The following is a 105,429-nucleotide window of genomic DNA, read 5'->3' on the forward strand; positions in this document are numbered from 1 at the left end:
TATAAATGACCATGTGTATGATAAATGCATTAATTTTTATAATATTATTTTAAAAATCATATCAACAACAACTTTTTTTTATTAGTTAATCATGTAAATTGTGTGAAACTGATAGTTTACGCAAATCAAACTCTTAAAAATATGCCATATGTTTTACAAAATAAATAATACAAATAAATGTAGGAAACTACTAAGATCATGTGCAAGCACAATATTTGAGGATCAAAGTATTAGTTTCGTAATAGAATAGTAAGACGAACAATTAACAATTATTGATAAAAAGAAAATGAATGTGATGATACGGGTTTCCAATTGAGTTTTCTATACTTAGCACCGGTATTCAAATTTGATTTTGTGGGCCATGTTAATTTTTTGCTTAAAAAATTGAAATATTAAGTGAGTTGTTTTATGGGACCCAAATAGAGATATTAGATTGAAGAAAATAGGTGCTTTTGAGGTGTTTGTATTAGGTAGAGTAAAAGTGAGTGACGAATATATGTAAGATCCATTTAAAAACCCAAATAGAAGTATTGGGTTGAAGATGTTCTAATAGAGTGAAAGATTCATGTTTGGGTTCAATTTGTTACATATATAAGTCCATTTTTATATATGAATTTTGTTAGATTAAACTCTATTTCGATTGTTGAAATATGCACATACTTTCAAACATTACGTAACGAATCAAATTTACAGAGTTACTACAAAATCAAATCGTGTATATATATGGTTTTTTAACACTTGCCAACTTTACTTACACCATTTCCTCTGTTGTGCTGTGCCTTTACAGTGGCCCAAAAAATATACTTTCCCATATGTTTACACAAAGGTGAGGCTTTTATTGAAAGGAGTTGGAAAAACGGATAAGGGAGTCTCTCTAGTAGTGGGGCTCTCCCTGATATGTGGTTGAGGTGTTCTTGGTGGCGATGCATGGAGAGAAGAAGTCATAAGTACCTCCCTTCGAACATTTTCTTGCTCCTGTGATATTCTTAGTGCACGTAGAGCCGTTAGGTATAAAGCAGAAGCTAGAAAAACCGTTGCTAAAGCAAACACCCCTGCAGCACAGAACAACCCTTCTCTGATACTAAGACAACTGGGTTTAGGCTTCGACCAATTCTTCAAATGGCCTGATTCTACACTCACTCCTGCCAACAGCAGAATCTCTCCAACTGCAAAGCAAATCCTACAACACATAGCACCAGTTTAAGCGACATGTTTTCACTTTTGGTCAATGCTATATGGCTATATTATGTGTTTGAATAATAAGTTACAAACATATATTTCTTGATCTTAATTCAATTTGGTCCACCGCCCAAATGAATATACATATCTTTGGTGAATCTTCACAACATGTATATAATTGAATTATCACAAGTGAAACATCTCCATTTTAATTTTGAAAAACTTTGATAAACATGAAATAAGAGAAGAGAGAAATTATTTGATGGTCAAAACTATCACGTTTCTATGATTTCAACCAATCTCCACAAAACACATAACCGAGATTTTTACCAATCAGGTGGAGATTGCTCAAGAACATAGATACATGATATTACGGATTCTGAATCATACGATAATTTCTCAAAATAAGAAACTATATTTTATGTAATTGGTGAGAAAAAAACATAAGTCATGCCTTTGTTCTCACCAAGTTGTAACGAAGAAAAACCCGGATTGCCATGTTAATGATTTGGCAGAAGCAGAATCAGGATCCAAGGTAAGTAAAGCAGGTGATGAATTACTAACTGCCATCAACAAAAAAGTGTGCTCCACCAGCATGGCAATTGCTAGTCCAATGAAAGCACAAGAAGCGCATAGCAATGGCATTTTTCCACTACCACTATAGACACATTCAGATTTACTTCCCTTTCCATGTTCAGCTGTGCTCATCCACATCACCTGCCATATCAACCCCACCATTAATTTCTTTTTAATATCTTGGGAGTAGCTGGTAGATATGTAATTTTCAAAGATATTAACTAAACTAGTACCTTAGAACGCGTGGCTTCTGCCATGAGACACAGAATGAAGCATAATAGGCCTAATAGGATTGTGAGAACTACAAAGAATGCACCTGTTTTACTGCTAAAATCTGTTTTTCTTCGCCTTGGTTCAAGGTCAGCATGTGTGACCGCCATTTTCCGTGGTATAGTCTGAGTTCCGGAGATACATAATTCATACGGCAGATTTTTATGTTGTGCAAGGAATATTCGGGAAGGAGAAAGGAAGAGTTACAGAATTGCTTGGAACAAAGGTTACTTAAAGGCCAGAGATTCCCATGTTGTGGGATTTAATACTAGGCATTCACACAAGGGAAATTGTACAATTAATTTGCACTAAAAGGTTAGCTTTGAAGGGTACTGTCTGGTGAGCTCTTGCCAAGTACTAAGTAGGAACCGTGTTAAACCGTTTTCTGTTTATGCTTCTATGATTAATGTGTTTTCCAGCCTTGGCATAAAAATAAGGTGGTTGTCTTGTGATCGAATGATATGATACAATTTAGTCACGGAAATAGCCTTATATGTCTTGGAGATAGGAGTTAAGATCAATGTGTATTTGACTCTCTTCAAACCCCATAATAGTAAGAGGCTGAGAGCCTCGTGCACTTATTTTCCTTCTAGACAAGAAATGAGAACTAAAGAAAAAAACTGTTAAATTAAAAATTGCTTGAAGAACAAATATCTTTCTGGAAAGAAGAGGATCGAGTAAAGATCAAAACTGTATAGTTAGCACTTTCTGGAAAGAAATGATCCTTGATCTGCATATGTTTGTTAAAATTAAAATATTAGAAAGCTAATAAAGGATTCTTTGTTTCAGATTTGGGGTAAAGCAATATAAGTGCACGGTCTATTATTCTTTTCTGGAGCTTAATATTCTTTGTTGAAGGCTTTCAGAAAAAGAGCTTTTACGAGGTGGAAATTCCAGATAATGGACGAAAAGTGCTGCTAAATGCTAACTCAATGGATAAATGAAAGTATGAAGTCGGTTGGAGTGATGCTAAATTGCTAATTCAAAAATAACATGGTGAGTACGTAAAAAAAAAAAATAACATGGTGATTGGTGAGTGTCGGTTTGTTCGGCAAAAGACAATAAAATTAACTTAATTTTTAATAAATTATGAAAATATTTTCTTACAATATTAATTATATAAAAATTATATGATGATATAAAAATATTTACAATTTGATCTTTTTTTATAGAATAAGTAGTATACTTAAAAAATATTAATCAATTCTTTTACTGAGCATGTTAAGATATTTATTCATTCTCTTTTTTAGAATAAATAGTATACTTAATTTCATTTTTGGTCTTGCTATTATTTGTGAAAATTTGATCTTTACTATTTTAATCATAAAATTTTAGTTAATTCGTTAACTTAACATCTAATATTTAAAGCAAAATACGTACTAACATGATAGTCTCTTACACTGTCGCAAGAACATTTTAACTAAATATTAAACGTGAAGTTAGCATACTGAAAAATTATACAATTAAAATAGTAGAAGTTCAATTAAAAAAATTATTTGAATTTATTTTATTACTACAATTCTTGCTTTGGTCGAAAAGTGTTTCAAGTCATTACAGTATGTTCACAAGCTTTAAATTTGACACTGTATATGATATTGCGACCATTTAATGATTCGGTCAATTTATTCTTTTTATTTTTTCAAAATGGTCAATTTATTCTTGCGACCATACACATTACACAGCGTGAATAAAAGATCTATGGATATCTCCCTCTCCATCTAAAGGCTATCTTCATAAATCATATGATTATTCGTGCGAATTCCACGAGCCACTATTGAATTCACTTTCTTAATATGTAAGGCAGCATATAATCTTATTCAAGTGATAATGAACTTTTACAAGTTATTCTCTTTGCACCCCATAAACCTGGTTCTTATCCAATGTAGCCTAGTGTGAGAGGAAAATATCTCAACAAATCACACTTTAAAATCTGAGACTTCACCACTCTTCGATATCCATCTCTGTGAAATCTTCTTGTATATTCAAAACTACCAACCATGGTTTTTGAGAAGGCCAGTGTTAGGGAAACCGATACCTGCAGCAGAAGCAGTAGTGGCCAAGGAATCTCTTTGGAAGAAAATATTACCACAAATTATGGCAAAACCAAATCCATTATGGAGAAGGAAGTGGCAAGAAGAGCTCTCTTGAGATCGCATCTACGCCAAAATGGGAGAAAGAAAATTGCAAATAACAGTGCCAAATCGTTGCCAAGCAGGCTGAGTAAAGTTTCGTTGGCAGAAGATTCTGCAAATTAAATTAATTATAGGTATGAACAGCACAAAGTGTATTAGGTATAATATTTCTGTTGTATCATGAGACAAGGAAACCAAAATGCCATCATTACCATGCATATGCAAGTTTGAAGATATTAAGATAATTTAACTTGTGATACTTTAGCCAGTAGAGTTCCAAAGTTCTAAATCATTCTTCTTTACAAATCTCCCAACATTACCCAGTAGCTAGTCCTCTCATTTCCGTTCTTCTCCAAGTTTTTTAAATACACGAGATTAAATTTAAAAAAAAAATCCCCTCTCCCGCCCTTCATTCTGGATGATCGTGGATTAAAATCGATCACTCTTTGCTAAAGAAGTGATTAGTGAGTGATATATGATAATTTAAGTTGTACTGAATTCGGGGGAAAGTGCACAAAAGAAATGAACATAGCAATAAAGAGAATGCATTCACTCAGTACACCTAATACTGCACATTCACTACATATTGCAGGCATTTATTTCCTGCCTATGGGAGGTGCTGAATGCAATAGGAGGAGTGTAAGATACAATAACCCATATTGCACACACAATGACCCCAAACAACCTTCATACATTAACGATGCAAGTGAACAAAAAGGCCCATTTTTTTGGGCCTTCGTTAAATGTTTGGTATGAGGGTGACTAACCTACTTGGACTTTGATGAGTAGGAAAAAAAATGATATAAGAAAAACAAATTACGAGGCAGAGTGTAAATGGATTTTAGACAAAATGTAAAAATATATTGGATATTATTATTGATGATTCTAAAGCGCGATTTGACCCAAGTATGACCTACGAGACTACCTAAGAGATCAACTTAAACTATTAGACAGAACTCAATATTGAACATTGCCGGTGATTCAACGTATAATTTATACTTCATTTCACTTCTTGACTCTAATCACTTTGTCAATTAACTTCAGTGTTAAACTCTAAGTACTATCATTGCCATAATCATTCTCAAAGTTTGGCCTCCCCATTGTACTTCAAATCCACGACAAACTTCATCTTTACAGTTTTCAAATTCTCAAAGTTTCAGACTTGAGCATTGATGAAATATATGTGATGATTAAGATGATGTTTGGAAATCTATTCGAACTTAGTTGAATGGAGATTTTCCAAATTTTTTATAGACAAATAGAATTAAATTATAAACAGTATAAATGTAGAAGGAACTCCAAAGATGAATTAAAGTTACTTCAACTCAACTTATTTCTAAATACACCGTACCCTAAAAACAGTATGTGAGGTTTGAATGGATACAATCGAGGGGTGTGATTTTCTTTCTCTTTCTATTCCAGTGTATTCTGTCTCTTTCTTATTGTTTTTCTTTTTCCGTGAGATTTCGCGTGGATTTCTACCTATACTTATTTCAATGGTAAATACAGTAAAAGTTTAAAATAGTATAAAGTTAAACGACAAAAATCTGCCAGAACAGTGATTGAGGCACATAAAAAGTTTTAAAACAGATGAAGCACGTATTACTTGCTAGACATGGGCCATTTATATTTCACACTTTAAGCTTTCATTATGGGAATTGCGATAGGCGTCCCCTACCAAATTCTCTATATTTTCTTCCTAGTGTGTTTTGTCGTTTTATGGCAACCAATGATGCCCCGATAGACCATGTTTTTAATTCAAAACTCTTCAACCACAACAATATGCTTTGGAACAATTGGTCCAGGTTCTGTATATATGTGGACCATTATTTGCAATTGCAATTGCTTCCTTTAACACAAGAAGACTTGTGGAGACGAAATTGTGCTGTGACACGTCCTAGTACCTCAAACATTGAGGTGGTAGGAGTTGCATGTATGTGGAGGGACAGCGTTGTTGCTCTTTGTCCTTCTCGACTTCAAAGTCTCCTTTCAATTAATTGCTTTGGACGTAAGTGGATCTTGGAGTATATGAATCTGTATTTAGCTTATTCTTCAAGTCTTAAGTTTGTTCCATCTGCCAAAGCTAAAACCTGTGCCATACAGCTATATCTAATTGTACAGCTTGATCACACATTATATAAAATTTAATTACTGATCAAACCTTGTAAACCGCACTTTTTTTCCATGCTTTTTCCATTTATGTTGAGGATATATTATATAAAATTATAAATGAAAGAAAGATGGAAATGTGAATTGTCTCTCCCCACGTAATTATGATTTTAATAAAATATTTATTTCAACATGAACTAAAAGAATATAAAAAAAGGAGTCAACACGAAAATTCATTTATCATTCCTTTAACCGAACTTTAGCATATAATCCAAAAATATGATTTCTACCTTTTTATGGCTCACTTTCAAATAAATACAAAAATAAAATTTTACCAACTGATAAAATATAATAATATCAGAAAAATAAAATGTGTGAACAATCATTTTATCCAAGTAAAAAAAAATATAATATAAAAGAAAGAAGAGATTTTAAGAGAAAAAAGGCTTAAATGACTATTTTTATTATTATTTTGAACACCATGAATGAAATGATAATGTCATATGTGTTGAACTATATTTATTCATTTAAGGTATTCTTTGCGACATATTGGAAATCTATGTAAACAAAATTGACTTCTATTTGATGAAAATTAACCCTAGACTGAGCTATTTAATCATGTTAGAAACTCTGGTCTCATATATTTCACTCTCACTTTCTCTCCCTTGAGAAGTGTCGCATTGAGAAAACTACTCTCGTGCATCTTCTCCAAACAAGAAAGGGATCCAGAAAATATATTTACATTTTCCTATTTTCTTGCACCTCCATTAGTGCATTTGTGTTGTTCTTGAACCAACTAGAGCTTTGAAGTTCGCTAAGAGAGAGATCATCAATGTCATCAATTAGATTCTAGAACACCACTTGATCAAATCTTGGAGTAAGTAAACATAGATTCTTTCAATAATGGTTGTGTCTCCCATCTCCTCACCATGAAATTGCATATTTTTAGCAATTGCCCTTGCACAACAATTAGTGACAAATTCACCTTCCTTCATTTAAATCTTCTCAAAGTTTGAAGCCAAGCATATCTTACTTTTAAGGAGTCTTGGTATTTTTTCATTGAATCCCCTAGTTATTATTGGGAGAATCTTTGCAGAGATTAGTTTCCAAGTTAGAACGAACAATGCTTTGAAATTAAAAAAATTCAAAATCTTTCATATTTTCAGTACTTCAAGATCTTAGAATTGTATAGTAGTAAGGACCACAGCATTTTTTTTAATGTTGTCACACTATATATCTTTAACAACCTTTGGCTACTAATAGAGGTATTAAAAAGACAAAGCTTGAGTACCAACTATTTATCTATTTTAGGTATTTTTTTTTTAAAGTTGACTAGCCTAATTAACCCATTCAATTAAAGTCTAACAAATAAAGGTGCGATTCAATCACATATTTATATTATCTTGAAATTTAAGCTTAGAACCTAATTTAATTTTATAAAATTGATTTATAAAGTGAAAATTGTCTAAACTTTATGAAAACTACATTGAACATGTCTAATTAATGTGAAATCTCAATGCATTGACATGTTGCTTAGAATGGACTGAACTTTGTTTACTCTTCAGAGTCTTTTAAATACGTATTATTGGATGACAAAGATATTAGAAAAATACAACAATGTCTAATACATCATAAAATAGGCTTAAACGTGCCAATTTGGTCATAAAGTTTAGGCAATTTAGCCTTATCCTACTAAACCATAAAACTAACTCTCCTAATGTGTAGGACATCATTGACTAAGTAAAATAAAGTATCTCAGATAAGTATATCTAGCTGTTAGATCCTCGTAATTGTATACAAATCTAGCTCGTATAATAGAACATTTTAAATTACAATTAGGTATATTGACTTGATGAAATGATAAATTAAATAGTGAAAATTTTATCCTATTTATTAGCTTGTATATATACATGATACATCATTATTCCTATTTATTACTTTTCTTTTTCTTTTTTTCTATTCTCTTCCAAAGTCCAAGGAATGTGAATTTTTTTATTATTATTATGAATGCTTACGTCTGCTATCTCTATTCATTACTTTTCTTTTTTCTATCTCTATTCTTTTCCAAATTTTCAAATTATCAACTAGTAAAAAATTATTGTTGATATAATTATATTTAAAGTAATTATTATAAAAATTAATAAATTTATCATACATATTAATTTGTAAGTATAAAAATGAATGCAATTTTTTGCACTACTATATCAGTAGTCAATACTCCATACATACTTATTACTCAAATACTACGTACTAAATATATAGGATAGATAGAAAGAAAAAAAAATCTAGTGGGATATTCTCTGTCTTACTTTCCCGTTGAAATAATGACAACTTTATGAAAAAAAGTTTCATTCTCTTTTAAATGATAATACATATTAACTTCTTTATTATTATTATTGAAATAAAAGAAAAGGACAAAAATGGTGGGGGCATGAATTCGATTTTACCTAATGTAGTGGGGGCCTAAACTGGAGACCATCTCATAAATAGACACGGAAGCATGTCTCAAACTTCAGTCATGTACATATAAACATGCGTCGTATATGGAAATCTCGATATCATAGGTAGTAATGTATTATGATGATTTATGAATGAAACAAAAGCAAGCCATCAGCTAGGGATATATGAGATACCCCCTTAATTTCATCTCTCTATAAAGATGAAGCTATTTGGTTTTCCCTTGAAGGGTTCCATAAGCACTAGTGAGGACATACCATGTGTCGTCGACGATAGTGGTGGCAAGAAATTCAAGTGCCGCTACTGTCGTCGCCAATTTGCGAATTCTCAAGCACTAGGAGGCCACCAAAATGCGCATAGGAAAGAACGTGCTAAGCTAGCCCAGTTCAAATATCTTCTCCGTCTTCAGCAACATGATCAGTACCATCATAGGTTCAAAGAAGCATCAAATGGTTCACCCAGCGTTAGTGTTGTTGGTAGTGCAATTACTAGTGCTGCTGCTGGTGCAGCTTTGTTTGAATTTCATAGTGCAGCTGCAGGATCATCACATCTTGGGACAGTGCCAGCGAGTGGCAATGATGTAGTGGATCTCAACCTCAGACTAGCTTGCTCCTCAGAGAACTTCAAGAACTGAACCCCCCCCTTTCTGGCAGATCAGACCCATCTTCTTTTAGGTCTTGGGTACATATACATATATATATGGACCTTATACGCTATAAGTTCTCCTGAGGCTTGTGCTGCGCTTTCACTTTAGTATTTAAGGAGTCACATATATCTTCCTTATATTTGATTTACATTAATTAGACCTACACAAAATCTTTAAAGATGTTGAAGTAAGATAAATAAGTGTATTTTAATTTCTTGACTAAAGAAAGGGTCATTTTTATAGCCAATATGATTTATCGTACGTAATAATTAAGCTGCTACTCATGATCAGAGTTTGGACGTGATTGTGAGGGAGGGGGCATATTATGTTTCTATGATGTGTTAGTCGTCAGTAGTCTCTAAAGTTAGATTTCTTTTAGTAGGTTCTTAATTTGTTTCTATGATGTGTCAAAAGGTTCTTAAATTTGTTTGTTTGATGAGGTTTATTATAACTTAATTGTGATGGTTGACTAGTTGTTAATTTTAATACTTGCACTAACATATATAGATCGAGTCATGATAATGTGAGGACACATCGTTTAATCTTATTATTTAATTAAGACAATAAAATTGAGAGATGAAAGATCTAATATCTCGATTGAATCACACCAGAATAAGTTCAGAAATTATGTAGATATGAAATTAATTAGTATTACTTATACCAATAAGATACATATATTTTTTGATAGTTATGAAATGAGTGATCTTTTAAATTTTCTTTTTTTAAAAAACATGTAAATAAAAATAAAATAGGTTTAAAATTGTTATATTGATTTATGAAATTAGTCATTAATCTTGAAAGTAAGTAAAACTAATTTTTAAAGTCTCAATAAAAATTATTTATGAAAAATTCTGACCCCGAAAGGTTCTAACTAATAATGTCTATGATAACAATATTTCATTTGAAACATTTGTTTCATTGTCGATCAGTGAAAATCTCTTTTAACCAGAATTATGCAACTATAGCTGTGAGTACCTTTCACTTTTTCCTATGTCAACCGACGTTCTTTGAAACAAGTTAATTTAATTCATTGAAAAATTACATTAGACTCAGTTTTGAGAAGCCTACTTCTAGCCAGTTGTAAGAGGATAATCATTGGATGAAACGAATCTCTTTAATACTGCTACACTTAAATGAGATATATATAGTGTTTGGTGAGATAATCCTGTGAGGCTTGAGATATTTCTAATTATATTATATGTAACTTTGCAAATATATTGCCAAAGCATATTAATTAATTTCATGTGTGTGTCTGCATGCGTTAATTAATTTACTCCTTTCAATGATCCCCCAGGCCAACAAATTAAAGCAAAACAATGTATCGTTGATTATGCATGGCCCACATGCTTCATCTGCAGGTGTGTTTCAATTCGCTTTAGGCATCGTTATCTAAGACAACAAAATGTTTGATACCAAAATGGAATATGCGTGAATTTTCGAGAGGCAATTGTTTCGTGAAATTCTTGTTCATTAATTCAGTGATGCAAAATTTCCTCTATTATTCGGGATATGCGGGGATTATCTCATTAAAATATTTGAGTTTTGGGATTTTCTTTTTATACGGAATAGGAACAAATTTTTTTTTATCAGAAAACAAATTTAAGAACAAATGCTGAAATCATACTCACCGCTGGCTTGGTGCTTGTTGTATAATAAAATAAAATGAGACAGCGTGTATCTTATAGGTAGATACACACAGAGAGACTATACATGCATGTGTGTACATATTAGTTTTGAAACATAAGTGAGAGTATATAAGCAAGATATAAGTGAGAATATATACATGACTCAGCTTCCATCCATCCCGCACAGACTCACACACGTCATTCCGCCGCATCGTTTCTCCACGAACCTTGCGTCGAAACTCAAAACCCATCCAAGTCTACACAGATTTGAAGTTTTCTGAATCTTAGGTTTTTTAGGTGACCCATTGAAATCAATGACAAAGGTTTAAAAAAAACTGTCCATAATAATGATTCCAGCTGTAAAATACGTTTTTTTTTTTTATTTCTGTGACTGCATTGTCATGGTAATTGAGTTAGAATCGATGTATTTATCTTTAAGATTTTGCAATACCAAAGATTGTAATCAAATCGTGATGCAGGCATAATTTAAAACCTTGTCAATGACAAACATTGAATATTTAATTTGTAGCTGTAATATAAAATTTAGAGTATTATATATATTTTTTTATACGAGGAACCATAAATATGTTTCATGAGTGTCTCAGTGAGATAATCTCTTGTTTAATTAAGTTGGAAAAAAAAAATACCATGAATGATAGTTGCATATCCGTACATCCAGTACACATGAACTAGATACTAGTTATTAAGCTGAAAAATCTTATATTAGTTGATTTATGTGTTTGGTATAGTAATTATTTATGTGCTACCTTTTGTTCTTAATTTTGACAGTAGCAAAATCATTTCATTAATGATGCAATTGTAAATACAATAAAAAAAAAACTCTTAGGCTTGCAGTCCAACTCTAAAAGCACCTTAACTTACTAAAACCTTGATCCGCCACCCACTTCAAAGCCCGAAGAAGTCCAACAGCTTCACCCTCCGAACAGATAGATAAACAAGGCTTCTCCCAAATTTATGTGCTATCTTCAGTTTGTAACTTTTGAACTTTTTTTTATATATATAATTTCAGGCTCTTTTTACTCATAGAACGGGGAATAAGAGAAGGTTTTGAAGAAATAGACTTCATTTGAAAGAACTTCTAATGAATAAATAAATAAAACAAAAATTTATATAAATTAAAATTAACTTATTTATCTTAATTTTTGAAAGTTTGACTTGTTTTTGTAAGCATTTATAACTACAATAGAATTGGCATTTTTACCTCGAAAAAATCTTAATAACACGGTCTTATAATTATAAACTTTTGTAAAGTGGAAGTTAATCCAAATAAATTAAGTGCTACTTTATGATGGCGGGATATAATATTGATGCGAAAATGCGGATCATGGTACTCCCTTCCCGGTTTTGCTCTCTGCTGGCATACTTCTTTCTTTCTGAAGTTATATATTAGGAGTGGTCAGGTTGAAGAGAAAAAATTATTATTCAAAAATTAATTTTCCAAAATTAGGATGGATTTTATCTTCTTTTTTTCTCTACTTTAATTCTATTTTTTTTACTTAATTCTATTCTATTTTTTTTCTCTTTCTCTTCTACATAATCACGCACACACTTGGAGCGGATTAATGTCAGCAACAATAACACTCCTATTAGTGCCTTTGGGTGTGAAATTGGAGAAATTATTAGGAAGGAGGGAGGTTCTATACTATACCACTACTCATTTCATGTTTTCGATCAATTTATACTTGGAGATGTAATTCAATGTTAATAATTATTTTTTTAAAAAAAAAAATAGTATCACATAGATATTAGTAAGGAATAATAGTTTAGAATAACTTAATAATTGATGGTATTCTTGGATGTAAGAGGCCCATGAAATGAGGATGGGTTTGCATTTAACACCTAGCGTGACCTTGTACTACTATACAGATGCTGGGGCCTGAGTCCGTGGCCCCATTTAGCATCAAGAGAGGATGAAATTAAGAGTTGGCTACACGATTGAATAAAGTCACCAGTCAGCACCAATTGGAACAAAACCTAGCTATGTGAATATCCGTAACAACGGCAGAATCAGCTCCGAATCAACCCACTTTATTGTTGTTGTTAGGAATCTACTCAACGCTTGCTTTTCAGTGGTATCATTCCCTACAAGAAAATAACAACAATACCAGAAGGAATATTAACATGTGATGAAAGGAAAATATAATACAACAAGAGGTTTCTCTTTGTAAATTCCCCTTTTTTCATTCCTAGGAAATCAAACAAAGAAAGATAAAGAGTAACATATAACGGTGAAACTTAAAAAGCAAAATAAATTTTTATTTTAAAAATTGAGTTAAGAGTCAGTTTTAAGTTTTATCTTAAAAAATATATTTAAAAATTAATATGAATTTACAATCGCTGCGAATATCCTATAAATAATATGAAAAACTTAAAAATCATGTTCTTTTTACTGCAAAAATTATTTCATTATCTTTGGAAACTCGTATAACATCGCAAACTAAATTTTGATGCGATCGCATAAATCTTCCTTCACTCTGAGTATGACCACAAGGAAAGGAAACAAAATATGCCAGATACACATAATTGGTATCATTTGAACTATTTCTTTGGCATTTTGCAAACTTATTATACCAAGCAAATGACGATATTGTCCATACCTCTCTTTCCCATTCTTTCCCCTTATTTCCATGGAATTTACACAAAATAAAACAAACAAATTAAAACATGGTCTCTAGACCCAGAAGGGAAGCTATTGCTAGCGCAAAACTAGACCTCATCAATTTCATAAAACGAACCATGCATCTAGTCGATCATGTGAAAAACTCAGTCAAACTACTATAAAACATGTGAAGAATGAAGAATCAATAAAACTAATTGAAAAAAAAAAAAAGAGTCAAACAAAGATCCACACTATGTATATACAAAAAAAAGGTTCAAGTATAAATTGTTAATATTTAAATTATTTTATTAATCTTATAATACATGATATAATATTGCCTTTGTGTTCTCACTCCTGATCCTCTCGTTACAGCCTCATGTGATGATTAACTTCACATATTATTTTTTAAAAACAAGAATCGAAAACTTTAACTGAAAATCACTTTAAATGCAACCTAAAAGTTAGTTTCTAAATTTCTACGCTTTAGGCTAGCTTCATGCGTCAAGTCTGATAAGTGTATATACGTATTTTTTTATTTATTTAAAATTAGACTAAAATATCATGTTGATTTATTATGTTTTTGTATTTCTATTTATTATGTTGATTTATTATGTTTTTTTAAATTAGACTAAAATATCATGTTGATTTATTATGTTTTTGTATTTTAAATTTGTTCTTCCAGCCCTTAAATGATAAAGTGGTGTTGATTTTATTATTTTTTTCTGATGATTTATTTTTTGCTGTTCAAAATTGTAAAAAATTACTTGTTTGAAACAATTTAATTGGATCTAGTTTATTATAACTTTTGGTGATTTTTAACCATAAGAAATTGTTTAATAACGTACCTTAGTTTAGATAGTTATTTTAATGATTTTTCTTTAATTTTTAAATTTATACAGTTAATAAATCTTTATCAAATAGAATTATGTATATATTACATTCATCATTCATAATTAATTTAAATTTTTTCAGTTATAAATTTTAATTAAATATTAAATATCCGTATAATGTTTGTGAATTTTACTATTTTTTGGATAATTATTGGATAATGCACATGTGCTTTTTTAATATGTGGAAATAAAAATCAGTATCATGAATTTATAATAACTCATCTAATAACTTTTACACGTTAAAATTGGATAATGCACATGTGTAAAGATATATAACTCATTAAAATTGTATTATTCTTTAAAAAGTAATAACTTTTACACACTCAAATAGACAAATACCGAATAAAGTATGTTAGAAAAAAAATTCCAACTTAATAATTTTTCTTATATTACAAAAATTAAAATCGTTTTTTTAAAATATATTCTTCTTCATCTCACAGTATATCTCATTTTTTAATTTTCTGTTTCACTCTAAGTCTCCAAAATATTATTATTTAAAAATGATCGGTGACCTAATTTGAAGATGATTAGACGAACCATAGTACAAAGATGCTTTGTTTTTGTGTGCAAATAAAAAAAATGTTGTACACGTGGCAGTCAACAATGGGCACATCGAATTTCCCTGTTTGGAATTTGAAATCTCATAGACGTTGTAAACTTTGCCCATTTTCTCACATGCAATTATGCCAAAAAAGCCTCTTTTTTTTCAAACAAACATTTCTTGGGACATAAAAGGCATTTAATTTCAGTTTCCATTTACTGCTAGAACGTTGAACTGCACCTTCTCACTGGAGCTGGCATTACCTTCTTCAGTTCTCCTCAAATTTGATGTATTTTCTATCTACAACTTCAGTGTTTATTCTGTCTCACTCTCAAAACCTGTGTGTTCTGGCGGTGATTGCTGAAGACCCCAATGCTTTGTTGATCCATCTCAGCGTCTTAACGTAAGCTCTTACTCGAATGTCACTGTAAAGTTTGGTTCTTTTCTTCGTTTTCTTTAATGGGTTCTTGTCCTTTTATTTTTTCTTCTGGCTTTTGAGATTCTTTTTTCCTTTTTATTTGGCTACTGCGTGTTGATCATTTCATAGACGGAATATAATTTATATATTCAGATTGGGTCAGAGAAGTATATAAGCATATCTTGTGCATGCCTCTGTTTCCTCTTCTCCATTATGGATCATTGGAAAGATGCGGGTTTTACTTAGATATCTAAGATCAGCAAAAACTTTTGTTTTTCACCATTATTACACTATCTTTCCTTTTAATTAAGGAACATATATTTATACTTGATTTTAGCTCAAATTCAGTAAAGGATCTTTAGATTTTTCTACTTGATCAGTTGAAACAGGTTTGGAAGATATATGGCATGGCTATTGGTTACCTTAAGTTCATAAGTTGGGTAATGTCTGGAAATATGAGATTCTATTGTCTGGGTAATGAAAAATTATGGTCTTGACTCTAGTAACACGAGCAAATAGGTTTGGTCCACTCGTGTGCTGTTGCCTATCTCCAAAACAAACTTAAGAGATTTAGTTGGTTTAGATGGCATCAGTAAATAATTGGTTAGTTCATCTGTTCCCTGGTATGTTGTTATTGAGGATTGGAACATGCTTTCCTTATCAGTCATTCTATGTTTGGATTTATGGAAAGTGATGGAATGAAATAGTAGTAGCTGTCATTGTTTGGATTATTCAATTTATAGGATGGAATGGAATGGAAACTCATGGAATCTATTCTGTTCAATACCTCTTTTTATATTATTTCATTTGCTTGTCAAACAATGGAATAAAAACTTTCCTCCACTCCATCATAAGATATCACAACAATGGTGTGGTAATTTTGTTCATCCCATCCCATTCCATCCATCTCCAAACACAATTTTAAATTTGAATGGATTATAGATGGTATTTCTTGCTCGACTAACAGCATTTCCCGAACTTTTTCTTTCATCAATATATCTTGAAGGTTTACTAAATTCTGCTTTGAAAATGAGAGTTGAGAAAGGAGCAAAAAATGAAGGTGGATATGTTGGTGGTTTCTTCCACTTGTTTGACTGGACCTCAAAATCTCGTAAGAAATTATTTGCAGCCAAGTCAGATTTGCCAGGTACATATTTAGAGGTTCTGCTTATTTATAATGTGATGAAGTGCTTGTGTCTATTGTCAATTGTAGTACTTGAATAAAGTTTTATTGGTCTTTTCATTTGATGTTTTGCTTTTGGTTTCTTTTTTCTTCATCATTTGCAGAGTCCTCAAAACAGAGAAGAAAGGTTGATGGCAACATGGCAATGGTGCTGCCCTATCTGGTATCACTATCACTTATGCTCCCAATTTTTATTTTATATATTTTGTAATGAAACTTCATCAGTTGTTTAATTCTTTCAGGTGGACGAAGATGATGAAATTGGAGTAGGGAAAGGTATTAGAGAATGTAGTGATCATAGTTGTGCTTCATCTGTTATAGATGATGAAGTTTGTGGAACAAGGAGCCCTGGTGTAGTTGCCAGGCTTATGGGATTAGATTCATTGCCCTCTTCCAGTTTTCTGGATCCATATTTTACCCCATACTTTGACAGCCAATCTCTTCAAGATGTGCTGTACTGGAGAACAAAATTTAATCATCTGCATGACCATCAGATCCTGTATTCTGGAAAGTCGATTGAAAAAGCTGAGGGATCTTCTAGGAACTTCATGGAGGAAAAGCCTCAACAGACCCGTAGCAGGCCGATTGAAAAGTTTCAAACAGAAGTAATGCCTCCCAAATCAGCTAAATCTATTCCTTTTGCACACCATAAACTTTTGTCCCCAATTAAGAGCCCTGGCTTTGTTCCAGCAAATAATGCTACTTATATAATGGAGGCTGCTGCAAGAATTATTGAACCTGGCCCCCAAGCTACTACAAAGGCTAAAACCCCTCTGGTAGCATCATCAACAGTATCACTGAGGGTTAGAGATTTTAAAGAAAAAGCGGAGGCTTTACAAAAAGGACCTCTAATTGGGTCATCTTCATTAACTTCTAGAGTTAGAGATCTAAAAGAAAAAAGAGAAACTTCTCATAGAACTATCAGGCTTTCGAAACCTTCTCAAAGGTCGGCTGAGTCTTATGATGCCCAGTATCTAAAGGGACAATCTTTCAACAGAAGTTGGAATGGATCTGTGGATACACAAGTCAGATCATCCTCTCAAGCAGAAGAAGATTCTTCTTTGAAAAATAAAGGGAAGTCTATTTCACTTGCAATCCAAGCAAAAGTGAATGTTCAAAGAAGGGAAGGCTTGAGCTTTAGTAGTGGAAAAAGTTTGGTAGAGCAGAAAGAACAATATGACATTAAAACCCCCCAGCAATCTCTGAAGGCTAATGTTCATAGAAGTTTGCATAAGAAATCCTCTGGTCAAGATGCTTCTGGTGTCCTCAGGCAGAATAATCTGAAACAGAATTGTTCAATGGAAAAAGACAAACTACCATCAAAGCCACTGGTTTCCAATTCAAACGGTAGGAAAGTTGTGACTGGGGATTCCTCTTGTGGATGTCATAGAAGCTCTAGTAGTAAAGCCACTGCAAAATCTAAAGTTGGGCCCAAAAAATCATCCATGAATGTGACAGATAGTGAAAAGGAAGTCTTATTTACTCGTACCAACAATTTCCCAAGGAAGAAGAGGACCACAGACAGGGACTGGAATGATAGGGTTGTTGATAATTTGTTTATTGACAAAACTCAGAAGCCTGTTAAGTCTAATTTAGTTAGTAATAAACACCATGGTGGGGCTGAAGAAGTAAAAAATAAAGACATGGATGTAGTTTCCTTCACATTTACGACGCCATTGACAAGATGCAATTCTGATTTTGAGACATCTGGACAAACTGGCCTGAAGACTGATAGCCTTTCTTTGGATCAGCATATTAGAAGAGTGTTGCTTGACACTGACATTGACACTGATAGTACAAGGACTCTGGTAGGATACAATGCTATTGGTGGCGATGCCTTAGGTATCCTTTTGGATCAGAAGCTGAGGGAATTAACATATGGAGTTGAGAATTCTTGTGATGACTCCTTCAAAGCAAGGTCACCTTCCAGTAATTCTTGTGATGACTCCTTCAAAGCAAGGTCACCTTCCAGTACTGTACCAAAATCAAAAGATCTTGTCTCCACCCTTAATTCAGTCAACCTATTTCTGGAATTGCAACAGAAGACCGACCAAGACATGATCTGGACAGACAAATTATTCAGTAGCCGTGAATGTGACATTTCCTTCACTTGTCTTCCAGAAATATCATCCAAGCATAGACTCTGGGTATGTGAGAATATTTTAGCTTTTGCTGTTAATTGTTATTATCCTCTTTCAGGCATGTATGGACAATGTCATTGAAAGTATCAATTGCGTCATATAGTAGAATCACCCTAATGTTGATTGGAGGCATAATAGTCCTTATGATTGTACCATACTACCATTGAATGTAACTAACTCAACATATTTTACTGGTTGATAAGATGGAGGAGTGTAAGATCAATCCTATGGAAGCAGAGTTATTCAGTCCCGGACAGCCGAGTCCAATGTCTGTTCTTGACCCTTCTTTCTCTACTCAAAGCTGTGAATCTCCATTCAGCACAAATGCTGCTAGTTCAGTAGATCAAAACAGGTAAAAGCGGTTTTATGTTTCTTCTTGAATATAGACAATACATTATTCCTTGTGAGATGAGTTATTTCATGAGTCAAGTCAGGACTGGAATGCTAATCTTTACTATATCTACTTTCAGGAAGCAGGTTGTGGGCTCAGGAAGTGGCTTGAATTCCTCTAGAAAGTACCATCATGCAGAAGCTGATACAGAATTGTTTGATTCAGCATCAAGTTCGACCGTGCTAAAGAAACAAGCAAGTCCATGTTCTCAAATGAAGTTTGGAGGATCAAGAACATGGGAGTTAGATTATGTGAATGATATATTGTGTAATGTGGAGTTGATGTACATGGACTTTTCTCTTGGTAGAGCTCGTGACATTGTGAACCCTCATCTGTTCAACCAGTTGGAAAGTCGAAGAGGAAGAAGGTTTGAGAGTGATGGTGGTGAGTGTAGGATGAGAAGGAAAGTTATATTTGATTGTGTGAGTGAGAGTTTGGACTTAAGATGCAGGCGTTATGTTGGTGGAGGGTACAAAATGTGGGGCAAAGGGGTTGCAATGGTGAAAAGAAATGAATGGTTGGCAAGGGAAGTGTACAAGGAAATTTCAAGCTGGAGGGACATGGGGGATTCAATGGTGGATGAACTCGTAGATAGGGACATGAGCATCGAATATGGGCGATGGCTAGATTTTGAGGTTGATACTTATCAACTTGGTTCACTGGTTGAAGACCAAATATTTAATTCTTTGGTTGATGACTTCGTTGCTGAAATCCTGCAATTATAATACACCTCAATCAGTGATTGTGTGAGATTTGATTTTTAGCATTTTCCCACTGAATTATAATTACTGTGTGTGCTTGCCCCCTCCACATGGCATCTCTATTAATAAACTTGACCAAATATTTAATTCTTTGATTGATGATTGATGACTTCGTTGCTGTAATCCTGCAATTATAGACATTTCTCATATTTATATTTATGAAACATGAGACAAATGTCTTGCTTTTCATGCCCGTTTTACTTATTTATTTATTTTTATTTTTAACCCAAAATTTCCTCTAACTCATACATAGTTAAACATTTTGAAATATTAAGATTTATTTAAAAAATCAACTTCTTTCGACATATATTTTTCATACACAAATGTGAGAATTGAATATCTAAACATACATAAAAGACGTGATTATTTATCAACTGTCAACTACAATATACCATATTAACCTTTTACTCTTAATTTTCTCTTTTTTTTATTAGTCCATTTAAAAGAAAAAGAAAGAAAATTGTTCTTTCTTAAAAATCTAAGGTAACATTAAATACAAATTTAAGGATAACAAAACCGAATGAATGATACCTATTTTACCAATAAAATTTGACACAATTGAAAAGTGATTGAGTTTCTTAAATACCTTGTCAAGAATTTGATTCCATAGAAGTGTATATATAAAAAAACAAATAAAAACAATATTGGAAGATGATCATATACCTACTTTAGTAATTTCTTAGTCTTGAGGAGATTAGGCTTGAACACTCCTAGAGCTAGCATGCACAAAAAATGTATATTTACCTCCTTTTATAGGTTTGAATATTAATGATACACAAAAATATATTAAAAGCAAAAGCAAGTTTTGCTTGAGAATTATTTTAGAAAACAATAAATATAGGAATATTTCATAATTACTTGAGAATTTCAATGAATGGATTCAAATATGAGAAATTTTTAAATTAATGAAACGTAATCTCTTTTTCATGGAAATGTGTATTTAGTTAGTCATGAAAATATGTAAAAAAAATAATCATAAAAGTATATGTCTATTCCTTAAAAGATGAAAAAGATGTATATGAAAGATTGTGTCTTTTATTATGAAAAAATGTGTCTCTTTAAACGGTTGCAACTTATAAACACATAAGATCATCTATAATCATGAGTGATTATGACTTTCTATAAAAAGTTGTTTCTCTTCGTCAAAAGACATACAACAACTTATAATCATGAATGACTATGACTACTTATACAAAGTTGTTCTGTTTACCAAAATTCATAAGATACTTCATATATAAAACCAATATGCATACAGAAAAAGTAATGAAAGTCATTGAGTTTTTGCATTCAAATCACCTCCTTTTTTTTTACCTTGCATGCCAGAGAAAATTAAAAAAAATTATCATTAATCATAAGCTTGATTGTCAGTGTACAAATCAAATTAAGAGATTTCATTGTATCGCAAAGAAAATTCATGGTTACACCTATTGTCATGGTTATCAAACTTTCGAGTTAATTCGTTAACTCTTACGAGTTTACGAGTCCACTTGTACTCTATAGAGTTGACTCTTGAGTAAACTCTTTTTTTAGTAAATTCTGGGAAACTCTATGTAAATTCGGTAAACTCTCGAGTTTACCACCGAGTCAACAAGTTAACAAGTTAAAAAAATTAGACCAAAATATAAGTCATTTTTTTTATTGTTTTCTGTCTATTTAGCCTTCAACATACCTTCATTTAGTGTATTATTCTCAAATACAAAATTATCACCGTTAATAATATCAAACCCTTGTTCTCTAATAACATCAAATCCTCGATGATAATGATTTATCACTATTATAACCTCTACAAGTTATTGTCTAATAGTGATGTATTATTACTACACTTGATTATTTAAATATTCTGAACTTTATGATTTATTCTTTTGCTTTATTATACTATTGAAATGTTTAATTAATATGTTATTTATAGACATTTTATTATTATTTTTCTATGAAGTAGACTCTTACAAGTCTACGAGTTAAGTCTACGAGTTGAGTTTATGAAACTTTCACGAGTTTGCGTAAACTTTCGAGTTTGATAACCTTGCCTATTGCATTTCAATTTTTGTAAAATTTAGTGAGGGAAAATCAAATCTAAAATTTAGTGTTCCACGTGCACACACACCTTGAATCGAGTGTGTTCTTGGAGAAGAGATAAAAAAAAAATCTAACAAGTGATATAATTAGAATTTAAAAAACTAATAAAAGGAATATAAAATATGTAAAAATATAATTCAAATTGATTAGAAAGTAGCTATAAGGTTTTGCAATCATTACTCAATTGCTCGATTTTTTCAACTTACATTCTATTAATTTCTAATGTATAAAAAATAATATTAACAGTAAAATTAAAGACCATGCAGGTAATTTTTGGCAAAATTGACGTGAAAAAAAAAACGAAATTAACTATGATCACTTCAAACTTGGATAAGATCACTTTAAACTTCCTGACAAAAATGACAATCTTTTGTTAAAAAAAAGTTGGATATTGTGTCAAAAACTAATTATTCATAAAATTTGAACTAACTATAAACTCAAATAATACACTCTTCTTTTGTTGGTACATCTAATACAGTACTCTTCTGATCAAACAATTTTCACAACATTTTAAAAACATACCAAGATAATTTTACCATACTCTACGGGCATACAAAATAAGTTCTAGCAATTTTTATGATCTTTTTGCATGGCAGCATGCAGAAACTGATAGGCTTTTATCTTCGGATCATAAACTTTTATTACACTACTATATATATGTAAATCATTTCCCCCAATTCAGCGCATGCAATCGATCGATCACTGGTAAAAGCCATTTCCTTCATTATGGCCAGTAGTACCCCAAAAGCAATTAGCCTCGTTCTGGTTTTCTTCACAAAAATCCCAAGGATTATAGGATTGATCAACACTACCTTCTAATTGCATATCAGGCCACTGATGATGATGATAGTCATAGACAGAATTCACTGACGAACAGCTAGTAGTGTTCCACTCTCCACTTTCTGCATTAGATGAGCTCCAAACACCACTTTTGCTTTCTTCATTATTTGCTCCCATTAGTCCACAGTCATAATTTCTACTAAGCCACTCTTCATTATTGGTTAAAACTCCACCTTGGTTTACGAGCACCCCATTTTCAAACATGTGAGTAAGTTTCATGATTTCATCATCTAACCATTGGTAAGGTCCCAAGGCCTCAACTTCATCCATGCTGCTGAGGCATGAAGCGGTTGTGCCATATGTGTTCTCACAATAACCATCCAAACTATATTCTGTTGGGTTCTCCTCATCATTAATGAAACTTTGTGAAGTTGCACTTCTTTTGAGCGTTGGTTGAACTTGAGGCACTTGGCTTGTGTTATAAGCCACGTTCTTGTCCTCTTGTATGGTTTGTTGAGTTTTTGTGCCTCGGCCACCGGTTCTTCTCTTGGAGTTAGCAGCTACGTTTACAGCAGCCATGTCAATGGGAGGGAGGGACTCATTTAAGGACTTCATGAAGCAGTAAATTTTTCTCCTCAAATGGGAATTCCAATAGTTCTTTATTTCATTGTCCGTGCGACCTGGTAAATGTCCTGCTATTACAGACCACCTATGACCAAACAATTTCAAAATTAGATTAACACAATAGATCTTCCAAAATATAAATTCCTTTGTATTTAATCATGTCTTACTAAACTCAATTCAGAAAAAATAAAAATGTAGGAAAGAATAAATGAAAATGACAAAAGGGCATCTTTGTATTCCCCACCCTTGGAATGTTCAAGAATAAATGCAAATTACTCATTAATGCTTAATTATTCATCTTCGTGATGGTAAACGCTAAACAACATGCGTAGTTTGCATTGTCGATATTTCAAATGATTGGTGAGAATTGAGAAAAAAGGATTGTACGAGCTTGTTAGAGATAAAACCATTTGTCTTTAATAATGAACAAATTAAGTCACTTGGGCACTTCTTGTGCTTGAGTTTTATTTTTTAATGAATCTTTATCTCTTAGCTTTTCAAAAAAAAAAAAAGAAGAAGAAGAAGAACAAATCAAGCTTTTGAAATTGTTTATTCACGACACAGTATTAGGGCAAGTATCTGTTACTAAGTGACTCTAAATTTTTATCTTGATCGTCTCCATCCTTCTAATAAATTGAATTGAATTTGAGAGCAAGGTAAATGGAAGTAGGATGTAGCTAGCTTAAGCTCATAATTATTTATAGTTGGTTGCGAATTAATTAATTAATTATAGCAGATTTTATTGTCGGAGAAAGATAATTTTTTGTTTTATAATTATATGGTCTTGGAGGTGAAACGGCGCGCCCAAGAATCGTTGTTGTTCTTTTGCAACAAATTCCTTCTTTGGGGTGCCATTCCCAGCCTCAAAGGATTCATTATCATTTTATGAATAATTTCAGAATGTTAACTAGGTTTACGAGTTGAATATTTCTTACACGTATCACTGACACTGGGGGATATAATATATATAGAATTTCTGGTCCACTCTACTGTTATGATCAATCACTAAATGACGAAATTCCATGTTTAACTGAGTATCGATTAATTGAATGAGTGGAGTTCAATCAATTTCATATATTTTGAACAGCAACAGTTAATTGGAAAAAATATTCACAAATGTTAATCAAAAGGACACTTTTGTTTTGGGAGGGAAGAGGCGCACCTGTTACCCAGAACAGCATGCAACTTGACAATGATCTCTTCTTCTTGAGGAGTGATGTTACCTCTCTTCACATCTGATCTCAAGTAGTTGATCCACCTCAGTCTACAACTTTTCCCACATCTTAACAAACCTTCATATGCACAAATACATAGTTCAAATCATTAATTAACCGATCAACACAAACAACAACAAAAACAAAGCCTTATAATTAATTCCACAAGGTAAGATCAGTTACATGATACCATTCGGCTCAGTTAAATACTAAAAAATTTCAAAGATGTAACCAATGAACACAAACACAACATGAAAATCATAACATATATAACACCATGCGATGTGTGAGTATATGCCTTTAACATATGTGTGTACATGGAATTATGGATGTGTAAATACACACCTGCATTCTTGGGCAAGGACCTCCATGATCCCTCACCATTTTCTTGGATGTAATCAGTCAAGATCTTATCCTCTTCAGCTGTCCATCTTCCCTTCTTCAACCCCACCTTCTCACAGCAAGGAGCTCTTCCCATTGACACTTTTTTTTCTTTTTCTCTTAAATGAATTTTGGGTCACACAGAAGTAAGTGTTCTTGTGTTACTCACTAGATGGAGTAGCTGGGATTACTATTGATGAATGAAAAGTCTAATTTGCATGGGGCTAGCTGCATCCTCACTGTAGCAAATACGAGTACTGTATATATAAAGGTAGTGGGAGCATCGACGTGGACGCTTGAAACTAGTAACATTACTCGTAACTAACAAAGTAATGGTAGGTCGAAGTACAGAACACAGGTTGAATATTCTGACAAAAAGGTTATTTTTTCTGACAGAAAGGTTGTTTTTGCAGGGTGCAGTCTGTTCCTAACTTACCTTTTTTAATCGGGGTTGCTACTTCATAGGGCCGCCATTGCCACTTTTCCACCACAAAATCAACTTATAAAAACTTATTTGTTACGTTTATTGGATAGGATACATAACCTGGTTTCTTTTGCCAGCATGCTGTCAGAATAATAAATGGGGTTTGATTACGGGGACATACATCAAACCTACTATCATAACTTTCATTTTTACCTATTTTTTTTAATGATATATTGTTGGTAGAACTTGTTTGATTGAGTATATTATATATTTATGATGTCATCATATACCAGTCAAATGTAAGTAAAAACAATAGGGTGTTAGAAAAGTTACAACAGATCAAGTTCATTTTGAAACTATTTGAGTCCACTTTGGAATGGAAATGACATTTGAGATTTGGCTTAATTATACAAAATGAATTTTTTTTAAAAAATATTTAAAGGAATGTATTAAAAATTGGCTTGTTAGTTACTACTATTTCTTTAGTAAAAATTCAATATGCCAATAGGGTGAGGATGTAATAAAAGTTTGATTATGTGAAATTATTAGGACGATCATGAGAGGAAGTTGTGTAACAGTTACACTGCATGGAGAGCTAGCTAGGTGAAGTGTATACTATTGCTCGTTAGCAGTTTCTGGTTCGATCAGTTCAAAGTCCAACATCCCCGTTGACATTGATCAACTTGTTTTCACACCCCAAAAGTAGGGCAAAGGGATTTGTTATGCATATTTGCTTGATAGAGATAAGGCAGAGGTTCCTAGCCAAGAAAAATCAAATGGAAAAGAAATTGAAGAAAAAGAGAGGGATATATCATATATACTAATTTAGACAACTAGTGGACACAAAGGTTTCAATTTATGGCGCCTCTTTCTCTATACTGTATAGTTCACTTCTCAATTTTGTCTTCTCCTGTCTTGCATGAACTTCACGTCTCATTCTCTTATATTTCCTATCAATTCATTTATTATTATTTCATTTTTTTTATTACTGCATAATATATTCATAGATACTTACCACATATTATAATAATATTCAATTTCATTCTTATTGTTTTTCTGCAACTCTTTCCTACCCAACATTCACTGAATCACTGCACAAAAACGTATACCGTGTCAGATTTGTCGGGAAAAAACTACAATGAAACATGGATATCCGATTAACAAAGTTGCAAAAGTGTAAGGGAAGGGACCCTCGCTTCATGGAAAAAATGTTGGGTAGTTTAAAATTATTAAGTGTTTATGATTTAACCGATCTTTATCTTTGTTTAATATAATATAATAAATATTTAAGTTTTTCGATTTATGAAAAAATTATAACACCTTTATATGTTATATGGTAAATTTTTTGGTTGACCATGTCATTAATGGAAAATATTCATAAGTTGTTGATAAATAATCTTTCTTGAAAAATTAACTTACTTCTAGAAAATATTCTGAAACTCAGTTTCATTCAAATTACTTGAGAAATACAAGCTCATTTTCATTCAAATTAACAATATGTTAGTACATGTCATGTGACAATTAATTATGATCCAACGTCAGTTAAGAATTTCTTCGTTGATAGTTTGTATAAATAAAAATTATATATATTTAAATGAAAATTAAATACATTTTTAATCTTTATAATTTATCTTTTTATTTTAATTTAAATATTTTAAAAGTTTAATTTTATTTTTTTTACTAGTATTGGTCTCGATCATCAACAATGTTATTACATATATTCTTTGAGAGGTTATAATTAAGACCAGTATTTAGTTAACTATAGCGACTCAAATTTAATTAAATGAAATAAAATTATAGGAATCAAAACATATTCAAAATGAAGTTATATGGATTTAAACTTTAAAAAATGCTGTGAAATTTTAGAGACTAAAATTAAATTTTTAAGTATCTAAATTAAAGTTGAGATAAACCATATATAAGATAATATATTTAAAAAATAATCTTAACAACAAAATTTGCAAGTCGTTAAAGTGGAAGATTATTGTGAACCATGTTTAAAATATTCTTATACGAGAAAGGAATTTCCGGATTTGGTATGGTACTCTTGTTTTTGGACCTTCCTATACCTAACCCAACCATGCATTAATTAGCCACATGATCTTCTCTTGGAAGAAATTAATAAATAAAGAAATTAAAAATACATAATGTCAAATAAAAATAAATAATTACTCAAATATGACTATTTAATTTCGCTTTTATACGTATTTAAAATTTTATTAAGACAGTTTTCTGAAAAGAAAAAAAAATTCACTTAAATTAAAACAAAGTAAACAATCACTTGAATTGTAATTATCATATTAAAATAATTTCTTATCGTCTACCTTTTTTCTCTACTAGTAATGAAAAGTAATTAACTTTCATATTAGAGTTAATAGTAAAAGTATTTTTACTCCCAACTAATTAGAAATCATTCTTAATCAGTGTTTCTTTTTAAAGGGTTATTATAATTAAATTCAACAGATTATACATGATAATTGTGATTAGATAATATTATAAAACAAATATACTTTTTCAATACATGTTATTTTCTTGATAAAATCTAATAAAAAATACTAATAACACATTCTCTAATATATTGAGTAAATTACACTAATTACTATTGAATTTTAATAAAATAACACAAATATTTTATTTTTTAAACCATTACAATCACTTGTGTTGTAGGGATATTAGTGTAATATATAAGAAATGTAATGTAATACTTCCAAGAAGTAAGGAGTTGTTAGTGTAATGTTTTTAAATATAAAGAGGATTAGTGTAAAAGAAAAATAAAAAAGAATGTTATATGTAATATGAAAAAGCTCAATGGGTTATATGAGAGTGTAATTTACTATACTTTCTTTACCTGAAATTTATCAACATTCGCAAAATTATGTGTGAATTCCTTAAATAACCTACATGATTCTATAAGTCCTCCTGATGAAAAGTTTGTTAAAAAAATGTTATTTTCACTTCTCTAACCTAAACATATTTGTTAAATTAGTGAATTTGTCAACATCAATGACACTTCATTCTTGGCAAATTTTATTTAATTGGATCGCATGCCACCTAGCATAAGGTGAGAGATAAGGCTGTGCGACATGTCCATTTTTTTTGGCAAAAGAATCAGATAGTGAGTATTATATTGTACATATATAGAAAGCATTCATGTAGCGTAGCTAGCTGTTCAATAATAAAAGAAATAAATGAGCAAAAGAAGAGTGCTATCGTGTATGGCCATGCTTCAAGTGGTCATAGAACTTGTCGACTGTCGTAGTAATTGCTGTGCCTAACGTTTACTTACTCCAACCCAAAAATAAACTCAGTACTACTTACGTGATTAAGAAGAGTAGGTTCTCCTGGTGGTTTTGAAGAATGTTAGTAATTGAAGATGTCACTTACTACAAATTTGAGCAATGAAATCTAAAGCTTTGTTTTCTTTGGATGAAGGCATTAATCACAACAACTTTTAGTATTCAACATATATATGGTTTCTCCGAATCCTAGCTCACCGTGTGATCTTTTTAAGAGCCGAAGTAGATGTCATTTATATGGACTTTTATGTGGTTGCAAATTCTTTGTTTTATTTTATTTTTTCGATTTGATTTCCTCTACCATATAGAAATATAATAGTTTGGTACTTACCTATCTCGGGCTGAACGACTCTGACTGTGTTGTTATTAAAATCAATATATAATAAAAAAATCTCAAATACAATGAGATGATGACACAGTGTGTGGATCACATTTCATGGTGATTGGCTATCTAAGTCTCTCCATAGCGTCACACGAATCTCCCATTTCTAATTTTCAAAAACTTCAAGAAAAAATGGAATGTGATGTCAGAATAAGCAACTTGAAACGAGTATTTAATTACTTAAAAAATATTTCATCTTTTAATAAGAAATGGAAATATTAATTTTAATTTTTCAAAAATATTTGTAGCGGCAGTTGTTTTTAATCATTCACATAACCACAACTTTACGATCAAAGTCTCGTAGTAATTGAATCGGTTTTTGTTTAAGTATGGATCACGTACGTAGACAATTTATTTGAACAAAAACTAAAAAACAATCTCTCTTAACAACTAATTATAATAATTTTCAGGAAAAAAAAAAGAAAGAAAACTAATTATAATCATTTATACTCTATTATAACTGTTACACAGTAAAGAATAGTTATTTAAATGAGAGGGAAAAAAAGATACATTTCGTGAAGTCTAAAATTAGCTAAGTTTTGAAAAAAAAAATGGTTCAATTATTTTTCCCTTGGAATATTCCGCTGGAAGGCGTGTAGGAGTCCAATGGGGAAGGGACCAATCTAGCAATTTATTAGAGGGGCCCGTTTGAGTACATTAGTCAAACATAGAAGAAACGGATATTAAATTTTTGGAGTTATGATTTCTCTTAAAATCTTGCTGGCAATCCATGAAACTGCATTAAACCCTAACTGGAGTATGTGTTTTCAATAAATCTTGATGAAGAAAAATCATTATCCAAACCCCATGGCTAGTGAGAGCTACTACCGAAAGTAATTGTGTATTTTCCTAACACTACAAGCTTGCAAACATGCATGTTCCGTACAAGTCCCTCATTTAAACCTACATTTGCACCACACGAGAATTCAAAAAATAACATTTAAATCACTCAAATTTCAATATTTCTATGAAACAATAATTAAATCTGACAAATTTATTTTGATTGATTGTATCATATGGAGTAATAATAAAAGGAGGGGAGAGCTTAAAAAAATAAGATAACAAATAAAATATAAGTGTCGGGGTCAAACTGGATGTATATAATCGAATTATTATAAAACAATTCTTTCTTTTGAGGTTTCAAAAATGATTTTCCAATTCGATTGAATCTAAAACACAAAATAATTGGTTTACAGTATAGGAGAAACTCACGTATGTCATTTGTTAAAAGCCTACGATGGTGGTAGAAGTATGAAATAAAGTTGAATTAAAGGTTGTTTAAGATTATTAATTCTATTTTAAAAAAAAAATAGAAAAAGTGGATAAGATTTGAAAGGTGATGAATAAGTTTCCTTTTTTAAGGAGTTATGTTGGTAGTTACCTCTGTCTGAGTCTTGTGCTTTGTCCAGACCAGAAGCAAAGTGCAATACAGAATTGTCTTGCACTTTGTCCGGTAAATACCATCTTCATATTCATTAGAGAAAAAGAAGGGGTCAAATAAATAATTGAATAATCCCTTAGCTTCAAACTAATTGCCATGTTGAGTATTATCCATTTATCCGATATATATTTGGTTTTTATAACTAAAAAAATAAACTTGGGTGATTACTGATTAACAGAAGCATACATAATTACATATCTATCAAATATTTACTCGTTAGTAAATATGTACTACAGATACTGATATGTAAAGGAAATGCACAATTACACATTCATGTTTAGTCTACAATAAACATTTTTACAAGGGATTTAAAAAAATGAATTTTGAAATCAACTTATACTTAAATTTTGCAAAAAATTCTTTCATTTAACTTTTCCTAAAGTTGAGATTCATTCAATTTATAAAAGAAATTTGATTTTTTTTTTCATTTTCTTCTTTTACAAACACTTATTGAGAATTATTCAAATAGAACTCTAATCCAACCTATTATTAAATTTTTTAAACATTAATGCAGCAGTGCCATTTTTTTCCTACCTACATTTTTCTAGAAAACTTGAACAATATACAATTATCCATTGCACTAATTTTAGTGCATATATGTTTGGTGTTTTGACAAATAAGAATATTTAAATTAACTTCCCAAATTATGTATTTAATTACAAATCTGATGTGAATTTTGATTGAAAAGAAAAGATAAATATAAAATTTATAATTAAATTTAAAATCTAAACCATTAAATTTCATTTAATAATTATGATTGAAGGTTCTCTTTTTATGGTAGTTCACAAGTAAAAAGTTATAGTAGACTTTCTATACAAGACTTAACGAAATATCCACATAATATATCATATAGAAGTAATTTGTTACGTTTCTAATTTCTTCACCTGGTATAAAGTATCATATACACAACTATCTTTTTACTGCTTCACAGATATAGTACAAAATCGAGGAATTGGCAATTAGTAATTCTCTCCATTCATAAATACAAAAGAATCCACCTATACCAATGCAATTTTAAATATCGCGTCTGGTAGAAAAGATGCAAAGTAAATCACTGCTTTCATCAGAGAGCCCACACTCATATGATGATTTATGAATCAATCAATCATCGCTCTCGAAGGTCAACAACATCGAACTTCAAGTTAGCATTCATATAGACATGAGAACAGTGCTCATATATTGGAGTTCCATCCTCAGGCTCCTCATGGGGATGAAATCCACGTTGCTGACAGTTACGAATGACAGACACACCACCCGGATCAGACAGATGAAATATGCCATGTGGACTGCAGTGCCAAAATAAACCCTTAGTTCTAATTAGTAACAAAGTAAAATAAACCAAAATAATAATCATTTCCATATTGAAATAGAGCGTTGGACTTCTCATTTCTGTAAGAAAGGCCGACCCCTGCAGATATACAAACATAAAATAGTTTCTAAGCTATAGCTTATAGTATCAATAGAATCAGTAAGTAGTTTGCCGTTAGCTTCTGTATGCCCAGGACACTTTTCTTTTGCAAAATGAAAACTTTCTAGAAGCCAAGTACTATGATTGCAAGATATTTATCAAGGTTCTACTATCTATTTTTAGATATAAAGACCTCAGTCCTCACACTGACAGTCAACAATTGCTAAGAAAATGTTTCTTGTCTTTAATAAGCTAATAACAGTAAAAATACTAAAATCAAAGGCAAATAGTTCACAGCTACAACAGGGGCTGGGATTGTAGAGACGAGGAGGGCAAACCCTATGAGATGATTTTGGAAGTTACAACTTGTTAACTTACACTTGCATCCGATTCATCTAATAACCGTATCACTCTTCAAGCATAAAGATTAATCAATTATAACATGAGCATTATTCATAATGTATTTAACTAAAAGCCCATGACAAGAAACACAACATGGGGAAATAATTTTGAGTAAATTAGTCAAGAAATAACAGATCATTCATTAAACTCATACATATTCTTTTGATCTTTCCTCCCTCCACCACAAGCAAAGGAGTAAATCATTCCCTAATCCAATCTAAGATAATGTGATTAAGTTTAAAGGGCCTGGAACTTATTTGAGGAAAAAAATGTGTAAAATGAAGCCCAAAGCTTAGATTCTGATTAGGGTTATTGCATATATGTCCAGTTTAATCTGCGATGATCATGACAAAATACACAATTGCTGATAAAACTTACCTTGTAGTATCTGTAGGGGCCATGACAATAGCAATTGCCTCTGGTAACATGATCTGAAATGAAACCACAAATATACACCCTATCACTAGCTAGGTACAATTAAAATGAAATATAAAAATGACATAAACCTGCTGATTCTTATAAATTCTTTTATTAAATTGAGAAAATAAAGCTTGTACTCCAATTTGTTTTTACTAAAATCTTATAATCCAAGTTATTAGGCTTTTTCCTTCATACATTATGCTCTAAACTCTCATGCAAGTTAGGTTAAAACTTAAAATCCATGACACTATCAACTCTCTTTCATCTTCTTAACAATCTGCGGAAATATCACAATCACAAGTAAATCAATTATCTAGCATTATGACTATTTCTTGTCTAGGCCCCATAGTTAAACATAGAGGGCTATATCAACTGCTCTAGCATTTTAATAAGTGAAAAGCCAGGAAAATGAAATTACAGTGCCATCTATTACCTGGTATGAGTAATGAGTGTGTAGATCCACAGAAGACATGAAACAAGTCTGAGATGGGTGTGTCTGAAAAATCAAAAGAAATAAGATGAATACTGACAATTAAAGTTTGTAAACTAAAGAGTGGGTTAAAGAAAAACAAAAGGTAAGAGCCACAGAAAAAGGAAGTTAATAAAGTAAGCTTGAACTAAAGGCTTTCTATCTTCAATCATACCTACTAATAGAGTAAAATCTATTTAGGCATTCAATCATCAAAACATCAAGGGGGTAATGGGTTAAGGGGTCTTTGGTAGTAACTAACTCAAGCAAATCAAGACAGCTAAGGTCATCAATAAGATAAAGATAAAATATTTGAGAGGGTGTGACAACTAAAAGAAACAGAAAGAGAAGAACCTTTGCCAAGACCAAATAGTAACATACAATTCTTTATTATATTTTCTTTTACCCTGTTAAATATCTTACATCAGAGTACACTCCAAAGCCCCCAGGAGGAAAAGGGAATGAAAAGGATGAATTTTCTTCCTTTAATTCTTACCACAACTCATCTGCTGCACTAATATGCTTTTCAAATTCCTCAAAGCAATATTAAATGCAAAATGTGGCAGTCAGAATTATTTTGCCAAAAGCTGACCAAATGTTTTGGCATGCTTGTTGACTCTACATGAGTCAGCGGTCCCTACCACTTTATTTCATCAAACAGAACCTCAAATTCTGGCCTTTTTTTGTTATATGTGTAACATTATTCATGTTGAAATTACTGTTTAAAGTAAATTATTTGATAGTGGATAATTAAGTGTAACCAGTTCAATTCTAAGTCTCTAGCAGGATTACAAAGAAAAACAAGTAATTGGTGAATAATACTTATCCTTACTACTCTAAACATGACAGCAACAGAAGACAAGTTTCATTGGGCACTACTTTTACTACAAACCAGAGCCTTGAATTGAGGAGGTACAAAAGCAGAAAAATAAATGCTTCATATTAAGTTTTTTTATTGTCACCATCCAGTAGAATAACATTTACTCACGAATATAATTAAAAGAATGAATAAGTAACAGCCAAGATTAGTGGAGCACTTACATGTATCCAACCTAAAGGAAAAAGTGATAAGCTGTCTTGAACTTCAAATATTTCTTCTTCGTTCAATGTTTGACACTGGATATTAAAATTCAATTAGATGCACTATTGCAAAATGAAAAAATAACATCAGACAATAGGAGAAAAAAACATCAATGAACCATGGGAACTTACAATCCTTTGAACTCCTAAATCCAATGAGTACTTCATAATGAACTAGTTCTATTAATATATGAGTAAACTTGTAAATTAGTTCTCAATATTGTATAGGTTGGGCATTTTAGTCCTAATTTTTTTATTAAAAAAAAACCCTTCATTTGGTCCTTAAGTTTGCAAAAAAGTCATTCAAATTAGTCTTTTTCAACTTTATTTTCCATTGTCGTTTTGCACCAAAGAAGACTAAAGTGAATGACATTTTGCAAAGTCAGACTAATGAAGGGTTTTTAAAATCTCGGACTGAAATACCAAACACATACGATCTCAATGACTAATTTGGAAGTTTAGTCATTTATATACAGTATGCAATTATGCATTACACCTTTTCCTTTTTTGGTGAATATAAGAAGTATATCATTTTACAATCAGATAGAAACCCAGGTATTTGATTTTAAAAAAGGAAAATTGGACATAAACCCCAATTACAGACAACAGAACCACTGGAAAACATTCACTCAAAACATAAAACATGTGATGGAGACACTGCAGAACTTCGAGGATTTGATTCCTCCCAGCCCTAAGGCCCAATTCGTCACTCAAATTCTGCCTAATTTCAACTCTCCCTTCTCTTTGCATTTACCCCAAACATATACCCTTCTTATCCTTTTCCACTTGCATGTAGGCAGTCTGCTATACTTCAGGTCATTAGCTTTAATATTTCCCATCTCATTCTGTAATTTGTGGGATAATCCACTGGGTTTCTTCCTACCATTCCTCATGTACAACTCAGTAGTCAGTACCAAGAAATCTATCACATCACAATCATTAAAATTTCCAAGGATAACTCCACTAAAATTGACTAAAGAACCAGTTGGCTATAAAAATAAGTGCTCATAATTCTAATTTACAGTAACATTGGAGGTTGAAGTAGCATTTCCACTAAAATGTTAAGAAATTATCTCGGATACCAATAATTACCAATTATGCAAGATTCACCAATTACCACAGCTGTGCACCACGACCTCAAAGCAATATTAATGTTTTATTTTGTCAGTCGAGATATAGTTGGAATAAGATTAATGCAAAAAACGAAGCTTTTTAATCATGGAATAACAAAGGAATAGACACACTGAGACAGAGTATGATAGCTTGTAAAATTAAAAAAGAAAAATATGACATTATCTTACCGAGTCTGAAGTTGATTCTTGCTTTGGGATTATAAGTGTTGTGATATGAAATACCCTTTTTTTCTAGAGCCACCCAAATTGCAAGCACAAATAACTGTTAAAATCACCATCCAAGAGATTTCCTAGAACTTGGAAGCACACAAAATTACAACATCTCTTACCAGGGACCCTGCAAGAACACCACATGTCTCCAAGTTTTTCCTTGTGTTTTCCGAAGCCAATCTTAAAAACTCTTCCATCATTTTGACAGGCTGCAACATAAAGTGAAATTATAATAACTTTTAACCAGTATAAGAAGTTAAGAACTTAAAGAGCCAACACAGATAAGAACAAGTCACAATAAATGACCAAGAAAATCCAAGCTATATGTCACGCACTTCAATTAGAAAACTAGAAAAGGCTTACTATATGTAGGTGTTGATATGTAGTTGCATCAAGTCTAGAATCATGAGACGATTTAGCTGGTCCTGGCCTTGGATCTGCAACTTTTGAAGGAGGAATGGGGACACGTTCTGGATACACCTGAGCAAGAATAGGAGGCGGCAAAGGTTGCTTGATGTTGAGCAATTGTAAGGGGTCCTCCCTTGATTCAGTTACAACAGGAGAACAGGACTCCACAGCAGGACGCAACCATCTTCCATCATCCAAAGAGAGAACTGAGTCCATTGTGGATGTAACTGGTCCTTGATCGCCATCTTTAATTGCCACAAGATCATATAGCCCAGCCTGATTCGGGCTATCAGCGTGAACAACAAAATAGTAAGTGTGTGTGATGTTTATATTTCAGAGTAATAAAACTAAAAGCAACACCTTAGAACTATATTTGATATTAAAATTTCAGCATATTTCATAATTAGATGGCATTACAGACTTACAATGAGAAACAATATATTAATAAGAAAAGGGAAATAACAAAAATAGTTTTAAAAGAATAATACTAATTGTAATGGACAGGGAAATTGACCACAAAAAAAAGAATAATAAAGATTAAGAACATGAGAATTATGCAAGTTGTACAGCAAGAAATCATGAATATATGAAACATAAAAAGCAATTTCAAATTAGAATAAGAAAGTCAAACCTTGAATCCTTGGCCTGTGTGAGCTCACCACTGCTTGGATATTGAACCTGCACAATGTCGAATATCAATATTGTTAGAATATATGAAAAACATCTCATAGTATCTTGATTGTATCTTTAGAGTATTTTTAGAGGATCTTAGATTATCTCCTAACTAAGATTGATTTCCATATTTCCTTATATTTCATCATTTATTTCCTCATTTAACTAGGACTGAGTCTTGTATTAGTATAAATAAGGGTTAATGTTATAAGTTATATGTTTTGTAATACACCATATCAAGGTCATCATCTTTAGAGTATTCAATAATCTATTCTCTCCTTTTCCACCTCATACCTAAAACCCTATAATTTCGACAAATATCAGAAAGATAGATAATCCATGCTTAGACAACATAAGAAAGCCACACTTCAATTTTACCTTTATTTCCGCACTAGGTCCAAGCCATTGGCCCCGAAGGCCATTTGGTCCTAAAAATGAGTGTCTGGACAAAGTCTCCTTATTTGGAGGGGGTAGACTAACAGATCTGCACAGTCCAAAGAATAACTATCATATTTCTTCCTACAAAATAGCAGCATGTTTTTTTCTTTTGAAATATATCTTGTATGTTCGAGAACCTCCTCAAATAACAAGGATAATAAGAAACGTAAATGCTACTGAAAAACATAAGTGTTTTACGTACTAAAGGTGTTCTTAATGAAAATGGCATTAGTAATTGAAATAGTATTTAAGCAACCACAACATATAAATAAATCATTAGAATTAGATCCAGTGAGGTATTTGAAGCAGTTAACATAATGAGTTTTGCCTGCCTATGACAAGAAAAAATTATTAAAACAAAAACACTATTATTTTCTCTCTTATATGTTTATTCTTTACTTTGTTCTTTTGGGAGGAATGGGGGACAGGTAGACAGAAAGGAATGCCAGCTACTAACCTGCAAGATGAAATCCACTTAGACATCTAAATGCACAAAAAAAAAAAAAAATCAATTGTAGACAAAAAGGGAAGCAAAATGAAAAAAGCAAGTGCAATTTCAATTCACAATTTTCCTGGTCACGTACTTATCTCCCAGAATGGCCAAAACCCAAAAGTAGCCACTCATAACAAAGATTTGCTCTAACTAGTAGGCCTCATGTAAATTTTAGAAACTCCAAAGGAATAGAATATGAATAGGTAGAAAAACTTACAGTTTCTGAAACTGCTTGTCAATAGGCCAGGAATCTAAAGATAACATATTATCATAATTCCATGAAGACTGTGAACTGAATCCCGCAGCAGGCTACAGATATGTCCGGAAAAAATAGTTGACACCAGTAAACAGTCAGAACCAGAATTCAAGCACATTAGAGCAGGAAAATTGGAAGTTTTGTGCAATTAACACAATTTCTTCACAAAGACATTTGGATGAACAAAAAGCAATAAGCAAACAAAATGAAAATTTCCAAGCACCTAGTTGAGATACCATGGCACAGATGCAACTAGATTGAGAATTTTCAGTATCCAGAAATTTATGCTAAAACATTATCTTCAAAGTCCTCACCTGTTTATTGACAGCCGGCCATTGCAAAGATGAATTCACTGAACTCTGCAAAGCCTTATTGAAACCATTTTCTTCAGGCAATAGAGCTTTTACATGTGAGTCATTCATTTTTTCCACCCGGAGTTTAAATTCGGGCTTCAAAGATTCAAGCTCATCCAACACAGCTCGCGATCTCTGTAACAGACAAATGATAGAAAAGAAGAAAAGGACCAAATATCAAATAAAAGAATAGAACAAACACACACAAAACTATCATAAAAAGTGGCATGGCAGTTTCTCACCTTCTTATATGCTGCTCTTTCATTGGGCAGTGAAGCTTGATAATCTCGATGATATGGTATAGTTTCAGAAACCAAACTTGAAAAAAAAAAATACCAATAGTTGGCACAGTGAGGAAAAAATGAAAATGTTATACTCAATTTAATTGCAAACTGACGAGTCCACCATAAAGAAAATCCATGGAATTTTCATATTTTACCTTAAAAATCTAAGGAGAATGATGTACAAGTCAACTACATTATGCTCCTCCCGGTAGATAGTTGCCTGTAGACAAGAACGAAATTCATAACTCACGTGAACTCACTTAGAAGAAACACAGTAAACATCCAAAAGCAACAATCACATATGCACTGAACCACAGTTCAAGTTGTTCTACTGCTGCACAAAAGTTATGACTACTTCTACAAAAATGCAACAACCACATATGAACAAGTTGTGGTGGCATAAAACACATCATAATTAAGTCGTGTCCTGCATCGCTAGGGCCAGAAACAAACTTGTTAAACTGATCCTAAATAGCATGAATTTGGCACACAGTCAAACGCACAAGGTGCAGCAAGGATTGAAGTTTCTCCTTCCCATACGAATTCGTTAATCGTAGGTACAAAAAAGGTTGTGGAGAGTTTATACAAATTAATAAACGAAAAGGATCCTATATTGGTCTTCGAGAAGGTTCCTTTTTGCAGAAAATCTGGCAAAGCCCTAGTTTAATTTTTGGATGAATGAATAAGCATTAGAAATGGAAATAGAAGGAGTGGAATACCTGCTTGAGGAGGTTATCGGCAATCCGATAGTAATAGCGGATGGGAATGCGATTATCAACCTCGACTCGGCGAGCGATCGAATCCAAGTCGATGGTCATCTTCTCCGCTCCGGAAAGGAATGCCAGTGCCACACGCTTCCAATCTCTCTCGCACGGTAGCAACTATCAAGGAAGGAAGGAAGGATCAAAGCGCCGTGCGTGTAATTAAACTCGTCGTTTCAAACGAAAGAGACCAAGCTACTCTTATTCTTCTCATTTCATACCCGACATGGTGAGATAACAAACACAACATCACTCTTTTTTCTTTTCTTTCTTTTTTTTATATTGAACATCATCACTCTTTTTAATTATTATAAACAAAATTCGCGAATGGTTTCCGTTTGCTTCGGATAGAAGAAAAATCATTCTACCCGTTTTTTGTGTTGTTTAGATAAATCTTTTAAAAATTAGTTTTAACTTTTTTTTCGACAAAAAGTATGCTTTTACATTATAAATTAAAATTTATATACACAATTTTTTATCTTTATTTATATATTTAACTACTATTTTATGTTTTATAACGCACAAAATTAATGTTTATTTATATAAATAAATAATTTTAAATACATAAATAATATTATAATTAAAATAAGTTATTCAATTTTATAGCATAAAATGCAATAGAAGGATTGTTTAGGATATTAAAAAAATAAAGTATATTAAGTAATTTTCATTTTTCTACATTTTATTGTATTTTCTGTCACATTATTTTTTCCATTAAGGATGAATTGAACTTAAAACTCAAAATAATAAATTGTTGATATATTATTATCTTCATTCTTATTTATAAAATCGAATTAAAGAATTTATTAAGATTAAAAAATATAGTTAGTTTAGTTTATAGCAATACATTAATCATCAATCTATATATCTTTTTCAAAAATGTTATTATGAACAAGATGAATCTAACTATTTGGTTGAGTATAGTGTCTAAGTATTGTGAATTCTTTGGTATCATTTTTTATTCACATGGATCAAACAAAAATATAATTGTTAATGCATAACACAATATGAATTTAGTCTTGTATAAAATAACAAACAGCTTAAAAAAGAAGGTTTTATAAATAGGAATAGAAGTAGTACATAACTTCATGAAAGATGAGAGAGGCCTAATCAAATATTAGAGGTTTAAGACTTGAAGCTTTATTTGTCATTGATGATGAGTTAACCAATTAACAAAAAAAAAGTTCCAAACAATGACACTTATTAGATCACAACTATTAAAGTCATTGAAGATTTGACAAGATTTCAAGACACATTAGTAATGGATATGTTTGTTAATTATATAGTTAGAAGAAACTTTGCTTAAAGACAGATTTTATTTGCAATTAATTTGCTGTTGAAAAGTTGTATGCTTAAATACTTTGATTTTGATACATATGGTAACACATAAAATATTATGGATTACTCAATATGAAACTATACGGGATGGTGTGAAGGTGGCGTTCGGTGGTTGTGGTGGTGGGTGGAGGTGGGGTGTGGTCATGCATGGAGATTTTGGGGAGAGACGACTAGGTTTTACATTTGGAATGGAAGGGTAAGAAGTGAATGTTAGAAATTATGGAGATGCATTAAGTAATTACCTAATTGTAATGGAGCCCAAGCTTTCATGGCACTCGTCGTTGGCGTCACCGCGTGACTGGACTGAGCCTAGCCCAAAGCACTGAAGTAGTTCAATTGTGTTGGAGGCGCATGGAAAATTTACAAACATTTAGATAGAAACAATTTTAGAAAGATTGATTAAAAAATACTATTTCAAATTTAGGTATACTATTTTAAACGAAAAAACTATAATGATCATCCTGCTTTTTTTTCATGGACTTGGCTTCTCGAAATTGAGAGAAGTGCATTTTAGAGAATAAAGTAGAATGATAATCGTTAATTTAAAAATCAATAATTGATATTACAATGGATTTTAGATTTGGTTACATTCATATGTTGTTTAATTTATCTCAAAACTGAACGTTGGTTTTTGAATTAGAAAAATAACTTACTTTCAGGATATTTTCTTTGTGATTGATTAAAAATCGTTAATTTTGATAAGTTTTGTTTCTCAATTAATATTGTTTTGTCCTGATTTATATTAAATTAGAAGCCAAACCTACAAAAATAGGTGACTTTGATACATTCTAAGCAATCGGAGAGAGAATGCCAAAAAAGAGTCAGTATGTCATTAGGATTTCTCAAAGAAATTATACACTAACATTATAAAAAGTTTTACACAACCATCTAATCATAATTCATCATATATAAAGTTTGTTAACTTTTAAAATAATTATCTCAAAATAATTTAGACGATGATTTACAATTAGATGGTAATATAAAACTATTTTAGATTATCAGACATTAAATCATTTGAAGTTACTTATCATTCTTATCCTTTTTTTTTTCACATCTCTATTGTCATCTTATCACTTACCACATTTATCGTCCTCTATTCCTATTTGTTATCTCTATCTTTCTTTTTCTATCTATCTCTCATGCATCTATCCACCTTAGTACATTTTCCTTATAATATTTAATTCCCTTATTTATTTCAAAATTTTGGTTTTCCTATAGTTTAATTCATATTTGATCCCTTATCATTCATTGATTTTGATTTTCCTATAATTTAATTCACGAATTTAGTCATCTAGTTTTTGCAATCCCATTATTTCAATTCCCTATTTCAAAATTGGATGTTGAGCCAACGTTGACCGTCACTTGTTATGCTTTTATGGGACGCCTTGTGTCCGGTGTTTATTGGACGTTAATTTCATACACCTAATTAACATCAACCTCCAATAAAATCGCGATACGTGGTAATCAATTTCTAATAAAAGTGTGGCATGTGGTGGTTAAAGTAAACAATTAACGTTCAATTTTGCGGTTGATAACTAAAATAAGGAACGAATTGCAAAACTAGGGGATTAAATTCGTGAATTAAATTATAGGGTGACCAAATTTACAATTTTACCAAACTATTTTTTAAAAATGAATAAAAAACACTGATAAAGGATTACATTTAAACTTGTTATTGAAAAATATAATTAAAAAACCACAAATCTAGATATTCTTTCTTAAATAGATATGGTTTTATAGAGTGAAATAATAAATTTTTTGTTTGTCTCACTTTTTTTTAAATAACATACAGGGTTTATTCATTTGTTGTGTTTTTAGTTTATAATTTTTTTTGCAAATTTTACTTCCAGTCTTTAAACAGTTTTTTTTTAATTTTTATTCCCTATAAAAAAATTTTATTAATTGTCTTAGCCTCTCTTATCAAATAATAATATTGATAAATAACAACATAACAATTACATTGATAGTCTACACGTTATCAAGGTGTCTAACATATAAGTTATGTGTAATTTTTTAAAAAAATTTCATTAATTTATTCAAATTACTTAATTGATGTCATCAACTAATTGATAAGCACACCTAAATTATGATTGAATTCATTTGAAGAGGCTACCCACTCATAAATTGACAATTCAAGATTTGAATTTAAGTTAAAAAATATATTCACATATAATAATGAGAAAGTTTGTTTAAATTTATTTGTTAAAATAATTTTATATTTTTTAGTATATTTGTCTAATTCTACTTATTTTAAGAAATAACTTTTTTTTTCTCAAAAAGTATTTATATAAAAAATACTTATTTTAAAATTATTTTTTAAAATTTAATCAAACTCTTCTAATATCTATATCTAACTGTACTTTAAACAAGATCTCCTGAGAGAATATCCTCTGAGTGGAAGTTATATAATAAATTATATCAAATCAATCTATTCTTAGTTAGATTGATTTCATTTTAGTTTCACATCCACAGGCCCACAACCAAACAAAGCTTACACCCATTACATTTTTAGCATACATGACTAATATTATTTGAATATACGTATTTCTATGTTCTAAAATTCTATAAAAAAAATCAAAATTTTTGTGCTATTTTAATTATTCAAAATATTTTTTCTAATACCTGAATTATAATTTTTGACAATGATTAAAATTTTACCGTTATGTTTTTTCCAAGAGAAATTCTCCTTAAATAAACTTCCCCCTATTTAAATTAAGTTTTACATGCATATTAAAAATGAATTGGACCTAACTCATTTTATAAGATAATTCGTTTTTTTTTTGGGTGTAATTTGTATGACTTAGGTCAATAAATTTTCAGTCTAAAACTAGCGTACTGCATAGATAATCATATAATTTAAGTATCACATGAGATTTGCTTATTGAGAAATTAGACGAACATAACAATATCTGAAATTTCTAAATAAAGAAAATATATATAGTAGAGGTCATTGATGGGAAATTGGAACCCAAGTCTAACACGTAACATACTGCCATTAGAGAGATCGAATAATATTATTGAAAAATTGAAATGGCGGTCTGTCAGTTACTTCGCATAATTACACAAGAACCTCTATCACTCTATGCATTGGCCACGCGGTTTGACGTTCTCTTACGGCTCTGTCATTTTTTTTTTATAATAAATTTGACCGTCAAGATGTAGCATGTCAATTCTAAAATCAGTTGGAAAATTCAAATTCACATGAGGTAGACTAATATTAACATGTATGTCTTTATCTTGAAACAGCATTACTTGAATTATAGACGGTTCAGATCTTTAGTACACATTCTAAACCTAAATATACAAAGGAAACTTTCAAGAGTTTAATGCTTCGTTTGGATTAGACTGAAAACGAGATGGAAAAAAATAATACTAAAACTCAGTAATTTTTTTATCCTCAAGTTCCGGGAAATGTGAAGCTAGCATACCATATATCTGATCACTTATCAGTGTGCGATTGGCGATTGCCAACCTTAATAAATCAATCAATATCTGTCTGTAAAACGTCAAAAACTTATATGAACTATCTTGAAGCTTCATTGGCTTAATAAGGATATCGAAAGGTAAGCTTGAATCTTGATAATGATTCTATTAAAACCAAGCAATATAACTTAGAGCCAGACTTCTGCACGTTTCAATATGACATAACCGAACCCAATAATGAATGATAGCCGAGATACTGGACTACATCACATGTCAGCCAATTTTCATGAACTTGAATCTTGGAGTATATGAAAGACTTTTATCTGAACATTATCCCTGACCTCAAATTGCGTCACATAATGGAGGAAAATACACGCTAAAATTTATAATGGAAGCCAAAATGGATTTATTGACTTCAAAATAGATGAGTGACACGTTGGTCTTATCCAAAAAACTACTTTTGAACCGCAGATAAAAGCCTCTGCTATGATATTATACATACCAACTTTGACTAATAAGTATGCAGAATCCTAATCACAAATTGCAACAACTAGCATCTTTCTTCGTCATGATCATTTCAATATGTTTATAGCTTACTCAACTTTACAGGTCCCATCTCTTTTGCCTTGGCCCTCAGTATATGCTTCTGTATCTTCCCAGTAGCTGTCTTAGGTAAGGCTCCAAACACAACTGATTTTGGAACCCAATAAGCAGGCATCTTGGCTTTGCAGAACTTTAGTATATCCTCAATTATACGCTGCCCATTGCTTTTATCCACTCCTGGCTTTAATGTCACAAAAGCGCAGGGAGACTCGCCCCATTTCTCATCTGCCCTTGCAACCACTGCTGCTTCCAGTATTGCAGGGTGCGAGTAAAGAGTATTCTCTATCTCTACACTGCTGATGTTTTCAGCACCAGAGATTATGATGTCCTTTGATCTGTCTTTAATTTCTATATACCCATCTGGATGCTTCACAGCAAGATCCCCGGAATGAAACCATCCATTTGCAAAGGTCTCCTCGTTAGCTTTAGGGTTCTTTAAGTAGCCTTTCATCACAGAATTACCCCGCATCACAATCTCACCAACAGTTTTACCATCAGCAGGAACAGGTTCCATGGTTTTTGTGTTCACCACATCCAGGCCTTCCAAGCCAACGTACCTAACACCTTGTCTTGCATTGAGCCGGGCTCGGTTTTCAGGGGGAAGTGATTCCCATTCTGGTTTCCAGGCACAATAGACGGAGGGGCCATAGGTTTCTGAGAGACCATAAGTGTGTGTGACACGAAATCCTCGTTCAGACATGCCGGAAAGAACAGAAGGAGGAGGAGCAGCCCCAGCTGTATTCACATGCACAACATGGGGTAGAGGAAGAATGGTGTCCTCGGCTGGGGCATTAACTATTGTGTTAAGAACCACTGGTGCTGCACAAAAATGACTCACTTTATACTTGGCAATGGCTTCATATACTGCCTTCGGTGTTACCTGAGTAAACGCATGACAAAAAACTCATTGAGGATGGATATCTGTAAGACTAAGTCTAGGACCATCAACTATCAGTATCTAGCTGTTAGAGACAACAACTCTCAAGAAAGTAGACAACAATATTGGTTAACAAGATAGAAGTGTATTTAATTATATTGTGCTCAAAGAACCTTGTTATCCAAAAGCCACATTGTATTCAGGTTAAGCCGAGTTGACCACTTAAGTGGTCAAAACTCCCTTACTGCCTATTTTTTTTACTCGTGAAACTCAAAACCAAGATCTTGCAGTGTTGTTTGGTTTGAGGGAAATGGAGAGGGATTTTTTTAATTTTACCCTGATTCAAAAATTTAGAGAAGGGGAAATAAGGGGGGCCAAAAATCCCCCTCCTCCTATTTTAGTCTCATTTAATATTGGGAGATTTGGAAAGAAGGGAAATGGTTTATAACTTCTAGATTGTATTCACATAATTGGCCTAAGATCTTTACATCTCATCCCCCATTAATATTTATGAGGGCATTATAGTATATTACTCATATTTTTCCTCCTCGCACATGCAAACCAAACAAGGGAACCATTGCATCAAACTTGAAGCTAGAGTTACAAAATATCAACAAGACATGTGCACTGTACAGAATATTACTCAATTCAATAGAGATAACAAGTTCACACCCATTTGTTAATCACTCAAACAAATGCAGAGCTTCTGTCAAAAGTTTACCTGCCGAAGGCATATGTTTGTACCACACAGAGCTGCAAGTGTCCAAGTGTAACACCAACCATTGCAATGAAACATGGGAAGTGTCCAAAGATACACAGCTCCTTCAGTCATTCCCCAAATAAGAGCTCCACTCAGAGACATGAGATAGGCTCCACGGTGATGTAAAACCACACCCTTCGGACTAGCAGTGGTACCGGATGTGTAACCCAATGAAATGCTCTGCCACTCATCCTCTGGGGGTTTCCATGCATATTCTGGATCTCCACTCTGGAGAAAATCCTCATAATCAACGGCTCCTTTGCCCAGAGCATATTTAAGTGCCTTAGGGTCGCAATTTTCATCACCAATGACTATTAAAAGTGGAGGGCTGAAGGTTTTGGCCTTCTCAGACCATATTTTCAAAGCTTCTTCTGCTAAAGAAAAGAACTCTTGGTCAACTATTACTGCTGCAGCTGTGCAATGACCAAGAAGAAAAGCTATTGTGGATGCATTTAGCCTAATATTAAGAGGGTTCAACACAGCCCCAGCCATTGGAATCCCAAAGTGAGCTTCATAAACAGCTGGAATATTGGGTGCAATTACAGCAACCTGTTGAAAGTAGTATCAGAAAATTATACAATACATTAGCATTGCATCACCATATTTCAGCACTGAGCCAAAATAACAAAACTATATTAGAGTGAAGCATGAACACACTATACAACAAAAAAAAATATTCATATCATCACGATTGAGTTTTTATAATTTCCAAAACTAAGTTCTACACAATAACTTTAGGAGCCAAATCCAAACTATAAATACAGAATAATTTCAAAGTTTTAACTTGCTAATTAAAAACATATTTAAAAGTAATTTTTAAAACAATTTATTGTACTTGGCAGTTTTTTTTCATCTCGAGAATAATGTAAACATTTGTTTAGCAGATTATGTAATTTATAAAAAAAAAATATAAATAGCTAGTAAGTATATCATAAAATATCCATCCATCGGCGGATTGACACTCTTCCTCCGTTTGAAAAACAAAAGTAATAATTTAATCATCAAAATTTACATGACCAATTAATCAATTAATGCAATTCATCATATCATGAAAATAATAAATAAAGTAAGTCTCTCACTTCAACAATAATCAATTAATTTAATCATCAATGATAGTTTTTTTTTTAATAGGAAATCATCAATGATAGTTAGTTCCTAACATAAATAAATTAGAATCTGATAGTTGTAGTTAATCTGCTTGTTAAACTTGACAAATATAGGCCTATAAAAAACACTTAAAAAAAAAACTTGACAAATACAAGTGCAAGTTAAAGTGAGAATAAAAAAAAATGATAATTGTCGAGTTACCGGACTATTTTTTTTTTAGTTTAGTTTTCGTGTACGTTTAATTAATTTTTAAAAATGATCACATATATGCTTTTTTAAATACTTATTATAAAACTCGATAATATTATGATAAATAATAATGTGCGATTATTCTAAATAATTATTCCGTAGTTTTAAGAATTAAAATAATTAATTTGATATTTATTCCTAATAACACAACTTGTCGCACTTCGTTCTTTTCCTGTATCATCAAAATAGATAGAGAGGCTATAGGACACGTGAACACCAATGGGATTATGATTTACGTGTTTGACTATATGGACAAGACATGTTTCCGAGCAATCTAAAACCAAGGAGCAGAGAAACGGAGGAGTTTTTTTTTTGTTTTTTGTTTTTTGGAAAAAAACGAATATGTAATTAATAATTTGCGGGAGGAAGAAAGATAAAAGGGAGTAGAGAAGTAGTAGTACATACAGTGTTTCCGAGACCGATGGAATGGTTAGAAAGAGCGGACGCGAATCGACGGCAACGGTGATAAGTCTGCTGCCACGTGTAGTGACGAGATCCATGGATGAGGGAGTTTCTGGTGGGGTGCACCGTAGCAGCTCTTTCTAGAAACCACAACGGCGTTAACGCTGTGTAGTTGGCGGCGTTCTTGGGCAAGTGATCTATGTCCCTTGGCCGTGCTCTCACCATCATCTCTTCTTCACCACCCACCCTTTCGCGCTTTCTCCACACCTCAACCTTACGCTCGCAAAAACAAACAAAATGAATGAGTGGCGCATTCTACTTTCTCAATGACTTCCTTATATACTCACTTCTAACTTAGGTGTCAGTTTTTTCTATAAAATAAAACATTTATAATTTATCTCTAAAAAAATGTGTCAGAAATTATACTCGCAAATTCTAAGATTGTATGATATTACAAAAACTCTCCCTCGTAACATTTATATTAACTTCCTTTGTAGAAAAAGCCAATGTAAGTTTTCCAGTTTTTACGCATTTAAAACTTAAATCTGAATTTTTATACTTGGGTGATAATAACGGTGATAAAATTCAATGGTTAGTCACATCTTACATGGTAATTTATTCTGAATGGTTAATAATGCCAATTCATATATATGATGTCTATCTTTTCAGATAGCATTTTTTTTTTCAAATCAGCGCAAGATTTCTTTAAAAAAGTATTTATTAGGTCTAAAATATATATGGCAAACTATATATGATTCATTTTAAATATATTAAAACAGTACACTTTTAAAATAAATGGAACCATGTTGATTTTTCCACCACATTTAGTCATCTTTGATGTAACACCTAAGCAAATTGATTTTTCCATTTTGTTTGCGGGGGTTATTCTCCTGAATTCTTTAATCCATGTTGTCAAGAGAAGATTGACTATTGCATATTTGTTCGACTTCATGCCTTACTCAATTTTGAATTATATTTTGAAAAATTATATATATATATATATATATATATATATATATAATTTATTCAATCATTTATTTAGAAGTATTTATGCACGATAAGTTTATTAATTTTTATGCTAATAATTTAATGTAATTTTTTATTGATTGATAATGTAAAAAAAATAATATCAGCAATGCTTAATCATTAAATTTTATTATAACTTACTCAGTAACTAATAGATTATTTGAACTCGTTAGAGTCAGTTTAATAATGTGAAAATTTAAATAGTATGCATAGAGTCTTGAATGTTAACTTTGTTGTCGCCATTGTAAAAGAGAAAACAAATTACTATTCATTTATTCTCATCAGACTACAAGAGGTGATGGATAATAGTCTATATATGACTGTATTATCAAATATGCAAAATTTTCCCAACCTTTAGCTTTTGATAAGGAGATACAATAAAAAGAGAAAATATTTTTTTAGGGTAAAAAGAAAAGGATAAAAAACTAGGATGAAAGAAAATAGGAATGGCCAAAGATTCCACCATCAGCTATTAATGGATTTTTTTTTATTTGCTAAATGAATGGAAGTTATACATGCTTCTGCATTCACTTGAGATTAGATATGGCTTGATGGCTATAATTCTCGATTTTATAATTTAACCTCTTGTATTCTTTTCTTTTGCTAAGTGTTGGCTTACCCTTTTAGAGATCCATATTTTATTTTATTTGCTAAATGAATGGAAGTTATAGATGCTTCTGCATTCACTTGATCAGATTAGGTGAGGTTATTGGTAACTCAAAACAAACGAGATTTTTTCATATTTTTTATTTCTTTTCTAGAAGAAGAAGAAAATCCTTCGCGCCATAATGCTTATATAAAATTAGGTAAACTATATTATACCTATTTGTTTTAACTTGCTAATTAAAAACATATTTAAAAGTAATTTTTAAAACAATTTGAATTTCTGTAAATTTAGAATTCATGTTTTTTTGAAGAATTTAAAATTTTAAAAATTTAAAACAGAATTTTAAATAACTAAAGATGTGAAATTTTAATTTTCTTCTAAAATGTGAGAAATTAAAATTTTCATCTTACAATCTTCTTCAAGAAACACCGTTTAAACCCGTAAAACATCGATTCGGTGTGAGCGTAAAAAAACACGAATAACTAACACATCAATCATATCTTCTTTTTTTTTCATTCATTTTTTTTACCCTCATAATTTTAATTTTTTTTATCCAAATATAAAATTTTGAAAATAAAAGAATTTCAATTGAAGTATTTAAAATTCTTAAAATTTAAAATTTCTCAAAATTTTAAATTCCCCATCCAAACACTCTTAATGTCTTCATTTTTCCACTTTCATCATCATTGCCATGAATTCCATTTTTAAGTAGTTTCGTATATTCAATGTTTCTCATCTAGGCTGCATCTGCTCTGTTGAGCATTCATATTTATGTGGTTTATGAAAGAAAGTTCCAATGTTCATGAAATTTATCCTGGCAGGGGATGTTTAATGTTACTGATAATGTTTCCATTCTGATTGCATCACTGGCATTGTTTGTTAAGCCTTTTGTTTTACAGGATAAACCATTTGTTTTCTTAACTTTGTTGTGTGAGCATGCTAATTGTTTAGAAGGGTCAGAGTAATACGTGAGTTATGATTACAATTTTGGCTAACGGATTATCTAATTTGCACATAGTGCTTTTATAGCCATATGTTTGATGAAATAACCTGCCAGGTCAGACTAGCTGCATATCCGTTGCATCAATGTAGATGTCTACATACATGCCTTAGATTACAAAAAGTTAAAAACCATTTCTGTGAATATTCTTAAAATTGTGTTATGCCTCATGATTCTATGATTCTAGCTCTATTCCTTTTTAGCATGGCTGAATTTGCTGATATAGCAAAGGATTCAACGCAAATGAGTAAAATGGCATTGGTCAAATAGTCAATTTTTTTATTTTCATAAACAACTGCATATTGTTTGAGTGGATAAAGTACTGCCTTGTTCTTTTTTGTGTTTTTTTATCATAAAATAAGACTTGATTAGTCATCTTTATAAATTTACAAATTCAAAATTCCCTTAAAAATCTGCAGGAAACATAAGAGCACTTCTTCGAAGTCTTTAGAAGAGGCTCGCAAAGCATTTGGCATTAATGAGGAGGATCTTCTTTTGGTAAGCATCATATACCTCAAATCATCTTTCACTAAGCTATTTGATACATGCTACTAAACATTGCCTCAAAAATTTTATCCCAGGATTCTGTTAAACATTATTTTTTTCAATTGACCAATATTTAAAACAAGTTTTAGAGGTATTGAGGAATGCTAGGAATGATCTTAGGTGGGTAAGAACCTGAGATGTAATGAAAAATTTAAGGCTCTAAGCACTAGTCTCGCGTTGAATTAAGGCGAAAATACAAGAATCCCATTTCAAGATAGGTCAATTTTAAAGAAACCCCAGTTGTTCAAAATCAAAACTCTATAACTTGATTCATTCTGCACATACACAAGGGACTAATTTTACACTACGTTACAGGATGTGGTAGGTTTGGGGAATCAGGTTGTTGAACTTTTAGCAAGAAGTGAGTTTTCTGAATCTGACCTGCAGATGGAGGGGGTTCCTTGTATTTTATCCTTGAATTAAATCTGCGTAGTCATTAAAAAATTGTAACATTTGTTGAATAAAGAGTGATGTAATGTAAGCCATATGAATCAACGGTGGATGAAATGGAGTAATAGCTTGAGTATTATGTGACAAAAAGGTACTGCTTCGAGGTTGAAGGAAAATTTTACTCAAACACATGTGTATGATATTGTGTGAAACTAAGTATTATTGTATTCCTACTTTCACCACTCAGTTGAAAACGTGATATTATTATAGTGTGAAATAATGATTCTGTTCCTTTCGTCAACCTTCTCTGTAACTTTCCATCAATGTCAATACTGATTCTCGATTTTCTTTACATGTTTTGCAATGATTTGCCAGTTATGTTGCTGTTTTTTTTGCATATATAACATATTCCATGAGTATTTTAGTTATAACCTAGCTTTTTATTTATTTATATCCCCAGTATAATATAAACCTCTTAAAATGGTTTCGTCTGGGACTTTGTAGTTTTACTAAAACTGTACAGTAACTAAAATTCATTCTCAGAAACGTGAGACAGTCGTCAATGGATTTGCAGTTCAATTGCATTGCTCTACCTGCACAAAAAGTTACATTATTTTTCCTGACATAATTTAAAATAAAAAGTTAATTTCTGATTACATGTCTTATTTTTCATTTTATCTGCTTCTATGATTTTAAAATAAAAAGTTAAGTTCAGATTTGAGGAAAAAAAGGTATTGCATATCAAGTATCAACCAATTATACATGTTTTTATTGATTTTAATTTCCTAAAATAAAACTTGAACGCAAATGTCACACTGGAATCCCCGTGTTACACGTAGCATCTTGATTAACAAGACAACAGCTAGCTAGTAGTAACGAAGTTACATAGTTCACATTACCAAGTCTATGCTTGAACACGTGTTACCTGTTTCTTAGATAAAGTTGAAGACAAAAGAACAGAGCGATAGATAGACAAGATAAAGAGACAAGGAGTTGGTGCGCTTTCATGAAGCAACCTGCAGCAAAGACATGAATATAATCAAACCCTATTTAATTATTTGACCAAACGCAAGTAAGAGTTGTGTTTGGTACTGCAGAAGAAAATAGATAGATTAAATATCAATTTTGGTCTCATTTAAATATTTATATGTGATTTTAGTTTTTTTTATGATTTTAATTTTTAAATTTTAAAAAATTACAAATTTTGACTAATTTTTCATAATTTTTTTTAAATTATATTTTAATTGAGGTCTATGAACTAATTTGACCGAGAATGTTGAAGAAGGATGGGAACAAAGGGTCACCAGACTCATTAAAAAGGAATTAATTTGTAATAAGTTATTACTTCTTTAGCTGATGCCATCCGTACCTTCTACTTCCGTTCGTCACGGGGTGCGTTCTGTGGTTAGATGAATCAAAAAAAGATTCGGGCCGCCCATGCATTCAAGATTGAACTTTCAGCCCAAAGGTGTAGTGATGTAAAAAATTATTGTGATTGTATATGTAAAATAATTTATTTAATAAATAAAATTGTTTGATTTTTTTATTGTATGTAAAATTTATTTTCATCAAAGATAATTACATATTACAAATAAAATTACTCTTTAATCTGATAAATTAAAAAAATACTTATACTCTTTGACCCAAAAATAAAAATTGAACTTTCAACTGCCCCGTTTCCCCTCGTTCGCTTCGCCACCAAAGGAAAATATTAAAAAAAAGAAGCCTACTTGATTAGATAGATAAGACATATCATATTCATATTTCAAAAGAGGCCATGATATCAATTTGATATTTTCATATCCCGTTATTTTTATTAAATCAACTCATAAAACAAATATGTGCAGAAATCATGTTATGCTTTACAGGAGTGACAAAATCGGATCACTTCATTGGGCCAATCTTTTTACTTTTGTTTTTTTTTTTTTAGTTTTGAGTTCTTTAATTTATCGACCCATTTCTCCTCATCCCACTTAATTCGCTAAAAAATAATTGAGAACGACATAAGGTCGGTTAATTTGTCAACTATTTTTTTCAGAAAATATTTAGTATGTGGAAATTTTTTAAGTATTTCTCTCAAATTTTATTTATTATAACTTATAAATTTATATATGAAGTTCTTTAATTTTGATATATAACTATTATCCATCAATTGGAAATTATTTTAAGTTCCTTTTTTAAGTTTCTTTTATTAAAAAAATTGAGTATTTATTTTAATAATATATATATATATATATATGTATATATAATTTACAAATCATCACTAGAATAATTTAATATTAAAATATTTTTTGAGGTTGGTAAGAAAAATAGAAATTCTTGTTTGAGAATAAACCTAGCACCTTATTTTTATATAACCAACAAAAAATTTACAACTAAAAAAAGATTGTGACTTTGAATACTTTCACTAACAAAAACTAAAAAATTAACACTAATCTTAAAAAAAAAAAACTAAAAAAAAGTCAACTTATCAAATAAGATAAAAAAATAATATAAATTTAAGATAAAAGAAAATTTATTATTCTTCACTTCACTACGTATGAAAAATAAAATTCATGATTATTTCCTCATTACCATATATGTTACCGTAAAATGTGAGTTAAAAGCATAAATATAAGATGCTATTACAATATTTTTTTAGATATTTTTATTAAATTTCTTAGTTTCTAAGAAGAGAGAAATATAATAAAAATATAATTATTATTATTTAACATAATCCAATAAGAAACTAAATAATTTTTTTAGAATTTCTCAAATAGCAAAATAATAAAATAAAATTGGAAAATGTGTAACTAACTTAAGTTGATTTTTTTACTTGTTTATTTTTTTGAGTAAAGCTTATAAGCTTTGTTTAACATGACATTTCAGTGAAAAGAAAATATTTGTTTTTCTTTTTCTAGCTTGGTATTAACATAAAAATGAGAAGGACATATTAAAGATATCATTTCATTACTTAAATGGTTTAACAAAAAATAATATATATATATATATATATATATATATATATATATATATATATATATATTATGATTCTATAATTATTAATAAAAAATATTTCAAAACTAAAAATTAGTCTTATACTTTTTCTAATATTTTTAATTTGTTAATGTGTTAAATGTTTTTTTTATCTTTTTTGTTTTTTGTTTTTTTTTATTTTTTCCTGATAATATGAATTTTAATTTTCTTAATTATATTAACTAATAACTAGTATGATAAAATATTTTTATTTAATTAAAATTAATTTATTAGAAAAGTTGAAATATATTTGAAATTTGATTAGAATTTAATTCTTATATTATAATAATTTTATATTATCATTTAATTATAAAATATTATTTATATGACTTTTAAAATAATTATTATAAAAGTTAATTAATTTATTTATTTTTATTAAAACCCACTAATACCAACCTAATGGTAAAGTTGGCATAATGCGCGTGGTTGTATCACTTGTATGTTTATTTTCCGTAACAGCCACGGTAAAATAAAAAAGCCACTGTAAAATAAACTATTTTTCCTTGGATAAGTATTTTTAGTCTTGAAAACATTTTGGTTAACTCTTGTCTTCTTTTTTCGTCTTGAAAACAACCTTTTGTCTTCATCTATTTATTTATTTTATTCGAATTAGTATTTTAATCGTACTTAGCTTCTTCTTTTTTTACACAAAAGCTCTTATTTTATTTATTTTATAACTTATACTGTAACTAGTAATAATTTAACGCATAAGAGTCAGACTGTAGAATAGAAAACAGAAAGGAACAGGAAAGAGTGTCATTCAGCTCCAACGAGGCGATCATATTTCTCTGCAATCCGAACAGACCCACCCTTCTCTGCAATTAGGTAAATTTACCACCTTTTCTATTTTTTCTCACTACTCTTCTAATTTTTCACCCTGTTTTTTATTTTATTTTTAGTTGAGAACGATGTTTTTTTCTTTTATCGAGTCACCACTTTGCTCTTTTTTTCATTTTTCATGTAATATGCAGTTGCTGAGTTTTAGGTGAGAGAAAAGTGTTCGGAATTTCCCAAGGTTTCTGTGAATATGGCGAATAACTTAGCGGCGCAACAACTGGTTGGTTCAGAGATACATGGATTCCACACATTGCAAGGCACGTACTTCACTGTTGATTAAGTGTCTAACACTGAGATGTAGTTCTTGTTTCTTAGTTAATAATTATCGATGATGGTAATTTATATTAATGTTGTGAGTAGTACTAGATGTTCAGACACAATGTCCTGATATTTAATTGGAACTAAAATGATTTTACATAAGTTGTTCCCTCGCTTTGATAAATTATCTGATAAGCCTCCTATTGTATGGATGATAATTTTTGTCATCTGGTGGGAGACATCAGCCCTTTAAGTGGATTTTAGAACCTCGAGAGATTAGTCTTTGGTTTTCGGCTCAAGGATACCCCGTGTTAACAAAAAAAAAAATGTTAGTTTTTGTTAGTCAAAAGGAAAGGAAATTAATGAAAGCACGTTCTCTGTTTATTTGTTGTTCTGACATGTTTTCTTATATATGCCCCAGATTTGGATGTGGGGAGCATTATGGAGGAAGCAAGAACCAGATGGCTCCGTCCCAATGAGATTCATGCCATGCTTTGTAATTACAAGTATTTTACCATTAATGTCAAGCCAGTGAATTTGCCAAAAAGTAATTATCAATTAGCTGTAACTTGATGTTTGTGATCATATCCATTCTGCTCTATCGTGCATTTTTTTATAGACAACGTGTCATCTCATCATATTCATTTTGTGACTTTGTCTGCATACCTTAGTTTCCATTAATTTTTGGAGCTTTTGTGATCTAGCTTGTTTTATAATTTGTGAGCTTCTACACCCTTTATTGTTGGTTTAAAATTTATTTAGTTTTAAATTTCTATTCTTAGGAGGATCTATTTTCCTCTAATCTCTTTGTAATCTTCTGCTTTTACTTTAATGATTTTCTTCTTTCATAAAAAATGGACCATTTATTTGTATATATCATGAATAAAGCAGTATAAGGTTTTACTGTGAGTGACTTTTCATTCACTTATCTAATAGAACTTTGATTAGTTATTTTGCATACAAATAAGTTTTCACTATTAATGATTAGACAATGTCAAATATCTGGTGAAAATACTGTTGTTGTTGTTGTTATGGTTATTTTGTGTGTCAACAGGTGGTACTATTGTCTTATTTGATCGCAAGATGCTTAGGAACTTCCGTAAAGATGGGCACAACTGGAAAAAGAAAAAGGATGGGAAAACCGTTAAAGAAGCTCATGAGCACCTAAAAGTGAGGATTTTCATTTTCTTGGGTGCTTTTATCCGTGATAATTTTTTTATTTTAATTTTGTTTCTTTAACATATTGTAGATGGGATAATTTATCATTTTTTGTAATGTGGAGTATGAATGAATTAAACACTAACAGAGATGAGAGGGTATAGCAAGTAGCCTGACAAGCATTAGATGTGGTTAAATTTTGAAAGACATAAGGCTTCTTGGAGCTCAGTTTTCTATTCTACTGATTTTATTGATGTTGTTCAATTCATTGTGCTTTCTCTATAAATAGTACTTTTTTCTTTTAGGAGAGTTTTGGTGTTTAGTGAGTTTATTAGATATTGACCTCTTCTAGATCTGTAAGTGCTGAAGTATTTAACTGGTGATGCTTACTTTATATAAGGCATTATCTTGGATTTGTATGTCATATGATTTTTGTACAATGATCCAGTCACATATCTATCATTGTTTCTGGGTAGTATTTGAGAAAGAGATCAGTTTATGGCTTTCTGCTTTAATTTTATCACCAAGTTAAGTGTTTATTCTGTATGATCATAATTCCTTCCTCCAGTTTTTGTTATTTTTTATTCATTAGCATCATATCTGATTTTTGACATTCTTTCTGGTCATTTTTTTCTTTTCCCCATTCATCAGGTTGGTAATGAAGAAAGGATCCATGTATATTATGCACATGGCCAGGATAACCCAAATTTTGTCCGAAGATGTTATTGGCTGCTTGATAAGTATGCATATCAACTGTTTCTTAAAGCTCCCATTCCAAAATTTTATGCATGTTCATACTGCTGAATTATTTTGTAGTATGGTGCTTCTGTTATTCTTGTATATATTGGTTAAAGCATAAAATTAAAATAAGTTTTCTAATGACAATGTGACTTAAAAATTGTTTTCACTATTTTCTTTTCAGGAGTATGGAACACATAGTCCTTGTTCATTACCGTGAAATACAGGAGGTTGTGTTCAGCTGCTCACCATTGCCTCTATTTTTTTTCCTTTTAAAAGTTCAATTTAATGTCACAAACCATGATTTGTGTGTCATGTGTATGTTGTTTTGTCTGGAAGAAAGACTATATACATATATAGTCATTAGTCACTTTGATTTACTCTTTATGACACTTTAAATATGAGTTTTATTTCTAATTATAACCATTCACTGTTAACTGCTAAGTGCTAGGATTTTAGAATGCACCTTAAATATGACACTTAGCAGTTAAAATCTCTTTATAATTAGAAATAAACTTCATGTTTAAGTTGCCATTTTTGCTCTAAAGTTTTATTGTGAAAATAGATATAACTGGCTTTGTGACATTCTTTGGGTTGTTGTTTATGATACAGATGCAAGGTTCTCCCGTCACTCCTGTAAATTCACACTCCAGTTCTGTCTCTGATCCTCCTGCACCATGGATTTTATCAGAAGAAATAGATTCAGGAACCACAACTGCATATGCTGGTGGTGAGAAATAACTTTTATATTTCTGTGGTCTATCTTCTTAAAAGTTGTACTGCTGTAAGCTATTAATATGAAAGGCTAATGAGTAAGACATTTGTTTAAAATACTTATATTTTAATTTTGAAGATGTTAAGTGTTTGTTTGGAAACAATGAGAGGCAGGATAATGAGTTGCAAGAAAAGAACACGTGCTATGTGCATGTCTTTATATATTGCAGATATATTCCTTCTACCTCATTTCTGCTCATCTTTCCAAAGGAAGCATAATATATTTTTTTACCAAGGGAATAGTTGGTTGAATGAGGTGCATGAGTTGTTATAAATCCCATGGTACATGTCTTTGATTCCTATGGATAAAAAAAAAAGATTTTTTTTTTGTTGGCTTATAATGCATGCTGTGTATGAAAAAAATAAAAATGATTAAATAAACTATGACTGTAGTTGTCTTGATAAGGTATATATCTCATCCTTTCTGATTTGGACAAAAACAGACACGAGTGCCAATATAAATGTCAAAAGTCATGAACTCAGACTTCATGAGATTAATACACTTGATTGGGATGACCTGGTGGATGCAAATGATCATAACACAACTACTGTGCCTAATGGAGGTAAATGGTAGTTCATCAAAGCATAATCAGTCACTTGTCTGGATTGCACCATATATTTTATTATAACTTTAAATTAACTTTTTCCAGGTACTGTTCCATATTTTGATCTACAAGATCAAATTTTACTGAATGACAGTTTCAGCAATGTAAGATAATATTATCTTTCTTTTATTTGTATTCATGACTGTTTTTTGTTGTCTTTTTCTCATTTGAGTTCTGTGATGGACAGTTAGTTCTTTGACATTTTTCACATGGGAAAGAAAATTTATTAGAGAGAAAATGAGTGAAGCACTGGAGAATAACTAGGGGGAGCATAAGATATCCTCTTTTCTAATACTAAAAATGGAAAGGTCAAGAAAGGAGAAAGATTCCAAGATGCAGCAAAAGTCCGTTCAATCTTTCCATGTTGATAGTGAAAACTATCATGAAAAAGCCATGAGCTATTAATCACCAGAGAGAAGCCAAAAGTACAAACTTATCCTAAAGCAAACCAAGGGACCAAGAGATCCTAAAAATGCAGGCATTCTGCTTCAACCAAACAGGCCAAAGAACTGCAAAAACTGCATTGTCATAAAACTTTTGCCTCCTGATTGTTGGTCCTTTGAAATTTATCATAAGACCATTTTATCCTATTTAAAGTATATGTTATAGAGATTTTATTATATTTCCTAGACAACATGTTTTATAGATGTTCAGGCATTCAGCATCCAGGACTTCGGTTTTCACTATTAGATTATTGTTTAATTATACATGATTAGGAGTTAAAATGTCATTTTACCTTTGTGATACTATTTTTCAAATCACCTGCAATCACATCTAAAAAAGGCCACAGCCATTTTGAAGAACATGCCTTGAAATTATAGTGAAGGAAATGCTTATTTTTACTTTTTATACCTCATATTTGTATCATTTCCTTTGTTTCCTCTTCCCTCTTCTCCCTTTTTTTTTTCGTTCTTTTTTCTGGAGATACTAACTTTGTAATAGCCACTGCTTTGTTATACTTGCTTTGTCACCAGGTAGCCAACAATCTATCTGCAGACATTCCTTCTTTTGGTAGTCTCACTCAGCCTATTGCTGGGAGCAACAGTGTTCCTTACAATTTTTCAAGTGTTAATCTTCAGACGATGGACGATCAAGCAAATCCACATGAGCAGAGGAATAATACAGTTTCCTTAAGTGGTGTTGATTCCTTGGACACTTTGGTCAATGATAGATTGCAAAGTCAGAACAGCTTTGGAATGTGGGTAAACCCCATCATGTCTGATTCACCATGTTCAGTAGATGACCCAGCTCTTGAATCCCCAGTTTCATCCGTTCATGAACCATATTCATCTCTGATAGTGGATAGTCAGCAATCTTCTCTGCCAGGACAAGTATTTACTATCACTGATGTATCCCCTACATGCGTATCTTCCACTGAGAAATCAAAGGTTTCCTTTGCCCTTCTTGTAGATCTACTTGCTATTATTTTCAGTTTTAAGCATATCTTTCCTTAATGTTTTATTTAGTTTCTTACTTCTTAGTTGATTCCTTAGTCTTTTCTTTCAATCTTGATTGATTGAGTTCCTGTTGAATTCCATAGCTGTAGACTGCAGAAATATAAACTCCGAGTATTATGAATTATTAGTTCTTTTCAATCTAGCCAAATTCATTTGTAATTGGTTATGAATTGCTCTTTGGCTGCAAGCATGCACATCTTCATGTATACAAATTATAACAGAATTTAACATAGTACATACTTGCTGCTTGATGAATTCATATGTTTGCTACCTGTTATTTTGACTTTCTGAATTCCTTTACTTGCAGGTCCTGGTGACTGGATTTTTTCATAAGGACTATATGCACCTTTCAAAGTCCAATCTATTATGTGTCTGTGGTGATGTTAGTGTTCCTGCAGAAATTGTTCAGGTTGGGGTCTACCGGTGCTGGGTATCACCACATTCTCCAGGATTCGTGAATCTCTACATGAGCATTGATGGCCATAAGCCTATTAGCCAAGTTGTTAATTTTGAATATCGTACTCCTGCTTTGCATGATCCCGCCGTTTCAATGGAAGAGAGTGACAATTGGGATGAGTTTCAACTACAAATGAGGCTTGCATATTTGCTCTTTAAACAATTGAACCTTGATGTTATCTCCACTAAAGTATCACCCAATAGACTTAAAGAGGCTAGACAATTCGCCCTCAAAACATCATTTATTTCCAATAGTTGGCAATACTTAATCAAGTCAACTGAAGACAACCAAATTCCATTTTCACAAGCAAAAGATGCTCTATTCGGAATTGCATTGAAAAGCAGACTAAAGGAATGGCTTTTGGAAAGAATTGTTTTAGGCTGCAAGACTACTGAATATGATGCTCATGGCCAAAGTGTAATCCATTTGTGTGCAATTTTGGGATATACTTGGGCTGTTTCCTTGTTTTCATGGTCAGGCTTGTCATTGGATTTCCGTGATAGGTCTGGATGGACAGCTCTTCATTGGGCAGCATATTGTGGAAGGTATAATACACAGACATTCCACTTGTTTAAACCATTAGCTCTTCTGTAACTACATTGACCTAAAAATCCTTTTTTGGCGTGGTTTCACCATTCACATTCTTTTCTGTTTTTTTTTCCTTCATACACTTCACATTAACATAATCAATGTGAATTTAGCATGATTTTGGGTAAAGTAGGCTGCTTGAACTTTGAATTGAAATTTTCTTATACATTTTGATTTAAAATTTGTATCTTCAGGGAGAAAATGGTTGCAACTCTGTTGTCTGCTGGGGCGAAGCCAAATTTGGTCACTGATCCTACTCCCCAAAATCCTGGTGGATGCACTGCTGCTGATCTTGCTTATATGAGGGGTCATGATGGCTTAGCAGCTTATCTTTCAGAAAAATCTCTGGTTCAGCACTTCAATGACATGAGCTTAGCTGGAAATATCAGCGGCTCACTTGAAACTAGCACGACTGATCCGGTAATTTCTGCAAACCTTACGGAGGACCAGCAGAACCTGAAGGATACATTGGCAGCTTACCGAACTGCTGCTGAGGCAGCTTCCCGCATACATGCTGCATTTAGGGAACACTCTCTAAAACTGAGAACTAAGGCGGTTGCATCTTCCCATCCAGAGGCTCAAGCACGCAAAATAGTTGCAGCAATGAAGATTCAGCATGCCTTTAGGAACCACAAGACAAAGAAAGTGATGGCAGCTGCTGCTCGCATACAGTGTACATACCGTACATGGAAGATTCGTAAAGAATTTCTCAACATGCGTTGTCAGGCTGTTAAAATTCAAGTAAAAGCTTCTCTTCTAGTTGTCACATACATTAACTGCAGATTTTGTTGGGCAAATTGACTAACATCTATGTTAAAATGCAGGCTGCGTTCCGGTGCTTTCAAGTGCGGAAGCATTATTGCAAAATTCTTTGGTCTGTTGGTGTCGTTGAGAAAGCAGTGCTGCGTTGGCGTTTGAAGAGAAGGGGTTTCCGTGGGCTCCAGGTCAAAACTGTCGAAGCGGGAACTGGAGATCAGGATCAGCAAAGTGATGTAGAGGAGGAATTCTTCCGGGCTGGTAGGAAACAAGCTGAAGAACGTGTTGAGAGATCTGTGGTACGTGTGCAGGCTATGTTCCGTTCGAAGAAAGCACAAGAAGAGTACAGGAGGATGAAATTGGCCCTTGATCAAGCAAAGGTGACAGTTAATCTATACATTTTATTAATCCTAAGAGGATTTGGTCTTGCATGTTTTTTCACTTCTAGAATACTCCTTTGTGCAGCTTGAGCGAGAATTCGAACGACTTCTTAGTACTGAAGTTGACATGCAACTGAAGACATAGATTACCCAAAAAGATTCTAAATTTTGGGATGCAGTATCCAGTAGATTTTGTAAGTCCCCCTTGACTCTTTCAGACTTTCTTAGTATCCTAGAATGGGTCATTATATAAAGTTTTCATCTGTCATTGGGCTCTCTATGGTTGTAACTTCTGATGCAAAGATACTGTGCCACCCCAAAGTTTAATATACAGAATACTAGAATAGTTATAGCTATAAGCCTGGTCTGGGGATGGTAATGGCTTCTTCGTTTCTTTTAACTCAAAAATAGCAGAGGCAACCAAAGATCAGTGCGATTTTTTTTATTATTATTTATAGGCGCCAACACATCTTCAATATTAGCCCATATTTACAAAGATACTCTTTGTTTCTTAAATCACCATATCCAATATCAGTTATCTCTCTAGATTAATGATAAAATTTATTATATGATACTCCCCAATATTATGTTAGTTAAAATTTTAAATCCAAATTCAAAACAAATTGTAGCAATATCAAAGAGCACGAGATAATCCAATGTCATTTCATTGGTGTTATTTTTATGGACACGGTTATAATTCTTAAGACTATAGGGTTAGATAGGGATGAGTAAAGTTTGGTCACAATTTTAGTGGCTTTGTTTCTATATGAAGCTGCCTTGGTAGTGCGTGCTTCCATTGCCTTCCGGAATATCTGCGTGTGCATGAACAAATAGGACACGGATCCTCTCTAGTGAAGAGAGAAAAAGACAGGATTCAGGTGAAACTCATTTCTTATGCAATTGGACCCTTTGTTATGTGGGTTCCATATGAACCTTGTTTTTCCTTTGCATTATAAACAAATATTGCTACAACTTCATATCTGACAATTTTTATATGAATCTTTAAAGTATACAATTGCATATATTAATGACAACTAGATTTATACTCGCATGACCAATAAGATATGACACAATTGGTAATATAGTGAGGTTCTTTAAACATGTTAGTAGGAATTCAATTTTTGACATTGTATATAGAAAATAGTTTGTTGGGAGGAAAACCTTTTGTGATTTCTACACTTCAAAAGATTGAGCAATGTTGTATCATGAACAAACTTTCATACAAATCTCTCTATTTAGAGCATGCTTGGATTTTTTTTTCACTTTAAGCTGTTTTATGAAAAATTATTTTTTAAAAAAATAGATAAAGAAAGTACTAGTATTAAATAAAAAAAGAAAGAAAGTAGGAGAATGTTGTAGAATAATTTAAAATTATTCCTAAAAAATGACAAATTTATATCCGCATGGTGATTGTGTTTTTGTAGAGAGAGGGAAAGAGAATATATTAATGAATGGTCAAATTAAAACAAAACTCGCGTCTTTTTCTAAGTCATATTTAAATAACCTTTAAATAACTTCTATTTTTTATTATCAATATATTATTATTGTGTAGTTAAGATTTAGTGTTATCATTATCATTTCCAATAATAACTATCCTTTTCATTTTGTAAGCTGCCTTATTTAAGCCACTTCCACCTTCATTTGAATGGAGACGGATCAAATGATAAGACTTTTTATTTGAGAATGAAGGAAACAAATGAATATTATAATTACAATTAAAAAAATAACATTTTTTAGTGATCAATATGACCATTGACATGTATGATCTAAGTTTACTCATCATATTTTCAAGTGAAAATAATCCTATCATTTGATAGGTAATAATAATGATGTGATTAATGCACATCAAATAGGCTTTTACAGATTTTTCTGAAAGAAAAAAAAATTCAGAAATGTGTTTTGGACCAGCTAATATTTTCATAACCTAACATTTTAAAATTGTGAAATCAAAGTCAAAACCCAAATACTTCTGTCCAATAAATAAGTTGGCTTCTTCAAGCCGAGTTTCGTAAAGAAATGAGATTGAGAACAGAGGACTAACAAACTATCATTGGTCACAAGTATCCTAAGATTACTGCCATCAAAATATTCTGAGAGTCCTTATGACCGTAGTGTCGATTGTCAACTAAAACGAAAAACACCATCAAACGTTCACAAGTCATTTCTAACATAGTAACATTCAAGCCACCATTTATTAACTATGCTATTTTAATAACCTATATATATAGAACTGCAACACAAGCTTGCAACTGCCACCAAAAAAATTTAGAAACAAGCATGTCTCATTCATAACAAAGAAAAAGTAAAACCACCATTAAAGTATATCCAATTTACATGAGCAGAGATACACTATTGTTGGAGACTGCATTAGCACGAGGATAATAAAGAACGTGTTTTCTATTTAATGTACTGAGAGAGCCACTGAAAGCCTTCACCATATCCCATCTTGCGGACAATACTGCACATAAAAACCTCCAAAGGACGAACATTGGAGTCAACCAAATTAACCTTGCCCTTGCCTGTAGTGAAGTTAGTGAGACCCATGTTATAGCGTAGTTCATCCTCTGAGGCAGCATAAGGTATATCAATCTTGTTTCCCAAGATAAGGAAAGGCACATTTGCTAGTGACTCATCAGAGAGAAGAGCATCCAACTCCTTCTTTGATTCTGAAAATCTTTCCTTGTCAAATGCATCAACCAAGAAGACCACAGCATCCACCTGCATGATTTCATCATGCAAATTAGACAGACTTCAAACCAATTCCAAGTTTCATATATAATTACCATCAAGCTCTCAAATTAAATAAGGTGTTAGAATTTTAGAAAGATGTTCATGTCTATGTTTGATTTGAAAACTCGATAGCAATCAATATAAGGGCAACATTCTCTGACGAAAAACAGAAGGATAGGTATTAAAAAAAAACCAATCACATACTCTCATCTCTTTTTGTTCATTTATATACGTGCAAATGTACAATTAAGAAATTTCCATGCATCATTTACCTTTTGCCAAATCCATATTCCATATCAAAGTGAGAAGGTATTTATGAAACAGAAAATTGAAGCTAGCATGCTTTGACTATCAATTCAAAAACCTTTGGATGTAAACCTACAACCAATCTAGCATACCATGCTATATATATATATATATATATATAAACATACCACGCCCAATAATAATAATAGTAATGAACTAAAGGAACTAATACCATTCAAATGTCCTGTATTCATAAACATGAAACTGAACAAGCAATTAAAATAAAATAACAAAAAGAATATAAGAAACCTGAGCGTAATAGTCCTTCCAGACCCTACGAGCAATCTGGTGGCCACCCAAGTCGAAAGCCTTAAACTTTATCTTCCCAATACTCAACTCCTCCGAAGTGGGATATTGAGTAGGTTGATGCTGAACCAGTCTCTGCAAAATTTCAATTATTCACTTTAAAAAGTTATAAATATAAGTAAAATTAAAAATCCTTGAGCAATAATCCAATAATAAGATATCACAAAAGTAAAGTAAAAAAAGAAAAAAGAAAACCTCGTCTTTGAGCATGTGAAGCAAAGTGGTCTTCCCAGCATTATCTAACCCTAGGAACAAAATCTTCGCCTCCTTTTGCCACAGACCAAGGGTCGCCAAAATTCCATAGAACCAATCAACAAGAAACATTCTTTTTTTTTTTTGAGAAGTTTCACAAGGGGTGCGAAAAATAAACAACAAAATCTCCGACAAGGTCGCCGGAAACTCCAACCAGAAGCCAGGAGAGGAAACTAAAAGTTCCGAAGTATTAAAATTCAGAAGAAAAATCGACGGGGAGACCAAGAAAACGCAACGCGAAAAGAACCAGTTTTTCTTTTCGTTTCTTTTTGTTTTTCTGCCTTCGGCTATTTTTCATCATATATATAGGGGGCGAGTGAATACTGGTTACCTGTTTGGCCAGTGAAAGATGGGCTGAGCGGTGGCACAGAGGTAAATGAGCAAAAATGTTAATGAGGAGAAAACAGGGAAAACCGGAGTAGCCGGTTATTGGGTGGAAATTCCAGTTGTGTGAATTTGATTGGTTGGTACGCGTCATTGGGTTTAAGAGTTCATAGTTCATACTAGAGCCTCATAAATAATAAATAAATCACAGATTTTTCAAAATTTTGTGTGAGTATTACGCCTTTTTATCTTTACTTTAATAATTTAAATATTTCTTCAGACTTTTCTCTCTCTCTTTTTTTTTCTTATACACAACCAAACTCACCCATAAATTGTTAGCTCCAGAAAAGGTTAACAAATTACAAAACGTCAAAAACAAGGGAACAAAAAAATTTTTACACGTACGTGAAAAGTTGTTGTCACATATCTACGAAAAGAATCGCGTGTGTGAAAGGCGTTTTTGAATTCGTTTCAACTCGATAAAGGAAACGTACTGCAGCAAAATGTTGCTTTTTATCTAAGTATTTTGTCCTATATGCAGAATTACTAATTAAATTTAATATTTAAAATAATAAAAAATATTAATATCTAAATCTAAGTAATACATGAATAATCCCTAAATCAATTTTATTTAAGACTAATTAATAGTAAATCAATCAGGCACATTGTAAACTCATGCTAATATCATGATATCAGAGGGCATGCATGCAAATTATAGCTTGGTCACTCATGCGTCTATCGTAATGCCAGTAAAGCATGCATGCAGACTATGGCATTGAAACTCACTTTTGTTTTAATTTCCGCAAGACATGTCCATTACAAATTTATAATCAGTGTTGCCTTTGACTAGTATTCTATTATCTATAGTTTGTGAAATTGTCCCTTGTTTAGCAGTGAGAAGAAATAGGGAAAATTCGATTAAATTTTAAATTATTTACAATAGGAGGTATAAGAAAGAAGATGAAATGAATATAATATTTTTCATATTGTTTAAAGACAAAATATAATTATATTAAATGTCTTTTTCACTCTTATAATATAATAAAATTAAGTTAAATTACGATATTTTTAATTATGTTATCACTAAAGACCTCAATCCAATTATGCCTCACTAGTTTCTACATTTTGACTTAAAATAAAAATATTTTAAGGAACGATTGGATAATGAATCAACTAAATAATTATCCATAAGTAATTGATCCAAATGAAATTAAGGAACCATTGTAACAATTATTTTATGATAAATATAGTGATACACTTAAATTTGTTATAAGTAGGATAAGAGAATGTAGCTAAGATTAGTCTTTTGTTTATAAATAAAATACGAATTCACCGTGTTTATTATTAGTATTCTTATCTCTTACAAGGTTGAAATCTTGTTTTGGACTATGTTAAGAATATCATATATAGTAGTTATAAAAAAATACCTTTATAATGATCGGGATTCCAATTGTTCTAAAATTAAGTATTATTCTAAGTTGATACTTCTATTGTTAAGTATTAGTCATAAGATATAAAATGTTCAAGAATTCTATATTATTGTTCTATTGTATTTTTAGAAGATTAAAATAATTTATTTAAATAAAATTCAATGTCAAATTTCCTAGATACATAGATAACTAATAATCTAAGGAATGAAACCATCAAATGAGAGGACCCTGACGATGAAAATCCAAACAAAGAAATCATATGAGTGTTAACGAAAGAGAGATATATATATTACGAAAATAATCCTTGGTATGAGACTTTCTTATGAACTAATATATTCTTTGTACTTTTGGAATTACAACCTCTCTCCTTATCCATAATAAGGTCATTTACTTTTCTTAAATGTTTTAATAAATATAAGTAGAATTTTCAAATTGTGACTTGTGGTTGAGGTGATTGATTTTTTCTCATTTAATCTTATTTAAAAATTATAAATATAAGTAGATTAATCAAATTGTTTCATTATGATAGAAGTGATTATTGATTATCATAATTTATTATTTATTTTTAAGTAAAATAATTATACATATAATCAAATGAATAAAATCGTACAAGAATAAAATCGTACAAGCCAACTGAGTCACCATATCAACATGACGTTATATAATTGTCATGATAGGATATTCTATTAAGTGTGAGATTGGTTGATTAGAATGAAATAAAAAAAATGAAAAAAAAATTATATTAAAGGAATAATAAAAGTGTGAGGTTCACAAAATTTTTATATAGATTAAATCTTACAATTACAATTGGATTTTAGAGGCTAAAATTGTACAATTAAGTCATTAATTTAACAAAAACAAATTATTTTCAAATTATCAAGTGTAAGTTTTAATGTCTGAAATTTTTTCCTCATAGGACCGTAGTATCATCATTCAGTTGACAAAGGTAGAGAAAGTGGTGAAGTGATGAAAAGATCCGGAATCTAAAAAGAAGAGAGCACACAACATCCAAGATAAACTCTTCCTTACACACGGACAAATAATGAAAAAAATATTTTCTTTTATTTTTTATAATAATAATAATAATCAGAATATTTTATTTGTTATTCATAAAAAACACACAGACATAAAGTTAAAAAATAGAAGAGAAAATTACTAGAGTTATAGCATTATCATTCCAAGAAAATAATTGAATTCAATTTTAATTTCGAAAGAATTTCAATTGAACATAGTGTTTTCGATTTCAAAACACACTCATAGGAATCCTTAATAAAAGTTAGGTTTCCTAATTTCTTCTTCTTATTATTAGATCTTTGGTTTTGGATTCACACAATTATCATGGATAGTATAATGAGCAAGTTTTGCAATCTCGACGTGTACCCTAAAATCAATGAGGATTCCTTCAACCGCTCGCTCTATGGCGATATCATCACACTCGCTTCCTCCATTCTCATGTTCTTGCTTTTCTACTCCAAGCTCCGTATGACACCTCGTCCACCTCTTCTACTTTTGATTCCAATGTCAACTATGGTTTTGGTTTGACCATATTTATAAATTTACTGCAATGCCAAAGTAACATTTGTAAATTTTTATAAATTACACACTTGTTTGGTTCTCAAGCTTTTGAGACACACTATGTCTTCAATAATATGATTTTGTTATTTTCGTTTTGATATATAATATTTACTTTTCTTGTGCATCATCATCAAATTTAATTTGTATGTACTAATGATTCGTTTTTTTATCTTATATTACTTTTTTAGCTCATTCACTTGCTTTTCAATTTAAGAAATAATAATATTGTATAATAGTATAACTATATAGTTCACACCTGTATTGTTATTTGTATTTTTTGTCACTTATTTGTTTCTTAAATAAAATCTCTTCGAGTCTTGTAAATGAAAAAAATGATTAAAAAAAAAAGATCACACTAAAATTATTATATCAATTTTTTTTGCAAAAATTAATTATAAACAAAACTAATGAATGTCACAATGACCTAAAAAAAACACTGGTAGGATGGTTACTAATCATAATCCATCCTAACAATAACGTCATTCTGCACCATACAAGACGTTAATTGCCTCCAAAATGGTATACACATTCTAAATCATAACACTCTACAATACCTACGAAGTTAGGCACTTAGGCGTTGAAATGCCTTTGTAGGTAGTCAAAACTATCACGTCCCCCTGGTTCCTACGCATAATCAAATCTTCAATTCAAAAGTAGACGTGACTCCATAAAGTAAACTTGTTCTTGAAATCTTTAGTGGGTCATGATGCCCTTCAAATTAAATCCAAGGTAAATATATTGTGGGAAAATAAACTATGCACTATTCAGTGTAAAATAATTTTATAATATTACTGAATCACAAACCATTTTGTATAATAAGTTGTTTGTAGATTTTTGTAAGAGGATCAAAAGAGAAAGATAAGAAATAGCTCAGTTTCCAGTCAAAATTGTCCGGGAAGAAAGTGAAATAAAACTTTTCCAGAATTATTATGTGTTTCTCCCCAGTCATACATAACCCCTACAACAGAATCCAGTGTTTCAAACAGAAAATATACCCCACCCCACAAGAGAAAATATCTAAAGATACAAACTGTGACACATAACATAACATCACTGCAGTTGTATTAAATAATTCAATCAAAATGAAATCATCAAAAGCAAAAACAAAGATAAAATCTCTTCTGATGTAACTGCAGACAGTGCTAGTAGATCAAGGAAAGGTGGGAAATGATGCCAGAATCTACTTAATATATTGAGAGACCCACTGGAAGCCATCTCCATATCCCATCTTGCGGACAATGCTGCACATGAACACTTCTAGTGGCCGAAGGTTCGACTCCGTGATGTTGACCTTCCCCTTCCCTGTGGTGAAATTGGTCAGGCCTAGATGATAACGTAGCTCTTCTTCTGATGCAGCATATGGAATGTCAATCTTGTTGCCTAGCACAAGAAATGGAACATTTGCCAATGATTCATCTGAAAGTAAGGCATCAAGCTCCTTCTTTGATTCTGCAAACCTCTCTTTGTCAAAGGCATCAACCAGGTAAACTACTGCATCCACCTGCAAAACCAAAAGTGTGTGTGACTTCTAAAGCAATACCAAAAGTTTCCAAGCAGCATTGGAGCCCTGGCAGATTAGGTATGTGTTTACAAACAACAATTACAATGAATCCAGGGGAATAAAATGAAAAACAATCATCAATAAAGAAACTACCAACCTCAATAAGCTATGGCTCAATGGAATACAAGTCATGCATGACACACAAGGGCAGAAAAAAAAATCATGAAACAAAAATATATACTTGAATTGGGAGTGTAGAATGGCAATGATCTAAATACTCTATAATAACCGTCAAACTAACTTCATGCTAATCTCAACGAATAGCTCTCCTCCCTCAAGGCAAAAGAGAATGTATCAATTTAGAATTTTTACTTCTTTTTAATTTCAATTGGATGTATCAATTTATAAGGAATTGTAATATTTAGCTATTTCAGAGATCTATGAATCCCTTATCTGTTCTTTCCACTCTCCTGTGTGCACTTTTCTTTCTAAATCATTGGGAAAATTCTGAACATGTTAGGAAAGATAGTAGAAAAAAATACTTTCCAATGATGAAAGAAGAGCTATCTGTGAAACTTTCACTGTCGATATTTACCTCCCATGAATCAGATAAATAATACAAAGACCTTTATCTGTGTCACCGGGCACATATAAAAATCAAGCAAGTAGTAGGTTCAAAGGATTCCAGAACAGCAACAGCACGTCAACAAAATATCACAGGAAAAAGAGTGGAGAAGAAAAACAACTCATGCGAAAAGCTGGCACACCAAATACAACTAGGAAGTGAACAATAACGAATAAACCAACCAGAGTTAAGAGAGTGGTCTTAGCCAAGCCTGCAGCCATTGGATCTATGAAAGATTAATTAATTAAAAAGTCTCAAAGTGATAACAGGAACCAAAGGATTGACAAAGTGGCAACCAATGCCCCCCTATAAAAAATACCCCGCGCCTCTTGTTAACGAGCACAAAAGAAATACCATTTTTTAGAAGCAAAAGATCAAATTGAGCTTATTATTTACCATTCGAGATTTGAAAGAGAATTCACAAATCTACAACATCCAAATCCAACTGAAAGCAGATATGCATTAAAGCACTAACGAAAACAATAAGAATCCCACGGCCACAAACCAAGCCCCATTTCTTAGAAACTAAAAATCACATTAACGGTGCACAATCACACATTTTATCATTGAAAAGGGAAAAAATCAGAAATTGATAAGCGAAAATGAAGAGATTGAGCGACCTTTGCGTAATAGTCTTTCCAGACTCTGCGGGCAACTTGATGGCCCCCCAAATCAAAAGCCTTAAACTTGATCTTCCCAATGCTCAATTCCTCCGAAGTGGGGTGTTGGGTCGGCTGGTGCTGAACTAATCTCTGCAATTGCATCGAAAAAATTAAAACTTTTTAATAGATAAAAATAAAAAAAATAAAAATAAAAAAGGGTATTTGATTTGATATTTTGATGATAAGGGAGAGGAACCTCACCTCGTCTTTGAGCATGTGAAGGAGGGTGGTCTTCCCTGCATTATCGAGACCGAGGAAGAGAATTTTGGCTTCTTTCTGCCAGAGACCGAGGGAAGCTAGAATGCCATAGAACCAATCGAAGAAGAACATGTTTTGAGATCCAAACGAAAGAGCAGAGCTGAGTTTTTGAATCTGGGTGTGGGGAGAAAGAAAGAAAAGTCCCAGATTGCGCTGGTTGCTGCTAACCTAGATCCCACCGAATTGTCTTTTTAGGCGAAAATTAATTCAGCGTTCCAAACGCATGTAGTGGTAGGAATGCACCTCATTTCTCTTTTTCTTGTCCCAAACACGACATCTAACTAAGAACACGGAGGGACCCATTATTCTAAACCAAGCTTGAGGTTCTCTCGAGTGTTATTTCTCAACTCTGACTTTTATTGAATAAAATCATTAATTGGTTAGACTAATTTTTAGTTCTTTAATTTATTTTTAAATTTAGTTTGTTTTTTTAATTTTGTTTTTAATTCAATATTTTAATTTATTTAATTTATTCAATTTGATTCATTAATTTAAATTATAAAAAAATACACTTTGAGACAATTTTAAATCATCAATAAGTGATTTTAAATTGTTACAGATTATTTTTTTTAAATGAATCAATTTAAAAAATTACATGAACAGATTGAATAAAAAAATTAAAGAAATAAATTGAATTATTTTTAAAAATTAGAAGAATAAATTAAAAGTTTAAATTAAACTTAAATAAAAACTTTTTGTATTGAAGGATCAAGTTAGGAGGGGAAAAAAAAGAACTTCATGTATTAGAGGACTAAAAAAATAAAATTTCCCCATTAATTTTTCCATTAAAGTATCTCTTTTTCTTAAATAACTTTTAAACTAAACAAATAATACGAGAAGTTCTTTTTTTTTTTTTACATAAAGAAGTTGTTAAAGTGTTTTTTTTAAGTAGTTGTTAAAGTATTAAAAATCAGTTATTATCATTCAAATATTTAAAAAATATTTAAATTAGACCCATAATTTTATTAAAGAGTGATTCTTCAAACTAAAATGATGATTTATTCAATTTTAACTCTATGTAACACATAATAACAACAACAATAATATTTAGAAAAAGAGTGATACTTCTCTCAATGTTGGTGAATTAAAGTTGATGAATTTACTCTTTCATGTATGCATATTATTAGTCAATCCTTAAGTGAAACCGTCAATATATGTAAGATTGAGAATTAAATCAAAATTAAAATTTTTATAAAATGTGGAAGCTAAAATTGTGGAGAGAAAAATAAAAGACAAAATTTTGGGTCAAAATTAAAGGAAGACAAAAAAGTTCATTTAGTCTAAAAAATGTTGATGAACAACAAGATCTTCTTAGAATCGAAAAAAAAAACTTTTAAAGATATCGAGACAATGATTTTATTTATTTTGCATAAAAAAATTATTGTTATCATTGTTTTTTGTCCATTGCTATCATGCTAAACATATTTAAATAATTGTAACACATTTTTTTAATACACTCTTTACTATTAACAAAAAATTATTAAAAATCATAAATTTTAGTAGGTCACTTTTCTTTTAATGAGTCACTCTCCTAAATTTATAATCTTTTTATAAATTTTAATTAATAGGAATATTAGAGTGTGTATTAAAAAGAGTGATTTTTTTTAGATAAAAAGGAGAGTGAGTTAATAGTTAAACAGTATTTTGATAACACTCCTCTTATTTAAAACTAAATCATTTCACAAAACGTTGCAAACCAATTCCAATTTTTTCCATTATTGGGCCTCCGGCTTCAAGTTCTTATGGACCACAAGCCCATCCATACCCAACCGCAACCCATGCCACTCCCGATACGCAGAGGGCACTATCGTCATTTCGTCAAAAGTCTTAGGGTTTCGCTTCACAAAGTGACATATATAATAGCCCACCTACGTCTTCCTCAAAATTCTGTTCCGCAGAAAACCCTAGCCCAACCGGATCTTCACGACTAGGGTTCGCTCTGTGCAAATTCTCTAACTTGTTCTCACTTTGTTGATTTCCTCTTCATTTCGTAACATTTTGTGCATTGAATTGCAGAGATGGCAAAGTCGAAGAACCACACCGCTCACAACCAGTCCTACAAGGCCCATAAGAATGGCATCAAAAAGCCAAAGAGGCATCGCCACACTTCCACCAAAGGGGTATTCTACTCTTCTCTTATTTTTATTTTTATTTTCCGATGATTCATTTTTCATATCCCTCGTTTATTTTTTTTTGTTGGCAATTTTTGTAGATGGATCCAAAGTTTCTGAGGAACCAGAGGTACGCGAGGAAGCATAACAAGAAGAGCGGTGAAACAGCCACCGAAGAAGAGTAAAGTGCCACTCTCAAATGGGCCTATTAGGATTTGATTTGTTATTTAAGCCCCATATGTTTTGTGTCGAATCTATCTTTAGTAGTATAGTCATTTTTATGAGTTAACTTAATCCAGAGAGAATGCAGTACTTACTCTTATAGCATCGTTGTTGGTTTTTGTTAAGGACCCTTGAAATTTTATCAATGGATTATTATTCAGTTGTTTATGCTTTTCAGTAATTGCCGTAGCATTGTTTTTTTTAGTAAGCTTGTTAATATAACTATATATCTGGGCATATATTTGCGTAGTGCTCAGGGAGTTTGATGATTTCTAGGGAGACTTGCCATAGTATTGTTTTGTTTTTCTCAATTTCATTTATAGTTTACGTTGTTGTTATAAAGCTAGAGGAAGAACGGTATATTTCTAACTGTCAATTGTGCTATGATTTCACTTTGCTCAGCTATTGGTTAAAGTCTAGGTTGCAATTTTCCTGTTATTCGATGTTTGGTATAGATTATTTTAGCTTTCAAAAGTTACGAATTGGACACAAATGAACAATTATTTATCCTAAATACGGTGAACTAAAACGAGTGTTTCGAAGAAGTTAAAATAAATTATTTTATGTATAAGCAAATTTTAGTTTATGGAAAAATTTGTTTTCTTTTCTTTTTCCCTAATAATGCTTATTCATAGAATGATATGTTGCTGAGTTATTTATGTAGTGTGTTCAAGCCATAATGTTAAGAAGTTAATTAAGTTTTTAAGCAAAACAAGGACTAATCTGACTAAAAAAATGGAAGACTAGAATTTGTTAAAAAAAATTGAAGAAAAAATTGAGTAGCTAAAAACTTAACAGAAAAAATCTTGTTAATAGTGCGGGAAAGCATTTGCACATCTTAAAAACGACTTTGTCGATTATTATTTTATATTGCTTTGTTAATAGTGCGGGAAAGCATTTGTACATCTTAAAAACGACTTTGTCGATTATTATTTTATATTGCTTAAAGAATTCTGTGTTAACTTAATATTCTTATATGGTAAGAGACTTAAATATTTCTTGTATACTATTATTTTTTTTAGCGAGTTTTCATTTTTATCCTTTATCTAGTTTAGTATAATAATTAGCAAAACATTCACTGGAAGATGCTAAACATCATGAACAATTATTTTTAGAATAGCTATTTTGTGTTACAACTGAATAACTAAACGTGGAGAAAGTTAATTCTTGCAAATCCCGTTAAAGATAAGTTTGTTCGTTGAAAATTTTGGTAATCTCACATAAACGAGTGATTCTAAGTCTTGATAAAGTGAAAATTAAACCAGTTTTGTATAGAATTAGACCGAACTAACCGACTTCCCTGGTGAACCAGGGAACCTCTCGAAACTGATTTAGATAGCTATTTATCTGGTTAAACGATGCGAATTTTGGGGTTCATCTTAAAAGAATATTCTAGTATAAATGTCACAGTTTTAGACCCTATTAAATATTCCATCACAAACACTTGCCGGTTGGGGAACGATACAACCAATTCAACTAGGTACTCGCTAGTTGAAGTGAACCAGTAACCCGGTTACTAATTTAATAAACAAATGTCATTCACACAACTTGTTGATCAAATCAGATGCATGTGAATGCTTCGTATTTGCACATATGCCATTACCAATAAGGCAATAAATACTCGTAGACCGATACCAATGACAACCATGGCCATAGGGAAAAGACTTCCATCCAATACTAGTTCGAAGCTTTACGTAGTACGTAGTGAAGCCAAAGGTCTGTCGACAAGCATAATTTCATCATCTCTGAAGGAAAACTGTTTAATGGTACATACGTGTTCGGTGCAAAACTAGTAGCACTCTAAAAAAATAGGCCGCTGTCAGAGGCCTTCTCATTGACTATAGTTTAAAAAATGCAATAATGAAGATAAGCATCTTTGACTGGCGCTAAGAATATCAAGTAGAAAAGAAACCATTACATGTAAGCTTCGGCGGTTATCCATAATCAGGTCATTCTTGATTTCCCTCAAACGGTTCCCCTCTTTTACAGGATTCTGAATGTGTTTGTGTGTTCCTCCTGAAGATGAATATTTTGGAAGTCCCTAGTACACGTAAATTTCTTCAAAATTTTATACTTTGTTTGGGAAGATTAGACTGCAACTGGTTCACTTACTGGGCTAGAAGCTTGTGCTTTAACCTGCCTCAGTAATATAAGATGGCATGTGTTAAGGCACCTGCTACAATAAACTAGCTGTGCGTGTGTGCAAGTCTGAAGGTGAATGTTCTATGTTTCAACTCTTTTCTCCTTATTGTTATTGTCTTAATACGGCTAGAATAGAAAAAGTTTTTGGAAGTAAATTAAGGATTAGCTCACCTTTGCTGATTTGAATAGTTCATCAAGAACCTCGGACAAAGTTGGATGTGCATGAACGGCAAATTTTATGTCCTGCATTGTACCACAAAACGGTGAAATTTACCAAACAGGCAGGATAAATAACAGTGAAAGACTTTGAGACCATTATTAATAACTAAATGCCAGGTGCACACATAAATGTGGTAGAAAAACTTACCTGAATATGTGTCCCTAATGCTATTGCATTGGATGCTTCATGGATGAGATCTGCTGCATGCAAACCAAAAATATGAACTCCTAGTATCTCTCCATTGTCAGGTCTGTATATCAACTGCAAGAAAGCATAAACGACAATTAGTAATGTCAAGCTGGTAAAAACAGAGTAGTAAATGAACCCAAAGAAAATGAGAGCGCAGAACAAGTCTTGTGACCAATAATTTTGGCACTGCCAAAGTAACTCTACTAGAGAACTCATTAGCAAAATTTAACACTTTTACAACTTCTGTACAGGAATATCATTAAAGGAAGAAGAAGATACAAAAGTATAACCTTGGCTAGTCCCTCTCCTTCGTTTTCTGCTAGAGCCTTTGTGTTAGCTTTAAAACTTGTTTTGGCAACACTTACTTCAAACCCCTCTTTTTCACCTTTCACCCTTGCTTGAGGCTGCAGATTTTAAGTTTGATCACAACACAAGAGAATTCAAGTGAAGGACAAGAGGCAGAAATTTTAATGTATAAATAATATAAGGAAAAGAGGATGGAAAAGAAGAATGGAGAGAAAGTTAACCACACATAAAAGAGAACTCATTCATTGTAAATTGTTGCAGTGAATGACACATCAAACAAAATAAAATTATGATATACCTCTGTTAATCCAACCATGCTAAGTTCAGGATGAGTGAAACAAGCAGCTGGGATGCTTAAATGATTGAGCACGTGATCTTTTCCAGTGACTTGTTCAACCACTGTTAGACAATTTTTTCATCAAATGATATTGCTGCATAAACTAAATTTTGGAAAAGTTACATCAGTTACCACTTACCTGAAATTCCTTGTGCACTGGCAGCATGAGCAAGCATCATCTTGCCATTTGCATCACCAATACAATATAAATGAGGCACCTATCATTCCACATCCTATGTCAGTAACAATAAGTCAGGGAGGGATAATTATTGCATGAGAAATTGAGACAAACCAGCTTGCCATTCGCATCAATTACTCGCATGTGCTCATCCACTGGAACAAAACCACGCTGTGTTACCACATCAATCTGTAGGTAAAAGTTACCAAAAATATACAATTACTTCCTTTGGAGAAAATCTCCTAATCCTAAAGCACATCTCTGTCGGAATTGCTTACATTCTCCAATCCAAGACCTTGTGTGAACGGAGCCCTTCCAGTTGCTATTAGTGCAGCATCCACCTGTAGCAAAGCAAAGATAGTAACTTGTAATAAATCTAAAGTAATTAACTATACAGGTAAAAGAAAGGGAGATCAAACTTAAGCTGGTTACATTCTAGTCCTAATTAATTAAGGAAACAAATCATAGAATATAATGAAAAATATGAAAACTACTCCTAAGCGACCATCTAAGATACTCTACAATATTTTAAGATACAATAATGATATTATGAAATATTTTCTAGATATTCTAAAACTCCCGCTTAAGCTAAAAGCTTACTTGGCTTTAAACTTTCTACAATTAAAAAACACACAAAAATAAAATTAACAAATAATGCAGTGAGACACAATAGCATCTAGGGCAGGAAACAGGCGTAAAGAAAATTTTAAAAAAAAAATGCAGTGGCATGCAATAGCATCTAGGGCCAGGAAAGTGTTTGAGACTGGAGACTGGGAAAGACTACACCTGGGACAAGGACAGGATTGACATCAGTCATAGCCAAAATAAATAATCATTAGTATGATTCACCAATGATAAAGAGACACAACCGCAGGAATCATTGATGAGATAAGTTAGCACCGGTATGATTCATTGGTGCAACAGAACAAAATAGCAAAACCTTCCAACTTGCTCCCCCTCAATGCTACGTTAACATTGGAAATAGCCAAATAGTAGCCAAAATCATGGAAAACCAGAAATAGCCATTACAAAAAACGCCAAGTAACTATCCAAAAACATCAAACCTAACAGACTAACTAACCACCAAAATCCAAATACAAAAAACTGCAGCCCAAAGTTGCCAAACAGCCACAGTAAGGTGGCAAACAGAGGCAATGAGGGATATGGAACAGTGAAGCAAACAATGGCATAGGTGGAAGCAAAATTATGAGGTTTAGGTAGGGAAACAAGGACTATATTAGACTGATCTATTGTATTGTAACATGATAAATATAAAGCACTAGCTCCTATTTATACTAATACTAGACTTCTAATTCTAATTGAATTAATTATAATAAAATACAAAAAATACTCCTAAGAGATCATTAAGATAGTATAAAACATTCTAAGATATAATAACAATATAACATTTTATAGATATTCTAAGTTCTACCGACAACTAATAATTTTCTCCCTTCTCTCATGGGAGAAATGTTTACAATTGATAATAACAAAGAGATATAAACCTAAAAGCTTTCTGAAAAAGATTAAGTTACCTCCAGCGTGTCTTTCGGCTCCTTGGTTTTCGCATCAATAAGTTCAATCAAGACAGGTTTTCCATCCCTTGCAGGCGTGATCTATACAACAAACATGAGGACTGTGTAGCATGTCATAGTAGCCAACTAAAATTATATCAAGAAATTACAAGATGTTGTTACCTTGGTTGCAAAAACTCCAGTATGATAGTCAATATTCCGGGGATTTATAAGGACCCTCTGAGCCAACTTGCTAATTTCAGGATCAAATCCAGGCATAAGTTGATCTAAAGCTTCTATAAAAGTAACCTGCAGAATACCAATTATTACTTTGCTTATCTTTTCAGGGATAAATTAGGGATCATAAATTTTTAAAATAAAGATTAAATATTTTTTAACTTCTTGGACTAATAAAAAGTATAAAGTACGATGCGATTTTACAGTGCATCCACATATTTCTGATGTCAAATGAAGGGATCGATTATTTATAAATATTTATCAAGAACAAAAGGTAATGAAAAAAGAAAGAAACAGTATCACAAAGATGTGCTACCTCACTTCCAAGTGCTGTATATACATCACTGAATTCAAGACCAATATATCCACTTCCTACAATTGCTATCCAATCAGGAACAGACTCCAGTTTGAGTGCGTGGTCACTGGTAATCACAGTCTTCCCTGAAGGTAATTTTTAGGAAAATTTTCACTAAAAAGTAATCATACTCAACAATACTTTGAAGCAATCCAGAGATGGGAAAAACATAAAGAAACAAGGTTTGAATTTATGCATGAGCATCACACTTGTGTCATAAATTAGAGAGAAGATTTCCTCATAACATAAATATAGGACCAGACAGAATTTTTAAAATTTTGAATTGGGTGGAAGCTAAATTATACATGGAATATCTGCACTTATGTGAAGAAAGGGGATGGATTAGGAGATTCAGGAGTTTTCTGGAACTTTTAATTGCTGAAGAGATAATGACTGTTTCAGTCTACTTTATGACCCACGTGGACTGCAAAAACAAAGCTGTAGGACTGCATGAATCACTAAATTGACTTTTCAGATTGAAAATCAGAAGATCCATCTAAACTGAAGAAAGATTTCCTCATACACATATCAATGGAGTCTAATAAAAAAAATATCTCCAGTTTAAAATTGATCACCCCTTTTTCCACCACAAGCTTAGTAACTAATAGCACTCTGGTTTCTTCTAGCTGGAACACAAGTCTAAATCCACTGAATTCAGTAAAACTAGAACGAGGAAGATCAAATATTAATGTCACAAAAGGAAAGGATTGATATGTACCATCAATTTCAATGCCCTTAGGAACAAAAGGAACAGAACCAGTAGCAATGATGATATTTTTTGCAGTTACTATTTTGTCTGAAGAGCCAACTTTCACCTTTTGAGGACCCTGCACAGATTGATAAATAAAGCAGCAAACCAAAATGTCAAAATTTTCTTTTTGCCTTTTCATTATAGCTTGACTAATAAACAAGTAGCTCAATTCCCTAATAGTTTGTTTGGAATGTAAAAAAAAAGGAATTTGATTTCTAAATCAATTTCATCCAAATAATTTTCTAGTTTCAAACATTTCAAACACAAAGCGAGTGATCATACTACTTGAAGTTTGAATTTGTGAGGAAAATATCACACACACACATTTGATTGCTTTCTATTAAACATATATATAGAGTACAAAAGAGAGAGAGAGGGACAGCTGTTCACAATGACAAGGTACAGATGTCCTTTGAATAAAGCTGAAATACAATAGTGACCATTGGAGTTTAACATTAGGGAACGTGCAGTTTCAAGGAGATGACGATTCTTTCTCTCTGCTATGCCATTTTGTTGTGGTGTATGAGGACATGTGGACTGATGTAAAATACCTTTTGAGGATAAAAATGAGGATAAGTCATGAGAAAAATACTCTTTAGCATTATTACTTCTGAAAATCTTAATAGTTTTTTCAAATTGGTTCTTAATTTCATTAAAGAAAGATATGAATATAGGCAAAAGTTCAGATCTTTCTTTCATTAAATAAAAAGTACATCTGGAGAATTTATCAATAAATGTTACAAAATATCTAAAATCAAAAGATGTGACACGACTTGGTCTCCAAATATCAAAATGAATGGTAGAGAAAGCCGAGTTACATCTTTGTGTAGTTTGAGGAAATGATGATCTAACATGTTTTCGTAGTTGACAAGACTCACATTCTAAGATTTGAAGATTCTAAAGACTAGGAACCATCATTTTCAACCTTGGTAGACTTGGATGACCCAGACGATCATGCAAAAGCTTGGGTTTTAAAGTTGCAAAACAGGACACATGAAAGCTGGATTCTAAGTAGTAGAGTCTTCATGATTCACGTCCTTCTCCAATCAGACAACCCGTACCATGCTCCTGAATAACAAAAGAATTAACATGAAAGATTACTGAGAAATTTAACGAACGAGTTAGCTGACTTAAAGAGATTAGGTTGTAGGGACAATGAGGAATAAATAATACAAAGTTCAACTTTAATGAGGGAGACAAAGAAACTTGACCAATTCCTTAAGATGCAACTTTGGGCCCATTAGCTACAGTAATAAAGTGAGGAGTTTTTGGAAAAGACATGGATGAAAAGGATGATTTATTACCAGAGATATGGTCAGAGGCACCTAAATCAAGTATCCAAGGACTAGGACCTTCCATAGATTGAGAGATACATGCTGTTGAAACACATGGTACGGAGGAAGATTGTGTTTGGTTGCTGGATTTTTCAGATTTAAGCCGCAAATATTCTTGGTACTCCTCATCAGAGAACTTAAACTCTGATTTTTCTGCTTTAGAGACATGGACTACTTTGTCAGGAAAGAGCCATGTAAGGAGTAACAGTTTTCTTGTGTGACCCATCCTCTTGCAATAGGTGCATTGAGGACATTCACTCCTTCCACCACGGCCTCCTCTATTGTTGCGACCTCCTCCTCTTCCACGAGATGGAGCCATGGCTGATATTTCCACGACTTCAGCTAAGTTTTCATCTTTCAACACATGGGGCACACGAAGGAGTCTAGTAATGAGAGAGTCCATTGACGGAACTTGGTCACCAGCAAGAACATGATCACGCACATGATCAAAATCTGAGTGTAAACTTCTCAAAATAAGAACCATGTAAAACTTGTTCAGCTTCCTATTTACTTCCTCCAACGAATCAGCCACAAGAAACCTTTTCAGCTCTTCCACTTCCGCTCGAGCTTTACCTACATGTGCAATCATATCATGGCTAGTTTGTTTGAAAGCAGCAACTTTCTGGGTTGCATCCAACAAGCTTTGAATGTCGTTGGCAAATATGTCTTGGGCCTTCTTCCAAAAAGAGCAACATGTTTTGAATGATCTAAGGATTTCCAAAACATTTGGCTCAATAGATTGCCATAGCACAGCACACAGTTGAAAATCAAGTTTTTCCCACTCAGCTTTCTTGTCATTTGGGACAGCACCAACTCCTTTTTCCAAATGGTCATGATATTCTTGGCCAAGAAACCACAACTCCACTTAAGCAGACCAAGATAGGTAGTTTTTCCAGTTGAGTTTTGCAGTAATGATAGTAGGGGTTCCAGAAAAGGAGAACACAGGGCCGGAAGAAGTCATTTCTGATCAAAAAAACGAAACCCAAATAGAGAAAAACGAGGAAACGCGAGGCTGACACATTCCAAGTGGTCAACACGGAAAACCAAAGGCTGAACCGTACTCAGAACTGGCCGACGAAGCGACTGGAGTTGGTCCGGCGAGATTCTGACGGCGGGCAGGCGGCGTGTGGCCTTCACGCGCCAGAGATGACGTGTGCTTGTGGCTGATCTTCTGGCCACGCGACTTGCAGGGGTGAGTCGCGCTCCTCGAGGCACACCCAACCCTAGTCTCACCGGAGAATTTGGTGGTCGGAGACGGCGGTGGACGGCAGCCGGAGAACCCACTCTGATGCCAACTTGAAGTTTGAATTTGTGTGGAAAATATCACACACACACATTTGATTGCTTTCTATTAAACATATATATAGAGTACAAAAGAGAGAGAGAGGAACCGTTGCTCACAATGACAAGGTACAGATGTCCTCTGAATAAAGCTGAAATACAATAGTGACCATACACAAAACTGCACACACATTCAACAATACTAATATCTGAGCATTTATAATACCATAGAATTCTCACAAGCAATATGCCACATTACCAGAATAGTTCCAAAACCAGTAAGTATGTCTACTCCAAGTGCTTTCATTGAGTTGGTCAAATTATTACGGATTTTCGAAGCAAGGTTATTAGCATGATCAGCGACTCCTTGTCTGTCATAGCCAGCAGCAGAAACCTAAAACGAGCAAAAAATAAAGCAAAATAATTATTTAACTGTCAATCACTCTACACTCTACACATCTACCATGTAATAATATTCTAAGAATTTAGTTGACTTTCGGTCAACCAATAAGAAATTATAGTTGACATAACTTTTGCAACAATTATTAAAAAAATCAACTTACTATACATGTCGTTATGTTATATGCAACGTTCATTTTAATTAAATTCTAATTTCATTACAAATATTCCCACACAGTCAAACACTCTTCTAACCTGTAAGCCAAAGGACTTCAAGTGATGATCGCTCCTTAGTTCTCGCATACGACCACTCACGGCTAAAAGAGCTTTGGAAGGAACACAGCCTCTGTTCACACATGTCCCTCCCACCACATCTCCTTCCACAATGGCTGTTTTCAAACCCTGCAATCATGCCGTTAATAAAACCTATCTCACAAAAATGTGATACTCAACTTACTTTATCCCACAGTCAGCATCAACGACTATCAATTTCTTGATTCATTATATTATATAAACTATAAAGAACAATCGCCATATCAATTTCCATACGCACACTTGAAATTAATTATCGGTTTAGTAACTTAAAAACATTTATGATTATCGAAGTACTACTATGACTATGAATATGGCAATAACAAGTTGGCATGTATTTTTGTTTATTAAGATCGAACCTTCTCAACGGCATGAAGCGCGGCGCCGTGGCCGCCAACGCCGGCGCCGATTATCAGCAAATCGTAGTCAAACGATTTGGGAGGGCTTCCATTGCTAGATAGCGCGGCAGAGACTGCGGCGGAGTGAGGGCGGCGAGGGAGGTGGGAGTGGTAGCGGTTGAGAGAAGCAGCGAGACCTGAACCAAATGCATCGCGCCTCAAGCCGCAGAAGCGGAGATTGAGAGGCATGGCGGCGGCGGGAGAGTGGAATGAGTGGCGTGATCTGGAAACAGTGGCGACGGAGGAGGAAGTGGCGGAGAACGAGAGAGAGAGCGAGGAATGCATTTTTGGAGGGAGAGGGAAATGGAAAATGGTGAAGTGGAGATGTGTAGAGAGAGAGATCTGGAAGAGAAAAAGAAAGAGAGTATAAGAGAAAGAATGGGACCTCGAGAAGTCCGTTCAGAGTTAGGAGCTGTGAGAAGGGAGAAGAAAGGGGCGGACAAATCAAAGAGCGGTCGATCAACAACTTTCGTTAGCTTTGAACTTTGCGTTATTACTCATTTTATTTTTCTTCCACATTTGGTACAAACTATATACTCAACCTTTCTTATCTTTTCAATTTAAATTATTTAAAAATCATTATTTTACAAGTAAAAAAACTTATAATAAATAATAAAATGTAATTGAATGATTATATAAAAGAATTTATATTCTGGGTATATAAACTTTTTCTCTAAACTATAGACAAAAATACAATAATTTTTTTTGTTTGAGTTTAATAAAATCATTAAACAACATAATTTAGGTTGTTTTTATTATTTCACCGAGTACTCTCTATCTTACTATAAGTATCATTCTAAATTATTTTACACATAAAAATTATGTTTCGAAAAAAACTAATTTATTAAATTATAAGTACTTAGTGAAATTATATGTTCAAGTGTTTGAAAAATATAAAATAACATAAATGATTATATTTTTTATATTTTATATAAATTTAATTTTATGCATAAAAATATATTTTGAGACATGGTCATGAAATTGGATCAACTAGTTCGATCCATTAGACCTTAACTGATTTTTTTTATCTAAGTTGATATAGGTATGAGATTGATCAATAAAATGACTGGATCAAACTCTTATAAGTTAATCGTGTTTTGAAAAACCCGATGACTATGTGTTGTAGTCAATATGGTTTGCGCATTAGCACTCCTAATGAATCAATATAATTTTATCCACACTCAATGAAGTGTACCATCGAATACCAATGTCACCTAGAAGTAGTTAGTAAAACTCATGCAAACATGCATGTGTTTTAGATCACATGGGAATGATTGATGAATTGTGTGTGTATTGATGTGTAAGCTCGGATTCCTAGAATGAGTTTTTGAGATTGATACTTGTTAGAGTATAAATATAAACTTGTGTCTCACTTCGTGTAAGAATGAAAAAGTTAGACACCATATAAGTGAAGATAAAATTCATAAATCTAAACTTTAAGATTCTGGGTTAAAGTGTGATGTCAGATTCATTTATCTGATTACTTATGATTCATTGATATAATTTTTCCCAATTTATCCCCTCGACTACACAATCGTACTACATTGTTGAAAAGTTCTTCATTGAATCAGTGTTTATGCATTCATCCATTATGTTTGATCACAAGTCAATATTTTATACATTCATCACATATAGGCAATGGGGCAAAGGACATGGCATTCACCTTGTGGAATGTGATATAGAACACATTGCACATTGAAAGTTGGAAGAATTATGTTTCATGTGTTGTGTGGTTATTATATTATATGTGATAAGATATAAATTGTCTAATTTTTTTCTACAGTAATTGTAGTTGGTCCCTTTATTTGTTTTGTTACCACATGATTCCTTAGATAGATATTTACCTTCTTATTTATTTGCATGTGTTATTTTTCTGTTTTTTTTTTTTTTTGGTTTGTTGTCTATTTGTACTTCACTTATCCCATTAAATAACAATAAACAATCCGACATGAAGCAAGAAAAACTTAGTAGTATATTCTCACATTTTATAGTTGTAACTCTTTGTCACTTTGTTTTCATACCAGGATATTTAATTCTTTATTGAATATGACCAAGTTTTTGGAAATTTGTAATGTTATAGTTTAAGTACTTATGTACACATTGTTCATGATATACATAAAAAACAGTTTATATTTTCAAGAATAAGATAAATGTTACGAAAAAGTTGCAAGTGTTATTAATAGTATGTATTTATGGTATTTGGGGTGTTACAAATGATAAATGTAACAATGCTAGCAAATGTATGATGCAAACCATGATGATTAATAATTTTATGATACTTTAATTGATGCAGCATATGTGCCCAGACTTCAAAAGAATGAGATAAATGTTATGTAAAAGTTACAAGATTTGAGAAATTTATAATGTTATAGTTTAAGAATTTATGTACACATTGTTTATGATATACACAAAAAAAACATGGTATCCTTTCAAGAATAAGATAAATGATACCTAAAAGTTACACAAGTTTTATTAATAGTATGTATTAATGGTATTTGGGGTGTTACAAGTGATAAATGTAACAATGTTAGCAAATGTATGATGTGTTAGCAAATGTATGATGCAAACCATGACGGTTAATAATTTTATGATACTTTAATTGATGCAGCATATGTGCCTAGACTTTAAAAGAATTTAACTTTTTGTAGTTTTTTATACTCTCTTGGTTGTACATAGTGAGTCTATGATGAAATTGTAAGAGTTTTTAAAGGTAATTTGACAAGTTAAGAATTCAAAGTTGGATGATGGAGTATATATATTTCAAGATGATGGTAGGTGTAGTTATAATATATTATATTTTAAAACTTGACCAAATTAGTTTTAATAAAGTTGAACTTCATTAGCTAGCAAAAAGGTAAGGATGAAATTGAAGTCCTTTTTAATATAAGTTACATGTTAAAAATATATTCATTAAATTTTTTTATTATAATACAATCTATATAATTAGAAGCATTTACTTATTATAAATCTTTATTATATAAAATTGCAATGTAAAAATTAAAATACTAGTTATATTTTAAAATTATTAATATTTAATTAAATAAAAATTTAATAAATTTGATATGATATCTATTTAAAAATAGATACATTCTAAAATTTATATAAAAATATATTGAAAAAGTTCACATAAATGATAAATGTGAACTGTACCGGTAGCATGCTAAACTTAATGAATTGTTCGAATGTAAAACATAACAAACGACAAATAATATATATATATATATATATATATATATATATATATATATATATATTAACTAGAGAAAAAAATAAAGTTACTTTTAAAAACATTTATTACCTGTTTCCCATCACTAGTTTGTGTATTGAAGAGAAGAGACCTAACTCAAGAGTAATTGGAATGTGAAGGTTTAATCGGTCTCCCTTAGGTTTGGTATTTGAGTCAAATGGTTTGACATGTGAGTTAATAACCTATTGATACAGAGTGTCTTTGCTCCAAGTGTGTAAGCACAAAAGTGAAGATGGTTGACATTCCAACTACTCAAGCTGGAGTCTGTGAGTACAAAAAGATTTGAAGTAGTAATATTTATTGTCATTCAATTAGAGATATACAATTTAAAATTTAAAATAATATCTCAATCCTAATGGGATAAGGCGTTGTTGTTGTCGTCGTCTCAATCCTGTTTTTTTTTTGAAGGAAAAGTAGCAGAAAGTTGAAAAAAACCAAGAAAAAACACAGGAACAATTATCGCGGTGTAAAAGCCCCGTGTTCACTCGGTTAATCGGTTTGGTCGAGTTTTTCCAAAATTCCAAACAGTCCCTCCCCGTCCCATGTGATTAAATTGCGAAAGAAAGAAGCGCGCAATCGCACGGATCGCACTGAAGTTTATGGCCCATTCGTGATTTTCCTGAACCCCCAGGGGCATTAATGCGAATCCATATCATTAATGCAATGCGTTAATAGTTTTCACTTCTCTTTTTTGCTTAATGGAAGGTCGGGGCAGTCTTGCACAGAGAAAACATATTAAAGGGGAGAGAGAAAAAGATATATATATATATATAGAGAGAGAGAGAGAGAGAGAAAGTGAGAGAAGGGAGAGGAGAGAAAGTTCACGCACGCTGCTATGTTGATGGCGGTTAGGGTTTCCTGTTGATCCCGCGAAACTTAGTCCCTTTGCTGAAATTGTTTTTTTCTCTCTCATTCTCCTTCTCCTCAAAACCCTAATTCGAAGCCCCCAAGATTGAGTGTGCCCGTTGTTGCTTCAATTTCGAGAAGTTGCGATGGGAGCGCCGGAGAAATCACAGCCTAACACTAATTCGATGCAGGCAAGTCTTCTCTATTGTAATTGTAAACCTTCTGCCTTGCCCTAGAATCTAGTCTCTGAAGTTTTTTTTTTGCTTTTTGATGTTGTTTGCAGTTCCGATTTAATTTTTTGGAGGCCTTTGATAGACTCATGTGTTAGCTTCGTAGATTCATTTGGATTGGTTTTCGTTTAGTATCGCTCGTGTCCTGTTATGCTGTGGTTTCTTAAACAACTTGTTTTAGTAGTTTCTATGTTTAAAGCAATCCATTTGTTGCAGTTACGGACCCATAGATTTTTCCAATGGAGGCAAAGCCTTCCATAATATCCCCTCGGAGAAATTTGTATGTATTAAGTTGTGATATAAACTGTTCTTTTAAATGTGGCTAGGTGGTGTGTGTGTGTGTGTGTGTGTAGCGTGTATGGTAACATCTCATAAGAAATTGATCTTTGAATAGTCTAGGACTGGTTATGCAATGACATATGGTTCCATGCTTTCTGTTCGTGTGAAGAATTGGGCTTGTTAGGTGCCAATTAGATTATCCAAGCAAATAGGCTAGAATCTAGATATATATGCTTCTTGCTATAATAATAATAATTGGATATGATTTCGCGGATATTATCCCCTGGAAGTTTTAAGAAGTTAGAAATTAAACTGAAGGGTAAGAATTTAGTTTTTTACCCTCAGACCTTGTTGGGCACATACTCTTTTGAGCTGTAGTTATTAGACAAGGATCTAGTAGTGTTGGAATGTTTGATTTAAGTTAAACCTTTGGATTAGCAAAGACTTATGTGAGCCAGAAATGAATTTCTTGATGCTAGATCCGAGGATTTTGGCTGCAATTTGGTTAGATAGTATTCTATATTTTATCCTTTTAATTTTATCTGTTACGGTTAATATGTGATGGTAGAATCTGTGAAGTTGTTGTCGTGTCACTGGGCAGTGCACTAGTTATGGACTTATGATCCAATTTAGTCTTCTTCTGATGTGTTGTTGTTAGCCTGGTGGTCACTAAATGTACAAAGCATTTTCTTTTTTCTAGAGAGTTAATTGCACTCATTTCCCTTTTTACTTAATTTCCTCAACTTCTTAATTGTTACTACCCTGAATGCAGTTTGTTGTGTTATGTTTGCTACCACATTCTTTTCAGAGTTGGAATTGTACTTCTTTCACTGTAATAATGTTCAATGACGTGAATAGTAAATTAGTAATGCTGGCATCTGATGATATGTTTTGACTTAACTCCTAAGCACAATAGGCAAATCCAACCCAAAAGACTAGTCCATTATGTGGGAGTCTCATGGCTTAATCTAGCTTCCTACTCTACTCAATGTGGGACTCGTAACATGATACTTGATATCGTGTTCTTAATTTTGTTAATTGTTTCCCTAGTCATTAATGAGATCCCACTTAAATTTAAAAATTATATACCCAATTGTATTCTCTGGCATTTAGTTGAATTCTTATGTAGTTGTTTGTCTCTTGGCTTGTTTTCATATAAGCTACCTGTTCCTCTCTTGTGTATACTGGTCAGTTATTTAGTTTAACTTTTTAAGAATTTATCAACCATTTTAATTAATAATCAAAATTCACATGTTGTTAACTAATAAAACAAATTTTGTATTAAAAGATAAGTACTCAGTAGTAGTATTAGTATATTTATCTTTTCAGTGCTTTAATCTTGGTTTATGCAAATCAGAAAACACCCTTAGTAAAGCAGATTTTGTATTAAAAGATCAGTACTCAGTAGTAGTATATTTATTCTTTCAGTGCTTTAATCTTGTTTTATGCAAATACCCTTTATTACAAGTGAGGAAAGAAGATCCTATCTGATGTTAGTATTCTCATGTGAGGCTGGTTTGAACTCTGGTTACATTTTAGTAACTCTTGTTTCTTGGCATTCTAGTTTCCTCAAACAGTTAGGATTCACTTTTGAAAATAGAAAAAAATTGTTGGATTGGATGTTTACAGCTTAATTTGATAAGATACCTTGGTACTTTTTGGAGATAAATTATTGCAAAGATGTGTGTTGAACAATTAGGAAGCCAAAACGTCATCCACTTGGTTTTCAGAACTGAAAGACAGGAATGAAATAATTTTGTATCAATGACAATGATAATTTTTATTTTCAGTCCTTCATGTTCATTAATTACTATCAACGTGGAAATAAATTTCTTTTTATTATACTATGTAATTTCAGTTTATATTTCTTTTCTTCTTTTCTTTTCTTCAGATTTTGCTCCTACCAATCATATTGCAAGAGAAATTGGAAGTTGGGGCATTCTTGTTTCATTTGGCTCATAAAAAAACATTTTCCTTTTCGGCCTTGTTTGCAGCTGCTAATTGCTTCACATTCTTTCTAGCAGAGCCTTTGACTTGTTTTTGAAGGAAAGAGGAAATAAAAAGATTGCCGAACAAATACATAATGATTTGGATTTCATCGATTTAATCACATGAATAATATAGTTATTTTAACAAGAGAGATCAGTTGGTCTGCTTAAGATTAATGCATGTAGTTTATTGGTTTTGTTTTTACTTATATTATAATACTTCTATATTGTTATAAACTGTGGTTGAGAGGCATATATGATACTTTCTTTTTACTTAATCTCTCTTCTAATTGGATTTCAGCCTGTCAAGGTATATCGTCTGAATGATGATGGGAAATGGGATGACCAGGGTACTGGACATGTCTCTGTTGATTATTTAGAGGTTTGAAAATCTTTTTTATTTGATGAAGCTTTTATTTGTGACACGACAGCTTGGGTAATGGTATCATTTACTCTGTGTAGCTTCTTACACCTGGTGGAAAAAGGCTTTTGTTGCTTGCATTCGTAATTGGCTTGCCTATTACTTTTATCTGCTTAATTTTCCCTTGGGTAGTGTTTGGATAGAGAATTTCAAAATTCTATGGAATTTGATATGTATGGGAATTTAATTTAGTTGCTTCAATTAAATTAAAAAACATTAAAATAGCAAGGTGCATCATAGATAGAGATGCACTAAAGTTTTGAGGTTAGAGAATTCAAGGTGAGCCATGAAAGAGAATGAATTTCCAAATTTTTTCACTTTAGGTATTATTTGAATTCCCTTCAATTTAGTTGTGAGATTATGTTTTGGTATTATTCATGATATTATATTATATTTATATTTATTATTAGAATATTCTATTTCCTATTAATCAGTAATTGATTGATCTTGTAATCAATATTGATTCCCTTTTCCATATTATAAATAGCATGAGGGTGTGGTCTACATTGACACACAACTTACCGCAGTAAATAATACTGTTCCATGGTATCAAAGCTTAGGTTTGTTGTTCTCCATCGGGGACCTACTGTCCTCGGTGAACATCTTTGCTTGTCGTCCTACCACTGGCAACCTCCACGCCAGTCATTGCTCTGGCAGCCACTGCGCGTCTCCATGTGCGTCTCTTTGGTTTTTTGGGTGAATAGTACCCACAATACTTGCGTCCATTGTTTGGCCATCGCCGCCTATCCCTTTCACCAACGACCTATTCCAACTGGAGTTGCCGTCCATCGGTGACCTCTGAGCCAGAGATGAGACTCGCAACTCCTCTGCACATGCCTCTGTGGCGCTTGTAACTCACCTGCTCTTCACAAATTGGCACGTGGCGCTGTTTCTGGTTAGACCCATCCTTTGGCGACCCCTCCGCTGCCATTCCCTACTTCTGGTGAACTATCCAGCCCTTGTTCAGACCTGTTTGGCTCAGTTTGAAACCAAACACCCCTCTCAACACCCTCGCTTGGCTGTTTCGCTGTGTTTCATGGCCTCTAACAACCCTCCTTCGGAATCCCACTTCCACATCTGCTATGAGGTTCACCAATGTCCCTCACACAGACAGATTTGTGCGCAACTTTCTTTGCGGGTGAACTGTACTTGCGCCCATTGATGGGCCTGTTTGGAAGCCACTGTGCCGCGCTCTTGTTGGTCTGCATCAATGACCTTTCAAGAATGTCACAACGTCCACGAGTGCAGCCAACTCAACACTCCGCCACAGTGACCCCATGTAGGGCCCTTTTCTAGCGAGAAAAGTTCACGCAAACAATGCGTGACGCATCTTCAACGAGTGTCACATTGAAACTGCTTCCTTTCGCCTTAGGGCATGCTTTATTCACGGGTGAACACCCATCACAACTACTACCATCCTTCGTTGGCTGCCGCTGACGTTTTTCGGCACAACCACATGACTGGAACTGTCTTTATTTTTGTTTTTGTTGGGTTGACCACATTTGTAATAAACTTGATTCATATCACACATATGCTCTAGCTTGAGGGGAGTGTGAGATTATGTTTTAATATTATTCCTGATATTGTATTTATTATTAGAATATTTTATTTCCTATTTATCGGTAATTGATTGATCTTGTAATCAATATTGATTCCCTTTTCCATATTATAAATAGCATGAGGGTGTGGTCTACATCAACACACAACTTACAACAGTACAACAATGTTACAAGCTGAAAAAAGATTCCCTGTAAAATTCCCATTCACATAAATCAAAATCTAGATATATAATTTATCATATTTAACATCTTCATTTTGTCCATCTTCATCATCCAAATTCTCCATTTAGCAGCATCATTGATGTCCTTTGCACCTTGGTCTAGAACCAAGTCCTTATCTTCAATTTGGAGCATCCCCATCCAAGTTGTCCATATCCAAACCTTCATTGTTCCATCATCATTTTCCACAATCCAGTCATTCTCGGACGAAGCATCATCTAAATTTAGCTCAAGATTCTTCCTTTTCGTAGCTTGTTTCTTTTTGGTCATTCTTGAATTAACCTAACAAATACAACATCATTCATTGTTTTTTGCTTCGATCAGTTTCTTCTTTTGGTCTAGACCTAAACAAAAGCAAATACAACTAAGATTTAAGATGAACAAGTAGTTAGCTTGTAGGCAATTTTAAAAGGGGATTAGAATTTGTATTTGATCTCTTTGCTTGAAACTCTAGTTGTGTTCACACCTAGAGGAACTACATAATGTCAAGCTTATTATCCAAATAACATTTTTGAAGTATGGATGTTCTTCCCCATAAGATTCCCACCACGGTCCCACCAATTTGTTGGAGTCTTCTTAGCCAAATATCATTCTAGCTAAAGGACCACCAAACTGAGTTGATCCTTGTAATCATCAAGTTGGACATCAACCTTACATTGTTTTCATGATCAACCACCATCCTTGTCAGACAATCATATTCATACAGCTAACAATTAACTTCAAGATCAGACTTAAATCCAGGACTATAATTGAGGGTTAAGAAAATAGTCCGCAGCATGTGAAGGCTTTTGAAGGAAGAAAGTTGGGTGGACTGACAAAAGGAGAACAATATTGAGGGTGCAGCATAAAATAGTCCACATCAAAAGCCTTTGCATCTCATTTAAACATGAACTGTCTTCTTAACCCTCAATTACACTGTAGTCCTGGATGCAAAGTTGGCTGCACCATAATAACTAGTGAGTGGACTGATTCCACAATCCATCCTGGCAATTTCACAAATTTCTGATCCTGCATGTGAATGATTTTAACTGCCATGGAACCTTTCATCTTTGTCTTTCGAATTATAAAATTATAATTTTATCTATTTTTAGTACACATTTTCCTTTAGGATTGTTGAAAACATTAATTTTACCTGCTTTCTTATAATAGCTGAGTACCATTACAGGAGTTATAAGGTTAGCTTGGTGCTTTGAATCCCTCCCCCTAACAAAAAACTAACAACCAACATTGGCTGATAAAAAAAAATCTGAGTACCATTACATATTTTGCTTCTCCCACGTAAAATATTTGTGATCTGTATAGCTAATATGGTTTGATATTAAAAAAAATGTGGTCAGTAGGTATTACTGCATGTAAATGCATATCATTTACCTGATTTTTCTTTTTATCTTTTATTAGACAAACGCGGATTCATTGCATTGAAAATATATTTTTTTATGATGCAGCGATCAGAAGAGCTGGGCTTATTTGTTTATGATGAAGAGGATAATGAGAACATACTTCTGCATCGCATCAGTTCTGATGATATTTATAGGAAACAAGAAGGTAGTTGGTAGCTTTTATCTTTCCTTCCTCTCTTTCTCAATAAAGAGCTGTTGTCTTTCATTTACGCTTGAAATATAAATGGGTCATGGTGTTTATCAGTTTGATGGATTCTTTTGTTCTTCAGATACAATCATCTCATGGAGAGATCCAGAATATGCTACTGAACTGGCACTTAGCTTTCAAGAGCCTAGCGGCTGCTCTTACATATGGTTATAACTTACAACTAGCTAATGATTGTCAATTGAGTTATGCTTCTTCTGGGTTTTGTTTCTGCTGCTGTAGATTGAGCTTAATTACCATGCTTGTTTTGTTCAGGGACAATATTTGCAATGTCCAGAGGAATATGCATTTTAATACATTAAATAGTAAGTAATGCAAATTTTAATCTCATTATTAGCTCTCTGTCGGATGTGCTTCCGTTTAGTGTCATTATTTGAATATTCAATAGATCAACTATGAAAGTTATTTCCTAGGAGCTGGTTTTAGCTTCGGCGACAAAAGAATATAATATAAACTGCTGAATTGTGCTATTTATGTGCTGTTTTGATAATTTGTTTTGCTTTATTTGCCTAATGACTCGTTTACTGTTTTAGTATGATTATTTTTGCTGGATATCTCAGGTGAGCCATTTCACAGTGTCAGCAGTGAGCCAAGGGAGTTGCCTGCTGTTGAGCTATCAACACTTCCTTTGATTCTAAAGGTTTGGGCATTCTGTTAATCTTCTTGTTTTTTTTTTTTTTTTATTTCTTTTTAGAATAGTAACAATACATACACGTATACCTTGAAACTTAAATATATTTTCATTGATTTTGCCTTCTGGTTTGCAGACTGTGGTTGACAGTGGCTTTGCAGATCAGTTGCGGCTTACAGAACTAATATTAAGTGATGTAAGCTAACTTAAAACTTGGGTATTAGTGCATGTTTTGTCTTCATTGGGTACACCAGTGACCTTCGTTCTGCATAATTGGGTGATCTCTCCTATCATTCATTTAAGTTTCTATCTTTTGGTTGCAAACCTGTGCTTTTTGCATGATTTCTAGATTTTTTCAATGTTGTTTTTGGTGGAGAGTTTGCTGTGGTGATGCATATCCCAGACCTAAGACGTCCTTATCCCAATTCCTATACATAATCAAAACTCATTCTTATCTTAGCATCTTAGTTGTTTATACTTCATATAACACGTGAATCATGATAATGGTGCCATCACACTGTCACATTGCGTCACAGTCCCCTGCTCTTGTCATCTCCTATGCAGCTGGAATGGCACTTTTCTGCTAGTGTATTTTATGTGCATCCTTTTTCACTGGTCTTTAAATTGCAGCAAGCATTTTTTCGGAAGCTGATGGAAGTATTCAGAATGTGTGAAGACTTGGAAAATATTGATGGCCTTCACATGATTTTCAAAATAGTCAAAGGGATTGGTCAGTATTCATTTTTACATAATTTTGATTTGGATCCTTATTTTTGTCAATTATGTCTGCATTCATTCTTGTGATATGTTTTGCTTCATTGCAGTTTTGCTAAATAGTTCAGCGATTTTTGAGAGAATTTTTAGTGATGACTTTATAGTGGACATTATTGGTGCCCTCGAATGTAAGTGTATTCTTCTGAAATTTTCCCCCTTTTAAGTGACATGAGCTATTCATATTTAGCCATTATTTCATATATGTCTATCCTGTGGTTTTGTTTTTATTTTATTTTATTTTATAATTTGTTGGTTGTATTTTAGCCTTTCTTGCCTGCTAATAGAGGTTTAAGTTTTATGTATTTGATTTAGATGATTTCATTTCTTCATTCTTTCCTTCTACCTTTTCTGAACCACTTGTTTTAGCAATATGCAGATGATCCAGAGGTTCCTTTTGTTCAACATCATCGTAAATTCTTAAAGGAGCATGTTGTTTTTAAGGAGGTATGGTATCCTATCTTTTTATTTTTGTAGAGCTGCAAAGTAGGTAGATCTGTACTCTGTAGATGTGGTAGAAAATTTTACCTTATAATATTTTACCTATTTTCTCTTGTAGGCCATACCTATAAAAGATCCCGTTGTGTTGTCAAAGATACATCAGACATATAGAGTTGGTTTTTTGAAGGTTTTGCTCTTTTTATGCCTTTAATTGCTGTTTGATTTCATCTTCATTACGATTTTTACCTTCCCTTCTCACTTTCAGGATGTTGTTCTGGCGAGAGTCTTGGATGAGGGTATTGGTGCAAATCTTAACTCGATAATACATTCTAACAATGCCTATGTAAGATTTGATTAACTAGGAGTAAAGACATATCATTTAATTTAGTGAATGATGTCCTTATTGTTGTGTGCTCTGTTATTTTTAGGTTGTCTCTTTGTTGAAGGATGACAGTACATTTATCCAGGAGTTGTTTGCTAGGCTAAAATCGCCAACCACCTCTCAAGAATCAAAGAAGAACTTGGTAAGCCTTGATGAAGATATTGTTCTATTTGCTTCTCTTTGTCTATACCTGGAAAGAAAAGCTATTCCCCCTTATGGGCCTCATCACCCTCCTCCTTATATTTTGTACTCAAGACAGAGAATTATCCCCTTTCCATCCCTTCCCCTTCCATCCTTCTTATGACCACTCATCTAATAAGCAAACTTATACATGGCAGTGCTACTGTACAATTTCCATCGTGATTTGAATTTGTTCCTTCCTGAAGATGTACCTTATTATACATTTGCAATCAGGTGGATCTATCTGAAGTTTTACATTTTACTTGTAAAAGAAATAGAATCCCAGTAAATAGTATCTACTTGTTTCTCTATCAGGTTCATGTTCCCATATTCTTAGTTGCTAGTAACTCTTCTATTATGAAAAATGTTATGACCTTAAAATAAAACGAAAATAGTGAATTGTTATGTTTATTCTTCATCTTTCTTTTTCTTCCATAAAAGTCATGTAAATCAAGATGCATCATAACAGAGTAACTTGGTAGATACTTGCGCTATTACTTTGTTATTAGAATAGGGTTAATGCTTTACTTTCTTTAAAATGAATCATGTCTACGTAACTTTTATCGTATACTGAGGTTTTATGTTAGTAGTTCTTCCTATCTTGTATGGCTGCATTTCTGTAGTGCTTAAATGTAAATGCTGCCTTGTTTAATCTACCATAGATTCTTATTCTAAATAGTGTTTGCCTCTTATGTGAGATGAGCAGGTTTATTTCTTACACGAGTTTTGTAGTTTGAGCAAGAGCCTGCAGATGGTCCAGCAGCTTCGGCTTTTTAGGTATGTTAAATTTGATTGGTCATGGTGAGACAGCCTGTTTTGCTGCTTGTCTTTTAAGAATTAATTTCGTAAGACTGATAGCAGAATATTTATTAACTAATGTTTTGCTGCTTGTCATCATGAGACAGCCTGTTATCATAAAATCTATTATAAATAAAATGTTATACTTTTTCAAATACAAATATCTAATTAATATATAGTAAATTTAATAGCAGAATATTTATTAATTTTTAATATATAATAATTTTAATTATTTTAACAATATAATATTTATTACAAATTTTAATAATATTATTTTATAACAAATTTTAACAGAACTCATGCATCTAATGCTCAGAGTTATTTTTTTAGTTACTAATCATGAATATGTGCTTTAATATCTGTTTGTTAGATACGTATGTTATGTTTTATTATTGATCATGAATCTTACAATTCGCAATTTGAATACCAATTCAACTACCATGCACTGGTCATTAATTTTAAATTCTGAATGTCTGTAGGGATCTAATGAACGAAGGCATCTTTGATGTTGTCACCAATGTTTTGCAAAGTCAAGATAAGAAGCTTGTGTTAACTGGGTATTGCTTCCTCTATGCCAATTTGATCTGTATAAAATTTCACTTGACTGTTTTTTATTTTACTTATGATTAATTTCTAATGGGAAACCATTGTGATGGTTGCAGAACAGATATCCTCATTCTTTTCTTGAATCAAGACCCTAATCTTCTGCGATCCTATTTTGTTCGACAGGAAGGATTTGCTCTTCTTGGACTTTTGGTATGTTTTGTATGCAACTGAGTTCACATAAACTTTCTAGATGACATTCATATATAAAGAATTAGCAGATATACATAAAATAAAAAATTTGTTGGTGAACCTATATATAATAATGCTTTGTTGCTATACTGCAATTTTGAAACCAGAAGTCAGTTGTGTTATTTAGTGGGGTGTTTTGCTTGTTTCCTTGTATTAGTGCTGCAGACTGTTGTAGGATATATGTGTAGTCTGTGACAGTAAAACTGATGTATTACTTAAAGAATGAATGCAAAGCATGGTGTAGTCTTGCTAATGGTTCAGAGCCAAAGGAAAGGAACTAAAGATTGAAGACACGGGACTGTTTTGAGAGTGTAAACTGTCAACAGTTACTGCAAAAAGTAACTATGTGGTTTGATTGGTCCTATGGTAGATGGAGGACATAAGGTTAGACAGATAGAAAGGAATCTGAAGAACTCAAGCTTCATAACACCCTAAGAGGAAGTTTGATTGTGTTCTATTTTTTTTTCACACAAAACTGTTACAGTGTTATGTAAAATAATTTTAAAACTGTTTTTTTGAAAAAGAAAAAGAAAAAAATCTGTTTGGTGATACTGTTTTTAAATCAGTTTGCGTAGTTAAAAAAATAAGAATTAGAAACATTAAAAAATTGCTCCTTATTTTTTAAATTTTTAAAAAATCTGTAAAGACACATTGGCCACCCCATGTTATAATTTACTTGCATTGTATCCATTATCTTTAGATACAACGGCCACAGCATGTCCTCACTCTGAACTACACTCTGGAACTAATTAAAATTTAATTATTGGGAGGCATATGTGATCTATGGATGATATATAGTATTGACTTAATGGAAGGCTAGCCCAGCTTGTATTTATTACTCATACTATCTTGTGCAGGTTAAAGGAATGTTAACAGATTTTGGAGAGAACATGCACTGCCAGTTTCTTGAAATTCTTCGCAATTTATTGGACTCATGCACATTGTCTGGACCACAGGTTCATGTTTCTGCTATTTTCTGGAACATGTCAATTTTTACCTTGTTTGTAACTTGTTTTTTTATGACCATTATTCTTCTTGACTGAAATATATTTGTGTTTCTTATGTAGTTCTTAATTTTTAAGGAGAGGTCTTATCTTTGACTTAAAATTTCTCAACTCAATTCCATATCCTGATACTTGTTGTTTTGCATTTGTATCCCTTTTTTATGGCTGTATTTTATTTAAATGGTAATTTTCTTTGCTCTTATTATTAATGAATAGTAACTGTTATGTTGATAGTTTAGGGCAGATAGTTTGAATCAGTTACATGTTATTAATTATGTTTGTAATAAGGGAATAGGGGGATAGATGTGTTATCTGGTAATTTGGACAGTGAAAACATCTAAGAGTCTTTTTTACTCTGGGACAGCAAATTCTTCTGTATTTTGTGTGATTTAAAAATACTATTCTTCAATTTATTAACTGGTGTTCCATCAATTTTTTCTTGCTTTGATTTTGAAGTCAACATACTAAGTTTTGTTTGTGCAGGGATAAGTTTTGAATGTTGAGTTGTATTTTATAATATATCTGCTGAATTGTTGGAAAAACTTGTCAGTTAAAGTTTCACGTAAGATGAAAGTCTATTTCTATGTTTGTATGATAGGTGTTCCTGAACTTGTTTTATTGACTGTTTTAGTTTCATCTGACAGAGGGACACTATTATTGACATATTCTTTGAGAGGCATTTGGGGCAATTGATTGAGGTTATAACAGCATCTTGTCCTTCAGAAAATACTGCTGATGCAAGTGGCAAATCAATAGGTCCTGGACGAAGAATTCAGTGTCAGATTGGAACAAAGCCGGAGATACTATCAAACATATGTGAATTACTATGCTTTTGTGTCCTACATCATCCATACAGAATAAAGTATTTCCTTGTTGCTCTGCAGTATCGGTTGACTTTTTGCTGTTAAGCATGGAAATTATGTTCATGGTTCTCTTTGCTGTTTTTAGGTGCAACTTTCTTCTTAATAATGTGATTGAGAAAATATTGCTATTGATACGGAGAGCAGAAAGATACTTAGTTGTTGGTGCTGTCCGGTTCATTCGAACTATTCTCTCTCGCCATGTAAGTTTAACATTTATGCAGATACTGTGACTTGAAAAGCGAATATTCTAAATAATGCTAATCTGATTGTTGTTCAGGGGGAATTTACATTGAGTAGATAGATGGCTATTATTACTTTTGTACAGTAGAGCTATGTTACAACAGGCTACAAATTTCTCCTAATAAAAGGTGATTGACAAGTAAATCTGTGAACAAATAATACTGGAAAATAATGGATAACTCCACTGTTTCATTATGAATTGTGGGGATCATGTAAATTGGTTGAAGAAGTCTAGAATTTTACTTGTTTTATGGTAGATATCTTAGTTTTGTCAATTGCAGCTGCCCTGGGGTTTGGTTTGGTTTGAAATTTAGGGGGTTCCCAGATTTGTATTAGCACTGTGGCTTCTGTAATGGAACCTGTGTTTCATGAAACCGACTTTTACTGAAGCTAAAGGCTGGAAATAGTTTAATGTTTTTTTTAAGATACCTCATATATGAAACTTCACTTGCTAGTAATATTCAGTTATGACTTGTATTTTATGATTTTGTTTTGTGAGATTTGGGTTTTAAGTTGTTTTGGGATCAGTTTCTGGTAGAAAATGATTGCATTAAGCATTTTGTTAATGATACAACTGTACATCATTTATATAATATATTTCAAGCCATTTTTCATTTTACTTCTAAATCTAACCATTTTGAATTCAAAACTCAGGTTCTCTAATTTGAATCGAGAATTGATACCCTTGTTCCTCAAAATTATTACTAATTTTCATTTTATATATATTTTTTAATCATGTTTTGAGGTAGGGTTTTGTCTGTTGCAACCTGCAACCCCTTTCTTCTTTTAGATGTCTAATTTTTCGTGACTAAGTTGACTCTGTTATTTTGGAGCTCATCATCCTTGTTACCAAAGAAATGTTTTTCCTTTATAAAAACCGTTCATTTTGCATTTCATCTAACACTTTGGAGTGTTAACATGCAGGATGAACATCTGATAAATTATTTTGTTAGGAATAATGTTCTGAAGCCAATTATTGATGCATTTGTTTCTAATGGCAATCGCTACAATCTGCTCCATTCTGCTGTTCTGGAACTTTTTGAGTTTATTCAGAAGGTGTGAATCTTTAATAAGTGTTCTGAATCTTAAATGGCTCAAGCAATGTTGTGCTGATAATATTCTACTCTGTAGGAGAATCTGAAATTATTGCTGAAATACATAGTCGGTTCTTTTTGGGACCAGCTGATGAAATTTGAGTATTTGGCTTCAATTCACTCACTGAAAGTTAAATATGATCAGGCAAGTCTTTTTTCTATACGAGCATGACTTGTGGGCCAAACATAGGCTTGAGTTTATGTGCTTGCTTGCAGTGTTTGGATAATGGTGGGACAAAAGATGCCACTGCTGTAGAGGACATTCGAAGGCGAAATGATGAGCGTGCTCTGGAAAGAGAAGAAGAACGGTACTTTAATGAGGACAGGTACATATCTTCTTTCTTGATCATTTCTAGTAGATTTTCAGTTGTTTATACAGTTAGCATGGAGTCTCTTAAGTTTTGTTTATTTGATCAGTGATGAGGAGGATAGTGCTTCTGCATCTGTTCCACGCAATCAGAAAGGACACCAGCAACCTAATCTATCCAATGGAGTTGCTGCAAGCTATTCACAGTTAAGGTAGACTTCCGTTTCTTAGTATTATGTTTAACTTTCTGTGGTCCATATATGTTACAAAATAATTTGTCCGTCCTGATTTTCAGTCCAAGGTCACTGGTTGACTATGAGGATGATGAGGATGATGAAGATTATAAGCCACCCCCAAGGGAGCAGCCAGAAACTTCTGAGGAAGATGATGGGATAATGGAGTCTCTCAGGCTGAAGAGGAAATTACCTTCCAAAGATAAGGAGCCTGAACTTGAGAAGAAACAGAAGTTATCAAAGAATTCTAAATCTAAAGATAGTGTTTTTGCTGCCTTGTGTTCAACATTGAGCCAAGCTGTGCTACCTAGTAAGAAAACATCAATCGACATTCATACATGTGCTCGAACAGATGGGAGGATGAGCTCAAGCGAAGATAATCAGGGGGATGTACAAAATATTTCTAGAAGCAGCAGTTCCAATAATAGCAACATTGCAGCAGAAGACAATCACGTAGAGAAAGAAGGTGAAGCCTCTAGAAGCTTTTCTGATTGCTTGCATGCAAAATCAGATAACATACAATTGGGTGGAGAAGAACGTCCATTGGTTGCCCCAAAATCCTCACCAGAGATGGCTGTAAATGGATCCTAAGCTTTCAGAATCATATGCAGGAAGACAGATTATTTGTTTTATTTGACGTATAGATTTTCTGGTGGGTAAGTGGTTCTGACTACATACATAGAGCTTTGAGACGAAGGAAATTTACCTACAAGGGGGTAAATTCTGCTTTTGCGTTGCATCGAGGACGTGGGAATACTGTACAGTGCCACAAAGAGGCGGCGGGAAGATATTAATACAGCAACGTGGGTGTATCTGGCTCCTATTCTTCAGTTTGCTATTTTGGGCTTTTGAGCTTAGTAGTTGTTGTTTTTGTATGACATTCCTGAGAAATAATTCTGTATTTTCCCCTTCTCCAAAATTTACCTCTTCCAGCTCATTTATTTTCAAAGTTTCTGCCAGAATATCCAAGTGCCGGTGAGGGGTTATCATTCATATTATACTACATTATATAACCCTTCTCAGTATTTGAACTTCCTGATAGAGGGCGCCAATATCTTGCCCTACACAGGTTTTCCGTGTGTTTTTTTTTCCTCTTTTGTTTTTTTCTTCTAAGGCCCATTTTTCACAAATGTGGGAATCATCAACCGTTGTAAATCTGTATTAAACTGTTGAATATTGCAAAGTACTCTTATGCAGTTTGTCCATATCGCAACTGGATTCACTATTTATTATTATTATTGCTGTTTGTTGTTGCTGCCATGCTAGACCTTGGTTTTCCGTATTGTGGCGCTTTTTATGCTCTGCAGTTTTGTAATTGCCCAGCCTTTACGCTAATGTCGTTGTGTTGTGGTTTTGCTACGACTGTTCATGGTTTAGATTGGTTGTGCGGTTTACTCAAGTATATCAGTTGTGCAACCAACCTAGGTCCTGGAAAATGGGTTGCCGAGTGGAACCAGATAGCAGCTCTGTACTCGTGAGACGTGACTTACCCCGACGTAAATTTCATCAAAGTCAAAGTCATTATTCGTCTAAGCAAATTTCATCTTCATGAGCTTTCAATATTCAACCAGCTTATGGACTTCTTTAAAACTGCTACATCAAACATCTAAAGCATCTTGTACACTTAACAAAGTATCAGATCTGCTCACACAACATTGTTTCTGTAAGATTTTATCTTAAATAAAAACAATAGTGCTCAGTGAAGTTGCCTAAAAAAAATTATCAGGATAGGCGACATATGGAGATGAGCTATAGGTTTTGATATTAAGTTAGATTTCATGTTGACATTGTCTTTAAGTTACTCATCAACTGAAGCAATGCCTACTAGAATTTGTCTCCAAGTTACCCGAGAGAAACAATGCCTACTAGAATATGTGGTACACCAATATGGTTCCTCTATATATGAATTTGCAAATGATTAGAGACTGTTTTTAGGTTTTGTTTTTTTTGTAAACTATAAATGCCAAGCTTGCAAATAGCATGAGTGAGTACGAAACAACTACACATTTTCGAGTTTCCTCGTGCTCATGTAGTCATGTTCTGTACCTGTGTTACACATTTTAAGGCAAATAGTGGATGACAAGCGATCCTTACACATTTATCTAAATTAAATAAATGCAGGATTGGCTGCAGGAATTTATTCAGGACTCACATATGGGCTGAAGGAAGCTCGTGGAGCTAATGACTGTGTAATGTAATGTTATGGGTGATGCTAGGTGCACCACCATTATTGCTTGTGCACCCAGCAATTTTTTACAATTCCCTAAATGTCCCTGGTGTCTTCTTCCTTTTGAAGTTGGTTGCAGTGTTATTTTTTCTCTTACGCCTCCATTGTTTTTTTCTTCG

General features: G+C 32.5%; 12 protein-coding genes and 1 long non-coding RNA gene across 16 annotated transcripts; 6 read left to right on the forward strand and 7 right to left on the reverse strand.

The window, feature by feature from the left end:
• Positions 1 to 661: 661 nt before the first annotated feature.
• Positions 662 to 2,843, reverse strand: LOC100804457 (uncharacterized). Its single transcript, XM_041011289.1, has 3 exons — positions 1,989 to 2,843; positions 1,646 to 1,896; positions 662 to 1,180 (listed from the first exon to the last, which is right to left on the reverse strand). The coding sequence occupies exons 1-3, from the start codon at positions 2,133 to 2,135 to the stop codon at positions 817 to 819; spliced, it is 762 nt and encodes a 253-aa protein (XP_040867223.1). The 5' UTR covers positions 2,136 to 2,843; the 3' UTR covers positions 662 to 816.
• Positions 2,844 to 8,925: 6,082 nt separating this feature from the next.
• On the forward strand, positions 8,926 to 9,357 carry LOC102665791 (zinc finger protein 6). Its single transcript, XM_006601334.1, has one exon. It carries the CDS (start codon positions 8,926 to 8,928, stop codon positions 9,355 to 9,357), a length of 432 nt encoding a protein of 143 aa, XP_006601397.1.
• A 5,805-nt stretch (positions 9,358 to 15,162) lies between these two features.
• Positions 15,163 to 20,032, forward strand: LOC100804990 (uncharacterized). Its single transcript, XM_003550502.5, has 6 exons — positions 15,163 to 15,448; positions 16,470 to 16,610; positions 16,751 to 16,809; positions 16,889 to 18,793; positions 18,991 to 19,139; positions 19,258 to 20,032. Exons 2-6 carry the CDS (start codon positions 16,493 to 16,495, stop codon positions 19,901 to 19,903), a joined length of 2,877 nt encoding a protein of 958 aa, XP_003550550.1. The 5' UTR covers positions 15,163 to 15,448; positions 16,470 to 16,492; the 3' UTR covers positions 19,904 to 20,032.
• A 2,357-nt stretch (positions 20,033 to 22,389) lies between these two features.
• LOC100805532 (myb-related protein 308) lies at positions 22,390 to 25,492 on the reverse strand. The gene is made up of 3 exons (XM_003550503.4): positions 24,979 to 25,492; positions 24,582 to 24,711; positions 22,390 to 23,504 (listed from the first exon to the last, which is right to left on the reverse strand). The coding sequence occupies exons 1-3, from the start codon at positions 25,109 to 25,111 to the stop codon at positions 22,715 to 22,717; spliced, it is 1,053 nt and encodes a 350-aa protein (XP_003550551.1). The 5' UTR covers positions 25,112 to 25,492; the 3' UTR covers positions 22,390 to 22,714.
• A 5,915-nt stretch (positions 25,493 to 31,407) lies between these two features.
• On the reverse strand, positions 31,408 to 39,662 carry LOC100806590 (AMSH-like ubiquitin thioesterase 3). The gene is made up of 14 exons (XM_003550505.5): positions 39,303 to 39,662; positions 38,739 to 38,803; positions 38,542 to 38,617; positions 38,261 to 38,434; positions 37,908 to 37,999; positions 37,138 to 37,243; positions 36,719 to 36,765; positions 36,043 to 36,373; positions 35,799 to 35,888; positions 35,638 to 35,700; positions 34,298 to 34,372; positions 33,221 to 33,283; positions 32,746 to 32,798; positions 31,408 to 31,843 (listed from the first exon to the last, which is right to left on the reverse strand). Exons 1-14 carry the CDS (start codon positions 39,399 to 39,401, stop codon positions 31,663 to 31,665), a joined length of 1,515 nt encoding a protein of 504 aa, XP_003550553.1. The 5' UTR covers positions 39,402 to 39,662; the 3' UTR covers positions 31,408 to 31,662.
• Positions 39,663 to 44,487: 4,825 nt separating this feature from the next.
• On the reverse strand, positions 44,488 to 48,454 carry LOC100808187 (acetate/butyrate--CoA ligase AAE7, peroxisomal). Its single transcript, XM_003550508.5, has 3 exons — positions 48,107 to 48,454; positions 46,307 to 46,894; positions 44,488 to 45,588 (listed from the first exon to the last, which is right to left on the reverse strand). Exons 1-3 carry the CDS (start codon positions 48,329 to 48,331, stop codon positions 44,692 to 44,694), a joined length of 1,710 nt encoding a protein of 569 aa, XP_003550556.1. The 5' UTR covers positions 48,332 to 48,454; the 3' UTR covers positions 44,488 to 44,691.
• A 6,899-nt stretch (positions 48,455 to 55,353) lies between these two features.
• On the forward strand, positions 55,354 to 63,120 carry LOC100807130 (calmodulin-binding transcription activator 5). Its single transcript, XM_006600304.4, has 14 exons — positions 55,354 to 55,512; positions 55,659 to 55,781; positions 56,204 to 56,329; positions 56,837 to 56,952; positions 57,592 to 57,680; positions 57,863 to 57,908; positions 58,291 to 58,408; positions 58,896 to 59,015; positions 59,103 to 59,161; positions 60,032 to 60,445; positions 60,822 to 61,516; positions 61,754 to 62,300; positions 62,384 to 62,695; positions 62,781 to 63,120. The coding sequence occupies exons 2-14, from the start codon at positions 55,715 to 55,717 to the stop codon at positions 62,838 to 62,840; spliced, it is 2,769 nt and encodes a 922-aa protein (XP_006600367.1). The 5' UTR covers positions 55,354 to 55,512; positions 55,659 to 55,714; the 3' UTR covers positions 62,841 to 63,120.
• Positions 63,121 to 64,816: 1,696 nt separating this feature from the next.
• Positions 64,817 to 66,568, reverse strand: LOC100815670 (GTP-binding protein SAR1A-like). The gene is made up of 3 exons (NM_001252987.2): positions 66,233 to 66,568; positions 65,981 to 66,112; positions 64,817 to 65,413 (listed from the first exon to the last, which is right to left on the reverse strand). The coding sequence occupies exons 1-3, from the start codon at positions 66,359 to 66,361 to the stop codon at positions 65,093 to 65,095; spliced, it is 582 nt and encodes a 193-aa protein (NP_001239916.1). The 5' UTR covers positions 66,362 to 66,568; the 3' UTR covers positions 64,817 to 65,092.
• A 4,132-nt stretch (positions 66,569 to 70,700) lies between these two features.
• On the reverse strand, positions 70,701 to 72,829 carry LOC100500031 (uncharacterized). The gene is made up of 3 exons (NM_001248929.2): positions 72,608 to 72,829; positions 72,365 to 72,496; positions 70,701 to 71,119 (listed from the first exon to the last, which is right to left on the reverse strand). Exons 1-3 carry the CDS (start codon positions 72,734 to 72,736, stop codon positions 70,799 to 70,801), a joined length of 582 nt encoding a protein of 193 aa, NP_001235858.1. The 5' UTR covers positions 72,737 to 72,829; the 3' UTR covers positions 70,701 to 70,798.
• A 1,633-nt stretch (positions 72,830 to 74,462) lies between these two features.
• LOC100777189 (60S ribosomal protein L29-1) lies at positions 74,463 to 75,163 on the forward strand. The gene is made up of 3 exons (XM_003550530.5): positions 74,463 to 74,596; positions 74,681 to 74,784; positions 74,877 to 75,163. Exons 2-3 carry the CDS (start codon positions 74,683 to 74,685, stop codon positions 74,958 to 74,960), a joined length of 186 nt encoding a protein of 61 aa, XP_003550578.1. The 5' UTR covers positions 74,463 to 74,596; positions 74,681 to 74,682; the 3' UTR covers positions 74,961 to 75,163.
• A 1,553-nt stretch (positions 75,164 to 76,716) lies between these two features.
• On the reverse strand, positions 76,717 to 85,448 carry LOC100782004 (dihydrolipoyl dehydrogenase 2, chloroplastic). Its single transcript, XM_003550537.5, has 15 exons — positions 84,912 to 85,448; positions 84,496 to 84,642; positions 84,101 to 84,235; positions 81,194 to 81,302; positions 80,437 to 80,561; positions 80,067 to 80,192; positions 79,905 to 79,985; positions 78,648 to 78,710; positions 78,484 to 78,558; positions 78,331 to 78,409; positions 78,153 to 78,253; positions 77,839 to 77,952; positions 77,507 to 77,620; positions 77,311 to 77,382; positions 76,717 to 77,133 (listed from the first exon to the last, which is right to left on the reverse strand). Exons 1-15 carry the CDS (start codon positions 85,233 to 85,235, stop codon positions 77,086 to 77,088), a joined length of 1,713 nt encoding a protein of 570 aa, XP_003550585.1. The 5' UTR covers positions 85,236 to 85,448; the 3' UTR covers positions 76,717 to 77,085.
• Positions 85,449 to 88,886: 3,438 nt separating this feature from the next.
• On the forward strand, positions 88,887 to 104,288 carry LOC100786790 (serine/threonine-protein phosphatase 4 regulatory subunit 3). 4 transcript variants are annotated; one of them, XM_003550545.5, is made up of 24 exons: positions 88,894 to 89,234; positions 91,842 to 91,922; positions 95,185 to 95,284; positions 95,409 to 95,493; positions 95,600 to 95,649; positions 95,905 to 95,984; positions 96,112 to 96,171; positions 96,606 to 96,705; positions 96,800 to 96,877; positions 97,126 to 97,193; positions 97,306 to 97,374; positions 97,453 to 97,530; positions 97,616 to 97,711; positions 98,456 to 98,526; positions 99,027 to 99,104; positions 99,210 to 99,303; positions 100,200 to 100,298; positions 100,991 to 101,208; positions 101,295 to 101,409; positions 102,374 to 102,505; positions 102,581 to 102,688; positions 102,760 to 102,869; positions 102,961 to 103,062; positions 103,146 to 104,288. In XM_003550545.5, the coding sequence occupies exons 1-24, from the start codon at positions 89,190 to 89,192 to the stop codon at positions 103,672 to 103,674; spliced, it is 2,646 nt and encodes an 881-aa protein (XP_003550593.1). In that variant the 5' UTR covers positions 88,894 to 89,189; the 3' UTR covers positions 103,675 to 104,288. The 4 variants fall into 4 exon arrangements, 2 of the variants coding, with proteins under 2 accessions (XP_014625279.1, XP_003550593.1); XM_014769793.3 differs by lacking the exon at positions 91,842 to 91,922 and having other exon boundaries at positions 88,893 to 89,234; XR_001385767.3 differs by lacking the exons at positions 102,581 to 102,688; positions 102,760 to 102,869; positions 102,961 to 103,062; positions 103,146 to 104,288 and adding an exon at positions 101,487 to 101,577 and having other exon boundaries at positions 88,889 to 89,234; positions 102,374 to 102,510.
• Positions 89,322 to 91,215, forward strand: LOC121173855 (uncharacterized). Its single transcript, XR_005889397.1, has 2 exons — positions 89,322 to 89,399; positions 89,490 to 91,215. It is a non-coding gene; the product is annotated as an uncharacterized lncRNA (long non-coding RNA).
• Positions 104,289 to 105,429: the final 1,141 nt, after the last annotated feature.

The sequence above is a fragment of the Glycine max genome, chromosome 17, assembly GCF_000004515.6.
Source record: "Glycine max cultivar Williams 82 chromosome 17, Glycine_max_v4.0, whole genome shotgun sequence".
Classification (NCBI taxonomy): domain Eukaryota; kingdom Viridiplantae; phylum Streptophyta; class Magnoliopsida; order Fabales; family Fabaceae; genus Glycine; species Glycine max.

Coding starts and splice junctions, on each gene's coding strand:
- LOC100804457 (XM_041011289.1), bottom strand. CDS start 2,135: ATGGCGGTCACACATGCTGACCTTGAACCAAGGCGAAGAAAAACAGAT. Junction 1,897..1,988: donor CAGAAGCCACGCGTTCTAAG/GTACTAGTTTAG, acceptor TTGATATGGCAG/GTGATGTGGATGAGCACAGC. Junction 1,181..1,645: donor TTTTTCTTCGTTACAACTTG/GTGAGAACAAAG, acceptor TATGTGTTGTAG/GATTTGCTTTGCAGTTGGAG.
- LOC102665791 (XM_006601334.1), top strand. CDS start 8,926: ATGAAGCTATTTGGTTTTCCCTTGAAGGGTTCCATAAGCACTAGTGAG.
- LOC100804990 (XM_003550502.5), top strand. CDS start 16,493: ATGAGAGTTGAGAAAGGAGCAAAAAATGAAGGTGGATATGTTGGTGGT. Junction 16,611..16,750: donor AGCCAAGTCAGATTTGCCAG/GTACATATTTAG, acceptor CATCATTTGCAG/AGTCCTCAAAACAGAGAAGA. Junction 16,810..16,888: donor CAATGGTGCTGCCCTATCTG/GTATCACTATCA, acceptor TAATTCTTTCAG/GTGGACGAAGATGATGAAAT.
- LOC100805532 (XM_003550503.4), bottom strand. CDS start 25,111: ATGGGAAGAGCTCCTTGCTGTGAGAAGGTGGGGTTGAAGAAGGGAAGA. Junction 24,712..24,978: donor GTCCTTGCCCAAGAATGCAG/GTGTGTATTTAC, acceptor GTGCATATGAAG/GTTTGTTAAGATGTGGGAAA. Junction 23,505..24,581: donor CATGCTGTTCTGGGTAACAG/GTGCGCCTCTTC, acceptor GTTTGGTCATAG/GTGGTCTGTAATAGCAGGAC.
- LOC100806590 (XM_003550505.5), bottom strand. CDS start 39,401: ATGACCATCGACTTGGATTCGATCGCTCGCCGAGTCGAGGTTGATAAT. Junction 38,618..38,738: donor ATTCTCCTTAGATTTTTAAG/GTAAAATATGAA, acceptor TTTTTTTTCAAG/TTTGGTTTCTGAAACTATAC. Junction 32,799..33,220: donor ACACTCATTACTCATACCAG/GTAATAGATGGC, acceptor GTTTCATTTCAG/ATCATGTTACCAGAGGCAAT.
- LOC100808187 (XM_003550508.5), bottom strand. CDS start 48,331: ATGATGGTGAGAGCACGGCCAAGGGACATAGATCACTTGCCCAAGAAC. Junction 46,895..48,106: donor CCATCGGTCTCGGAAACACT/GTATGTACTACT, acceptor TACTTTCAACAG/GTTGCTGTAATTGCACCCAA. Junction 45,589..46,306: donor CAAACATATGCCTTCGGCAG/GTAAACTTTTGA, acceptor GCGTTTACTCAG/GTAACACCGAAGGCAGTATA.
- LOC100807130 (XM_006600304.4), top strand. CDS start 55,715: ATGGCGAATAACTTAGCGGCGCAACAACTGGTTGGTTCAGAGATACAT. Junction 56,330..56,836: donor GCCAGTGAATTTGCCAAAAA/GTAATTATCAAT, acceptor GTGTGTCAACAG/GTGGTACTATTGTCTTATTT. Junction 62,301..62,383: donor GTCAGGCTGTTAAAATTCAA/GTAAAAGCTTCT, acceptor GTTAAAATGCAG/GCTGCGTTCCGGTGCTTTCA.
- LOC100815670 (NM_001252987.2), bottom strand. CDS start 66,361: ATGTTTCTTGTTGATTGGTTCTATGGAATTTTGGCGACCCTTGGTCTG. Junction 66,113..66,232: donor TTCACATGCTCAAAGACGAG/GTTTTCTTTTTT, acceptor GAAATTTTGCAG/AGACTGGTTCAGCATCAACC. Junction 65,414..65,980: donor GGAAGGACTATTACGCTCAG/GTTTCTTATATT, acceptor GAAATCATGCAG/GTGGATGCTGTGGTCTTCTT.
- LOC100500031 (NM_001248929.2), bottom strand. CDS start 72,736: ATGTTCTTCTTCGATTGGTTCTATGGCATTCTAGCTTCCCTCGGTCTC. Junction 72,497..72,607: donor TTCACATGCTCAAAGACGAG/GTGAGGTTCCTC, acceptor ATGCAATTGCAG/AGATTAGTTCAGCACCAGCC. Junction 71,120..72,364: donor GGAAAGACTATTACGCAAAG/GTCGCTCAATCT, acceptor TTGGTTTTGCAG/GTGGATGCAGTAGTTTACCT.
- LOC100777189 (XM_003550530.5), top strand. CDS start 74,683: ATGGCAAAGTCGAAGAACCACACCGCTCACAACCAGTCCTACAAGGCC. Junction 74,785..74,876: donor GCCACACTTCCACCAAAGGG/GTATTCTACTCT, acceptor CAATTTTTGTAG/ATGGATCCAAAGTTTCTGAG.
- LOC100782004 (XM_003550537.5), bottom strand. CDS start 85,235: ATGCATTCCTCGCTCTCTCTCTCGTTCTCCGCCACTTCCTCCTCCGTC. Junction 84,643..84,911: donor CGCTTCATGCCGTTGAGAAG/GTTCGATCTTAA, acceptor GCATGATTGCAG/GGTTTGAAAACAGCCATTGT. Junction 77,953..78,152: donor GCATGGTTGGATTAACAGAG/GTATATCATAAT, acceptor TAAAATCTGCAG/CCTCAAGCAAGGGTGAAAGG.
- LOC100786790 (XM_003550545.5), top strand. CDS start 89,190: ATGGGAGCGCCGGAGAAATCACAGCCTAACACTAATTCGATGCAG. Junction 95,285..95,408: donor TATTTATAGGAAACAAGAAG/GTAGTTGGTAGC, acceptor TTTGTTCTTCAG/ATACAATCATCTCATGGAGA. Junction 102,870..102,960: donor CGGTACTTTAATGAGGACAG/GTACATATCTTC, acceptor TTATTTGATCAG/TGATGAGGAGGATAGTGCTT.